The sequence below is a fragment of the Parus major genome, chromosome 5, assembly GCF_001522545.3.
Source record: "Parus major isolate Abel chromosome 5, Parus_major1.1, whole genome shotgun sequence".
Taxonomy (NCBI): Eukaryota; Metazoa; Chordata; class Aves; order Passeriformes; family Paridae; genus Parus; species Parus major.
The window spans coordinates 19,328,914-19,473,092 of NC_031774.1; the positions used below are offsets into that span (position 1 = coordinate 19,328,914).

General features: G+C 35.7%; 2 long non-coding RNA genes across 2 annotated transcripts; one reads left to right on the top strand and one right to left on the bottom strand.

The window, feature by feature from the left end:
* Positions 1-5,039: 5,039 nt before the first annotated feature.
* LOC107206360 lies at positions 5,040-96,188 on the top strand. Its single transcript, XR_001522381.1, has 7 exons — positions 5,040-8,212; positions 61,648-61,785; positions 66,201-66,289; positions 67,536-67,681; positions 78,318-78,397; positions 78,571-78,675; positions 95,194-96,188. It is a non-coding gene; the product is annotated as an uncharacterized LOC107206360 (long non-coding RNA).
* LOC107206361 lies at positions 14,613-40,637 on the bottom strand. The gene is made up of 3 exons (XR_004497974.1): positions 40,265-40,637; positions 17,772-17,851; positions 14,613-16,531 (listed from the first exon to the last, which is right to left on the bottom strand). It is a non-coding gene; the product is annotated as an uncharacterized LOC107206361 (long non-coding RNA).
* Positions 96,189-144,179: the final 47,991 nt, after the last annotated feature.

Here is a 144,179-nt window from a genome sequence, read left to right on the forward strand (position 1 = left end):
TACACTTTTAAAATTCAACTGCTGAGACAGTCTTTGATTTTAAAATAAATACTTTTTTTCATTCAGCTTTGGTATTAGAAAAGCTGAGAGATGACATCTGACAGGAGTTTCACAGGACATGCACTTTTAAAAGAGGTTTCACAGGACACGTGCCTGCCAAAGACTAGGAACAGCTGTCCTTTTCTGATGCTAGACAGAAATTTGGAGATCACAGAATGACAGAATAGTCAAGGTTGGAAAGGGGCCAAAGGTGGGGTCATCTGGTCACACCTCCCTGTGCAAGCAGTCTTTTCAGGATACACTGCCCAGGACTGCATCCAGATAGATCCTGAATATCTCCAGTGAGGGACACTCCATCGTCTCTGGGCAGTCTGTTCCAGTGCTCGTTCACATGCACAGTAAAGTGGATCTTTCTCCTGTTCAGGTGGAAGTTCTGTGTATCAATTTCTGCCCATTGCCTCCTGTCCTATTGCTCAGCAGTACCAAAAAGAGTCTGGCTCCATCCCCTTGACAGCCTCCCTCCAAATATGAACAAGTCAGTCTCGTTGGTGCCATCGCGCTTGCTGTATGACTTTGCTGTATGACTGCTTCAGGATGGTCTTCTGGATTTAGTTGAAGATCAAGTATGCTTTCCTGGGAGAAGTGGTAAAGAGGGAATAATTTCTCACAGAGGGCCTCCTATTTCTGTGCAGGGTAGTTCTGCAGTCTTGCAGAAGTCTTGGTGATATATGAGTACGAACCTTGAAGGTCTTTCTGAAGAAGCACATAGTGAGAGCTGTAATGAAGGGGTTAGCCTACATGTGTAGAGCTATACAAGTAGGAGATTGAGAGATGATGTTGCATATCTGCTCTGGAAATACCTTTCTTTCTCCCTGGTGCAATGACCTGAAAAGATTTGCAGGAATGTAATTTCTCCATCTGACATCTTTGAGTGCTTCCTTCTGTGTAATCAGGGGAGAAGGATGCTTGCCCTTGAGCAGCTGAATGGTGATGAAAAACAGGCATCTAGTCTGGACATGGTGTGTCACCTAATTTTGGCCTACTACTTTTAGTTAGACAAATTGTACCATAATGAAAAAGGAAATAAAATCTGGGAGTCTTATGAGTTTTCCCTGTCACTGCTCTGCATACTAAACAAAGCACAGGCTAAAGCAGATGGTGGGTATTTTAATGCCTTCACAAGTCTGTGTATCTAGGGAAAAGAACTCCTCATCACTGATAGTTTCTGAGTAAGTTTAATAATTTCTATTAAAGTTCTCACAACACATCTAGAATCCAGGTTTTGTTAGTTTTTCTTTCTCTTAGTGCTTGTGGGTTTGTTCAGTTTTTGTTTTTTTTTTAATTTTAAATCTAACACATGTTTAGGGAAAAAAAAGTTCCTTGTCAAGAAAATGTACAGCTTTTATATTTTTTCCTGAAAGCATCTATTTTAGTTAAACTGTCAAAATATGCCAATCTCTTGACAGCCAGAAATTATGTGGGTGTCCAATATAAGGGAAACTATTTTGTTTTCAATTGTGGCAGCATCTGGAGGAGTGTCCAATCTTATACACCGCTCATGCCTATCTAAGTTAAAGAGCTGCCAGCTGGATCAAACTATGCACATGGGCTTAATTTTCTTTACTGCTGGAAACTGAAGAATTCCACTGGAGCAAGTCATGTCTGAACAGTGCTTAGTGCTACTCACTGGGGTATGGTGACAGCGTCATAGTGTTATAATACAATGCACTTCACTGAAAGCTCTGATTAATAACATTTGGCTGATTCTTTTTAAAGTATTTGACCAGGCAATTGTTGCCTAGTCAGATCAATTTTTTAGAAAATCAAGAGAAGAATTATACCGCATGTATAATTCATCCTGAACCCTTTCATTATAAATACTAAATATCTGCAATTTATGTTGTCTATATGTTGCAGACTTTTGTCTAATGACTCTCTGGCCATGGTAAAAGTAAGCTACAGTTATTGGAAAATCAGCTGAGCTCTTAAAAATGTACCTACTAGACAAAGTCTACTACAGAAAACTTTCAGACTAAATGATGAATGTATTTTACACTAGTTAACTATTGAAGAGTGTCCAATGGAAGGCAATAAGGATGGGAAGAGCCTTGAGGGGAAGCTGTGTGAGGAGCAGCTGAGGTCACTCAGTCTGTTCAGCCTGGAGGAGACCGAGGGGAGACCTCTCTGAAGTTACAACTTCCTCATGAGGGGCAGACACTGATCTCTTCTCTGTGGTGAGCAATGACAGGACCAAAGCGAATGGCCTGAAGCTGTGTCAGGGGAGGCTTAGGTTAGATATTCGAAAAAGGTTTTTCACCCAGAGAGTGTTTGGGCACTGGAACAGGCTCCCCAGGGTCACTGCACCAAGCCTGACAGAGTTCAGGAAGGGTTTGGACAATGCTCTTGGGCATATGGTGAGTCTCATGGGGATGTCCTGTGCAGGGCCAGGAGCTGAACTTGATGATCATTGTGAGTGCCTTCCAGAGCAATGAATTCTCTGATTCTGTAAAATATTTTCAAATGTATCCAGTGACCTAGTGCATAGATGATGATTTTGTAAACCATGGATATACTAGGCAACCATGAAAAGAATCCCAAAACAAGACTTGTGGTAGTGCCCCTTAAATGCTGTGTGCACTCAACTTTAAACCTATACATATTAAAACAATTCTGATTTAAAGATGAAAAATCCTCAACTTGTATCCTTCTGGCTTTCCCTAAAATAAAACACTAAAAATATATTACAGTACATATACTTCTTTATGTGATAATACATGCAATATGTTTTTTTCGTGATATCAAAAGTTAAGGATGGTACTGTAAATAGTCAATGCATACAGATTTCTCCTCTACATTGGAATAATGAATGCATGAGAAGTTTCTCTTATTATGCTTGAATGATCAGAATATCATACTGTAAAGAACATAATTTATGCACACTTTTATTTGTTTATTAAAAACACAAGCCATTATACATGCTTTAACAACCAGTACCTATTTCTTTATATTTCTTTGCTTGCCAATTATGCTTGAAGGGATGAGATTCACATTTTATCTGAAGCCTCATTAAATATGTTCTGGATGAAGCACCAGTAATAAATATGAAAAGGAAGGATGTGCTGCTCCCCTTCCCTCATCATCTTATTGCCTAGCATATATCACCATAATATTAAAACATTTAGCATGCAATACAGAAAATAAAGCTATGTACAAAGAGTGTTGCAGTAAGAAGTAGGAAACCCAACCCCAGTGAAACAGCAGACAACATCTAGAGTAGTTTATCTTGGAGAAAACTCTAAAAATAAAGGGACAGCAAATATTCTGGTAGTACTGGGTGGTGACTCCACAGGTGAACCTTTGTGGAAAGTTTCTTGCAATGATCTACCAAAAATGGGGATTGCTTTTCAGACTTGATTTTGTACCAAAGTTTGGAGGCCATACACAGTGTTTGGAGAATGTATTTCCCTGTCTTTTGGACAAAATCCACTGCTCTGCTTCACTCTTTTTATGTCCCAGAGGATGCTTGACAGGTCGTGCCCCTAATGCTGTGCACTTGTCTGATAGACCTGGCTCTTCCTTGCAGATACTCACAAAGCCCACTGGTATGCTGGACTATAATAAACTCCTTTTCTTATTCCAACTTACTGCCCATAGCTTTAACCCAAGAGTGAGATTTCCAGTGATTAATATAAGACTCAGCATAACTTTGAGCTGTGAGCCATTTTTTATCAGTCTTGTATCTACCAACAGATTAACTGGCTGATGTCAAATCAAGATGGGGTCCAACTGATTTTTTAGTCTGTTCAAACTGAAAGGTTAAGAAGACTCAGTATGGGCTTGCATTTCAAAAGTTTGATTTTAAAAGTATTCACGAGAAATTATGTTTCTTTAAGACAGTCTGGTAATTTTGAAAAAATGTCAAATTAAAATAAAAGATTTATATTTTTACTTAGTACACTATAAAAATTGTGCTATAATAAATTTTTCCTATCTATTCCAGAACCCTAATTTCATTTGGAGTGACCGATCAATGACCAGAGTTCAGTTTTTTTATCTGCATGCGGTCCATGACAGAATATTCAGGAGACAGACAACAGAGACATCAAAGAAACTGTGTTGTTGGTGCATTTATGATAAAACATAAATTTCTGCTGGAAAATATACTGGTGCAATCCATTCATATCACTTTGGAAGACCAGCTATCAAAGAGAAATATCATTTTTTCAACACAAAACAAAACTCCTGTGTTTCATTTAGGAACAATTTTGTCAGGTTTTTCTTTTTTTTTTTATAGTCATATGAAATTTCCCTGGCTATCTTTCACCTGCTTATAAATTCTCAATCCTCCAGGTGACACAAAAATAATAAGAAAAGATTTTTCTCCAGAAGACAAAAATAATAGATTATCAAAAATGAAGCTGCAGAATGAAAGAAACAACATAAGGCCTACATTGCCAACATGCCATGTAAGGACCAAATAGCATTTAAAAGATCAAAGGCTTGAGTTGCCTCCTGCTTTGTGTTTGCATATTTTTCATTTTTTTGAAGGTGCTCACCTACAGAAGTCAAAGTCATTGCAGATAATGTAGATAAAATAAGGATTCGATAAATTTCAACCTTGTCCAAGTAGAGTAGCTGGTTTGAGAGATAGAAAGTATGGGAATAACCAAATGAGTAGCAGTAGATACATATTCTCTACTGTATTTATCCAAAAGGCTGAGGTCCAACATTTATTCCTAAATGAAATTAAACAATTTCAATTTAACAATTACCTTCAAACATTTGTCATTTAAATGCTTGAATATTTCGTAAAACAAATTATCCATATCTGTTGGAAGAAATTCTGAAAACCAGGTTATACCTCTTCATGTTCATTAACTCTGAATCTAATACTGTAATATAAATCATCTCCAACCTAATTTTCAGGAATAGAATTAAATATTAAAAAAAAAAAAAAAAATCAATTCTTATGCAGCCAAAAACTGCATCCAGAGCTACCGCAACTGCTATTGTTAGCGAAACCCATCTATCTTCCACAATCTCAAATCACTTTTAATTAATCCAGATCCTGCAAGATAAATCCCATTACAGCTGACACTTTCTATTTTATCCCATGCCTTGTATGATATATTTCTACTAATAATGTTTCTGACATTTCCTCTTTGAATTCATAGTTTTTTCCTTAAGTGAAAAACAGCCTCCTGTTTGTGGTCTAGATCTTCCCATTATCATGAACTTATCACATTATTAAAATCTTCAGTTGATTGTTTGTAATTGTTTGTAAAATACTGGGGTTCAAAGGAATGGCTGACAAGATTTTAGTACCAGATCTGATACAGTCTTCTAATGGGTCAACAGGGACACACAGGATTTTCCTGAACTAATTTTATCTATGCCTAATCATTGCAAAAAGTTGTTTCCATAGGCTTTACCTCACTCATACTAAATAAGTAATTAAAATGGAAAGAGCCATTTGAACATGTCTGCATTAACTAAAAAGAAAATTTCAGACACAATATTAGCTATATATGGTATAAGCAAGCATTCTGCTTACACAGCTGGAGTTAGAAGAGGTGAATTATACCTGCAGTGTCTAGATGAATACTAACAACATTAAATCTTCGAGTGAGGAACTGTTCACCAACTACATAAAAAGCCAGAAACGTAAGTCTTAGCACCAGATATGTTGCAATGGCTGGACTTTGTCACTGGTAGCAATTAATTTTGTTCTTCCTAATTTCTGAAACAGTAAGGCGTCAGCCATATGAATTGACAAAAAAAAAATTAGAGGCAAGAATGTTAATTTAAAGGAATAAAATGAGCCTATATAAAAGACACTTGACACTTGACTCTGTATGAGAACAACCTAAAATTTGTCTTTACTCTTAAAACAAAAATACCATCAATGACCTTGATTAAAAATGGTGATTTGGAGCTCTCAGAGCTTTGAAGAAAAATGGAGTTTCATATGAGAATGGATGTCATATTACAAACACATAACACATATTTTCTTCTGCTGTTATTTACATTGTACTGATCATCCATAGGCCAGCCATCTGTGATGTAAGCAATACTATTCAGATCACTGAATAAGATTCCAATTATTTTTCTGTGCAGAATGTTTCTAGAGTTTCTTATAATCACACTGAATATTCTCACTGGGGTGTGGGTTTATTACCCTGACATACACTTTGCTTTCTGAAATCTTAGAAGAGTAAAACAAAATGGCAAATCTCCACACAAACATGAAATAACAGAACACACAAAAGTAAGTAACTATGACTGATAAAATTCTGCACATCATTCCCACTAATATTTTCCATACTGTGCTATGAAATGAAGTATTTTTCATTTAATTTACCAATCAATAGAAAAAATTCAGACCTCTGTAAAGCAGAGTGAAATTGGATTTTGATGAAGAATGATGCAGAGAACAATGCTAGTTGTTAGCTTTGAGGGAAAATAAATTAATTACTTTTATTCAGAAAGATAGTAATAAAAGTCTTCAAGAACATCAGCTGCCTAAACTTCCAGTCATAGATTTGAAGTGAGTTTAAAAGCTTTACTAAGGCAGAGATTGAAGAAGGTCCAGAGAGCGAATTGTCAGCATTATGTACAGTTCTTTCATCTTCACATTAAAAATTTATTGCATTTACAAGCCATGTGGTTTGAAAGTATCTTTTCATGGCTGATTAAACTTTATTTATTCTAAGAGGGATAAGTGTCCAGTGACTCGATGAAAATTAATTAACTTACTAATTTTATTAAGGTGGAATTTGGAGACAAGTTAATTGTGAAAAGAAAAAAATATGCTGACAGCGATGTTGAGACTGTAACTGGAACTCCTACCGTGGCTCTGGCAGGAGGACAGTGTGGGTGGTGCCTCCTTCTCCTGAGCATTCCCACTGTTCCGTGGCCACAGAGGGGATGCAGATGCAGCAGGAGCCAGGACACTCAGCACTGATTGCTCCACACCTTGTCCTTCTCACTTGTGCCTGCAGAGGAAGCCTCAAGGAAGCAGCACCCTTCCACAGCTCCCACAAGTCTCCCTGAAGCAGCTGGATTTATCCATCACAGCATAAGGCATATGTACTTCCCCATCTCCTGATGGCTGGCTCTGCACATGGCAAGTCACTTTTTCTAGCATTCTTACCACACCAGGCTCTTGCTTTGAACTAATAGATTAAATAAGAGCTTTGTGTGTTCAAGCATTTTGCTGAAAAATATCTTAAATATTGTTTCCCTGGGACATGTTCTGATTAGTGACTGCTTGTGATTCTCAGCTGATTTATTATTTATACTACACCTTCAGCATGCAATAGTAGCACACAAATATTTTGTTCTTATTTGAACACCTGTTTAACCTCTTACATTACTGTAAACTTGAATGTTGCAATGAAATAAAGGAAAACAAAAAGACACGAAGTAGATGACATCTTGGGATAACAATTCTGCAGCACTGAATGTAGAACAGAGCTCTTGATACACTGTCCTAAGGACCATGTCAACACCAATAAAAATAAATGGGACATTGAACTGTTGCATGGACTAACGTCACTGAATCACCTCTCCCAGGTTATCCCTTGGAAAAAAGCTTTGTTTTCCCTGGAGATGGAATATGGAACAGGAGTCCTGTCAATCCATCCCATTATTATTTGAACTGAAAAAGATTTTCTTAATTTCTACATTCTTCTAAAAAATTTATATATCTTACTGGCTTCTTTTTCTAAAAAAAGAAGTGAAACACTGAGAACCTACACATTTTTGGCAAAGCATAGAGTGTTGCCAAGAGAAAACAAGTAAAAATTAACCACTGTACCCTTCAACCTGTTAACAGTCAGGGCTGAAGTACTGCATTGCTTCAGTGATTTCTGCACAACAGAGCTTTTCTTTCCAGGAGGAACAGCTTTGGCAGACAAACTCACTACCTTTTCCCTGCTCTGTGTGACCTTTGGCAGCTGGGAGAGTGAGAGGCCTGATACAAGGATGGATTAATACATGTAGAATCTAAAGAGAGATGTAGATTGATGAGTGAGATATAAACTAAGAGCCTATCTGTTTTCTGCTTGGAAGCAGAGAGAAAAAAGTCAGTGTGGAAACCAGTATGTTTCTTCTATATACTTCAGTCTTGGGTGTCTCTTTTACCTGTGCTCCAATCAAACACAGAAACTTGAAGTCCAGACTGCTGAAGTGCCATCCATCCTGGACAAAGGTAAAATATTAAATTCATACTTACCCTCAATCTGATCATCTGCAGAGTTTGGAAGAGAAATAATATCTTCTGAAGATTCCAGGAATTCTTCCTGTGTTTCCAGAAGAACATATATGTTCTTAAACATATAATGTATGTTGAAATACTTACCAACCAGGAGAGTGTGCTGCATCTGGGAGAGACAGTGCACTGAGCCCCAGAGATCCCTGTGAGGTATAAAGTTGATGACATCACTTAAGACACACTTGTCCAGTAAATTGAGGTTTACTGCCCTGGGATATCCTTGGTTATCTTGAGAGTCTCAGCTGAGGACAGCACTTCTCACTTGGATCTGCAAGAGGAAGGTTTATTCGGTCAGCAAGGGTGAAGATGTAGGTGGAGCCTTGGATGCACAGGGTCCTGAAGGTGTTTTTTGTTTCTTCTGCTGTACGAAAGGGTGTGGTTGTCAGGCTGCTTCTCTGTTCTTGATAAACTGCATGGGAGTTGAGTGCAATATAGGAGAAGCCAGGGAAAAAAAGGAAAGGAATATTTTGCAGGAAATCATAAAATCTGAATTTAGAAGGCTTCTTGATTTTGTTTTCCATTCTGTGTGTATATATATACTATGTTCAGGCTGCATAAATTGTTTTACTTCTACAAGAAAAGCCGAAATATATTCACAAAATAAAATGTGTGTAATTAATTAGAAGAAAATACACCAGACTATCAACAAATCTCCTGCATAATTAGAATAGTAATGCTGCTATGCAGGAGTTCATAAAACTTTAATTTGTTTTTGCTAAGTCAATAAGCAATATGCTATATGTTTTCTACTAAAAAACTAAAAGACCCTCTGGAAATTTCAGCGCCAAATATATGTATGTATGCACATGTTATTGAGCAATTTATCAAATAATAAATCTCTGTGGAGGACATGCACATTTATACAGTCAGCCATGTCATGCTGTTGTGAAAAAGCTTCATGCTAGCATGTATAAACAGCCATACAGACTGCAAGACACACACAGTAATTACTGTTTCCAGCATGGGTGATGCCTTAGGTGATGTACTGTGCTCATTTTGTGCGCCACAATTCAAGAATGAAGTGGAGCATTTGGACAGCAAAAAGATTGATCAAACGTCTGAAACTTACGACTTTTGGAGAAGGAGAGAACACACTGGTGTTATTAAGCCTACAAAAAAGAAAATATAGGGGTGACATAGTAACAGTCTTCAAATATGCTGCCTTCTGCCAAAGATGAATAATCTACTCTCCTGTCCCTGCTGAGCAGGCCAGAAACAGTGGCCTTAAATTGTAGGAAGAAAGATCAGGGCTAGAGACTCATGGGGAAAAAAGGGAATCTGAAACACTGGGAAGTGCCATGTTTGTAATGGCTACAAAAGCTTTAGCTGGTGAAAATTTGTATGGAGTAGATTAGATGAATTGTTGAAGTCAGAGGCAGAGTGTGTGTCCTTATCTATGATACCTGGCTCTGACATCCAAGAAAGCACTGAATTTCACATAACACCATGGAGACAACTGTTAGATAGAAAAGCTTGGAGTGTGAGTGTGTAAGTTAGAGAGTTTTCTTAAGGAACTAAGTGAAAAAGTTAGAGTTTAAAGTTTAAGCTCTATTAAAAAAACAAAAGACAAGATGGAGGATTTAGGGTGTTATCTCTTCTTTCTTTTTCTTCCGTCTTCATCTTCTTCTTCTAGAGGTTTTTGGGTAGTAATAGGTGATTGGAAAAAAGTGCCACAGTGCAGAACACAGGTATCGAGTCATTGAGTCACTAAGAAAAATAATTTACTTGGCATTTGTTAATTGGATAAATGGACATATAAAAGACCTTGAAGAAGTTCTTTGTTAGCCATTTTGCACCTCTCTATATTAGTGCACGTAGCTCCTTGTACCTTGTATACATGTAATGTAGATAAGAGAAGAATAAACAACCAAGTCCGAACAAGAGAAAACTCCTCTCTCTCTCGTCAATCTCAGTCCAAGGGAGAACAGAACCCAGCCACCAGTGCCGCATCCCGACAATGAATATTTTTCAGAAATGACACAGATATGTATGGAGCTGTCTTGAAGGCAAGGTATAACTTAATATCGCTCCTCTACTGTTTTCTCATCTGTGATTCTGAGACATCTGTGCACTGCTCCACAGTTAGTTTTCAGTCTAGGATAAGAGGATACTGCAATGCCTTATCTCTGATTCGAAGCACAGGATAGTTCAGATCAAACATTCATGGCTTTAGTTTTGAGTGTAATTGAATTGGATTGTGGTGTTTTGAGGAAGTCATCAGGGAGAAACAGAATTCAGGAGTGAAGTGTAAATAGAATCAGCTTTTAGACAGTCTGGGGAGAAAAGTTTGTAAGTACTTTGTGAGTTTGAACCTCATTGACCAAAAATGTTGTGCTCAATCGGTTTTTCAATCTGGTCATGCTTAAAATCTTTGACCACATCTTTGGTTCTGAACTAAGTAGAAAGTGAGATTCAGAGTCAGTTTTTTCTCATGAAATTTATCTTGCATTGTAAACCTCTAGAAACTATAAAAGACAAGACTAAACTGCTGGCAATCCTTCAGGAAAAATATACTTTTCCCTGACCTCTACAACTTTCATATGACTATGCTGCTCCTTGATATGTTACACTTAGATTTCTTAGTCCTTAATAATCAAATGCAAATGGTTGATGTGCTGTTCAGGTGTTCATGGTTAGTTTTTTGTAACTAAATTAGGAAAAATTCTTAACTGCATTCTTTTATAGTTGGAGTTATATAAATTGACATGGTATTTTATTCTACCCTCCTTATAAGCTGTTGTGTTTGATTAGTTCTGTAGTCACAATCTGCTGTAAATATCTGCCTGACATATTCCTTCATAAAATAACTTTTCATATGCTTATATGATTAGGGATCCTCATTAAAAATATCTTTACAAAGATGAATAGAGTCTAAAGAAGCACATGCCTACAATAGTTATGCAAAGTGGTTTCTAAATAGGACCATTTCCTTACAAATCACAACAGATAAATACAAATCTCCAAAAGGTCACTTTTGTAATTTTTCAATGTCATACTGCTGAATCCTGTGGGAGGTTCTGAGTCTCAGCATTAAAGCTGGAAGTGTTTGAGGACTGTGGACAGAGCTCCCACGGAGAGGCACAGGAAATGCAGCCTGACAGATGGAGTTAGCACCTTTCCGGGAACGTCTCTGCACGGAGAGGCCAAGCTCCTGTCCCACAAAATGCTTCACTCAAATCACTCGCCCCAAAGTCCTTCTGAAGAAAACTGTGAGTAAATGGGTGCATGCAACACTGTCAGCACAGAGAAAAGTGGTTTGCCCTGGCGTAGTTGATGGGCAACATTTGTTGGAATGCTAAAACAAGGGCAGAAATTCGTATTTCCCCTTCCTGCTTCTGCATTTTAGACACTACTTAGATTATCTCTACTTATTTTTACCTTACTTTTACTTGAATATAAAGTAGGCAAACACTAAGAGGAGTGAACATGAATATTTCTTGTAAAAAATCCTCTTTAGTGAACTAAACAGTAAAATTTTGGTTGATTTAAATATCCAGATCATAACTTTGAAGGAAGCGTGAAATCACCTAAGCTAAACTGCAACAGCAATTTTTCTGTTCCAGTGATGTCTTTGGCTAAGTAAAACTTGTGATATATGCAAGGATCTATTAGTGACAGATATATTTTATTATAGGGATTAATCATATAATAAAGATCAATCATTTGTTCTCTTTTATTTTTTAAACCAGAGAGACTTGAATTCTTGTTAAGATTCTGAGGGAAGGGGAGTAATTTATGTCAGTGATTTAATACCAGATTTTGTGAGAAAGGCTAAATGAAGCACTTTTGAAAACTAGACACAAAGGGCAGATTGCTCCAATTTTGCTCCCGTTCCATCACTGAATTTGGGATGCACTATTTTCAGCAGAGCAACTGAAAAGACTGGCAATTCTCATTCTATCACTTTACAGTAACAGCGTGTCCTTTCCTATATCTTCAACCTTGAGGTATGTTTATCAGCATCCTTAATATTTTTGGTTTGACAACACAACTCCAGGAAGCGTAAGATTATGGTACACATCTGTGAGCTATTTAAATGCATTTAAATTGATTTATTTCTTCACTTAGTGACATCATACAAAGAGTTCCAACAACTGTAATAGAAATCTGATAACACCTTCTAGATGATTGAGACATCTTTGATTCATTGCCTGGCAGAGGACAGTAAAATAGATGTCAAAATGATGATATCCTCTGGACATTCTCCTCTACCTGTATGCATTAATAATACATTTTAAACATGGCAAAGCAGATTTGATTTCCATCTTGCAGTAATAACTGAAATTAGAAGAGGATTACTGTGCACTGTGACTATGAAGGAGAGAGACAAAAATGCTTTTCATTGATAAGGCAGAATCAGACAAAAGAAATGCAACAAAGAAAACAAAACTAACTGCACAATCTCAAAGATACTCCTTTTTAATTTTGTGTGTTAAATTTTGTATAACAGGAAATGAATTAAGCTGAGCTAAAATTTCCATTCATTTGTTGTACTGAAGTCGTGGTGTTATTACTTTGCTCTTATAGTCTGCAAGATTGGATTAAAGTAATAAGAATTAAAGTCACAGGAAAAGTGTGCAAGTAGCAATTTATGTGCTAATTGTCTGTCCAGGATTTAAATAAGGCTGTTTTCATAAATACATACCTTCCCAAAGTGATGTTCCTCAGCAGGATTTTTAACTCTTGTAAATTTATTTACCCAACTTTGAAAAATCATAAGAAATGATATAAAAATATCCAGAATTCTGAAAATTTATGCTCTGTGTATTAGCATAGGAGCTATCATCATAATTTGGTGCTTTTTTCAATCTGAATAGAATACTGAGAATTTTAAATAAGCCTTAGGGGTAGGAAAATGTGTACACACAAATGAAAAATGAGTTTTTTGTTAAAGAATTTTACACTTGTATATGATAAAAGAATATATGAATATAGTATTGTATTTAGTATTATGTCCCTATGCCACACATTATTGAGTCTACAAAGCCAGATGTTGATTTTACAAGAAATATGAATGTCAACTATATCTTAGGATTCTTGGAGTGACTGGAGTTTCCTTTTACCCTTAAATACTGTCATTGTTCTAGATTGATCCCACAGGTTTAAGATCACAGATATTGCGACTGTTCTCATGACACAGTGATTGCTGGCCATCGATTTTACATATGGCAAAGTGTGTCAGGAAGTTTTTGAGGTTTTACTAAAGACAATGTGACCCCCAAAACTTTTACATCCTGTCTTTTTAGCTGTACCTGTTCAGGAGCTGCCAGCTGAATGTAGTGACCAGACAGCAGCACAGAGGTTTCCAGCTACAGCTGAATTTTGTGTTGTGAGCTGCTGAAAATAGTTTTGAGGGCACCTAGGAGATGTTGTACCTAGGCAGTGAATTCAGTGTCTTACTAGCATGGCTGCTTTCTATTTAGCTGACCACAGCTGTTTTTCACTCCTTGGAAGTAATATAAGTAGCAATTCAGTTCCCTGCATTCAAATATTTAAGTAAAAATAGTAGCAAAATTAATCTCCACAAAAAGAATATGAAAAGAGATGTGGGAAGGACTGCAAGGTTGTCTCACTGTAAATGAAACAGAGATATTTGAATCTCAGAGAAATATTTCTATCCTTGCAAACATTTTTCCAGTGTACAGCCTTAGTAAAAATAAGTAGAATGTGAATTTGCTGTTAAATACTTTATCTGAATCATTGTAACAAAATTATTGTGTTCCAAGAAAACATAAATGAAGTAATGAAGAGGGAAATAACCAAACAAAAGAAATTAAAAGTTTTTGTCTTAAAATTTACATGAACTAATGGTGGAAAGATGTTCTAGTCTCTCATGAGTCCATGGAAACCTGTGGGGAAATGGAAATGAATGTGAGGCATTAATTTAATCAGCATCTCAACAGATGCAATGTCTGTCCAAGAAAAGCTATTTATAGTACCATATGGACCTACAGGAGGCTGTGTGGGCTGATAGTACATTGGAAATAACACTAATGGCCTTCTCATGTCTGGGCCCTCCCTAGTCGCTTAAAATCTACATGTGACCTTAAATCCACAGAGAAAAAAAATGCAATTGAATTAAAACATATAAAGTAACTAAAACGTGAATGTTATGAGGCAAATGGATATTTTGCTTTTCTTTTTACATTATTCAGAAGATATAAAGAAAACCAGGACCTAAGAAAAAGGGTATGAAAAGGGATAAAGAAAATGAAAGCCTGTTTGAAGGAAGCCAGAACCAGGCATAACTTAGGATCCTTCTCAAGAAAAAGTCCTACAAAAATGTATGGATTTGATTACCTATTTCCCATAAACTCTTAAGTAGTCATTTATTTTACAGCAGAACACTAACCAAAAGCAAAATGGGTTTTCATTGCTACCAGCTCAGCAACACATCACATAATACTGACTTTACAATCACTTTCCAGTCAGCTTGTATTGAAAGTAATGTATTTGGATCAAAAGGTTCAGCTCTAAACACCTTTTCCAAAATTATGAGCAAACAAATTCTGTAGTGTAAAAAATGAAAGTAACAATCCTATTAATATTAGAAGAATTTAATTTAAAAATATTTAACATTTCAGTTATTTCTCTGTGCTCCCTCAGAGAAAAATGTTTAAATGAGAAAATCCTCTGTGGCTTTCAAAATTAACTGACTCTCCTGTTGGCAGTCAAAGCGCAGAAGCCAGCTATTCTTTTCCATTAAAATAATCCCTCTATGTCCTGGAATGAGAATGGCTGTGTTCATGGGGGCGAGCATCAAAAACCAATGGTGGCTTCATTCCCTCTGCTAATTGATTTTAGTTAATCTTCTGAGAACTGTTCTACTTTCTAAGTTTCATAACAATTAGATTCTGCATTACCTACTAGTGTACACTAGTGACAACAAAAGAAAATGAAGTTTTTATGATCCTTGCATGAAAATCAATTTGGGATGCCTTCCTAGAGGGGTATGGTGCTGACAAACAGAAATTAACTGGTGTTAATACAGTCCTAGCAGTGTCTTGCAACACAAAGAAATATAGTATAGAGTTTAACGTTTTACTAATCAAAGAAACCCAGCAAAACCAAACAGGAAACATAATAGCTGACTACTAGTTTAAGGAAAGAAAGAGTGGGAAAACTACCTTGTCTTTATGACACCAAGGAAACACAGCAGCATAGATAAAAGTAAACAAAAATCCTAGCCAGTGTCTGTGGAAACATCATACACTATTCATAGGATGCAATTGCGCTACTGACAATCATTTCAAATCACTCCAAAAGCAACTGTGATAAACCTCTAGTGTTTGAAAATTTTACATGACATTCACCAGAGGATAAATGAAAAATGATTAATTTATAACTTTTTTACAGCACACAGAGTAGTTTCAACTTTCTGAAGTCCATCTATGTACAGCTTTAACTTTATACTGAGAATGAGGATAGCAGAAACAGGGCTGGCAACATGAAGGCTTTGCAGGAATAGACTTTGCTGACCTGAGTTCTGATCATATTTATGCCTTCCTGGGGAATGCAGCAAGCAATTTCCCTTTCATAAGCCATGAAGTGTAACACACAGAGAATTTTTCAGAGGCAGAATTTTGTTAATAGTAATGTGGAGGTGAGAAAACATCAAGGATGATCTGAGATAGTACTAAAAGTTGCCTTTTATTTTTCAGTTAGATTGTATATAAAGATTTGATTTTCTTGTTAAAGGTTCAGCTGAAGTTTGCCAGAATGCTTTTAAACTATAAAAAAATGTGCTCATACATTGAAGAGCAACCTTTAGTTTATATGACAGATAAAGTAACATTCTTTCTCTTCCATAAATTCTTTTTATGTCATATATTTCCATATTATTGTTAATATCTTGCCATCTGAAATACCTTCACTTCAGGATAGCTTTTATTTTCATTCATCTTAATCAAAGGAGACAGTATTTTCTTTAAGTACAGCATTATAAAAAGAGTTGGTTACACTGCCAAATCATAGATAAAATAATGGATAGAAAAAACATTAAATACTATGTTGAGAAGAGTGCTGCCATGTTACTGTCAGTAGAGTCATTAGTCTCAGATACATTTAACTGTTTTCTTCCTAAATCTATTGATTCTCAGTCTCTTTGTAGTTAAAGAAATTGATTTAGCTGCGTACTTGACCTGTGTGTTTTCCTTTACTTTGAATTTTTCATGATGGGTAGGAGGTGTGAGATGATCCTCCTCCCAGCTTTTTCCTCAATATGTGCTTGGACTGCTGAAGTGTCCATTGTTCCATCTGTGCCAATGAAGGAAGAAAGGAAAAACAGGAAAACCATTAAGAAAGTGTATACACTAAGGTCCTGGTTGTTCAAACTGGTTTTATACGTTTCTACACAGAAGTAATGGTGCTGTAAATCTGAGCATTTGAAATCTATGTAGCAAAATACATCCTGAGTTTTCTGGATAAGAAAAAGTGATAGATTCTGTGCCTGACTGACTTAATCCAGCTCTGATACAACAATACTGTCCCTTGTTATGGGGAAAGCAAACAAGGCCTGGATGGGAACAGACTTTTAACCTCAAACAGGAGCTTTTGGTTCAACTACTCGCTCTAGAAGTCTCTCTGGCATTTTCTTTTCTGGGTTTTAGTTTTTATAAGAGAAGCACTGCTCAAAAAAAGATAGGATCACTTACTTCGCTGAATAAGGTTTTACTGGTAAATTGAGGCATTTTCTGTTGCTCTGGTCTTTAACCAGAGAGCAATCACAGCCAATTGAAGCCCCTGTGTTTTTCCTGCCAACTCAAACAAGCTTCACAATTTGGAAAGCTGGGGAAGCAGCCTTGTCCTTTGCCAGCACTGAAGATGTGGAATTATCCTGAGCAGAGACTGGAGTGAGAAGAAACATCAGGCATGCTGCAAACCCATGGACCACAATCACAGAGAAAAAAATACTATAAAAAGTTCAGCTTAGTGAGAAAATCATAAAGACCCTGGATGCTCTACATTGCATAGATAAGCACCATTTCTGCTTTGCTTCATTTCACCACTGAATCCAGCAGCGTTATGCAGCTTCCAACAGGCTTTTGAGTAACAGTAGCATTGTGGCTCTGAGCACTTCTGGCTCTGAAATAGAATGCAAATGTTAAAAGCCTGCTGGCAATGGACATAACACACCCCCTCCCATGTCAGCAGTGAGAGCCTCAGACATTTTGTGCTCTAGACACTTCCAGATGGCAAATCTTCAGATGCTCCTCACTTCTAAGATAAACTGAATCAGTGTGCTTCTGTGGGAATTGGGATTTGGAGGACTGTGAAACTGCAGAGTGCATTTAGCTTATCACCCAGGGGTCAAGTTATTACATAAACAGGTTTTAACCCACCAACTGACGAGCAGAAAGACCAACAGCACTTGTGAAATACCCACTTTGAGCAGGTCTGAGCTGAGCTACCCGTTATTATTGACGAGACAGCAAGGTCATTCAAGTCTGTCCTGCTTGTGCAAATATGTCCTTTCATACAATGGCAAGGAGCTGACCTCTTTAGATCATTGGTGTCTCAGGCATCTGGGTGGAGGGTGCTGTGCCTGCTGTTACCTCTGCTCCTTGAGGGACAGTCCTGCAAGCAAATATATCTGTCAGTCTTCCTTATGGGAGAGCAATAGCTGGTCAAATAGGGAAAGCCTTATTTCTCATTCATTGTACCATCACTTAAGGTCTTATACTCAATTTCATATTTGTCTTCTACTAGCTAGAGCTATATTGAAGCATTTAACCCTCCCCTAGAAAAATAGAGCTCTGCACCAATTCCTTTTTTGTTGCAGTTGTTCTGTAAAATGTCAATCACCCTTCTTTTTGTAGGTGGGAAAAGAAAGAAAGGAAACAAGGAAGTTAAGTAAATTTTGTCATTAGGACACGTTTAAAGTGTTAAAATATGTTTATTCTGAATATTTTCTGAATATTTTCCAAACATTACTGTAGAAGATTCGTGTTGTTTAAAAGAACCCAAACATCCTGTGAAAGCTTTTTGAAGGGAAGGGGAGAATAACGAAACAAACCCATTTTTAGAGGTGCCTTTTCTATCGGTATGGAACCCCAGTCACATGCTACTACTTAAATATTGAAGAAAAATGCTTTCTTGATTTGCAGTCTAAGCAGATGACTTAATCAAGTAAAATGACACTTTTAATGTTATCTTTCATTAATGGGAAGCCAGTTTTATGTCTCACATTCAAGCAGCTGACTCAGTGCAGAATTGTGCTCTTCAGGTGTCAGAGTTATGCTCTGGTACAGCCCTCAGCTCTGCTTTGTGTCTGTGCCTGGTGATTTCCTGGAGCTCAGAAGGCAATTCAGAAGGAAAGAGTGGCATGGTTTTAATGAACGGGATTAAAGATTCTGGGTCAGGCAATCAAAGCAAAAAGGGGTCCCTCCTGATTTTGATGAAGTTTCAAGGAGCTAAATGCTGCAATAAAGAATGACTTTTGCAATTGCCTTTCTCTCTTATCATTAGATTAATGCTGAAAAAAGTGACACTTTAAAAGGCTTAATGCTGAGCTTAGAACTGTAGCACTGCTGCTAAGTGAATGCTTTTCCTGTTGAAAGAGCGGTGCAACAAGGAAACTCATGTTATTTCCTTTCTAAATTGCAGGCTGATATCCATTTATAGTTCTAATTCTAGGTCTTTATTGGGAATAGAGAATTGTAGTGCCCTCTCTTTTCATTTTCCATGGCTTCAGTGACAGTAACAGCTCTGAGTCAAGATTCAAGTTTTCTTACAACTTGTATGAAGAAGTCCCTTCACACAGCATTGGCATTTCACTTGTGATAAGTTTCAATCTTGTTTATACATATTTTAAAGCATGATATGCTGCATGTTTTCTCTTTATAAACTCTATGTCCCTGTATATTTGTCTAAAAAAGATTAATCCCATTTTAATTCTCTCTCCCAAGAAACAAGATATTTAATATCACATTTTAAATCCCCTTATGCTTCAGAAGCATATATTCCTCACCACATTTCTAGAGATACTTTTATTCAAGAAACTTTTTATTGACAGGTTGACAAGAATAATTTTTGTTCAAAGCAGCTCTGTCTTTCTGATCACAATTCTCTTTAGTATTGTGTGTTGGGTCTGGCCGACCTGGAGTTAATTTTTCCTGTATCAGTCCTTGATATTAATTTTTCCTGTATCAGTCAGCACATTGCTGTGCTGTTTACTGGTAGCAAGAAGGGTGTGGAGAGCACACTCTTCTTTTACCTACTGCTGAGCGCTCCCTGCACAGCATCAGGGCTCCCTCACTAACACTCCTCTCACACTCACCTCTAGTCTTGGGGTTGGGCAAAATCTTGGCAGGGGATATAGGGACACATCCAAGACAGGTGATCCAAACTGATCGAAGGAATATTCCATACCATGTAATGACTGATCAGACATACAGGCTAAGAGAAAAGAAGGTGTGAGGGCTGCTTTTGCTTTTTTAACCTGCCTTTATCTTGACCCATAAATTTTCCTTTCCATCTTATTTTCTCCCCTTCCTCTTATTCTGAGGAGGGGAGTGATAGAGCACCTTGGTATACATCTCATATTCAGACACCGTCAACTCATCACGTGCTGGCAGCAAAATTTTATTGTTTGTGTTTTAAATATGAAATATGGGCTACAAATCTTAAGGAAAATACTCTTAGTCCACTGCTACAATGACTGTGAATGAAACACAGGAGTGCAAAATTTTAAACTATGCTAATAGTATAACTATATACTATAGTTATATAGTACAACTATAGTTATAGTTATACTATAACTATAATAGCTAAATCTAAAACAAAAAAAGACAAATACTTTCCAGGCAGTATAATGCACTGTCAGGATACAGCAATTTTTTTTGGGATGTTAAAAATGAATTCAAACCTACTTTGATTTCTATTCCTTATGTTAAATATATTTCTGTTTCTTAAATATACCCCAAAAGTATAGAAAGTAATTTTATACTTCTGTCCCTAGTTCAGTAAGTTTTGTTTTCAAGGAACTAAGTTTTATTTTAAGCTGAGGAAACACCATGTCTTCACAAGATGGAATGTGCTGCTTTGGGCTAAGGTAGGGTTAGCTGGCTGTCTGTTGAGGTTAAAACACAACAGAAAGCAGAATAACTCGCTTAATAATATTCTGGTTTGAAATAAAAATAAAAGCAGCTGTCTCCCAGTGTTGTGTTCAGAAAAAAAGGAAGAGTCTTATACCTTTAAAGCAAAGCCACAATGACATCACCTTTGCTCCACAGCATCCTATGTATGCTTCATCTATGTGGTAAGTAATAGAGCAAACCCTATCACTGAACTTGGTTAAAACCAGCACTTTCACAAACTCATATTAAAACCTACTTTTTGCTAATGCCATTGATAGCAAAAATCACTCATTCGCAGCAGGAGGGGACTGATAGAAGCAGCTTTGGTGGCACTTGACATCCAGCCAGGGTGAACCCACCACAAGTTACCAAACACATTGGCTATAGAAGAGAGAAAAATCACTGATAATATTTCAACTTTGATCAGAAGACAAAACACTTTCTCTTGCATTTTGCTCTTCCTCGGATGTAGAGGATAAAGAGACTTCCTACCCTCCTTCGACTTTGATTAATATTCTTTTCTCTGGCTTCTTCATCTTAGTCCCTATTGCTTTCTTATAGACATATGGGAGTTTAATTCAAGATGCCAATCTTTCATGGCAATTTATGTACAAATACTTCACAATAAACATGGCACTAGTGATCAAGATATGCAGATCTTACATCTACATCTGAGCAACCTGTAGAAATCTATTAGATTCCTAATGGCATTGGCGTGGGTAAGGAAGTTTAATGACTTGCAGGGAACATTGAAATCCACTTAGGGAAAAAACCAGATCTCATACAGATTTAATGGCAAGACATTCTTCCATATTCAAATTCGCTCAATTGAATCAGCTGCAGATCAGCACTAGGAGTTTTTGTATTTATTTTCTAAAGTGATGCTTAGAGATACTATGGCAATCACTGAAGTCAGAGCAAAGTTCTTTTGTAATTATATACAAGTAAAAGTTTGGATTGAATTTTTTCCTTGGTTAACATTTTGGACCTTATTCAAGGAGTAAGAATAATATTGATAAGATGTAGCAAGCATGTAAAATGTGCAATTCTAATTTGTTAATTTTGGTTTGATTTGTTTTAGAAGCCACAAAATCCAGCAAAAAGGTGCTAGGAATAGGATATTAAATGCCAAATTGTGATGCAAGCTTTCTATCCAGTCTTTCTCAAATGAGTCATTCTCAGCTTGTCTCACTCGTGGGTTCCCTCCCCACACCAGATAAGTAGGAGTGGCATGCTCCCATCAGTACCATCGCAATCCATTAAGCTGTGACTCCAGCAGCTGAATATAGCTCTGCTTACAAGAAACTGGCTTCCTCTGGTCTGAAAACTGAGGAAATGAAACAGGACAAGTCCTAAAACCCTGTCTCCCCCTGCTGCTCAGAGAGCTGAGGACTGACTTGTCTGAGTTAGAGCTCCCCATTAGTGATGGTGTAAGTGGATTTCATGCTCTGCGCTCACCTTAACCTGACGAGACTCCGTCTGTATCTGCAAAGCCTCTCCGCCAATTTCCCTCACAGCTCAAAGCTTAATGGGCCATTCAGGAGCTAGACTGCTCTTCACTGGTCCTACAAATAATAACTTCTATAAGCCTGGGACTTTTATCCACAGGTATTCCCCTCTCTGCAGCCAGATAATTCACCTCTAATTACTGCTGCATGAGCACCACCATTCTCTCAGGCTCAATTCCATATCCTTTCTCCTCTGTGCTACTTGGTACATCAGAAAATCAATAGATGGCTAAGGCAAGCTCTCCCACTGCTCTGTCTTCCCCAGATGTAGTCTTCCTTAGCAATTCTAATGCTTGCTTCTATTCGCTTTTCCCAGCCTGTGAGAGCTGCCATTTTTATTCCCTGTGCCTGATCTGATTCCAGACGGTTTCAAAATTGATCTCGGGTCTGCTTTGTGAATACCCTTGAATGAACCTCTTCTCTGGCCATGTGAGACTTCAGAATCTTGTCACAGATTTTCAGGTCCTAATTGCATAAGAAATGATGATGTTATTCCACAATTAACCTTTGGTTACATGGCACCACTTCTTACAAATAATAATGACATTTGTATTGATGTAATTCTATGTATAGTTTGATTAGTTTCTGATAGTGTAATACAATTGTACAAATACACAGTAAAAAATTATGAGTAAAATTATGATTGAGAAATTATTAATCTTGGATATAAAGAACATTTTGGACAATGAGATATTTCTTATTTATCCTTATTTAAAGTAGATAAAGTAAAAAAAAATAAAATTATATGAATTCTTTCTTGTAAAAGGGAACACTTTGTAAAGTCAAATGTTTCTTTTATGCATTCTCATTTCGGTAGCCATAGCTAAGGTTTGACAGTTCTAAATCTGAAGCCCTAAAAATAAGCTAGTTAAATTGATAATTTTGAAAACTGTAAATTTCTAGAAAGTTTCCTCTGAGTAAACCAAGGTCATAATCTCATAGAGGGGGTTTTAAATTAACAAATATTAACATATATTAACATACATTAATGTGGTAATATTTACATCTCAAGTCTCGGTCAATAATATTTGTGGGGGTTGTGTAATTTTTCCTACTATGTATATGTATGTCTTCAGCTAGAAACTATTAAAAGACCAGGTGATGCTGAAACAATTCTGATGCATTTACGTACGGATAAAGAAAGCTTTAGTATTCTGCCTGTCTTGGATAAGACTTTCTCTATAAGATCAGTACAAGGAGTAATTACCTGCCTGAGAGAATTGCTGAAATCGGTTTTCCAGCAAACTGGCTGTATCCTATTATTTCCTCCAGCGCTCTGCAGACACATGTTTTGTGTCAATGCATCCTGCTCAAACAAGCGCGATCACGCTGAAGCAAAGGATCTTGCCTAAAAGTTTAAGATTTCCGTGCTGCGAGGAAATGAGTGACCACAGGACATTGAACTGCCTCCATCAGCTCCACAGGAGGAGCACCCTAGCTCCCTGCTGACTGACTCCTTTCTTAGACAATCTGGACTGCCACCTCTTGGTCCCAGCTGTGTACAAACAGCCTAAAAACTGCTTCTGTCTCACCATGTGTCAACTGCAGGTGAGAGCAACTTAATCTCCAGTTAGTTGTCACAAGGGAGAAAATTAATATCTATTTTTGTCTGGGCAGATCATCATTAGAACGGCATGAGTTGGAAGGCACCTTCAATTTCATCCAGTTCCAATCCACTGCCATAGGAAGGGACAGCATCCTCTAGACCAGGTGGCATCCAACCCGGTCTTAAACACTTCCAGAGATGGGGCATCCACAGCTTCTCTGCACAACCTATTCCAGTGCCTCATCACCCTCACAGTGAACAGCTTTTTCCTAATATCTAATCTAAACCTTTCCTCTTTTAGTTTAAAGTGATTCCCCTTTGTCCTGTCATTACATGCCCTTGTAAAAAGTCCCTCTCCATCTTTCTTGTGAGCGCTCTTTGATTACTGGAAGGCTGTGTAAGATATGCCTGAAGCTTCTCTTCTCCAGGCTGAACAACTCTCTCAGCCTGTCCTCATGGGAGAGGTGCTCCATCCCTCTGGTCACTTTTGTGGCTTCCTCCTCATTCACTTCAACAGGTTCACTACTGTGCCATGCTGGCAGCTCCAGAGCTGGAGAAACTGTGTAAGTTACAACTGTTTGTTATAACTGTTTGTGGATCTGGGAGTTTGAGGTATAAATGTGAAATCTTTAAAGCAAAATAGAAGGAAAAACACCCATCAGAAAATCTTACATAGCAGAGAACAGTAGAGCATGTATGAAGGGGAAACCCTTATTCGACAGTGAGGCACTAAATGAGACTAAATCAAATGAGACTGTAAGGGCACAATTTCAGCACATATACTGTGAAATACTGAGGATGAAACAAAAATAATATTTGGAACTGATCTATTCTTCATTAGCTTTGAAAACATCACTTATTTTTATTAAAGTAGGATGATACTTTTTTTTCTTTTTGGTGAGGTTAGCGAGGTATTAATATGAATAGACAGTAGTTTCCTGGCCAAAGGATTACAAATTCATTGTAAGTGGGTGCCTCTTTTCTGTAAGTCCTGCCATTGACTCTTCCTGTGAACTGAATTTTAACAAAACTACTGAGAAAATGTATTTTGAAAATAAAGCCCTTTAAAGAGTCTCCATTTGTGTAAACAAAAATTAAAGCAGCTGAAAACATCAAAGAACTATTTTGAAGAATGTCCCAAGGCTTAAGGGGCATTTGCTTGTTCTTCAACAGTACAAGACTTACATCTGGGAAAGCAAAGAGTCTTTCCTCCAGTTAAAATAGTCAAAGCAAACCAGGAAGGCAAGTGTCAGCTTTTTATTTATTTGTTCTTACTAACACATGTTCTTGTTTGCCTTCTATGATACTTAATATTCCTTAACTTAAAAGAGAATTACGGCCCAGATGACTTATACACAAGATTCTTTTTCAGCCTCATGATATTTGATCTTTAGTTAAGTGAAATATTGTAAAGGGTTTGCTGGCCCCTTCCCAGTAAAATAGCTCAATTTTAGTAGAAATAATAAGAAAATACAAGAAATCAAATATATTAAATCACTAATCTTGAGAGACTATAATGGCCCCCCAAGGACTATGCAGATAAATTGGCAGAAAAACTTAATATTCTGGTAAAAGAAAGGTTAAAATGATGAAAAAAAACCATTGCAAAAGTTATATTGAAATTTGTTATATGCTCTATGCAGACAGTTATGTATTTGTTACAAACATATTTGTTATTTATAGCCAACTGGCTATAGAGAGTTTATTTTTTATTCTACTTGAGTGAAAAACATTTTTCATTCTCTTAGTTAAAATGAACAGACAGCAAGTGAATAGACATTTTCCCTGGATATATGTGAGGTTTAGATCCTTAAGAAAGTATATGAAAATTATTTAGAATTATTTTCAGGAAACACATGAAAACCACAGGGAAATATTTTTGTGTACCAGAAGGACTAAAGTGCTTCAGTCTCTATTATTTGGTTCCATCAGGAAACTCTGGTGCTAAGGGAATAGGTCAAGAAATAGATGGGCTTCATGAAGCTTTGTATCAAAAACTTTCAGACTTCCTGAAGGTTACATTGCCAGCTCTTGGACTGTGCTGCAACCTTAAATATTGCCATGCATTTTGCCAAATATTTTAGATACACCAAAGAATTTTAGTGTCTTTTACAACAGCTGTACAGAAAAATCAAAGGTACCTTAATAGATTTTGCCATTTATAGGTGAATGCTTAAGTATTTTATTTTCAACAGTATCACCTTCTAACAACAGAGCAGATCCAATGAAGATTTTTTAATTAGCTCCTCTTTTATAAAATTAGTAATTTTATTATGCATTCCAGCATAATCATACATAAGTCACTAAAATGAATAAACTTTGGGATATCAGCTCTTAGCATCAAGAATGCTGGTGTGTCAAAAAAGTCTTTAAAAAGAGAGAAAGTTAGTATTTATATATAAGTTTATATATATTTATATATATGTTTATATATTAAATGTCTTCCAGGAATTACTTGGCAAAAATACAGGTGTTACTTTTTCTGATTTCTCCTAAGCTTTCCAATAACCTCAAATCATGCTGATTGTTTCAGCAGGGAGCAACATGGGGACCATTCTTCACTTCGCCCTTCCAAAATCTAAGGAAAACCAATTTCTGGATATGTTATGTAGCAAAAAATTATCTTGCAAATTGCTCAGAAGTGACTACATACCACCACTAGTGAATAACCTTTATAAGGCTAAAATATGAAAACTAATTCCTATCTGTTGCTATTTTGATTTTTAGCACTGCAACTTTCAGTGGTCTTTGAATATATTGTATTCCTTTAGAGTTACAGACCTGAAAAGACTGAACTTTCATTTTCTTTTTAATATTCTTTCTTCAAAGGAGAGATGAAAATAAATGCTATCCAGAACAAATTTTCCCCACAGAAAGAGGCTATAGTCTTCATTAAACTCATCACATAAATCATATATCATAATATATCATAAATCATATAAATGATAAATACAAGATGCAATAGACTGCTCTGGCTGCTTTCACAAAAACCCTAATGCAGCATCTAACCCTGTTTTATAGCATGGTCTGCCTTCACCTTCACTACGGCACTGTTCAAAGAGCTGCTCATAGTTCCTGCCACAGTTCTGTTTCAGACAGTGGATCTTTAATTTTGGAGAGTGACATGAGCTGCAAAGCTGCCAGCTTTCCCTGCCAGGACCACGGGGCTGCACAGGCTCAGGCAAGCTGCAGAGCTGGGGGCACCCTCACGGCACCCCAGACTGTCACATCCAGACCACAAGAACCCCGAATAAATGGCTTTACAGAAAGCTGCTCTCAGCCAGAGCCACAGAGGCAAAACAGGGATGGGGACAGGTATCACTTCTGGGCTACACTCACCTCTGGACTGTTGCAAAAGAAAAGTGAAGGTCACTCTTTCCATTAGATTCTTTCAGGCATGAATGCATTGGTATGTGCATATTTTGAGACAATGTCTGAGGGAAGTGCACAGGCTGGCAGGAGAGAAAATGAATATAAAAGAGCAGAAAATACACAGTGGCTGCAATTTTGTATTTCCCCATTTTCAGAATAATCGCTAAAAATAATTCTGAGCATCTTATTTAAAGAAATATGTGCACAGAATTTGTTTAGGATAGAAATTATATTGAATGGTACTTCAAACGTAGTATAATCATATGCAGAACTGTGGTTTTAAGACATGATTTTATTCAAAGATGGACATTTGAAAGTAAATGGAAAATTTTCACACCTTGCTGACACTGTTCTGCAGTTTCAGTGACAAAGAGCTTCTGTGAAATGTTTCACATAGATCTTTGTTCCAGCAAGGGAATCCCTCCTGTTGAAAAATGTGCATTTTAAATTTTAGCATACGATATAATAGTATATAGAGCATAGAACATAACATCGCATCGCAATACTGTTGCAATTTTACTCATTGGATATTGTCATTAAATTAGTGATGTAATTATGTTAGACATAAAAATTCTGGGAAGTTATGTTCTGTGACAGAGATAGAGATTTCCTGTTCTTCAGTTAAAAAGGAAAATTCAGATATGCCAGAAGCAAGTTTCACAGAAAAATTGACTTGTCCAGTTCTTGGTATAAAATAATTAAATAAACATGAAAGAAGAATGAATCCTTTTATAAAACACTCATGAAAGACTTCATATCTTGAAGTTGCTCAATTTATGTAGGGGTGACTTTCGTTTTAACATCTGCCAGTCTTCATTGTCATATTGCAGAAACACATCTTTATGTATAAGCAGAGAAAAAGACTGACAAGGTCTTTGCCAATATGGAAATCTCTTCTTTGATCTTTTTGCCCACAAAGGGTGATGAAAAAACAACACTAATTCGCCTTTTGTACTTTATGGTTGATGAAACATCAACCAGTTGTCAGAGGATTTTTAAGTATTCATGAATACTAGTGCTCTACAACATGGATAATACAAGTGCACTTGATTATTTATAACCCAAGACATCAAACTGGAGGCTCTGAGCCAGACAAGCGTTTAGTTTACATTCTGGCTCTTTATTCTGTTTTGCTTTTCGCTTATTTGTTTCTCCAGAAGAGATTGCCTTCTGTTCCTGAAACAAATTCATTGCTGAGAAGCATTTGTAAATCAAAGACCAGTCTTGTTTCCTTGCTGTCTTTCTCTCTGTGTGTTGTTTTAAGCTGGCTGTGCCCTCCTCATATGCATTTGAAGTTCCACTTCAGCACTACCAAGTGAAGGGATGCCATTTTCTACATTAAATAGTCGATCTGTGCTTGTGAAACTTGACAACTGGAAAAACAAGTGTCTTAATTAAAAAGTCATTTTTTAAATTCTTGTGAATTAATAATGGTCCAAAATATTTAATAAAAACCCAAACCTTAATGTTTTTTTTATGGAATTAAATGTAATTAAAATATCATTAATAGATTTTGAAATTATATTATGGAAGACACTTGTTAGATCACAAAATGCAGGATATGTTGTTCAACAGCTGTGCCCATGATTTATCTGCCCATATTGTGGTGATATTTTCCTAATATTTCTCCCTGTGGCTCTTGGGAATGCTTCTCACCTTTAGGACTTCTATAGTCCATTTATAGTTGTCTATTTCCATGGCATCTTAAAAATGAAGTTCACAGCTCCAGTCATTAGTCACCTTTCAAATAGCTTGGTTTTGCTTGCTGGCTGCAGCTCCATTATTAATCACCAAAATTAATTTCTAATGCAGTCACTTGAACAATGCCAGAATCTTTATTTTGATTTTTTTGGGTTTATATCTTGAGCTTTTTGAAACTATTTTCCCCTTGTGGTTGAGAATCTTGATATGATCTCACCTTATTTCCACTGATGCAACAGTACCTTTCATCTCTTTTACCTTTTACTCTTTTTGACAATCTTGTCTCAATGTGGAATTTCTACATAAATCCTGATTTTATTCAATTTTGCCTTGCAACTCTTCTGTAAACCCCACTGAAGCTTCTTCTGTAATTACAGCATTAGAAAGTTCTCTCCCTCTGTTCTCTGTGTACTCTCTCCAGTACTTAAAATGGTATCAATTTTCACTGCAACATTTTTTGTATCATCAAAAGCTTTTAGATGAGTAAATGAAAGCATCCAATTTGTATCTATAGATCTATTTCAGGAAACACATACGGCTAACATATCTTTGAGAAATATTGTTGCTATATCAAATTTGTTCAACATTAGCTAATGGGTGTAAAATTATTTAAACAGGGCAGAGAGAAGTGAGAAATAACAACCAAGAATGAAACCCATACACAAGACATAAGCCTGCAGCAGAACCACGTATTTTTAACTTTAAAAACCAAGAGTTTTTCTTGTGATCTATACTGTTCATTAAAATCTATTCATATATTTTTGCCAAGTTCTAACATTTCATTTGTATTTACTAATGTGCCACGTTCCATTGTATTTTGCTTCATGTGTAGACTGCTTTCTTTCTGATCTCTTTATAAATTTCATCTTGCAGTGCCTGAAGACAATCTGTTCTACAATCATTCTAGAAAACAACTGCTTAATTAGTTGGCTGTATCATCTCATCCTCTATCCTTCCCTGGCTTTGCTCTGTTGAGGTTTAACCCCAACCAGCAACTAAGTACAACACAGCTGCTCATTCCCTCACCATCAGGACTGGGGAGAGAATTGGAAGTGTTAAAGTAAAAAAAATTCATGGGTTGATATAAAGACAGTTTAATAGGGAAAACAAAGGCTGTGCGTGCAAGCAAAGCAAAACAAGGAAATCATTCACTGCTTCTCCTGAGCAGGTGTTCAGCCATCTCTAGGAAAGCAGGACTCTGTCATGCATAACATTTGCTTGGGAAGACAAATGCCGTCTTTCCAAAAGTTTCCCCAGTTTGTTCTTCCCCCTGCTTTATGTGCTCAGCTTGATGCCATATGGTCTGGAATATCCGTTTGGTCAGCTGAGATTGGCTGTCCCAGATATGTTCCTTATCAGCTTCTTGTGCACCCCCAGCCTTCTCTCTGGAGGGGTGGCACAGGATGCAGAAAAGCCCCTGATGCTGGGCAAACACCACTTAGCAATAACAGAAACATTTCTATATTTCCAACACTTTTTCCAGTACAAATCCAGACACAGTCCTTTACTAGTCACTGTGAATAAACTTAACTCCACCTCAGCCAGAACCTTATGAAGCTCACACAAAGCAAATTTTGATTGTGCTTTGATAGAGCCCATTCTCTACAAGGCATTGTGAGTAATGTTGGGGTCTTCTATTTGGTATTTGGCCCTTTTAAACCCAGTAAAGTTTACTACACAGGCTGAAGCTGAAAAAACTAAAGGCAGTGGAGGTGAAAAGCCAAAGGGAAGGAGCTGCTACGCTGGAAGATGATAATAACGAGAAAGGTAGTGTAGTTACCACCGCAGGGTAACTGCTACCCTTAATCAGCAGAAAACAAGAAATAACACATCTGCAATAATATGCGGGACCTGAAGAACTAAGCAAGGGAAGGAGCAAAGATTCAGCTCAGAGAAAGCAATCCTGCATATAGACTCCTTGCAGTATCTTAGGAACATGGAGTACATGACAGTTTGGTGAGTACTACTTTTGATTATATATGTAGCTGAGCCTTTTAGATTTAAACTTCAGAGATAACTTAGAGATGAGAATTAAAAAGCCTGTGTAAATCTCCGTGTGTGTGTGTGTGCGCTATGTGTTCATGTGTTACTCTTTGCAGGCCAGTTCTCTCAGATCAGTGTGTGATGAAAACTTCCTGGATTAGATCCTGATATGAACAACAGCCCAATAACTTCCACAGCCATGGGAAAAAGTAACTGTGTTGAAAGGATTAGTGTGGCAGCAGCTGGTGGTGTAGCCTAGGGCTGCAGTAAAGCTTATGGAGCAGAGCTGCATTGCTTGCATATTGATGGTTTAGCTTGCGTATCCACCCCTGTATCCTGGGGCTGCAGAAATCAAAATTTCTCAAATTGGAGTGTAGGACAAAGAGATTTATTGACCATATCTTCAGCATCTGAATAAACATACTTGTCTCAAAATCTTAGATTCCTCCCTGGCATGCACAATGCCTAGTGTGACAGAGGAATGTATTTCCACGTATTTTCCTTCTTCTGAGTCTTTTTCTCTTGTCAGTACTCACAAGAACGCTCTTAAGCCATTCAATCTGCACAGCTCTAGTCCTCCTGACTCCATACACATGGTATTGTAAATGGATGTTCTCCTGTTCTGCCTTCCTCACTGCCTCTCTCGCTCCCTTCCTTTTCTTTCCCCCCACCCTTGTCCAGGGTTGGAGACACCTGCAGTTGTCTCACCACATCGAAGAGTGACTTGTCTCCATCAAAGATCTCAGCCAAATTCTCTTGGCCTCAGATCTGTGTGGAGAAACAGTTTCTAGCTGTGTGTACTTTAAATTTAACAGAGGAGGAGAAGCCTACTGCAAATGGCTTTGGAGAGGGACTTTACTGACCTGGGCCACCGAAAAAAGTGGGAAGAGAGGAAGTCTGTCTCAGAAGGTTTCTACCTTTCTTTATAACAAGGTGTGCTGAGCTTTCCAAGTGGGTTAGTCAAGCCTAATAAAAGGTGAAAAATCCTAGGAAGTGTACATGGCATCAGAGGAAATGCAGTTTAGTGTATTTACTCCAACAAAATTCATCCATTTAACAAAGCCTTATATTTCTGTACAAGCAAAAAGGCATTCAGAGCGGAAATGTGTTTAGGTTTATTACACTGAAAATATTCAGTGCTAGCAGATTACATTTACAGATACAAGTTTTTATATCCTGCTTTAAGGGACAATTTAAAACATTATTTTCAATATTTTGTTTCTTGCCAGAGACAATAATAAACTTTAAAGAGCATGAAAGTATTCATCCTAGCTGTAGTGTCTGATTGAACTTTGAAAAAACATATCTGTTCAGCAGGGATGGAAACAGTAATTTTATTAAACCTGTAATTTGGTGGTGTTTACAATTCAACCTATACTGTTTATAAATATGATATTAAATGGTCAAGCAACTACATGCAGAAATTACATAATATTGCTGCCCTGCAATTTTAGTGTCCTGCCAATGCTCTCTTCAATACAAACAGGCAGAAGTGCATTCTAGTGAAACTCTACATTCAAAATAAAGCTGCATTAATACAGTTTATTGTGTTTCGCTTGCACATTATAATGTGACATCTTTAAAATGTTCAGAGAATTTTGAAAGATATTAAATGCAGTTATGTACCCTGAAAAGATACTAAGCCCATTTCTATCTCAGCATAAGTCAATTCGACTCCAAATAATAAAAGATTGCAGAAAAGTAGGGCTAAAATTATTTTAAACAGGCAGAATTATTGTCTCCCCTGAGAGAATATTTCTACAGGAAGTCAAGCTGTAATGCAGCACAGTGGGAAACAAGAAGACATTTTTTGCAAATGTGCTAAACAATGAAATGCAAACAAAACCCCCCCAAAATACAACCAATATAAGGAAGAAAAATAAAAAGAGAAAGAGGCAACTGAAGGCTCTGAGAAATTCCTAGAGACAGAAATGTTTCCCGATTCCCTTGTCATTGCCTTGCAGGTCTCTGGCTTTGATTGCTGGCCAGTTTGCATTTCATATGGCTGATGCAGTCCAGTTTAGCTTCTTCAGTAACAGAAGCTGGGGGTATAAAACCTTGTTCAGTTTCCCAAACAAGCAAACCCTGCTTTCAGTACTGGAAAAGGAGAGTATAAAAAGTTTTTTTTATAATTATTCATAGTGTAATTTATAAGATGAGTTACTGATGAGACAGTACACTAACATACGAGTGAAAAGCAACCACAAAGAATCTTGAGAGAAGACATGAAAATGTTTTGGAAGGAAAAAGAAGAACAAGCTGTCTCAGCTATACAACTGATGTGCCTGTGCCATGGCCTGACTTTACTTTGAACAAGAACTGAGCAAAAGAAAATTGTCTTCACTGAAAAGCACATGTTTCTAGCCTAAAAGTTCTATTTTTCATAGTAACTAGAAGGCCCAGGTAAACTTAAGTCACCTCTTCTTCAGTCTTCACCCCTATATTACGTAGGCAAAAGTTGCAAATCGTCTTACACTGACAAGACTGTCCAGTTATCTCCCAGATGAAAAGGTAATTCCATTTCCTTATCAATAGGCACAGGAATTTGTTTTTGCCAGTAGGTATAAAATGCAAAGGAGAAAAGACATTAATTTTAAGGCAGAGTTTTAAGGTATTTAATTTTTGTTCAGAATGAATATAGGTACAATTTTCTAAGTGCCTGCTTTACAGTTGCTGGATAGATCATGACAGAGAATACAGGCCTTAGAATCAAAGCTGTATGGAACCAGAAAACAGGGTGAGGGGACACAAGAAGGGGGAATGCTGTCTCAAAGCCGCTGAGTCTCTTGGAAGCCTTTAATGAGAATGTCTGCAGTTGCTGAAGCCATGGCAGATGGGACACCCTGCAGAGCCATATGCTACCTGTAGCAGAATACCTTTCACAGCTGGATCTTTCTGGCTTGTACAGATAATTATGCTGTGGGGCAGGGCCGTGTGCTCCGATGGCCCTGCTGGAAAAATGGTGGCTGCAGGGGAGAAAAGGAAATGGCTCTTTGGCTGTGAAAAGTTAAGAAATACATTTTCGTATGAGCAGCAAAAAAAAGTGAGTTTGGTTGTGTGTTTTCCTTTAACTTGGGATGCAGTGTGCAAAGCAGTGGGTCTAGAGTGGGCATTGCTCTCTGAAACCGACTGACACGCAATCTCTAAAAGGAATCCTGAAATTATTCCAGTGGCACTGAAAGGATTAGGGAAATGAAGCATGAAGTGACAACAAAGATTTATACTATTCTACTCAGTTAAAGTGCAGCTAAGTAATAGAATATCTTAAATTTTCAGAAGTGTCACAAACAGAGGAACCATTTCTAGAATATGTGCGTTTAAACAATGTGAAACTGCACAGGAAGAGGGGACCACTGTGACATCACAGTGGGATCACTCAAAATCACTAGAAACTTTAACTTTTATATCTTTACACACTGAATTTAAAGAGAACATACATAGAAGTTGTGTCTGCTGAGTGATTAAGCCTAGGGTTTTTTGTTTGTTTTTTTAGTTCTTGACAGTTAAGAAGTTGTGAAATTATGATGGCAGCAAGGAAACCTTTATTTTGCAAAAACATTCTTTAGGGAATGACAGACATTCAAATCTTGACAAAAACTAAGAACTAAATGACAGGTTTATCACCAGAATTGTAAAAAATAGATATAACATTTAACACGTATCTTCCAATATGAAATTGCAGAATTCTGTATTTATTACTAACAACAATTCCTTGATCAAATGGTCCTCTGTTTACAAGTCAAAAGATAATTTTTCTCATTGTGAATCCACAAACTCATGACGGGTCCAGCAATCAATTCTGTGCTGCATTCCATAACATAAAAAAGGTTTATACCTGCACATATTTCCTTTGCGAAGAAAAAGCATTCAAACGTGTTCAATCTTAAATGGGTACCTATTTGAAATTTTGTGACACACCAAAACTTCTAACAATTACTGATTGGTTGGAAACTTCTCCACTGTGTGCTTATCTCACATTACTTTTTTCCTTTGGTTGATGAAAAAATGTTTATGGTCAGAAAATCAGGTCAGCTGTTGTGACTTTAAAAATAAATTAATACAGGCTTTTTTCTCTGCTCAAAATGAAAGAATGCAACCCAAAGTAAAACTATTCTGTATAAGAAAAAAAATTCATGCAAAAATAGTGGAAAATAATACCTAGTAATTGTTGTATGGAAGTAAAATAATGTTCCTGTAAGTCTATGATATTTACTGAGTGAGAATGAAAAAGTCTTATATGAAACTAAGTCTGAGCTTAAAAGGAATTTTATACTGGTGGGGTTTTATTTTGTGGTTTTTTATTTTGCTTCACTTGATTGTTTGGGTTATTTGTGGCTAATGAAATCTTAATAAACTCTTGAGCAGTCTTTTAGACAAAATTATATGGCAGTTTATGAAAATGAGAGATGTGGAAGCAATAAAAATACATTTAATAAATAATCCTGGTTCCCAGTAGTAAACTTGTTTCAGATGGATGGGAGGAAATTTTTATTTGTTAAATATATGCCATGTAGTTAAAAAAAATCTTGCTCTATAGCTTCTTTCACATGTTAGAAAAAGGTTATTAGCATCTGCAGCACATATTTGGCTACAAATATGAAGAATTACAGAAAATCTGACCTTTTTACTTCTCCATGATTATAAATTTCCTTTAGGAACCACTTATCTCCAAAAGGAACAATCTGACTACCTGATGCAAAATGTTATTCATCTCTAGAGAAAGCATTAAATTACTATTCCTACACTGACCTTTGGGTCAAAGGTTTACTAATCCTTCTAGCATAAGTGAGATCAATGAAAAAGTAAAATATTTTAGGGGGGCAGCACTTCCCATGAAAATTCCTGCTATTTACAGCAACCAAGACACGTCATTACAAGCAAAATATTTGAGCTGTTAGCCAACAAATGTATGTATTGCCCATGTACTCTTTTTTCAATTTCTCCTTGCGTTCCTCATTCGGAAAATCACTCTTCTTCAAAGGTACCACGAAGCAAGCTCTTGGATTAGTTTTAATACAAGATCAATAATAGAGTATTAATGTTTCAAGATATTTCATTGGCTATTAGCTGTTAAAATGTATTAGAAATCTTACAAGAAGGCAGTGAATTGTATATAAAGCATCTTATGCCACGTTGTTTCAGCGTTTCAGTCAGTTCTGTAGTTTATATGATGTTGTAGCAGTATTTTCAACACAATGAGCAATAAGAACCCATGAATTTTGACTGTATTTTTCTAGTCAATGAGTAGCTTGGGGGTGGGCTTGGTGTTGAAAGCATTCCCAGCTCCTCATGACACAGATCTCCAAATGAGTGCACTCACTGACTGCTGTGTACAATATAAACCATGTTGTAGTAACTGCTATCTACCTAAACTGTTGGAATAGGAGAAAGCAAAAATAGAGAAGTGAATCAAAGAAAAAAAAAAAAAACAAACAAAAAAAAAACTGACAAGAAAATAAATAAGTTCTGAATAATGAGCCTGATTTTTTCATCAGTCTTATGGTGATGAATGAAATTAATTTGGAGTTGGTCTCAGTAAAAGATTTCCAGAACTGAGGATTAAAGGTTTGAAAGTTTCTTCTTGGATCAAAGGATGTACTGGAGGATTACAGGCTGGTTTTGCCACTGAGTAAACAAATTTATTTTCAGTTTTGAAATTAATATTAAAAATTTAATTTCATGCAAGCACCTCTGCAAAAGGATTATAGGCAGAATGAGGTAGCAAAATCCTGCCAGAATCCAAAATGTCTTCATTTTTCATCTGGGAAGAAGATTAACTCTTGCTAAGAACAAGCATTCAGTCCTGTATACTTGAGCTGAGGCTGAAAGCCAATTACAGCCTGTTGTGGTGATGGTTTTAGTAAATGAGAGGCTTTACATTTACATACATGTATAACATTAAAAGCATAAATCTTTACTTCAGCATCTCAATAAAGCAGCAGAGGACTTTCAGAGGAACTTAGTTCCCAGATATGAATGGACCTTCATTTCAGAGAAAAAGAATCATATCTAAATACAGATGAGCTATGCATGTAACCTAAAGCAACACTTCCAGTCCTACTGTTAGATTTTACATCCCCCCTCCCCTGCCCCATCCTTGTTAAGGACTTAGTGCTCTAAGTAACAATATATATATCAGGTAGCCTGAAGCTGAATTAAATTAATTAGATGGGTTCAAACAGCTGAAGATGTCTCCAGGGAAGTGGTTTAGCTTAGGTTCATCAGTTGCTTTTATCATATATATGTTCAAGAAGTACATGTGCAAAGTAAAAATGACAAATAACATTTTATAGACCCCACATCTTTTGTAACTTTTGATTCTTGAAGACACCTAAAGTTTGAAAAAATTATGTATATAAAATATACTAATATATAACTAATATAATTAACATATAACCTATTTTAAAGGTTAAAGTACCTTAAATCACCTTCTAAGAGTCTGGAACAAGATTTTGTTTCTCAGTCTGAAGAAACAAGAAAAAAAACAGAACCTAAACTGGAGGCAATTTATACACAGAAAAAAATAAAAAAAAAGGAATACTTTACATTGTTAATGCCACAGAAATAGTATTGTTTTCATTTTCCCATCTGCTTTGCCATTGATCCAGTTCCTGTATTTCTCACAAGGAAGTACTGACTCCTCTTTATTTGGAATCTGATAAATCACTGGACAGGAATGTCTTTCAGATTATTCTGATTTTCTGCTCAAAGAATACCATACCAAAATAAGTAATTTCCCCCAGATGTTACAGAATCCAATGCTTGAAGACAGGTTTATTTATTATTATTATTATATTTATTATTATATATATTATTATTATTATTATTATTATTATATTTATTTATTATTTATTATTACTTTAGAAAATGTACTTCTGATGCAATATGTGTTGAATCTAAAGGAAAACAATTTGGTTAAAAACCTTTATGGTTCAGAGACAAAAAAACGTAAACCTTCTGGTTTCAATAGGATGATCTAAATGGAATATTTGAAAATGTTCAGATGGGGGACAGAGAAAGTAAGCAAGCAAATATGTACTCTGAAATACACAGCTTTTGAATTCTAAGTTACCCCAAAAGAATCTAAACTTCTTCAGTCTTTTGAGCATATATGACTTACAAGTATCAGCATAAACAGATGTAAGTCTTAGCCCTAAATGTTCAGAATTTGTTGGAACAAATGTAATGTTAAAATTACTGAGTATATTTAACATGAGAAAGCAATATTACGTCTCGTGTGTGTTGCATTAAAGGCAATATAAGATACATTAGAAATAAACCTCAACATTTTCTGCTGCTTCAGCAAACACCTATTTCTCTCTAAGGCTTTGTCAAATGACAATAAAGTAAAAAGCTTATTCATTTCACTATGGGCATGTAAACGCTATGCACTTAAAAAAAATGTAAGACTCTGCTTCTGGTTTTGTATGAGCCATTTATTGTTGTCAGTTAGAAGCAGCAAATCTTCTCACCTGGTAAAACTGCCTCCCAGATGAAATATATGATGTTTACTTAGTGATAAACAATGCCTAGAGGAGAGAGGGTGTAATTTCTAACATATGTGAACTTTGAAAAATAAAAAGTACTATCAGCATGTACATATTAGCAGGGGTGTTTAATAAAATAAGTACTCTCAGTTTATGAAAACTCAAATGTTTCTAGGAAAGTATAACAAACAAGTTTCTTAGTAAATTACATTTTAATGATATTTTGTGTTGAGCCCCAGCAAACCTGAATCTCCATGCAAAGCTCCAGAAGATTCTCATTCACTCCAATTTCAAGATAATAAACTGAAGTGCTTCTACTAGACTGGAATGATAGAGTGGATAGATGGACAGAAACCTGGGAGGAGGTCACATTGTGTGAATGTGCTGTGTGAGTCAGGTTGGTGACAGGGGACTTGTTATGGAATGAAAAGCTTAGACCAAAGACCAAGGCTGAAATTTAAAAATGTTTTTTAAATTAATTTTGAAATATATTTAAACCAAGGGAGCTGAGGTATCTGCACTTGAACCTGGAAGAGTCAATGGTTTCAAGGCATGGATGCCATATACAATTCACAAATGTATTTGTGAAAAATTGTGTAAAAACCCAATCACACTTCGGGTTGTGCAAGTGTGATGTCCCCACTGCAGCATCTTCTAGGAGAGGTTGGAAGGACAGCAAAACCCACCAAAGTAGGAATGCCATCTAATCTGGTACCTTTCTTTATCCAAGAATCATAAATTCATCTCCCATATGAGAAGAATCCAGGTGTTCCCCGTTTTTTGATCCATGCATACCTGCTAATATTTTGGAGAATGCCTACAGCTATGTCAGGTCACAGACACTGCTTGTGATATCCTGTAGTGCATCACATCACTGTGCTGTACAGCACTGCACATCACTTCTTACTCTATGGTCCAGTGAAAATAAAAGCCTGGAAACAGTGCTGTGAAAAAGCATTTCAAGACCACAACAATTCTCACATGGCACCCAGGTAAGCAGGTTTCAGTACATTTCAGTTAGCAATATTCATTTACCTCAAAATTAAATCTTTCTCTTGCAAAAAGATCAGATTAATTTAACATGAGAATAATTATTAAGTATGTCCTTTTCTTAGCCTTTTTTATATGAAATGATTTCTTCAAAAAGAAGAGTTGTTTTTTGCTTTTCTTCCTGTCATAGCTGTGATGGTTGCAGATGGACAAGCATTAATAGTGGTTAAGATCCCAGATCATTGTAATATTAGCGGTATTAGGGTATTAGGGGTATTCAATTATTCACAGACTAAATAAAAAAGGTAATTAACAAAAGTATGTTATGTATGACATGAAAAGGCCTTTTATTATTGGCCTTTTTGGGTCTGGGTTACAAGCCAAGAAAACTTCCAGTAAAATGTAGAGGGGTTCTTCAGCCTGCAGGTCTCACCTCTGCTGTACTCTGCTTCTCTTTTTACTGAGTTTTGATTTCAAATAAAATAGTATTAGCATCCAATTGATTATATTTAAACAGTTTATTCACAGATATTTTATCAACATGTGTCATAGTATAACTTCTACCTTTATTTTACAGTGTAGCACATCTGTGTGTTTATTGTGTGCTAAGAAAATACTCAAGGTTTTAAGGGGATTTGCATCTTTTACTGTTGTAGAAGAGGTAGGAAAGAGAGAGAAAATATGCTCTATAACTTGCTCTGTTTAAGCAAAATGGATCACTGTACCTTCAAGGACATCTCCAGTGCAGTGTAATCCCCAGCTCAGTGTAAAAGAAGTTCTGAAATCTATCATGTTCTCCTTTTCATTATTCACCCACTGACTAGATATAAAATAAACTGATAAACTCTTATACAATAGAGCAGATCCTTCTACAATTATTCTGTATCTTTGAAATTTCTGTTCCCAAAGAACCTGTGTTTTCTTGATCTCTTGATTCCCGTGTTTGCAGTGGTTCATGTCATATGTAATCATATAAATCCTTAAGAAAGCTTCACAAGAAAATTATTCATTAAAATGTTGCCTTTCCTGGTGTATATCTAAAGAAAAAAATGCTTTTCTTATAAAATTTTAAAATTTTCTTTTCTGATTATGTCATTGGGTGTCACAGACTACCTGTCCTGGGGTGACTTTATGATACTGGTATCCCCAAACGCCTGGTTTATGTTATCTATTAAGTTGTGCACCTTTAAGACTGGTTTTAAGAGCTAGGGAAGTTGAAACTGCTGGAGGCTGATGGGAGTTTCTTCTGACCAATAACTGGTTATTTCTGAGAATTGACAATGGTTTTGACCATTGAAAAGTGAGATCAGCCTGTGAACACCTACCTTAAGATGTAAGTCTGGGAATTTCTTGTTCTCTTTGGTTTCTGGCTTCTGAGGAGGTAACAGGCTCCAGCTCGGCCTCCCCCCGCCCCAGGCCGGACAAGGCCGCAGAGGGTGGGGCGGGGGAAGGCGAGCGGGCCCAGGCCGGGTCAGGCCGGTTCCCCCGGCTCGGCTGCAGCTTCTGCCGCTGCTGAGTTTATCAGAGACTGCTGAGTAAAGAAAGGTTATCGCAGGCAGCTCCAGCCGCCACTCCGGCAGAGACAGCAGAACCAGCTACAAGGCCTGGGCAAGATTTTAGCCCTTTCATCACCCAGATGAAACTTGCAGATTAATCCTTTTTTTCTAGAAAGAGAAAGAGAGAGTGATCAACATGTAAAAAAGACCCTATAAACTATCAAAGACAGTGAAGAAAGGAATTAAGCCTCAGAGAAAGAAGGAGATGCTTTAATATGCTGAAATATTTTTTTGTTAAAGCTATGGAGATGGACAGTAATGTTCTGAAAAAAAACCTCCTTTCTTTCATGACAGAGTATATTGGGAGGAATGGAGTGTTTCAAAGTGTGGATTTTAGCAAATGGTGAAGTAGTTGTGATCCTGTGAGATGCTGGAACAGGGTGAGAGAAGTAATGGTTGAAGATTTGAGGCCTTTAAGAAGCAAAGAGAAAACTTCTGTTTCCAGGGAGGGTCACAAAATCAGATGAAGAGAACTTTTGCCTTTGAATAACTCATCCTTAAAAATGACATCCCTGGACTCATGACCCATAACACACCTCAGAGTGATGTGAAATGGGAGGATAGAACTGATGGTAGAATTTCTGGGCAGCTGGCATCAGAAAAATTTAAAGCTATGAAGAAAAATAGTTTTCTTGTGAAAAACTATAGATTAGCAGAAGAAGTCTTCTGTTTCTCTACAAAGAATGATGAAAAGATTATAGCAAGAATTGGGATTGTATTATACACCAAAGTTTTTTTTGTCTCTATGTTGTCATGTGAACAAGAGAATGGTTGGGTAGTGGGGGAGAAATGGGTTGTTCTGGAAGTTTTATTCTGGTTTCTTATTCTTGTACTTTTTGTTAAAAAACTTTCTTTGTTCCTTTTAAGTTTTAAGCCTGTTTTGCTCTTCTTCTAATCCATATCTCACAGCAAGTAATAAGTAAGTTTTCTAGTGTTTTTTTATTTGCTGCTTTAAAACCACAACACTACCCCGCTTCCTTCTTGGCACAAGGGATGCAACTCAGTCCAGCCCAGCCCATTTTTAAGTCTAAAGTCATTTGGCTTTCCTGAAAACAGAAAATTTTCAACATATCTCAGGATTGTCCAATCATCAACATTCTGCAGAAAACTTCTAAATATTGATTAAAGTGAAATTTGGCCTTTGTCTTTCTAGTGTTGATGCATACGAAACGAGGTCCAAGTTTAGGAGATGGAATCTATGTTGTTCCCACTCATTTGATTCTCATGGAAGAAAACAATTCCATGATTTCCTGATTGAAAAAATATATGAGATAAATAATTTGGAGACACTGTAAATGGTGTCTTTACTGTAAACTTTTATTTCCTTATATATTAATGCAATTAAATAATCATAAACCCAAGGTTTTTATAAATGCACCATCCCAACCTTTTCAAGGAAGTCTTTAAGGACATAGAAATCAGTACCATGTAGCCAAATCCAGATGCCATGGTACTGATCACCTGATCTAGAGGGCAGAAAAGCTGGCAGATAGGGAAAGAGCAAGAATTTGTCTGTAATTTGATGGGAGGATCAAAGAGCAGACTATGTATGCCAAGGCTAAAGAGATGTGAGTGCAATTTGAATCAGACTGGAGTCAAGAATGGAGAATTTATACAACAGTAAGAGAATCTGAGGCAAGAGAGGGTCAGGGTGGACCAAGGTTGGATGAGCTGACCTGCAGCTGAGGAGTTAAAATCTTGCTCTGGGTTTGAGGTCTGGAAGCAAAATGGTATCAAAGACCAGACTTCAGCCTGAAGCAGTTTTAACAGTCAAGTTTTCCCAGGTGCTGCCTAAAAGATCTGTGTTTGGCAGGGATGTATAAATATGCTCCTCTGTTTGATGGATGACTCAGGGCTGAATGAACTGTTTATCATTTCTTATTAAGTATTTGAAATATTCGTGTCTTATATTCTGACATAAAATAGGGGGTAAATTCCTAATCTCTGCACCAAACAGCTTCCTTTCTTCATAGTTTTTCATTAAGGAACTGTGGCATTAAAAAGGATACAAATAAATGTCTTTTGCCATTTTTTCCCCCATTATACATGATAGGCAGAAAACAAAAAAATCAAACTCAAACACAGCTCACTTTTAAAAGCTTACTTGCTCTTAGTATCACATTGATTTTAATGCTTTATAAGTTTAATATGCGAAATAGCTTTTTCATAATCCAGTATCTTCATTTTTTGTCTTTACTTAAATATCTTCTTCAAGGGCCCTATACATAAATAATGGTAGTCTACCATATAGCGGTCAAATTTATTTTCTGTATTTTCACATGTCTGGAATGAATTATAGAACATTATTCTAGATGGGGAAAAAATTAGTTTGATATAATCCTCTCTCCTCATTAACAGTGTGCGTAGTGTAGTGTATGAAATGTATTTGTAGTTGGTGGTGAATTCCTAATCTCTGGAGCTGAGCACAAGAGTCAGTCTGGATACAGAAAATGCACAGATTCTGATGGTTTGGTCTTTGACTTGTATGCATGTGATGATGAAACAACACCAGCCCCTCTTCTGCCCTAATCAGGCATAAAACTGACTAAAAGAGAAAATCCCTGTCAGTTAATGAAAGAGTATTTTCAACTGAATAACAAATCTGAGGAGAGGTCTGATGGTGTCTAACCACAAATACAGGAGTTACAAGCTCCAATTAGCCAGGTGTGATCTCCATGCTACCAAAATCAGGTATCTTTAACAATTTATGAGCAACTGAAAATTTGACAGTCCAGTGATGGTGTACATTTTTTAATAATTACATATGGAGTCAGGGCTGACCACAGCTAAAAATTTCTGATATTCTCTGTACTGCAGCATGCTGCTGCTGTTTGCTCCCTAGATGTACCTGCCATAGCTTATGTCTTGTTTGAACCAGAAAGCTTAATGCAGCTCTGTATTTATTTACTTACTAGTGAGCAAGAATATGAGTCAATATCTCACTAATGCAACTCATTACTCTTCTGTTGTGCACAGTTTGAAAGGTACCTTGCTGCCAGAGCTGGGTCTGCAACAACAGACTTGTGGTGTGAGTGTTCACAAGGCACATAGGCCATCTCACACCATAAAGTGGAGATGTTTTATTCCTAAACTACCATTTGTAAAGATAAAACACTCAAGTTGTTGTGAGGAACTCAGATACTAACCTGAACTGGACTGGCCTTTGTCAAGGGGCAAGAAGTAAAGCACATGAAAGAACGTGAATGCTTTTGAAAGTTAATGGATGAATAACCTAAGCTGCACAGGGTCCTAAATAAGTCTGTACAATTAACACATGGTGACAAGCACAAAAGCATTGTATTGTCTGCTATAAATTTTAAAAGGACACATCCTAGAAATGAATTAAAGTAGGAGAGAAGGATTGAATAAACTATCTTTGTACTTCAACAATATTTTCCCAAAACATTTTTTCTTTCTTCAGCTCAAGAGTATTTTCAGTGATTTACTCCAATGAAAATCTTTTTTTCTACCATTGAAACACCCTTGCTAATTGTTATCACTAGAGGACAAACTCTGCTTAATTGCACCTGCAATTAAGGAGAGTCTTAGGTCTGTTCTTTGCAAAAATGTGTAGAGAAAGGTGAAGAAATGTTTACTGAACACATCAAAATTTTAATTATTTAAATTCTATCTGTGCTCTATCATTTTGATGTCCATATCAACAAAGAATTTAGGCATGGAAAAAATGACAGAAAATAATTCTTAGTTTCATTCCTAACCCCGTTTGACTGCTAATATTCTGTGTGCTTGTGCATATGTATATACGTCTGTGTGCACGTATAAAGGTGTGCTCTTCAATGACCTTGGAGACTGTAGAGTTGTTTCTCTCACATACTCTAACTCTTCATTCTAGCTGCAGTTGCTGAGGGTTTTGTTCCTTTTCTTAAATCACAGAGGTGATTTACCACAGCCACTGATGTCCTTGGCCAGCAGCAGGTCCCTCTTGGAGCTGACTGGTGTTTGCTTTACTGTACATGGGGAAAACTTCTGGCAGCTCCTCACCCCTGTAGCCTTCCCCAGTGCCCAATTCAGCTACCAACTTTTTTGAGTGTACTAAAATGCATTCATCCCCGTGTTTCACTCCGAGGCATTAAATAAGTATAAGAAAAAAAGCCATATGCAAGTGCTGGTTTGCAAATAAATTTCCAATTGGAAACAGCTAAGACAGTTTCCTAAAGGCTTACAGATGACAGAAAGGAATGAACAAGCATCTGGTCTATCCAGGCAACAGATATTCCAAAACATACAATCAATCAAGGGTACAGCCACATTGGGTAGGGGGGGCACCCTACCTTTGTGGACAGTGAAAGGGAAATTTTTGTTACATTGGCAGATTTATGTCACTGAAAAGCAAATTGCAACTTTGTTTCTGCCATGAAACAACAGCCAACAGGACTGGTAAAAAAAAGAAAAAATAGAGAAAACTAATAGAATAAAAGTGTATATTCTTCTCTGTAGTTTTATTAATGTTTGGAAAATCAGCCAGTGTGGTACCTTCAGTGCAGGTTGAAAAGTTTATTAAAAAAAGGAAAAGGAGCCTGCAGTCACAAATTACTAATTAGACCCCACTTCTTTCTGTGGTGGCAGATATTCTACAACCATGGTCATTTAAGATTTGACATCCATGCAATATTTAAAATTCCAGCAGTAGGGTCAGGACAGACCACATGTAGTTGTAAAAGGAAGCCACAGGAATTGATGTAGAAGTCCAGCCTAACCTGACCATTGCAAAGCTATGACAATGTGCTATGTGAACTCCTCAATGGCAGCAAATCATTACCAAAATAAGCAAATAAATAACCATCTTCCATCATTCTGAGTGCAGGTAAGAAAGTGTGGACCAGGAGAAGCAAAAGAAAAGAAGAGAAGAATAGTTACCTGCAGCTGGTGCTACAATATAGCTAACCTATGTATATTTAAAATGTTCAGAGCTGCAATCAGTGTGGGTTGGAGCAGAGAGAAAGATTGCTGTGTTGTAGATGACAGCATCTGCTGGCTGCCTCAAGCAGGGTCATTTGTTTGGGTGAACAAATCTATGGCCACAGGGAGTTTTTCCCAGCAAATTTACTGATGCTGCCACTTGAGTTACAGGAGCAAAACTGAGGAACAGCTTACCACGTGACACAGAAGGCTGCTGAAGGAATGTGCCATAATAGTTACATTGATATGAATTACATGGACTACTGGGGTAGGTTCCAAAGTAACAAGAAATCTGGAAACAATAATTGAATTGAAATGAATTTTGTAAGGAATACACAACTACTTTATGTATATTGTAGTAACTTTATGAATATATTTCAAAAGTGATTCAAGGCTCTGCCTAATTACTTGTATGTCCTCCTAGGCCATCCAAAAATACAGTATTTAATCATTTTTTAACTGCACATGTTAGTGGGCTCAGCTCTTCAGCAACCCAGATATGGAAATTAATGTGTGCCAACAAATTACATCGATTCATTTGCTGTGGTTTAATTTCATTAACCCATGATAAGAGAGATTGAGCTTAACATATCTCCTTTTATGTACAAACAACCCTCCGGGTGACATATCGTGTGAAACCAAATTACTGCACATAATAAAATGACACCACAAATAAAAATGTATTTCCTAATACAGTTAGAGACGAGCAGTTAGTAAACATAGATTTGGCACTGAGTCAGTAATCAGCACCACTTCCTTGCTTATGGAATAATCTAAAGCATATGATCCCTGGTAACAGCAGAAGGGGATGTGCAGTCCATGATCGTTCTCATCCCATTTGCTCCTTGTTTCTGGCCCACTGATTGCAGCAGACAAAGTGGGGGCTGCTGCAGTGCAACTCCTTGGGACACTCCTGTGACAGATCTGGGCTCTACACCAGCTCTCTATTGGATAAACTTCCAGCATTCCTCTGAAACTGCAGCCAACTGATTTGTGAACCCATCTGTTTGGGACATGCAAAAGCAGGTTTGGCATCCGTAAAATAAATGCCTTTCCATTTATTAGGGGCACTTGTCATTTCTATTGTAATGCAAGATAGGTTAGTGATTTCTTGTCAACAGACTCTAGAAACTGAATTAAACAGACCTATTTCCTGTTCCAAAGAACTTACAATACATGTATTTTATAGCTGTTTTTTTACAGGACCGTTGAAAGAACTGACATTGCTGTGAAATGGACATTTGAGCTGTGGAAGAGCAGGAGTAGAAAGATGTGCCAAAGCGTGGCTGCCTGCATCTCAAGTAGCAGAGGCAGTCAGAAAGCCTGGCTGCAGGATATACAGCAGCCCTGGCACAAGGCTGAGTGAGGAATTAGAGTGGTTGGAATTCATTTTCTCATGGCTTTGAAACAATGCTCCTCACAGCCATGTACTTCAGCCTCTTCTAATTGTGCCTTACCAATTTAGTTATTTTTATGAGTGAGCTAGAACTGATAACTGCAGTTAAATGAAAGGTGTTTAGAAATCTAATGCAGGGAGTCCAGGCTTTACACTCCCTGAAACTCACTTTGTGACTCCTTGAATAAAAACCACTGAGACAGTGGTCCAAGCATAAGCAAACTTAAGCAAAAATGTGCAGAGTAAAAGCAAGCAAGACAGATTATGTTTCTCTTCTAGGCTTTCAATTCTCCCTCCTCACACTATCCTTAAGTTTGTCTTCTGCATTTGCTCCCAGAAACATGTATACCATTTTAAACTGATTAAAAATATAGGCAAAATGCAAATAATAATATTCTTTGGCTTGCATGGCAATAAACCTGATACAGGAAACTGTTGAACTGCAACTTACTGTTATTAGTACTACACATTTTCAGACTTCAAGGAGTTAATGACGAGGACAGACAACTGCAATCATCTCCTAAGGGTTAACTGATGTAATAGCCACTGGTTGCTGCTCCAGTCACTGCTGCAGAATGTCATGATTTCATAAACTTATATATAACAAATAAATACATTGCCTTCTATAGGAAAGCAGGACCATTTATCAACCCTGAGGATATTGTCAGGACAAAATAAGGAAAGTCAAGTGCAGTAATGCTCTTGATATACTGCCTGATGACACCACAAGATGTAAAACACAGCTTGGAAAAAACAGATACAAACAAGAGGTTGTTTTTCCTCAAGGCTATCCCCCTCAGGGATGTGTGAAACAACCTTTGAGAACACAGGAAAAGAGAGAGGAAAATTGCATACAGACATAACTGAGATAAAGCTCCTTTATCCTTTTCTCTGAAATGATTTTGGGTACCAAAGATTGGTTCTTCAGGAAACATCAAGCACATATTGTGTGAGTAAAGCAATTATTTCTTGTAGAGTTGGGACCAATGCTGAAAGATTCTGCGTGTAGACTTGGTTCAAAGAGAACTTGAAAGTTTGGGAACTTATCTACAACTTTGGGGCAAAATAAAGTGTGCATGTACTTATTGTGTGCACCTCTAACTTGCCTTTGCAGTGGGACAAAGGAGCAGACTAAATAATTTGTTGAGATCATGGCTGAACCTTAGGTTCAGAATATGAACAGGGTCAGTTGTGTACAATGATGTTTCATATCCTTAGAGAATAGGGACCCCAAAGGTAGCAGGTGTGGATATGATTGGTGGATGGTTTTTAGCAGTGTCTGTTGTGATAGAGCAAGGGGTAATGGCTTTAAACTAAAAGAATGTCAATTTATATTCAATATAAGGAAGAAGACCTACAAAAAAGGTGATAACACATTAAAAGCATTTGCTCAGACATATGGTAGATATCTCATCCCTGGAAACATTCAAGGTCAGACAATGTGGTGAGTTGGACTAAGGGACCATTCAAAGTCCAACCCCAACTGTTCAGTCATTAATCAAAGTCATAACTTTCTCAACATGCTTGAAATGTCCAAGTCCCTGTATTAGTCTGTCCTACAGAAGTAGTGTCACAATATACTTCTTGACTGTTGCATCCTATAAAAGCTTTTTACTCTTTCCCTTGTTATTCATTTTTAATGAGTATTATATACTCTTCTGAGAACTTTCTTTGTCTTTCTAATATATTCTTCTTTACTTTGCTACTGAGGTTGAATTTCACCCCTGATTTCCTGCAAGCCATCTATAGTTTGAATGTAGGAATCATTTAATTTTAGAACAACCTCCAGATTCCAAAATTTTATAAATAAAAATATTCCAAAATTTTATAAGAAATATATTGTTACCAAATAATTGATATCTTTTCAGTAACATTCTTTAGACTACATCTAATGATGTATTATTGCTAAAGTGTTTATTTTGAGTTTTCTGTATTTCAGTACTTTCCGTAACCCAAAAAATTCCTGTTTCATTCTGCACCTATAAACATGATGTTTTCCTGTTTTCAAGAATTCATAATTTTATATGGATAATAAGAAAAGGATCATGGTCTAAAGAAAAACTGATCTTGACAATTCAAAAAGTGTTTTAGAATAATTACTCAGAATCATGCAAATATTTTTAGCTGTTTTATGTTAGGGGGAACTAGGGGAAAAATACTTTCCCTACATCTTTAGTTTTACAGAAATTGTAATCATTGATACTTCCAGCTAATGATATTTAGGTGCTGACAATCAGTTGAAATTCCAGCATCCTGAAATTTTTCTATCTTGTCAATGGTCTCTTGGTAGTTTAGTTAGATAGTGAGGACTAATTTCTCTGTTTTAGGCTAACTGAAGTAATAGACTTGTGAACTATTCACTATTACTTATTTAGTTGTCTTTCTTTAGTTTGCTATTTTTCTAAAACTATTATATAACAAACTAAGCGAAAAAGAGGGATGGGTCAATAAAACTGTATATTCAATGATTGTTCCAAGCAGCTGAACAATCCTCTCAGAGTTGCCAATGGTAATTATTTAGTGTATATAAGTATTTATTCCTCTTTAATAATGTAACAAACATTACATTCTAATAGGTAAATGCAGAGCAAGTGTTATTGGTTGTTGTGGTTTTTTATTAAACACTTCAACACATCTGCATACATAACATATTAACTCTAAGGTTACATTTGTGAAAAGGAAAAATGCTTTGTATAAACTTATGCTGAAAAATGTCTGGAAGATTGGTCAAGTTTAGCTATTTAAAAAAAATAACTAAAACACAGGTGTCCAATTTTTTAATTCAACATGCAGAAGAAATGGTATTTAAAAGGAACCACTAGTTCTCTGCACAGACAAAATCAACTGCCTAGGAATACTAAACCACCAACTTTTTTTTCCCCCCATTTTTTAACAAGGATTCCTCAAGAACTGGGGAGGGAAGATATGGAGGGATGGACTTTTGGAATAAGAGCAATATATTCTTTATAAATAACGATTTGCTTTCTTTTTGTCCATATACTTAGGTATATTCAATAATATAAGTAAATTTAAAAAAAACCAACAAAAAAACTCACAACCAAACATCAAATATGTGTATTAGTAAAAAGAAAAAAAAAAGTGTTTAGTCACTTTTAAGTTTTTAAATTATACTGAAAATGTCTACATCATTGTATTACTTACATCATTACCCAGTAGTGGCTGGGCTTTTCCAGCTCCAAAAGGCTTTTATTTTAGCAAATCACCTCTCCAGGCATTTCCATTAATATCAGTCTTATACAAGCAGTTGACTGGAAATATATATTTAACAATAGCAAAGGGATAATTTCTGATAGTGGAGATACAGTTTATAAAACAAGACACTTTCTTTCCCTAAAGCATGCTCAATTTGCTACCCATAAGTGATTACAAAGAATGGACAAGTAACTCAGAGATTGCAATCCTACTTCAGCCATGATTGGCACAGAGCATTATTTCGAAAGCTCAGGTGGTATTTCAGTGGTACACAAGCCTTGGAAAAAACTTTTGAAATAGGATGAATTTCAGCCTGCAAGAATTATAGCAGAAATAATATGACATTGAAAAATTAGTCAATTTTACAAAGAATTGCAAATCTGGAATAGAGATGAATGAGACCTTGATAGCAGGTATGGTAGACAAATCTGACAAATACCACTAGGAAGTCTCAAAGGAGATTTTATTAATACACATAAGTATAAATCATTTGAATAGCTGTACCAAGTAATGCAACAATGTTTCTTATCCTTTGAAGTTGTGTATATGTAACAGGAACACAGAGAAGTCTAAAAATAAGCAAAGCCTAAAAAACAGCTTTATCTTCAAAGATATGAACAAAATTTATACCTATTTTCAAGATTTATTCTAGTGGCAATTTTTATTTTTATTTTTTTTTGTGAAGGACTAGTGATGTAGCTGTCATGAAAAAAAACAAAACCAAACACCAACTTGAAAGGAACATAAGAAAAATGTTTAAAGATATATTTATTTTTTAAATCCGTGACATTCGTATTTGGAAATATCTGTCATATTACCAGAGTCTTTCTGTTTCAGCAGTCCTTATAATTGACCCATGTACTCCTCTATTCAACTCAAAAAAATTGTTTTGGCATGGCTCTTGTCTGGATGAAGTTTATCTTTCAGAAAGCAATCTATGTGTGAAGAGTTACAGAATCCATGTTTTCATTTGGCCATGTGGTCAATTATTTGCACCATTAAAAAGAATTGTATTTTATTTTGGTTTTAACTTGGGATTCAAACAAGGTTCCAGCCCTTAACAATTGTTGCCTGCTAAATGTAAACTGACTTTGCAATGCTTCTTCCATTTATGGAAGGATGCTTCATTCAATAAGACTTAGTTGAAAAGGTGATAAAATCACACTGCTTATTTTTCTCCTCACTACCTTGGAATCCTTTAGCTGGTTAACAGTGGAGTTTTACAAGTCCTAGTCAGAAATCTGAATGACAAAGGCAGATAATAATAAAAATTTAAAATTAACATCAAAATGTTCAATTTTAAATAGAAGTCAGGCTGAAAGCTATGAAGGTCACTCCAGGTTTTACCTGAGATATTGTTTCTGTTTGAACATGGTTAAATATTTGGACCTATTCTCTTGAAGCAATGATGCTGCAAATCAGTTATTTTCTTTCCTAGAAGTGTATCTTAAGAAAATTTTGTATTTTTTTCTCTTATATCTAATAACTATCATTTACTTCCTTAAAATAGTTTTCTTTCTAAAATGAATCTTTCTAAAATTCTGGAGCTGCATGATGTGCAACCTCATGACAAATATATATTAATATATACTTTTAAATTATCAAAAAGACTGTGCAGCTTTGACAGGCAAGCTTTCCTGTTTTCTTTTTTTTTTTTTTTTTAACTGTTGAGTAATTTCCCTGGACCACAAGTCAATAAAACCATCAAGTGGCAAAAAGAAGTTTTTTAAAATGAATGGTTAAAGTAGGAGCTTCAATATGTGCCAAATCCTCTTCCAGAGGAAAAAAAATAGTAATGGTAAAAAATTTGCTCCTGGGTGAGTATCTTCAAAAGACAGAAAGTTCTGTTTCCTGGATTTTAAATGGGTCACTTTCTTTCCAGCATCAATTAAAGTGTTAAAGAGATGACAGGCAGCATTTTGGGGAAAGTTCCTGGGAGTTACTCTCTCAGTCCATATGAGCAGCCCCTTGGTCTCCTGGAGTCCTGAAAAATTGGGACACCAAACTTGTAAGCAGCCTCCATTTCCATAAAAGTTAGTGCAATGACGGCAAGCAGTAAAAATTTGATCCCTAATCATACAGTGTAATTAGGTCTGGGAGGGAAACATGTTTTATGTGCATGTTTCTGATGTGCCCTGTAAATTTGTTCTACTTATGCAAATGTTTTAAAATAAGTTAAACAAGGAAAATGCAATGAAAGCAGTTATCTGTACACTTTGCTACAGTTCCTCAAAATGTAAACAAGAACTGGTTTGGGAACTTTGAAACATTTCTTATTATCTCCTGGGTTATGAAAAATCTTTTGTATGAAATGGGAATAGACTATATGGAGAGTTTTGGGGATTTTTTTTAGCTTGTTCTTTGCAATTAATTTTTATCTTTTTGATTTGTAGTTATTTTAAAATGTGTTACATATCTTCATTTTCAAAGCCTTCCAGCAAGGTTGCATTTCATCAGATAATGCAGAACAGATCATGGACCTTTTGTATCATGCAAACACATTTATCTCAAGTGTGCTGTCATGGTGGTACACATTAACTCACTCTACATGGTGATTAGGGATCATGGAAAGTTCTTCTAGATAATGAGAAGCCAAGCCAATCACTCAGCAGTCAATTAAAAACGGTAATCTTCAGTAGCCAGCAGTTTTTAAATGCATCTTAAAGCTAACATAGCCTGAATATTTACAAGCTATGTAGAAGATTAAATCGGTGATTAAGATTTTTATCTTGCAATGTAATATCTTAAGTTACACTCAAATACATGCCTAATTTGAAGCTTGTGGTAATAAAACCAGCTCACATGAATGAGTTATATAAAAGTACTTACTTTTCTTCTTCTTTTTTTTTTTTTGTGAATAAGAGATTCCCTTCAGATTTATCAGAAGTACTGAAATAGTCTTAAACTTTATTATTTCTCTTTCCCATTTCAAACATTTCATCCAAAATTTGCTGCCCAAAATACAAAAAAACTTCAAGAGAAAAGGTTTAGGCTAACTAGCTTTGAGATTTAGAAAATTATTTTAAGGGACTCAGATATTTTAGTAGAAATCATCCATTTTCTTACTTTATCTCTCTTAAGTTTTTGTGAAAAAATCTTTTTTTTTTTTGGGTACATGTTAGAGATTAGAAAGTATTGAAAAATGTTTATAACTGTGATTTATGATGAGTTGTTTTTTGATTACTTTTATTCTTTCTTTTATGATCCAGGGAAATTTAATCATATATTTTAAAATGAATATTGGTTGTTCATGTATTGCTCACTTTACACCACTGGTGAGCTGTAGACTCATTTCAGAAAGTCATTGGGAGCAGCAGCCTACTCAAGCTTTCACATGGAAATGATGATGATTGCTAATACAGGAATCACACTTTCCAAGGAAAAGGGTCATCTTATTTAAGTTTACATGGCAAGCATAGTCAATATGACTGTCATATTGACATCCAGTCAATGGCTTCATGACATCAGCAGCAAAGCTGAGCTATCACCACACAGGCATGTACAGCTTGGCCAGTCCCTGCTGGATGTTTACTCTGTTGTAAGGCTCAGATATGAGCACGCTGTATTTTAGTAGCTTAAAGGCTTCTTCCAAGATGTTTTCCACATAGACCTTTTTACAGAAGTGAGTATGTTCTGTAATGACTTACAGAATTTTTATTTCAAAAATGAAACTTTGCCTGAGCATTGTTGGGGCAAAGGAACAAGCTCTTTCAAGGGACCTCCTGCCATTGGCATGCGTCTGTTCTTCCCAAAAGAACCGGCCCAAAATGTCCCCAAAAGTTTCTTTTTAGTTCAGTAACAGCCCCCAGCAGTCTTGTCTTACGCACATGGAATAGAAGACTTTTTGCAGTGGTGGTTTAAAATGACTCTTCCTTCCTTGATAGTTGAAAAGAAGACAAGAGAAAGTCGGTGTTTTTACCCTCTTCTCATATGTATATACTTGAGTCTCTGTAGTTGTTAGAAGCCATATGTGTATCTCTGTTAAAAGATGTGTGTGATGGTCAAAAGCTAAGACTAGATTGTGACTATTAATTAGTTTAATTCTAAAATTTAATGATTTTCATTTTTTTGACCAAGTGTAATATCTCTTGACTCACACTGATGTTTTTTCCAGCATGAAATTGTGTATTCATCAGTGTTTCTTATATTCTTATTCCTGCATATATCAAATGAAAATTTGGATTATTTCAGTGTTTCCAGTTGACACCTGTGGCTATATAAGAATCAATTACAAACCAATCTTAAACACAGCATGGATTCTCACACAGAAATACAGAGGACAAGAAAGATAAGCACCAGAATTAATATATATATATTTTCTTTATCAAGAAAGCCTCTGGAAGGAAGTATAGCCTGTGAACACTATTTAATTTCAAAGCAAGTCTAATGCTTTTGTTTGTATAAGAGTAGGTCTCTGTGAGGGAAAGCTCTTTATACAGAAATAGTTCTTATTCTGGACAACTTCCTGTGCCAAGAAAGTTATGAGCAAATGAAGCTCCTTTGCTCAGCTTTCACATTCTCTTTGAATTAGCTTCTGATTTTAGGCTTTATAAATGTCAGCTAAGCATAAACTTTTTATTACTCTGCAAAGGTGTTCTTGATGGACAGCAAATCAGAGGAGGAAACTTCATAAATCATGTCAAATTACAGCTGAATGGGACAGCAAGACCTGAACCTGGCCCTAGAATGGCACTGTTCCATCCTTTTGAATGAACATTGTGCCAAAGACACCTTTTTGCCATCTTGTCTTGGGGCTTACAGCATATTAGATTGCTGAGAGCTTGTCTGGATGAGATAGACTTTTTAGTCCAATTTTAATGCTAAACATCTGAGTAGATAGATGAAGGACAGGAGGCTCCACATTAATCTTTATTCCTTCCATGCATAACATAAAGTTGTAAAATAAACACATTCTTAGTCATAGTTTATCCAGAATATTTTTACTTTTTCAGTACTTTAATGTAACAGAAATTGTGTAAAAACTATTTTATCAATAATTTCCGCTTTTATTATCTTAATCCTTATTTTGTTTTAAAATTCAGCTAGGTTCTAAAAGACTTTTGACATCATTGGGTCCAGCCTATGACCAAACACCACCTTGTTGACTGTGCCATGACACTGAGTGCCACATCCAGTTTTTCCTTTAAACACCCTCAGGGATGGTGACTCCACCAGCTCCCTGAGAAGCTGATTCCAATGTCCAATCAGTCTTTCTGTGAAGAATTATCCTGGTATTAATTAGGCTTTTTAAACGGAATATCTGGAAGAAGCCTCACCTAAAACCTGAAATAACATGAGGGTGGTATATTTAACACCACCATCTCTAAATTCCTAAAATACCATCCAGAAAGTAGAGATACAATCCTGGCTGCTCTGAGGAAAAAAAAACAACCCAAAATCAAACTAAAAACCTGCTCTCTACATTTTGAATTCATGATTACATTATTACATTAATATTCAGATCCGTATCCATTTGAAGGTCACAGTGCTGAGCTATAAAACCTTAAATAAGTTGTCTTGATGCCAAAGACCTCTGCATTTCATTTGGGCATTTCTTTTTAATGGGGATTCATCAGCATCTTTTCATGTGAGTGAGCAGCAGTTTCAGTGTGCTGACCCTGTTGCAAGCTTGTTATCATGAAGGGTTATACTGCACCAAAATATGAGAATTTTGAGGGCGAACCAAAAGACTAATTTCTCCTAAACTCATTTGGCTGAGATATTAAGACAGCTCGTACTACTGTGGTATTTAAAGTTGGATTATTAACCCCACCCTCTTATTACCTGTGCTGAAATTGCATTGTTTAATGAGTGAGAGGATGCCTTAGGAAACAAAAATATCTCCTTGAAAGCTAAAAATATTTCCTTTTGATAAGACAAAATGGACAAATTTTCCATATCGTAGCTTAAGGAAAATGAGTAATAACATACTGTGTACATTTTAGAGGAAAACAAAACACCTTTTTCTCTTCTGTCATGACATTGATTGGTGCCATATGCACAGAATTTTCATGTCATAGCAGCTGCAACAAATACTGCCATTGCATTTCTTTTGTCCAGTTAATTGGATAGCATAAGTACGAAGCTGTTTAGAAACTTCTTCATGTGTCTTAAGAACAATCAAAGTATGTATGAGTTTTCTTGGAAGCCTAAACATTTATTTTTCTTTAAAGCAAGAAGGTTCTTGAGAACAAAAACTGGGCTTGATTTTCAATTAAATGAATATGAACTTGGCTTTGAACTCCATGGGCTTTTCCTAGAATGCAATTTCTTACTCAGATAACAGCGAAAGTGGTATTCAGTCTTCAGTGAAATCTTCCTAAATAGCTTCAAGCACAGCCTTCTGAGAAAGAGGGAGAGGCACATCCTTTAATACACTCAGAAGAGTCCTGTGGTTACACTTTTAACAAGTATACACTTGATTCCTGTGTGTGTTATAAGAAATACTGAATTGATGGGACTAAATTGGATGGTTATAGCTTGTAGAAACATCAGAGACGTAAAAGCAGGAAACGATAAGAGAGAAGCTGAAGAAAAAAATGAAAAATCCTTACTATGCAGGAGAAGATATATAAAAAAAGGAAGTTGCATGTTGACTTTTCAAATCATGGGAATAGATAAAAATGAATCAGTGGGAAAAAAATAGAGCAGAAGGTTTTGCAGAGGACTTGAAAGCCCTGCACTATGAAATAAATTACTTCCCAGCTAAAGAAGAAATGTTCAAAGACAGTCAAGAGTGCAGAACTCTCAGATGACACCGATCACTGCCAAAGCAGTAACAGAATGCAAACATTATGTGCTTTGCTTATTTTTCAACTGCATGTATTTTGTCACTTTTCCCATCTCTGAGTGCCCTGGGGCCAAGTCATTTCTTCTTTGGTAAATTTTATGGAAAGGTCAAACAATGAATTTGGCTCGAACAACAGTCGTGGCAGGCAAGGAGTGGAGGGAATGTGTGTGGATTCCCTTCCTGGAACCTGAGATAGGTGCTCACCTCCAAACTTAATTACTTACTTCTTTCTTACCTTGACACCTCTATACCAGATGACTTTTTACAGCGGCTCTTCAGTGATTTAAAAGAACAGTGATGGGGTAAGAGGGAAAACTCTGTAATGTGACAATAACTGTTCCAAAGATAGGAGCTAGGAAACAAGCATAGGTAATCCACTGTTTGAATGGAGGGAGGTCACCAGTGGAATTTGGTGTGCCCTTGGCTCCGTTTGTGCTGATTAACGTGCTTGTGGAGGCTGTGGAAGAGTGGGTGAGCAGGAAGGTGACAAAGCATGCACCTGATGCAAATGTATTCCAGATAGAAAGGGTAAGGGCAAACAGTGAAGGACTACAAATCTGCTATAGGAGACTCCTTCAGTAATGAAAATAGTTTGTGAAGTCTAGTGTAAAGAATTGTAAAGTGATGTGCATGGGAAAACATATTTCAAATTTCGCATTAAAAACTGATGGTTTTGGGCTGACCATTTTCACTGAGGACTGCAGTTCCTGTATTTTAAATCTTCCTGAAAAACCCACTTAATCCTTATGCTTCTCTGTGGACAATGGCAGAGCCAGGCTTTTATTTCCATTATTCTGTTTTGCTTAAAAATAGTGCTGCCAGAGGTACTCCAAGAGTTATCTCTAGATAACTAGCCTTTCAAAATGCTTCCTTTTTCAGTCTAGAAATCTGCAATGTTTTCCTTGTGCCACATTAATCTAAGGCCATTTGTTCTCCTGATAATTAGCAAAGGACACTCATGGCAGCCTCTTATTGCTGTGGAATACATTTTTATATTTGCAGCCTCATGCTGAGCACTTGCAGCACTTTGTTATCAAGCTTTCAAGATGATATGAATGTCAGGTTTTATAGTGGAAGTTGACAAGTGCACTTTAGAAAAGCCGTAAATGTGAAATCTGTGGCCCACTGTGTAAAAAAATGGTCAGTGACTGAGGATAAAGGTTAACAAGGTGGAAGCAATAAATCTGATTTAAGTGAAGGGCTCTTCATATCTATCTCAATAACACATCTTAATTAAACAGTGTTTTCCACATCACATAAGATGTTTTCGCTTCCTTTTCAGTAATTGCATAGAAACTTGAAAGAATAATCAAGAAAAGAGGGTGGTATAAGAGAGAGCTGAATTACTGTGTTTCTAAGTTTTCTGTCTTTTCAAGGCATTTTAAGACATTTTTTCTTTAAAGATTAATCTTAAGATTAAGCTTGAGTGTGCATTACACTGATTTAAAGAGGAGACTTTGGTGAATTACATCTCTGGACAATTCTACCAAGGGTTCAATGCCTTAAAAAGATACCTGCTACCTCTCAGAGATGGAATAATTTCAGACTAAGGCTTCATTACAGCCTTTTTTTACCGGATTTTTCATCTGCAGTACATCAGAAGAAAAAGGTAGCAAGAACCTCATTTAAGTCAACAGGCTGGCCTTAGTGTGAACTATTCCAGCAGCAATGCTTACTGACCGTCAATAGAAAACCAAGAAATTATGCGAGGTTTTGAATAATTTGAGGTAAATGAGGAAAAAAACCCAACCAGGAATTAATTTAATGCAATGTACAGAATGAACTGATTCACCTTACTATAAATTATGAAAAATATGCTTTTGTATTTCCAAACATGCAGCTATATGAATATTTTAGCATAAAATTTAGGCACCTGTGATGGCCTATTTTCATATCACACATTCACTGTTCCAATATCTGTAGTCTGAATAGTCCCATGCTTTTTTAATATCACTTAGAATGAAACATTATTAAATAATAATGAAACCTAATGATGGACATAAAGCATAAAGACCTTTAACAGAAAGTAAGCATTGAAGAGGAGACAAAAAAAAAAAAAAAGAAGGAAAAAGAAGTAACAAAAAACTGGAGAAAAGAATGAAAGCTAAAATACCTTTCTATCAACATAACTGAACAAATAAAGCTGCATAATTGCCTTGAAGGTCACCTGTCAACTTTCACAAGACAGCTGCTGAGAAATGAACAGACATCTTATCAATGCATCCACTGAGAATTTTGCTGAATGTAGCACAGTCCAGTCAAAAAGGCTCAGAACTCACTGCCACAGAGGGTAGAAATCAAGTGACTACTTGTTCTAAAGCACAGGTAATTACCCTTAAAACAAAGAAGCAAAAAACCTCACCAAGATGAACAAACCAGCAGCAACATAACCCACTTTATTTACATTGAATTATTGCCAGTGTTGGACCTATGACCCAGATGAGCTGTTCCAATACCTAAGGAAACATTTTCACTGTGTATATACACAGAGTCTGAACATTATAAGAGATACTAAAATACTGTTAGATCTTTTTAATGAGTAAGTACTATAATCAGATATTTAGATCCTTTCTCTTCAAGAATTCCCTCAGCCTTTGGTACCAATAGTTGGGGCATCTTTGCTATGTCATGTTTCTTTCTACTGATTAAGATGGTAAGACCTACTTTGAGAGAAATATGTTAAGACATAGGCAGCAAAAATCAACAAGACTAAGAAGTTCAGGTGACAAAGCTAAGGATAAAATATAAAAAAAAATGAAACAAACTGAGGATAGATGCCTCCAGATTCAACCAAAATACTTTCTCCTTTGAAATCAAACCAGTACTTCTGATATTTTGGCAGTTTGCCTTGACACTAAAAATATTGTGGGAGCAGGCAGCTCAATCTGCAGTTAAGAGTTAAAAAATGGCTGCCTCTAAAGATTTGCTAAACTATGATCTCCCAACAACAGGTTTCTTGTCCATGGTATGCTTTTCTTCTGAATTTTCAGGTTTCTACATTTATGCAACCACTCTACTTCAAAAACTCCAGTGTTTTTCACTTGAAGCTCCAATACTCGATTATCTGTATGAATCTGAAAATCTGAGACATTAAAAACTAAAGGAAATGCAAGTGAAAAAACATGGTAGAAAATTTCACTAAGGTGCAGTTTTGGCTTTTTGATAAATGAATTTCTTTGTTTTCAGAGCTGAAGTCAGAATGTTATTACTCTGACTAGATTGCAATCTTTTTCTCTCCCTCTCATCAATCTCTTCCCCAGCCATTTTTAATATTGCTTTTTGGTTGCTGTTGAGGCTAATATCAAAAGTATTTCTGAGGAATAGTACCAACAAGTACTACACAGAGGCTCAATGAAAATATAAAAGATAATCTGTCAACTGCTTGGCCTACAAGTGCTCAAAAACTCAAGAAGGCCACAATTTTTTTGTGGAATAGACACAGAAGGCAAAGCTTTTAAACTCATTATCAAAGCATAAAAACACAAGAAAAGCAGAACCAAAGACAATTCCAATTCACAGGATTAGACTGTTTTTAGCTATTTTTAAACAGGTATTGTCTTTGTAAGCTAAAAAATTGTTATCAACCCCTTCTGTGAGGGATAGGACAGTAGCTAGGAAACTTTCTGACCATGGTGGTGTCAATAACTAATGTAACTGTGAACAACCTGCAGAGATCTCTGTTTGGTGAAGGGTTTGGTGGTGAAAGGCTTTTTTATCTTTTCTGCTGCTGAAGGCCTGAGTGACTGCACATTGCCCATCTGAATGCTCATGTAAAGTATGTGTAAAGGAGGGGATGCATTTTGCCTGGCAAGATTCTCATGGAGACAAGAGCAGTTCCCCACCTGTCTGCACTCAAATTCAATGAGTTACAGCCAGTCTTGACTCCAAACTGCACTACAGTCATGGTTTCTCTCCATGAACAGCATGTGGTAACAGAGGTGAAATTCCTTTTCCTGCAGTCTGGGCATGTTTGAGCTGGGATGCCCAAATCCAGCCACCACTCAGTAAGATCACAAAGATCCCTGTGTTCAAAGTTTTCAGAGTTATCCTGCACAATATGGCAAACCAGTGTGATTGCAACCCAGCAAGCAGAAAGACAGCTTGGTTGCCTCCAGAGTGTTTTTTACACCTTCTCATAGCTCTGTATTTTTATAGATACTATACATTCATTGTTTAGAACTGAAAACAAATATTTAAATTAAAATCCCACATACTTTTGAAAGGTTTTATATCATTTTAAGAGATTCGAATCTTTATTGTCAAACACTTTTCTGGATTATGACCTGTGAGCAGAAGACTTATTTCCCAGATAATGCAGATGATCACTGAGGCAGTGACATGCAGTGTTTGAGCAAGCAAACATCAGGTCCTGCCTGACCACACACAGCTAAGCAGATATTTTGCTTTAAATATAGGGCATATAATCCCACCTGGAGAAATGTTATCTGTACGCTGTTGCAGCAGGACAGTCCTAAATTCAGTTCAGACAGAGGAGCAGAATCACAGTCTTTCCTCCATAAATACACCTCACAAATACCTTATTCAATTACACACTATTTATCTTGCACTTTTCTTCCAAGTTGCTAGGATCACAATAAGTTCAGAACCTCCCTTCTCTGGCAGTCTCCTTCAGCTCTGTGCTGCATGCACACAAATTCAATAAGCTGTTCTCAGTTCACTGTGAAAATAAAAGGAGAGTAAGGATGAGTTTGAACAACCACAAGAACTTCCCTCTGCTCCCCCTCCCACCCTGACATTAACCATGCACCACCGACGGGCATGTGGTTTCCCAAACAAAATTTCATCTCATCTGTTTCCTTTGCTTGCTTCTAGGAACATTATATAAGATGGTATCAAGAGCCATACTGAGGACACATGCACTGGCTGTTTATCCCTGTCCACAAGGTCTGAGCCTCTGCCACCACAGGGAATGTGATTGCCTTAGCAGGATTTCTTCTGGGTAGTTTCAAGGTAACTGTCACTAATCTCCTTGTGACCTTCTAGGAGTTTGCAGACTGTTTCTGTGATAATTTCTGCTTATCTGTTTCTGAGAAATGTGTATTTTTCACTCCGTGAGTCTTTCTTTTTCCCCTCAATAAGACTGGCATCATCCAAACTCTTTGCCAGACTTGGCCCAACTTCCATACCTAGTGATTCACTAGAAAAATTCATGATTTAACAAAACATAGAAACAGTTTATTGTCTAATTCAGTAAATGCAACTCATTATTAATCAATAATGAATATATATAAATATGTCATATATATCATCATCAAAAGCTGCTGAAAAAGCTTATATATATTATCTCCTTTTAATTATTTTTTTTGTCAGTAAAACAAGTTAGTTTGTACACTACTGATACTCTTTATGAATGATTAGAATTTTTTGCAATTCATATTTCTAGAACTAAGAATTAATGCCATAATCTGTATTTTTTAGCAAGCATTAATTTTCTATGTTATAGAATGGAACAAATAAATATGCATTTAACTACTGCAAGGGAAATGTTACAGTGAAAGGTGATTTTGTGAACTACAGGTCAGAGAAAGGCCAGAGAAAGGTAAGAGAAAAGTAAGCACTTTTAATATTGGCTGATGGTTAACTCCAACATATGATAGGCCATATGTGAAAAAAAAAACCCAAAAAAGAGAGGATAGTGAAATTACACTTCCTTCAAAATAAGTTTTTATGTGAAAACAAACCATGTAATTTATAGTTGCAATTCCAAAGCCAAAAGGTGAAAAGAAATCTCACTAGTTGTTAATAAATGGCTCTTAACAGCCTTAAAAGAACCCAGCCAACCAACCCAAAACCTAGAAAGCATGATAGACTAGTCTAGATGTACAGAAAGCATTCAGACACTATAATATACAGGAAAATAAAAAAAGTTAATTTAAAGTTCTGAATAAGAAACCTGCTGACCTGTTAGCCTATATGAAATAAACTGTAATGCCACTGAATCACTTTGAACACTTTCTGTGTTTTGTCTAGAAGCTTCATGTGAAGTAATTCTACTTCAAATAACACGTGTCCTGGTTACAAACTACAATTTATTCATTAGAATGTTTAAAGTGTTTATCAAAATACTTCAGAAAAAAACCCCCTTGAAATAGTATTAATTAAAAGACTTAAAAAGAAGGGGTGAGAAGGGATTAAAAATTACTACTTTAGGATAAGAGAGGGAAATAATTTGTTCATATAACTTGACTTCTACTGTGAACAAATAAATAACCAGCTGAGAAAATGTTACTGAATTTGGAACAAACACATTTAATTTTTTTGGCAGATAAGAAGAAAGGTTTAGAGACCTAATCTGTATTTCTCATTTTCAAAATGTCTAAATTACCTACTGTCTCAATCAGAAATTCCAGTTCTGAGTTCTGCACAAATAAAGCACCTCTAGTCATGCTGGGGCCCATACTTCTTCTTCTTGTCTGGGATTCAAATCTTTGGTGTCCCTTCTGTTCTGCATAAACCTACCTGTGAAGCAGAGCAATTGTGTGACATGAGCTGGCTTGCTTAAGCCAAAGATGGGCAAGATGTACAAGATATACTATTATATTAATATAAAACATTCTTTTTCTGTTATGAAAATTGGACATTTCAAACTGATAGAGAATCATATAAGATAACAGACTGGGAAATAAGGCAATCTGGGATAAAAAAATCCATATATATTCAGTGCAGAAATCAAAGAATGTGTTTTTTATATATACAGACTTATCAGTGAAAATTTCAAAAACTAATAAAACTTCTCAGATTCTCATCATCTTGTGAGGAAATTGAAGATGGACCTATCGATAAAAAGGTGAAACAGGTGGAAATCTGTCTTCTAATACAGTCACATTTCTACTGTAACTGCTTTCTGAGTAGGAAACCAGAAATCAGTGACAGTACTGAAACAGGAGGTTGTAAAGACAAGAAACAAGCTTGCAATTACTGGTGATTTAGTGGATATCTTAGTTTCTGGGAGCAAAAGTTGGATTTGCTTAGTCCTATCTGACAATAACTTTTTTTGAGTAACAATGCAGAAAAATATTTAATTGAAGCTTGCATTCATTACTACCATTTTATTTTTATTGTATGTGGAAGATGCCATCAATATTGAAAGAAGATTTACTAGTGTTGGAGTCTGAGACTCAGAGTGTGTGCGCTTGTTTCTGATACCTGAGATCCAGAAAAACACTGAATTTCATACAATATGAAATTTATGAGCATGTTTTCATGGTGTTACATGAAAACAACCGTTAAAGTTAGATAGAAAAGCTAAAAGTGTGAGTGTGTAGATTAGAGAGTTTTCTTAAGTCACTGGGTGAAAAAGTTGAAGTTTAGAGTTTAAAACAGTTTAGAAAGCAGAAGGCAAGATGGAGGGTTTAGAATGTTGTTTCTTTTCCTTCTTCTTCATGTTCTTCTTCTAGAGGTTTTTGGGTAACAGTAGGTGATTGGATAGAAAAAGGCGCAGTGCAGCACACAGGCGATGGGTCATTGTGTGATTAAGAAAAACAATATACGTGTCTATTGTTAATTGGATAAGAATGAGTATAAAGATAAAAGAACTGCGTGGTTTGGGGCCATTTTGAGCTTTCATAGCCAAAGTGATCCACAAGGCCATTCTGTACCATCAAAAAGAAATGAACCAGATTTCAGTGAACTGAACTTGTGCAGATAGTCTGGGGAGACCTGCCAAGTTTTGTGATAACATCCTAATAAACACGAGAAACAAGATCCTAACAGGCTGTGGAGTTTTTGTCCTGACCCAGAGGACTGTGATAAGAGGGATTCCCTGTGAGGGAATATCCCCAAGGAGCTCAGCTCAGAGGAGACAGAAATCCATGAGTAAAAATAAAAGTGCAGAAGAAGTGCAGCAGAATAGAGAGAAAAAAGAAACGAAAAAGAATTTTTAAAAAAAGTTACAGCTGGAAATAATGAACTCCTAGTGGACATGGATCTGGGCCAAGACAAGACCATGTGGTGGGCAGGGCGAGGTAATCCACAGAACTGCCAGATAGGGAAGGATAGATCTTACCTGGCACCTATATCTCTTGGAAGTTGGTAAAATTATAGCATTCAGCATTGGGTTAGACTATGAAAAATTAAATATGAGGGCTAATAAGTTGCTTTGTGTGTGTACAGTACAGCAGAGCAGTTTCATTTTCAAAAAAAAAGAGCATCTAAATATATGGAATTTTAAGTACAGATAGGAAGATTGTTATACTGTACATGGTTATTTAATTCAATTATATTATGTGCAGTGTTTCTTATAGCAAACTGCCATGTTGTTTTGTTTTCCTTCATTCTTATAGCTGCTGGTATAACTCACAAGTTGTTTGGTGGATCATTACATATAATGTACTTTGAAGTGGTCACATAAATATTTAACTTAAATTTTATATCCCAAGATAGTCTGTCTAAATTTCCATTTCATATTCCATAGAACACCTAACACATTTTTTTGTCTGCTTTTGCTGTAGACAGCTTCCTGTAGGTTTATTTTCCATAAAGTAGGCAAGAAATTAGAAGTTGGTAGGACATAGTGGAGGCTGAATTTACGGTATATTATATTAATGTATCTTATATATACATACATATATATATGTGTATATATATATATATATATATAAGCGCATCTATTATATTTAGGGTATATATATTAGCATAGTTATGCTTTAGTCTTTACCAACCCAGCTTATTAAATTCCTCAGAGTCTCATAAATAATGCCAAGTTATTCAACAAGACATCATCCAATGATGAAAGAACATAGCCTGATGTATTTATACTCTTCTTAGGCTGGGGTTTCTAATTCAAACATTCATCACTTGCTCCCCAAAGGGAACCTTGCCATATCAAATACCGTAAGAGATCATTAGCTGTGATAATTAGGTAAGCTCTCAAATATTTTTTCTGTTAAGTCCCAATTAAATGGCCTGTTTTGATTTTATATCCTTTCTGTCTGAAAAGAAAATATTCCATCGTCCTGGCTGTGCAATTGGCCATATGTCTCTTTTGCCACAGAACTGGAGTCTCCTTCCAGTAGCAGATTGGGCAAACATGGAAAAAAACCCACCCATTATACTCAAAAGCTTTTGGTATCTGGTTGAGGAGATCATAACCATCCAGATCCAAGAGCCAAATTGTATCTTCCCTCCCCACAAACCACATTAGGTTTGCACATTCTCCCCACGAGATGTGAGTGGCAGCAACTGGACAGCTGGTGCAGATTTCCTTTCTTTTTACTCTGTCCTTTCGAGGGGCTGGACTGGTGTTCTGGTCAGGTTCCAAAAATGTAAGCTGGTATGTGGGCTGCTGTGCTGCTGCTGCTTGCTCAGAGATGTAGGCTACCAGCTTCCATCTGGGTCATGACAATTTCATTCTGATCTCTGTACAGACCTTTCTCCAAACAATTGTGTTCTCCTGAGAAAAACTGTTATTTGTGAGAGCCAGATTTCAAATAGCCAGCTGGCTGCCACTCCACAGGTTTGTAGCTCTTTTCTACATTGTATTTTCCTTAATAAATCCTGATTCTAGGCTGTAATGAAAATCAGTGAATTTCATGGGTAAAATGAAGGTGAATCTGTAGGTTTCAATTATTTTTTAATTATTATGTATGTATATTTGTACACATATATATATAATTAAAGCTACAAATGGAAATCTTGAGAATTTAGGAATTTTATTGGCATGAACCTCTATGACCTAATAAACAATTTCATTTTCTTGGGTTTGCGTGCAAGATTTTGTTATTCACTGTCAAATCCATTTCTATCTTTCTCTGGATTCCTTGCTTTAAGATGAAATTAATAAGATAATATTAAATCCTGGTTGGGGACAGTAAAGTTGTATTTTGACAATGGGTCTGCTCATAAAAACTCTCTTAAAATTCCAGATAGATTTGTCCATTAAACATGTCTCTCCTCTACCATTGATCGCGTACAATGCAGAGAAGGTCCATAATGCCTATCTTAATTACATGGAACATAGCAAAAGTAGTAATTATCATCTACAGATTTTCACAGAAACAAATATTAGCATAATTTGCAATTTATTTATTGCAAGATAAATAAATATCTACAGTAAATCTGGCCCCAAACGTTGGAATTTAAGGAGAGAACATGTATATAATTAGGGACCTTTTCCTGACACTGGTTTGAACAAATTTTTTCTATTTTAATGGCTCTTGTCCTAAAGTTGTAAATACAAATATTTAATCTATATTTCATTATGGGAGGCTTTTACAACCTCTGGAAAATATTTTCATTTAGGATGTCACACAAAGTTTAAAAATCCAATATAGAATTTTACTAAATCCCCTCTTCATTACCTCAAGAATATACCTAGTTGCTTTCGAAATTCAGAAAAGAGATATCATTAGATTTTAATTCAAACAAAGAAATTGCATTCACCAGTATCACAGAATCTTCTTGTAATAAATTGGCCCTGAAACCTTCTGGATTAATGTATTTTTGAGACTTTAAGTCCTTCAAATTTTTATTTTTCTTCTGTGGGACTTTTGGGCATTTCTTGTAGATTTTCTTGCATTTACTTTCTGCATATAGCCCTCTGTGACCCCATGGACAGTACAGAAATGAGATTTAGGCCAGTGTGATACTCCATCTAGCTTGCTGTCCTTTCCCAGGGAAAGTGAAAAAATTGTAAAGAAAATTGATGTAAGAGCAGTAAGTGTTACCCAGACAACTCAGCTGGCTGCTGTTCCTACCTCCAGGAAGCAGAAGAAAAGAGAAGCAGCAAGTGAAGGCTCAAAAGGTCTCATCTGTCTGATAATACCCTCTTGACTTGTCTCCCCTGGCAAGGTGGAAACTGAAGTTGGATTTGGGTCACTTCTTCAGCACCCAGTACTTCCACTCAACTGTGAGCTCAAGGGTTTTTTCAGCAAGTTTTTTTTCACATAGTTATAGTTTCTTCTGCTGTCTGTCTCAACATAAAGAATTTCTAATTGCTAATGAAATGTAGTTTTCCTCATTCCAATGAGAAATTGGAATTGGGGTCTTTCACACAGTCTTTCCTTTTCTACTCTAGGCTGATCATAATGTTTAAAATGTATTTGAATTATTGTTACTAATTTTATTTCTTGCTGTATATTACTGAAAATATTAATTACAAATATTCATATACGTGCACCAGAGAGAATATTTAGTATCTGCACTATAAAAATGTCCATATTGAAAAGACAGTTTATGACAACTCACCATGTTTTCTCTTGGTTTCACAGCTTTGAAAACTAGCAGCAAGACTTGAAAATGCTCTGGTTTTCCTTCAACTTTTAAGGGTCAAGAGTTTCAATTATAGGAAATTAACTGTACTGATCTAGTATTTATCTGCCTGAAGGTCTTAGTCATTCCATATATAAAATGAAAATTAAGGGAGACTTTTCATGAACTGTATTGATTTTGTCACAGTGAGATCTCTGGTGGATGTATTTGATACACCGAGCTTCTAAAAAGCCATAATGTAATTAATACTTCTTCTAAGTGCTTTAAGGGAATATCTCTGTCTTTAGTTCTAAGTTCCCCTGAACCCTCAAGACTCATCTAGCTCCTGCCTCTTAAAAAGAGAAAAGCAGATTGAATAAATATACAGCTGTACAAATTTATTTCTTAAGGATGAAATCTATTGATATGACAGCCCATATGTTTAAATTTTGGTAACAACCAGACAGGGTTAGCAATAAAATTTGTAACAAAAATTTCAAAATGACTGTGCATCTTTTGAGAGAGAAATAAAAAAAAAAATAATGCTATTGCATACAAGGTTGGAATATATTGTGAAAATCGTCTGGTTCTTATTTAAAAATTTGCATTAAATTTCCTTATGTAGAAAAGATTAAATAAGTTGATTTCCTGCCCTCCCAAACTAGAAGTCTTTGATTCAAAAGAAAAGTGTTCAGATAACCTCCATTTTCAAGGAATAGGAAGTGTCAGTGATGTAACTACAGAAAAGCACTGCTGAAAAATAGACTCCATTTCTGTCATGCACATTCACTACTTGATAATGGAATAACAGAAAGAGAAAAAAGGAAATCAAAGCTCAAAGGAAAAGAAAAAATATAAAAAGCCTCATTTTCCATTTAAATTGTCTCCTTCAGATTTGACAGTGTAGAACAGTTATGAGTTCTTTTGGGTGTCTGTGACTCAAGTTTTGGAAAAGAAAAACTTTGGCTTTTCTTGTTCTCAGAACTCTTTTTCATAGGCTTTTATATTTACTGACCGAACGACCTCCATGTCTAAAACAAGAAAAAAAAATAGAAGTTCATAGCATAATGATTTTGCTCAAATAAATCAGAGTAAAATAACATTTTTATGCAAACTGACTTAAGAGATTTAATTCATTCTGTATGTTCAAAAATTACAAAATTGTTCCTTCTGCTGCTGCACTGGAGTAGTGTTTTGGCTTTGCAAGGTATATTCTTCTTATTATTATATGTAACTCTGTATGTAACATATGAAACTGGAAAAACCAGCTATAACCATGCACTTTGATTTCTCTTCTTGATGATGATAACTGCTTGTCTGATCTCACACTAATAGGGTTAGCACCCATCTCTCTATATATAGATTGCTGAGACTGACATAACATTGTCCTGAAAGGAGAAAACTGCATTTATATAAACCCTGAACTAAAAATTAATGAATGAATTGGTTGTAATCACAGGTTTTTCAACACTAAAGTGCCTTTGGCATGAGCAGACAGGAAACACCCAGAAAAGCCTCTATAACAGTTGCTAACTTTTTTATTTTTTCCTCCTGTATAAAAAAATATTGGTGTCTCTAGTTTCCAGCTGCAAAAGAAAGGCTGGTTGTTTTAAAATTGTATTTCAGCTACAAAGTGATATATGCATTTTAGGAGCTTGGTTTTTTAACAAATGTGGTGCTATTTGTTAATGTGTTAGAAAATTGCATGCAGAAAAAACCTGTATGATTGCAGTGCAAAACCATTTAACCAGGAGACTCAGTGCTGCCTCAAAAGCCTTGCAAATGTCTTTTATTAAAAATAATTAAATGTATATGATTGAGATTTCAGGGACTGGGCAGACATCATCCTCTATCTTCCATCCTGCCTTTAAAACAGTAATCTCCTTGTCTCAAAACGTTTGAGGACTGGTTTATTTTAATCCTGTACCATTGCCACTGAAGATGCTGTTTTTAATTTAAACAAATACTCATGTGTGTTGCAAGTCAGTCTCTGAAATTACTGTTTGTTCATAGTCAAACTGTTCTGCCATTCAAGAAAGATCAATTTGGAAAAGAACACCTGCAGGAAAACACTGCAAGAATAAGGAGGTGACTGGAGACACTGATTTAGGACACTAAAAATGATTTGCCTATTTAATCCAGAAAGAGAAGAGAGGTGTTTATTGTTCTCTACCATTTGTTCAAGTGAATAAGCACCAGGGAAAGCAAAGAGCTATTAAAGCTTAAGGATGATTTTGGCAAAAGAATAAATGAGTATAAATAGTCTATGAATAAATTTAAGGTAGTTATTAGAGGAAGGTTTCTAGCCATTAAGAAACTGATGTTCTGAAAAAAGCCTTTGAACTAGAACAACTGTGGAAAAAGAGTAATTAGTTATAAGAAAAAAATACTGCTATTTATTTGCAGTTCCACTGTTGCCTGCAGTTTCCAAGGTCTGTAAAGATGACACAAAATTTCTTGTCTGGCCTTGTACCCACTTCCTCTTGATGTGATACTCAAAGTATGCAGTACATATGTTCTGTGAGTCACACTGATGTGCAAATCTCAGACCTTCCCTTAAACCACTAGGAAAGATTTGTAGATGCTGGGAAACAGGAGGACATTGTGCATTATTATGTAGAGGGACACATTCTTTCTAAATCTTTAAAAAGAAATACATATACTATTACAGAACTGTACATCTATATCTTACCCATCGATCCTATAGCTGCACAACCAAAAATGTGTTTAAATCACAATCATCTCAATATTCATACCTTAAATCAAGAGAAAATTACTTAAAAAAAAATATTGTACTGCTGTTATAATGTAGAGTTTACCTTAAAGCAATTGATTGTTAAGTTTGTCACCAAAAAACCTGAGGATATCTGTAGGAAGTCCTTTTTTCTCATACAGAAATATATAGGGCAAGATTGGCAGTAACCTAAAAACTTCCAGCTCTGCAAAGAAAGAGGTGGAAAATATATATTAAATCTTTCATAGAGCAGCTTCACAGACACACTGCTGCAGAGAAAGAACTAAGCAATGTCTGAATTCAGGTTTGCAGTGAAAACTTCACTGCCAAAGCCAAGGAAGCCTAACCCTTACCTCTCCCTCAGAAATGTCTTATAGGTCAAATATTGCAGTAGTGGAACACTAAAAAGTCTTATATAAAAGGCATTAAAGGTAAACTTGAAACTATTGTCTGAGGGGATATTTAATATTCATGATGATAAAACTATCAGAAAGTGCCAGGTGACTAAAATAAAGCTCTCCTAGATCTGAACATTGGAGAATAGTACAAGAGTAATCAACATTACTGACCTCATAGCATCTATTGTGATCACTCATATTAACAGCATTAGAAATGTAAGGCATAGCACAACAAAATTTATTAATTAAACTTCATGAAAGTAGTGACTTGTGAGTAGATATTAACCAAATAAAAAAAACCAGGATTTTTGAAATTAGTTACAGATGTAAAACAAGCATTGAGCTGGAAACCGAAATTGTAAAGAGGCAATGGAAAACTGAAACCTCTTTGACCCTTTGGTACTAAAGTAGTAAAACTTTAACAAAGTGACCTGGGAATCACCTGGGAAAGTGAATAAACCAGGATCAGATTTTTTTGATGTCATGTGTTACAAAGGAGAGGAACAAAACTGTAAAAGTTGGCACAGAGGTAAAATAAGACACTTAAGAGAGTGATGATTTGTTTTCTTCTTAAAATAATAATCAAGACAACAAACTAAGCAAGTAGCATCATTCTTGGAAAAAAACAGAAGTTAAAGAAAATCATATGGGATGTCAAGTCCTTTGTAACAATGCATATAAAGATGTAGCAATCTGTTCTTGTTTCTCCTTATTTAGATAGAGTTTTTCAAGTGGTTCTGGAAAGGGATCACTTTACTGTGTTAAGAGCATTAAAATACAATTTCAGACATTCTGCATTTAGGTTCCTTCTTTGTCAGTAAGCCAATATAAGCCCATGTCAGAGCATTAGGCAGAAGCTAGCACATGAGGAGCTGAGACTGCCCAAACAACACTTGAGAGAATAACTTACTGTCCCCAGTGCCAGTCACATACTTTAGGTCATTTGGCATAGATATTCCCCCCAGAATCGTCCTCTTTTCAACAGCAGGAACAATTCCATTACATTCAGACACTTAAGTAAAATAAAATGCATGCATTGCCAGTGTTACATGACACAGATAAAGTGAAACCTCCCCACAGAACATGCACAGTGGAGATCTCAACTCACAGTGTGTGATCCACGTCTAACTCTGTGCCTTTCTTTTGCTTCCTCTCATAACAACCCTGAACTCCCTTTCCAGCTCACCAGGGGACTGATCCCTTTGCTTTCAGGTGAGCCCTGCTTCTGAGTTTGTGACACTTTTAAGTGAAGCTTAGCTCACTGCCTCTGGAGCTAGGCTGCAAGTGGAGCTGCTCAGTGCCTAGGAATGCCGGTGTCACGTCATGAAGCCAGTGAGAAAAGCAGCACAGAGCTCGGCAAAGATAACCTGATGCCTTAACTAGAATTGTGCATTTTTATCTTCCAAATGAACAATGTAATAACTAAATTGGAACAACTTTGTCAAGACTTTAAATTCAAGGGGGGAGAGCACTGGCTAATATAAAAGTTGTGCACATACCATTCCTTCAGGTCTGCAATAAAAACAACTGAAATGGTGTTCAGTGTTTACGTCACTCTGCAAGGGCCTTTGGCTATTTCTCTACACCTTCTTGAGTGCTTCAAGTAAACTTCTGGAATATGTGTACCATTAAAAGATTGTGATCCTTAAGTATCAGCCCAGGAAAGAGGAAGGGATGCTTCACTATGCTTCCTTGTCTGACTGATTTGCTGCTGAGTTAATTCCTCTAACTGCTCAGTACTGCTTTACAAGACTTTTTCTTTGATGATCTTCTTTTTTAAAGCATTTTATGAAAAAGTCAAAAGGCATAATATTAATGAAGCTCTGAATATTAAGGCAACTGATAAATGGCTGTATTTGTCTCTGAGAATGCAAATTCTGTGTTAGAATGAAAGTTATCATTGAATGACCCTACTATAAAACAGAGGTGAAAAAAAAAATCCTACAGAAATTAAATCCTTCAGACAAATGACAATAAATGCTTTATTTTATATAATAGAGGTGTCTGGAAGTCTAAGTGAAGTCTAAAAATAAATGATGCAGAAATGAGACAATCAAAAGTCAAAATAAAATAAGCAAATAAAACTGGAAGTTGCATAAACAGTAACAACTACTTTGCTGTGTTAAGAAGTTCCCTGAAGATTGACTAGACCAAATATTTGTTCTGGTTAGGTACTAAGAAAAATGATCACAAAGTTATCTTCAGATGAATAATATTTAGTTCCCTTTAGAATTCTTTTCTTCAGAGAGAATGCTGTAAAGGGGATTTGAAGTAAAACACACAAGTGGTCCCACAGGTCTTTCTGACTACTGCAACATGTCTGTTATGCAAGAAAAGAAGACAAAAAAATTTAGAAAAGAACTATAAGGAAAGAGACAGAGAATGGAAAATGCACTTTAGATTTTTCTATAAATGTACTCTGCCACCAGGTATTTACCAAGTCTATGCTCTCTGAGCCACTGTTGCTTCTAGCTAAGTCTTAAATTCACCTGCAGGGATTTCAATTTGCTCATGTTGAAAGGCCTGATGAAACTTAGGTCTTGCACTGAAGGCTTAAATATTTGCTAAATTTCACGTGGCTTCATGCTTTTTACAAGAACTTTATTCAAATGTTATAACAAACATTTCATAGTTCAGTCTCATTAATACAGTAAACTGGTACCCTGTTGTCAGGAAAATTAATCCACAAACACCAGAGGTTTATGTCCAAAAAGGAGACAGAGGAGTCCTTTTTCTTTATTTGAATAAAGGGAGAGGCCATGGGACATTCCCCTGGGGTCTCTCAAATTTTTGGAGGACACAGCCTCCTTTTTATCCTAATTCCCTGGCTGCATGTTCCTCTCTCTTTCCCCATTGGCTGAGGTACTTGAGAGATACAGACTTCCCAGAACACCTGATACCTGTTTCCCCTCTAAAGTATATACCTCCCTCTCAATTTTTAATTCTTATGGAATTGATGTTTTTTTTCCCCATTGTTTCTTTCATCTTTCAATATCCAATTTAGTTTATCAGCATGCCTACAGTTTGTTTGTAAAGGCAAATATATTTTTTTTTCCATTCATCAATCAGTGGAATCCTTCTCATTGTTTCTTTTATCTCTCAAGTGCTAGTTTTATCTATCAGCAGACCCACAGATTGTTTGTAAAGACAAATCTGTCATTCTTCTCACTGTGATCAGGGTAAGAGAGTAGTAGAAATGTAGAAATGGTACACAACTTCAAAATTTCAAAAGAGCCAATTAACTACTGGAAATTTCATCACCACTCCAGATATTATGTATCAGAAATTGTGAATGCAGAACTTGCAGTAACCCACAAGCAAGAGCTAGGTTAGATGAAACCTAGAATCTCTTCATACTACTTATGTTCAAATAATTTTTCTTAATTGTGGGCTCAGGTGCCTTTTGAGAGCTGCTAAAAACTCGATGGAATTTTGCTGGGAGACACTAACAGAAAGACACTCTGAGGAAAGGTTAGCATGAAATCCTCTGCAGAATGAGGAGAACAGAGGAGGTATTATCTCCTAGGGCTGAAAACCAGGTAATAACCTCTCTGTTACACCACACATGATACACTTTTCTTTTTCCTAAAGCTCTTCAATCATACTCTCCTGCCCAGTAACACTTACCTATTAAGACCTGTATTTTCCTTCTGTTCACTTACATTGCCACTGGGAGACTAAGACCTTTGTTTAGCTTTCATGTACAGGGAGCAGGAAAAACCCTATATTATTCCTGGTGTAGACCTCTCTCTCTCTGTAGTAGCTGGTATATCCTTCACCCTGCTTTCTTCCTGCTGCCTGTGAACCAAAGGACCACAGGCTCAGCTCTGATACCGCACAGATCCAAGACCTCAAACTACTGAGGAGGATCTCTGAGCAAATTCTTAGGAAGGAGAGGAAATCAAGAAATCATGCTGTCAAGTTGAAATCATTATCAAATCAGGGAGCTAAGAAAGGGATTTCTCCATAGGAATGTAGAATATCTATGGGGAAAAACCCTGTGAATCTGGCTGGGGTTGGGTTTTTGGGTTATCAAGTTATCAGCCTGTGGTGCTGAGCTGGTTGAAAATTGCATCGCAGCAGCAGGGAAGAGCTGACTACAGAGGTCCTTGCCCATTTGGCTGGGGTTCTCTGGACAGCAGACTCTTCAGGTGTTGTGTCAGAGGAGGTGAGTACAAGAAGGGTTAGCCTGACAGATTGCTAAATCCTCCACATCTATTGTACATCAATCAATAGGTATTTGCTTGTGAGTTCTGTATATTCTGCTTTCAGAGATTTACACACAGATAAAGAAGTCTGAACAAACTGATCCAGAAGAGAGAATCCGTCACTGGAAAGCTTTCTTATGACCAGTCACTTCTACTGCACTTGTGAAAAAAATCCCAGCCATAATTCAGTTCTATTTCTGCCCCTGTAGCACTGAAGTATATTTGGAATTGAGCAGAAGATGACAGCTGTTTAATACCACCTATGACTTTTATCAGTGAGTATGTTTGGAGACAAAGTGAGGATTATTACACCCAGTTGAAGCTTCAAGGAGAACTGGTATTAAGCATAAAGTATCATCAGAATTTGCTCAAGAGGATAGGTAATTAACTACACTTCTATACTTTTGAAGAGTGCCAACTTGTTTCCTCTATTTTCACTACTTCATGAGACAGTTTCACTTTTCAAATTGAAGATTGATTATAAGACGGTCAGAAGTATTGTGACAAAGGAGAATAGTATCATAGTCATTCAGCAAACAGAGGAAATCCTCTGTCTGTTATCAAAACACTTCGGATTTTTTTTTTTTTGGTGTTGTTTTGGAGTTATTTTGAGAAAAGCAGGAGTTTGAAACAGTGCATTAACGTTTTCATCTATGAAAGCATAATAAGCTGCTCAAAAGAAAAGTAGCTTAAATGTTTGGAAAGGCTAATTATTAGAAATGTATCCCAGCTCATGATGAACTCCACTGTGATTAATGAAATGTAAATATTTACCCACACCATCACTCAAATAGTAACATTCTACCTATTGAAATTCTCATGCAGCAGGTGATGAGTACTGGTTTCTACATAACACAGAATATCTAAGATCTCACTGAGGAAAAGCAATATAGTATTTGCAAATGTTTTTTGGAGAAGAGGCTAATATATTCTATATGTTTAAAAAACTGCATTGCTTATTTCTAAATAAATAATAATAAAAAAAACCTATATAGAGTTCCCCTAGGGTTAATAGCTGATCTTTTCTTAAAAAAATTATGATTGTCAATTTTTCCTTGTGGGAAATTTAGTATGGTATCATCTTTTTTCATTTAAACATATTTGGAGTTGTTCAATTTCAAATATATCCCCTTTGAAAACTTTGCTATTCCACTGTATATGCTAAATAACTAACAATGCTGCTTGAAAAGCACTTTACATGTTCAAAGTGCTGTGTAAATATTCACTACTGAAATTATTTATAGACATTTGAGCTGGAAGGAGCACTCTAGATTTTTCTTTTTCAGGAACTATTCTTCAATTAGGTGTCATTTTAGCCTACTTAGATAACTTGTCCCTGTCTAAGAATGGTCTCCACAATTTTTACAATCAAACCAAATTAATATAATACATCTGTTTTATATATAAATATAATAAATAAAATAATAGATGCTAAATAAAATGAAAACATAAATAAATAAAATAATAAATAAAATAAAATAAAATAAAATAAAATAATAAATAAAAATAAAATAAATTCATAGAATAAATAAAAATAAATAATAAATAATATAAAAAATCTGTTTAAAGGCAGCCTTGCTTCATGGATATCACATTTTCCTTCATCAAGAAGAAGGAGGCATTTGCCAAGGATATTAAGGAATACATTTGCAACTGGAAGGCAGGAAGTGCTTGTTTAGATATTTTATTATTCTTTGCCCTCAGTGAAAAGTGACATTTGACCTAAGAACAATGAAAAGTTAAGTTTTATAAGCAGATTAAATGCTGCAGTTTGTACTGTATACCTGTCAAGGGTTTTTTATATGTTTTTCTAAGTGTAATGATACATCTTTCACGTGATATATGAATTCCTTTATTAACCTAAAAGCATTTTTGATGGTAGATAGTAACAGAAAAAAAAACAGAGACATTTTGTGTATGCAGGCTGGGATACAACAGAGTTGGTGGCAGCTCACAGGTCCCTCAGTATTCACTGAGGAATTTGCTTTGTGGTGCTTTGCCAGAACTTAATTTGGGAGAAAAGATTGACCTGGGGTTTGCATAGTCACACCTTTCCGTACTCCAGGAGTTATCAGAAGAACCAGGGAGGGCTGTCACGTGGGCACCTTTGTACTCAGAAGTCAGACACGAAAACATTACTCTGAGATAAATGAAAATGATGCTGCTTTTGGCTTGTCTAGGTCAAGATTAGTAACAAAACTGTCAGAAAAATGTTGATTCCAGAACTAGAGTTTGAACCATCCTTTTGAAATTTGAAAGGCTTTTCTGGCACTTATTGACAGGCACAGTTTTGACATGATAGCTGTTTCAGGTCACTGTAAGCAGTCTCTGGTAACTGTAGAACAGAAGTTCCTGTTTCTTTTGTGGAAATACAGAAATGCCAATTCAGTGTCTCATTCAGGCTAATCACAGGAAGCTTTCGTCTAGAGCTTTCATCCATCAATTATTATTGAGATTGCAATAGTGATGATCTCAAGCTCAAATCTTTTAAAGGAAAATTGATGTTTTTTCTTAGAAGGTAGCTACAACCATAAAACCCAAACATAACATCAGTAGAACAACTGGCATCCTTCTCAGCCAATATATGATGTCTGAAAATTGCTACACCCAGATACCCTTGTACCAGCATGCAGTCATCAAAAAGCTTCTTAAATCAATCAAAAATAAATTAATGAAAGCTTTCCTCTAACTCTCCCTTGACAAAGAACATATAGAGCATAATAAGAAGTTTACAGTCCTGTAATTACACTGACTCATTTTAGCAGGCTCATTCACTTATATAAAAATTACAATTTACTGCTGCAATGAAGAAACCATTAATTAAATCTTTTCTGGATTTCTTTTTGTAATTTTCTTTCCACCCCATAAATGCCACCCAACCACATCTAAGTTCACAACACTTTGGTTGACAAATTAGGAAAATTCTTTCAGCAACATTCTCTTTTTCCCCAACAGGTCTAATATTTTGTTGATTTCCACTTCTCCATGCACTGAATTCCTTGTTCACAATTTCTAGACCATCTACTACAGTTCAGGTATAATTTAAATGCACACTGGAATCATGCCTGTATATTGTATATGAATTAAGCATGTGCACTGGGGCCTTTGATTGCTTTTTAGTTTTTTCACATAGTCCCCAGACTGGCACAAGCTCAACCTGGCTGCTATCTTTAGGCTGACTTCACAGAGATTTCTGTTTCTGCTCCAGTGTTCACAGCTACAAGAGGGATGACATCTCCCACTTAAGGAAGAAGAACCTACTGCAATCACATTGCCTTTCTTTCTACTTTCTCACATAAGTGCCAAAATGATGGTGGGTTATTTTTGTTTGTTTGTTTATTTTCATTTGGTTTGCTTTGCTTTGCCTTTTTTATGAACTCTAGACCATTAAAAATTGCAGGACTTTAATGTTAAAATATATTCTAGCCTGCATAGGCTAGAACTGCAGTTTCCAGCACTAGTACCAATTTTTGTGACAAATGCTCTAAGGTGAAGAGCATTATTTTTAGAAACCAGGTCAGTGGATAATAATGGTAGAGGAAAAGCCAGTCTCATCCTTGTTAACCTCTGTTCTGGTCTTGGTTGCAGTAGCATTATTGTTGTCATAGTAGCTAATATGAAGCCATGTTTTGGATTTATGGTGAAAACAGGGCTGATAATGTAGAGCAGATTTTGTTATTGTGAGCAGGGCTGACACAGAGCCAAGGCCTTTTCTGCTTTCTGCTGCCACCCTGGTGGTGTGCCTGGGGGTGCATGGCCAGATGCACATGACCCAGCTGACCTGGGGAATATTCCATACCACAGGACATAGGTAAATACAGCTGGAAGAAGAGGCAATATTCAGAGTGATGGCATTTGCCTTCCCAATTCACCATGACCCATGATGGAGCCCTGCTGTCCTGGAGGTGGACAAACCCCTGCCTGCCAATGCAACAACAAGCTTTAGAGGGCTGGTCCATAGACTATATCTGTGTGTATATCTATTAAATGCCAGGAAAGGGCATGCAAGACACAGATGGGATGGAATAAGGAGTAGAAACGGCCCTGGTTTTGGCTGGGACAGAGTACATTTACTTCCTAGTAACAGGTGCAGTGACATTGTTTGGATTTAGTATGAGAATGGTATTATTAACACAATGAAGTTTTGGCTGTTGCTATTTAAGTCAAGGGCTTTTAAATGTCTCATGCTCTGACAGTGAAGAGCTGCACAAAACACTGGGAGAGAGCACAGGAAGGACAGCTGACCTGAACTGACCAAAGGAGTATACACCACAATATAGAATGTCATTCTCAGTATATAAACAGGGGGAGTTACACAAAAAAGGGGCTGATCAATTCTTGGGAACAACCTGGGTATCAGTCAGCGGGCAGTGAGCAACTGTACTGTGCATCTCTTGCTTCTCTTGTGTTCTGTTTTACTTTTCCTCTCCTTCTCATTACTATTATTGTTTTAGTAGTAGCATAATTGTATTATTAATAAATATTATTGCATTTTGTATTATTTCTGAAATTGTTCTTATCTCAACCCAAGAGGTTTACCTTTTTTTTCTTATTTGCCTCCACACAATGGGGTGTGTGTGTGTTGTGGGGGAGACAAACAAGTATTTCTGTGGTATTTAGTTACCAGCTGGGGTCAAACCTTAACAACATCTTACCTCAGATGTTCTCCTGCAGCAGCTTGTAAAACCTTTAAAACACTAACAGAAGTTCAACGCTTCAATAAGGAAATAAAATGAAAAAAATGCAATATCATAAGGAAAAAAGAGTGTGCTCTTTTGCTTCAAGGGATTTAATATTTTAGTGTTTTCTTTTGAGATAGGTAATTCTCTGACCTCTTATACCAGCACCATTTTTTACACACCTATAGATTTTAATTCTACAAGGAAACTAAGATTTGGCAGCATTTAAGAGGAGCCTTACAGACCTGAGTAAATGGTGGTCATTTGGGGAGGTGCCCTCTACTCAGTTTCAAGCAAAGTTCAGTTTGGGACAAGCAGAACACAACATTCTCTGCCAAATAAAGTGTGTGTTTTCTTAAACAATCACCAGAGAGGTCATAAAATACAAAAGCTTTCCATAAGCATTATGCACCACCTTCTTAACACACCTGATAACATCTATTTGCATTCAAAAGAGGGGTTAAAGGTGGGAATCGCTCCATCAGCTTCCATCTGCATCAGCAGTCAAATAAAGGGACAGAGACTTCTGCTTAAAGACATCAAACAGATACTTTTGCAGTAGGTCCAAATTATCTTTTTTGCTTCTGTTGACCTTGTATGCAAAGCTGTGATATCCAGACAGTCAGATTAGAATCCCAGCCCAGTTTTAAAATGTTCTCCAAAATCCTTGGGTAGAAGGTGATATGGAAGGAATTACTATGCATGAAAATAGTTAAGGCTAGACTAGTCACTGCCTACTTTAAAATGTAGTCAATATTTTTACAGAAATGGATGCAATTAAAACAACAATACCTGTTAATTCTGAAGATACAAGATGGGCTCTTATAGGAAAAAAAATAAAAGAAATTATGGTTGACAGTCTCACTCACTTCCTTTCCCCATTTGTGCTACTACACAGATTTCTTCAAAGCAAGCAGAATATATCTGGTGTCCCTGTTGAATGAAAGGGTTATTTGTGTACAAGTGGAGAAAGCAGATGGTTTATTTCATTTGTGAAAACCCCTTTTCACTTTCAGCTGGAAATGTTGAAAAGTGGGAAAAAATGTCAGTTATGCTTTTGGTACAAAAAAATCTCATCGCTCTTGGCAGTGACCTGAGCTTGGAAGAGGAGGTGTTAGCCTTGCATCGTTTCACAGCAATGGCTGATCAGGAGTGGCATTAACCTAGCTTTAATAGAAGCTCGTTTTAGCTCTCTCTGCCAGAAAAGACTCAAAGTGATGTGACACATATGAATGGTACAACAATGCAGAGATTACATTAAAGGAAAAAAAAAAAAAAAAAAAAGAAATGAAAAAAAGAAAGGAAGAAAAAGAAAAATGTTCGACCTTTGTGAGGGCTCAGGTCAGAATATATATAGATGCAATATTAACTGCAATACTGGAAGTTGTTTGCCAGCATCTCTATTGAAACTGATGGATCTTGAGACCTCACCATTGTAGTTTAGAGACACCACCTTAGATACATAAGTAATTAAAAATCATAGCTTACTCCAATGCAATACAATAATAAGCAACATCATGCTTTGGCTAGGAATTATTTTAACAGAACATCACCAGAATTTCTGTCTAGGCAAAAGAAAGAGGAGGTACTTGATATGGCATTAGATTTTTTAAAATAATATGAAGGGAATTTTTTTATTACTGCAGTAGAATACACTAGAGATAGGGAGGCTCTTGTTTGATATTTAACGAGACAAAGTTTATATTTCATTGCATTGAAGATTGGTGGTAGCACAGATGATGTACTGACTCTGTTAATGCTCTTAACTCATAAATAACAGCTGTTTCGGCTTTTGCTAATTCCTCTTTTAATCCCCTTTCCTCCTTACACAACTTTGAAAAACACTGCATGTAGTTTTACCATTTATATTAGTATTGTCTTTACATGAGATTTCTTTCCTGTGCAAGAACTCGCTCTCCTTTATTTGTACAAATAATTCCAGGCTCATTACTGCCATTGCCCTCTCCTCTGCTTTCATTGCCTTCCCTGTAACCAGCCATTTGTTGAATTTCATTAGCATTAATACATACAGGACAAAGCTTAAGAGTTTCTGTTACCCTGATTAGGACTAACATGTTACACTTTGTAGGAGGTCAGAGGGGGTGAGTTTCTTGAGCAGAATTTACTATTAATAAAATTAATTTGATAATTCACCAGAAAAAAGCTGCTGCTGAAAGCCTATTCTCTGTGTGTTGCATAGGCAACAATCACCAGGAAAAGGAAGTGTGGAGGTGTAGTATTTTTGGTTTATTTTGAGCAAAACACTGATTTTGGAAGAGCCAAATATGTACTGTTCCTACTGGTTTTCAGTAGCAGATGTCAATGCCAGCAGTAACAAAATTAAGCCAGATCTGGTAAGCTCTTAGTGTTAAGACTGACCTGTAAATGGGCTTTTGCAAGTAGCACTGAGCAAATACCAGAAGACAGTAAATTCCATGGAGGTGCTTCTAAAATTTTTCTGCAGTTATTCTTAATATTGATATCTTGATATAACATCTTTCAGAGACAGTGCATGTATTCATTATCCTTATGCCATGGAAAGAATGGAGAACTTCAAATGATAATTTTATTTGTGCAGTGTTACTGAATTTTCAGGCCACAAAAAGCACGGTTAGCAGATTTATAGCCATTTAGTGATCTCTGCAAACAGCAATTCTGCATTTTGCATACTGAAACAGTACGACTGTGTTTATCACAGGCTCTGCCATTATAAAGAGCTAATTGCCAAAGTCAGGTTTTGAGGCAGATTGTATAAGCCCAGCAACAATGAAAAATCACATAAAATATTTTATTTTGGGCTCATGTCTAACTCTGAACTAAAATTACTGTGACATCCAGTGATTTCTAAGCGATATCAAATAGAAAGAAGTCTGGCATGAAACTCATGGACATCCATGGTGTGTGTAACCCTATATAAAGCCAGCTCCAGAAAAACTGAAGGACAGCTCTTGTTTGTACAATATTGGACAATGGTCCATTAGGGGGTATAACAGTGGCTTTGTTGGAAACCAATTTCCATATATTTACTTTCCTGTCACTGAGTTCAAAGGGTTTGTTCTGGCATGGAAATCTGGCAGAGCAGAAACAAACTAAAAACATTATTTGCCAATTCAACTACTTCTGCTTTGAATAAAATTACCATAAAAGACGTGATAGTGACTATAGATGTGAATTTCTGTTGTAGTCTGCAACCTCAGGATCTCGTCCAGGGAAGCCGCAGGGTTCTGGGGACCAGCATGGAACACCAGTGAGATGGACTCCCGGTGCATGAAACCATTTATTCAGCATGGGAACAAAGTCAGGTCCAGAACAGAGAGCCACGAAAGGCAGAGCTGGGGTTTTTGAGGGACGGAACTCTTAAGGGTCTCCACCCTTGAGGGTGGAGTTCAGGGTCAGGAACCATTAGAAACACAACAAGGGGGAACCCCCCAGGGACTGAAACCCAATCAGAACTCCTGGGCCGCCCTTCACAAGGGGTTTGGGGTGGGGTAACTTCATCCAGGGTTCACACTGCCCATCCCCTAACACAGGGGGTCAAAATCCACACTCATGGCTTACAGCCATGCATCTCCTTTAACAAAGCTTATCTGAAACTAACTCTTTGACTCCCTGAGGCACCTCACAAAAAATTTCTTCTCATAAGGTACCATGGGCATGTGATACAGTCAATAGTATCTTGTGAGAAGAAATTGAGACAATATAAGGATAACTCAGCTGTGTTCATAAGGTTGTATTGCACTTCAGAGTTTTCTTTTCCTTTTCACAGTACTGGCCTTGCTAGAAATGCTCTCTAACACAACCCATTGCTATTCTAGTAACAAAACAGAGCTAAAAAGCTTTCCCAGCTTTCTGGTGGAGTTTGATGAATCTGGATAGTAATTTCCATCAGCATGTCCCACTTTCTGACTAAAACCAAAACGTAATCCTTGGTTTGAGTCTCTCTTCCCATGCTGAAGCTCTCTGTAAGCTAGTGGAGTATCTGTGTGTATTGGGAGCAAGCATTGAGAAATGTTTGTCAAATCCAGCCGCTTTTCCTTATCCTGTACAACCTCATGGGGAATTAGGGTTGCTTCTCCTTTTATTCACTTGGCAATATGGCTGCTTGAACATCAACACTTCGAAAGGAGATACCCTGGAGAGTATCATAGGCAAAATTCTTAGTCAATTTTAGATGTTACTCCTGTCACCATGGGATATTCTTCCTTTGGATGAAGGCAAAAAATCAAACTGCAGTTACCTACATTGTGGTTCAAAGCATTAACCAAAACAGGCATACCAGAGAGTCTTTTTGTTTTCGGTCTTGATGTTCTTGAGAATCATCTCTTTAGTGGTATTTGTAAACATGTTGTAAAGTTTAATGATCCAGGCTCAGTTGAAAACTTGCCACTGTGCTGTTTCTCTCAGATAATAAGATTTATGCTAAAAGATTTATGATTTTATCTCATCTGAAATAAAAAGCATGTTCTGCTTGACACTGCATATTCTCTCTATCTATCTCCCTCCCTCTCTCTCTCTCTCTCTCTCTCCCCTCTATGATATTCTTCGTAAATCATGACTACTCCTATCTGGGAAAACTTTGGGATTTGTAACTAGAAACAAGTTTGTTTTTCTGGTTCACTAGTTCTAACACCACAATCAAATTCATACCACAGATTCCAAACTGATGTGTATTTTGGCAATCCAGGAAGGAGAAATTTGCTATTAATAGATTGTGCATCTGTGCTTCAGCAGTGTAAATTAGTCTCCAGGGAACTTCAGAAAAAGTCAATAGTCATTACTACCACAATCACCTATGGGTCTGCAAGGCAGGAGTTAATTAATCTCAAAAGCAGAATTTAAAAGCATCCTGCTCCACCCTGCTGATGACTTGGTCTAGATGTTTTTTTTTTTTTGTTTTCCACTGGTAGCTGACTACTGCTAAAACTGGTATAATTCCAGTTTAACTCACCTCATATTTGGAGGCTGTGATGTATTCCAAAACCCAGAGACATACATTATTCATTATTTTCAGGAAATAATTGAATCATGTTTATAGAGTCAATATATGTACAAAAAAGTTCAAAGACTATAAAATAAATAGGTTTAACCTGTAGCAAAAACCAGCAAAAATCGAGTCCACTTGCAGAGAAACGCACCAAAATAATAGAGGGAAAAGAAATATTTTAAGAAATTATAAGGAATCTGAACTGTTATTCAGCTGAACATCATTCATTGTTTCCCATGAGTTGTGGAGTTCTCTTTAATTTATCATAGCCAGGGTGTATGACACGATTTAAAAATTTAGAGGAAATGGAAAGATGTCATTTTATTACTTTAAATAGAACACAATTTGGAAGTTTTTGCATTTATAAATATTTCATGGGGTTTGATGGTATGTTAGAATGAAAACAGAATAAAGCCTTAGGGTCACAGGCAACCCCAGGAGTGTCTCATGTCTTTGCATTGTTCACCCCAGGGAGATACTCCTTTCAGAAAGCCAGACAGAAGGTTGCTGTAAGTCTGGCTTTCTGAAGGGTACTACTGACAAAAGAAACAGTAGAATTTCAATCTTCTGATTGTTTTCAATTGCAGTTGCAAACTGTGTTTTCTACCCAGCCTCAGCTCATGTCACTCTTTTTTTCTTTTGAGACCAAATCCACTCTTTCTCCTTTCATGAGCACGGGGCAGAGAGGACAGTGCATAGGCATTCTGTATCCTCACTCTCACACTATGGCCTGACCCCACCTTCAGAAAACAAGGTCCATAAATTATGATATTGCAAAATACCAATGCCACCTTTACCCTTGAACGACTATAACCTGTATTTAATTGAAGAGTGCTGAGTGAGAAGCCCTTCTAGGGTAGATCCTAAACAAACCTTCTGTATGAACTGTACAAAATCCTTTAGAAGCTCCCTGTTCTAAAAGACTTTCCAAAAAATTATTCATTTCAGACAGATGATGTTGAGCTCTTAGTATCTGCTGCTTTCCCTATTTTCATTAGGTAGTTCCTAAAATATTTTAAACTTCCACAGCAGAAGATACAAGTTTTTCCCTTTTTTTCCTCCCCAACCTTTAAGAAAAGTAGTGAATTCTCATTCTCTTTAATTTCCTATCACATGGAAAAAACCTAGTTTGTAATTACTGTGCTGAAATGACAAACCCATTGCAGAGAACTCTTCTGGCCTTTTGATATTTATTATTTTTTATCAGCAAGGAATAATTCTCAGTGTGGCAAGATTCATGTATGTAGGGAAAGAGAAATACAATTTTTCACCTCGCTCAGACAAAGAACCACCCCAGCAGTACTTTATTACTTGTCAGCTGTATCACCCCTAATTGGATTCAAGGGTCAAAGAGATCACTTCATAAGAAAATTGAAGTGTGGGGAAAAGAGAGAGAGGTTACATGATTTCCTCTCTTGCAAGACTTGTATTCTATAATGTCATCAAGGAGAAATTTCTTTCCATTTACACACTAATGATTATTATAGGTTTAACAGTCCTTAAGTTTTTTTTCCCCAAAGACTCAAATTATTGTCATCAAGGAAGCTGAATCAGTTATAATGGTACAAACCAGCTTGATGCTAATGTGTGTGTGTGTGCACATAACATTGGTGTAAGCACACCAGCACCCATACCTGCACACATGCAGGTATCGCTGATCCCTTAGGAAATCATGGTATTTAATTACAGCATTACTGTCTGTGCATAAAGACAAAGTCTGATCTTATTTTTCTGAGAATTTTTGTCACACAAAGGATATTTTAGTTTCCAATATATCCACTCCAAACCCAGCACTAAAGAATATAATTTTGATTTTCTAAATCAGAATTTGCTTGATTAGACTACCTTGGTTCCCAGAAGGTACCACCTGTGGTGTTCAGCAGTCTTCTCTAGGCTGCTGGGAATCAATTTTTTCATAAACATTACTTATTCGTGGTATCCTAGCAATTTCCCCCGTTTTTAATATCTAAGAAATTGAATCAGCTAGAGATTTTAATGGGACTATACATGATTGCAGCATCTGCCCTACTGTTATCACTCTTAAGACCAGAAGCTAAGCTTGTATTTTACTCTGTCTTGGTCAGTGCTAGCAATATTCTTGCATGCACTGGCATGCTTTCAGAAGGACTGAATAAAGCCTGACAGTTTCAGAGCCTGTCAGCTTCACTGCTGGAGTACAGGCTCTACATCACAGCTACTGGTGGTTTCTACAAGAGATGGCCCAAACCTTCCACTGTATTCACACACCAGTAGCTTCCTGCTTTCCCTTATTTTGCATTGTTTAGATTTTCAACAAGAGCTAACACCAAATAATATACCAGTGGTGACCAGAAGTGATGCTTCATATCCTTATTTATACAGCAATTTGCAGTGTAATCATATATTGTAATAGTTTATGAGTAAAGATTAAGTTAAATACTGAGAAGTTTTAAATTATTTTAAATAATTAAAAATGTTTATGTAACTGAAGGTGATCACTTGATGTGCAATATTTTATTTGCAAATTTATCCTGTCAAGCAAAGTAGTTTTAACAGGAAAAAATTCATCTCTCACTCTCCATTTCTCAAGTCTTAATTCAATAAAGGCATTACAGACTAGATTCTCTAGCATTATGTAGTTAAAAAAATATTATAGGCAAGGTAAAATTGACTAATAAAATTTAGCAATGGTTAGCCACCATTAAAACTCTTAAATAAATTCCATTATTCCATCATGTTTCATTTGCCTTACATTGTGGATACCTGAACATTCCCAGAGGGTACAAACAAACAAACAAATAAAAAGCTTCACCCCAAAGTTTTGCATCCTAGAAAGTACCACTAAAAGAGTCAGGGAGTGGGGCTGTTCTCTCTGAACTAATTTATCAGAAGGGTTACTTGCATCACTATTTCCTCTCCCTAGGTACAACTTCTCATCTTTCCCTTATTTTTATTTTTTGTATCTTATGCCAAATAGCCAAAGGACAAACATATTAATCATTCAAGAAATTAATTAATTTCCTCTCTGAAACAAATACACTCTATAAATTCCTGTTTTTGGTTTTGTAAACAAAATATTTAACATCTGAGTGTTAAAGTCACTGAGCAGTTCACTAAACAGTCTCAATTTCTAAGAATCCTATTTTATCATTGAATCTAGCAAACATTATAAAATCCCTCACACAGATAGTTTATAAATGCTCATATCAGCTAATCTTAAACATAAAAAAAAATATTTTATTACATTTTTTTTACCTAAGAAGCCATGAGGAGTAAATACAGGGCCTAGTCTGAATTCTCACATGTCACATGCCATTATTTCTTCCAGCTTCTTTTAACTACTAGTGACTGAATGCTAACTGAGAGTAAAGAAAGAAGGAAATTTGACTAAAAATATTTTTTTTACTGTTCCTCTGCTGATAATAGTCAACTTTTCTGATTAAAACTCAAAAGAAAAAGTCAGTTTATATTATGCCTCTCTGGGTGTTTTTCAGATTTGTTTGATTTTGTCATGAAAAAAAAACCTGATGTTTTTCTTGCATCTCTTAATGATCCATTCAATTTTAATGTGGAACTGTCCAAAGCTGGCAAAAGTTCAAGAAGCCTTTCTGTGGGATGGTCTTGAAAATGATGAGCAGTGGTGGGTCAAGAGCAGACATTCAAAATGCTGGAAATAGTGGTGTAACCCATCCAGACTGTAACTATTGGGATTAGAATTCAGCAACCTTTTCTGTGCATTCAGACACTTGAATCAGTGAATTCAAAGAGACTCTTTGTGAAAAACAAAATAATTAATTTATACTTGTACATCAGCTTTCCAGTCTTTATTTCATCAGTGGCTGTATAAAATGCTGGAATGTACCCGTCCTAATAAACCTAATAACCTTTTTAATATTCACTCTGTGTGCATATCCAGAGTCAGAGCACCTGACTACAGAGAGCTGACTGCATGATTCTGGTTACTCACTCTTACACAAGGGAGTCCATGAGGACTATGGACCCACCTGAATCTTAAGCATGCAAACATTGGGAAGTTTTCTGTCTGAAATGATCTGTCATGGATGTGGTGTGGCTTAACTACTGAAAGTTACCAAGCTGCATATGAACCCATGGTTAAGGCAAGGCATGTAGACAGGAAAATACAGATTTAGCTCTTAAGACTTTATGTTAACTACCACTAGATGTTACAAAAGATTATGATTCAGAGAAAATATGCTCTAGTGCTCATTACCAAGTAGAAAGAGCATACAAAGATAGGTGGGCTTCACTGTTTGTATTTCATATTATATAACATGCTGATACCATAATCTCCTCCTAGCTTTTCTTCTTTTAGAGCTCAAATCCAGGCCACCCAACACTTCAGCATGAAATTGCCTGATTGTGACACCATAATAACCACTGGCAGCAGAAAAATAGTGGCTCTTAAAGGATTTATAGATTTTGCAGAGTGCTATCTGGGCTGCCACCCCTGTCCACACTGCTGATTCATGAGTTCATCTCTGGTAAGACAGCAACAGAATTACTTTGACACAGAGAAGTGATAACATCTTAGGGGAGAAGAGGGTCAGACTGTCACTTGGTGAATATCATAAAACATAAAACTCAAATGTTATAACACTGTAAAAACCCATTAGATACCTCAGAAAAAAAGGGCCTTGCTGCTCGGATTCTGTCAGGCAGCAATTTTTACTTTGATTACCCAAAGTCACTTCATCTGTCTCTCAGCATTACATCATCTATAACTTCTCTCTCATTCTCAAAAGGTTATTGAATGAAGTGTCAATCTTTCTGCAGTCTAACCTTAAAAAAATCAGAACTTTGTCCCTTTATTTTACATCCCAAATTCCATTAAAATTTGTCTAGGACAAAACCACTTACAAAAGCCCTCAGACAAGCATCTTAGTCCACTTTCAGAATAATGATACTGACCTTTACAGACATACACCAGTGATGTGTTCTTGTGTTAAGAAAAGCATGTTCCTGTCGTGTTACTATCTCAAAGGAAAGGCAGAAAATTAAAAAATAAAATAAAATCAAGTAGAATAATAGTAATATTATTAATAATAATAGTAATAAAAAAAATATGTGCTTTCTTCCATAGCAGGGTTAAAGCTGGAAAAAGATCTTTCAAGTGCATGAAAATACGATCATCTTTCCAAAAGTAGGCATAGAATTCATCTTGGCAGCTTCATTTCTCAGTACTGATCTAATGACCACTAATAATCTGGTGTTTAATAACAACACCAAGTATTTTTATGCTTTTTTTCTTCCATATTTAAATTCCCATTCAGGCAGTAACTGGTTATGAAAAACAGTAGTTACAATGTTCTTATTCCCATATCAGAGGCAGAGAAACAGATATGCAAAGTGGTGTGTCCGAGGCCAGAGAACAACTAAGTAGCAATACTGGTATTAGTGATTTGAATACATAAACCACTTCAAAAGATTGAAGAGTGAGAAGGCTTAAATGTGTGTCATTTAAGAAACAAAGCCATTTTTATCTCCTTAAAGATGTTTGTGCATAAATTGCCTTGAGGATTAAAAAGTGCTTAAGTATAAAAGCCCATTTAAAACCTTAAGCTCCTAAATTTTTTATGAACACAGTCATGATGGGTCACCCTGAGAATACAGAAAGGGACTTTGATTTGATAACAGAGTTAAATTCTAGAGAGAGAGAGAGAGGTTTATTTAAAAATGGACAAAGCCTGTTCCTAAAAAACCCACAATACAAATAGGGCCAGTGGTTTTGCAGTCCTTTGTCTGGATGTCCTGACAATAGGCTTGGGAAGGGGCCTAGAAAAAGTTCTCTCCTGACTGATGGTCCCTTGGAGATGTCAGTGAGAGTGGTGAAGGGGTCATCAGAATTGGAAGCAAAGTAAAAAGGAAAATGGTTCCGTTCAGAGATGGAAATATGACACCAGTGAAGATCAGCTGCACAAGGATGGTGATGTTTGGGAGAAGGCTATTCCTAACTGGAATTGCTCCAGAAGGAGAGTTTTGGATCTTCGCCAGACTGAGGTTCAGGGCATGATGCCTGAATTAATTTTATGTTCCTTTATATGTCAATGTATTTAGATTCACTCAGCCAAGCTGACATTGCTATTACCACCAGCTGATCAATACCTGGGAGCTCAGGGATTCCTTAGCAGCTGAGAGAGTTTCAACTCTTCAAGATCAATTTCCACAAACCTCATATATAAAAGGAATTTATTGAAACCGAGATAAAAAATAGAAACTCTGTTTAAACTCACAGAATGAGCTTGCATACTATGTTTCATTTGAAAGAGCTGAGCAAAAGCATAAAGAGAAATGTTAGTATTTTGTCCATTACAGGAAAGCCTACACCCACAAAATCTGTATACATCTGGAAAGTTCATATTTTGAACTTGCCTAATTCGACTTTCCTCTTATTAATACTGCACTCAGACACACCTCTTTGTCTGTGCCTGCTTATTAACTCCCCTAGTCAGAGAAGTCTCATCCTTTTTTTAATAGCAGTGCTTGCAGATAAAACTCTCAGTAAAGTTCCTAGCTATAATGACTAAATAAAGTCTATTTCATCTGTATTTTTGAATTAATAAAGGGAAGAGACTACCAACTGAAAGCTTATCTTATTTTTTTTCTAAAAAAAGATCAACTTTTTTCATTAAAATATTAAAACATCCTGAAACAAATCCAGATTCTGAAAGATATGGACTACATAATGAATATATTTGTTGCTAAGAGCCTGAAGAACGTCTTTTCTCAGTAAATAAAAAAAAAATAAATTGTTTGTATCTACCCAAAGCACTGATAAACAAGAGAAATATCCACACTTGAACTTCTAGTAAGCTATTAAAACTGATTTTGGAGGAAGATAACTACCCTTTAGGCTTTCTGAAGGGGCACATTTTGGATAGCTAAACTGATGAAATTTTAGAAGGATATAAATTAATTCTTTTTGTCATTACCTCTGCACAGTCTCTTTCAAGGAGAAAAGAAAAGGAGCCTTTCAAGCTGTGGAAAGATTGCTTTGATTTTAAACTGTCATACATCGCTTCCAAAAGGTGGTGTCAAACTCAGCTACGTGTGAAGAATTAGGGAGGCTATGTCAGCTTCAAGCTGTCACTGTCTGATGGAAATGCTTTTTCATAAGTGAATCCATAAACTCTCACGATTTCTGCTTGTGTGTTTGTGGTGTCAGGAAAACAATTAGTACTTAGGAAACCTTCGGAAAGAAAACTGGTTTTGATTTTTTTCAGGTGACCTAGAAGTACTTTGTCATCCCATGTCACTCCTCCTAGTGCTATTAATCATACAAAATTATTTTGTAGGCTTGCCTGCAGGTAGAACAGACCTCACATATTTATTGCAATGAGCTTGTGGCATACAGATCCTCATCATCTCAGAAAGGTGCTTAGCTGCTTGATTAACCATTAAGAAGTCAACATGGTCCAGTGGAGAGTGACAGAAAAACTATTTCCTGGCTTTGTTGCTGATTCACTTTCAGGAAATTTTGGCATTAGTGTACAGAAATAAATTTTTACGAGGTAAATAAGGTATGAACTTAATATGTGCAATCTACTCTGTGTGACTTGCTTGCATGTGAAAGATATCATGGGAAGTGGAGTCAGGAGGGCCTGTTTCAGCCCATGGTTTTGCATAACGTTCTACTTTAAATTTTTTCTCTAAAAGAAATTTTTTAGTAACTTTTTCTTACTTATGAGCTCTTTCTAGCTCCATTTTTAGTGTATATATGTGTATATGCAGTAAAATTGTCAGAGCTCTTCACTAGATTTTGAGATTCCAGTAAAGAATTAGAGATACACAGAGATATGTTTTAACATCTTCCAGGTTTTAAATTATTGAATCTTAATATTCTTGGCTTTTTGTAAAATGAAGAAGTGTGAAACCATGACTTTAGACTCAATATTTGCTGGGTTTTGTCTCTATTACACAGTCATTTATCATTTTGATTAGTCTGTATTTTTTGAGCTTCGACATGTTTGCCTGTTTATTCTCCCCTGTAGCTATTCCAGAATCACTCCAACAAAAGAAAATGGTAGTAAACAGAAAGTGTAGGTAGACAGACTGCCCAGGAATGACAAAATTGCTGGAATTAGAGAATGACTTCCTAGTGAGTTTTCCCACGCACTGTATTCCCTCAAATTTTTGACATGAGAACTGAGAGTATGAGCAGCGTATGTACAGCAGAGAATTATTTAAAATATTTAAAATAAAGTATTATATTTAAATAATAGTATTTAAAATAAAGCCTCTGTTAAAATGAGATACAGGAAGAACAGGTGAATTTTCTGGAAAATGTCTGCCTCAATTAAGGCAGGCAGAACAGTGAGATGTTCTGGACAGAAAAACACTTATGAACCACAGCAAATTTTTCAGTATACGTTCAGAATCAGTCAAGAATGTTTGTATTTTTTGTTGGTTTTTTTTTTCTGAAGCAAAGGAGGTGAGTCACCCTCATATTTTTACAATAGAATACTTTCTAGTGCTACAAGCAAAGCATTTATAGCTGGTACTATATACTTGGTAGTTTTAGCTAAAGCTGAAGCTAAAATAAAACCCCAATTAAATATATTTTGTGGTATTCATACTACTTCAAATTAGCTACTATTATTAACTACTATCAGGTAATTAAAAAGAAAAGAATTGCTACTAGTTATTGCTGTTTGAATAACTTTTAGCTGGATTCTGAGAGACAAGGATGTATTTTTTTTGAGATGTATTAATGGAGTTGACAAACGTGATCAAGAAGAACTCTTTATGTGACAACAATATGAACAAAAAGCCTGTTCATTTCCTGGAGAAACTAAATATTCAGTAACCAATCTTAGGAATGATTCCCATGCTCTACCAGTGGGAAGGAGCACAGCCACAACAGCTGATCTGAATTGGCCAGAGAGGAGTTTCATGCTGTACAAAGTCAGTACAGAAACTAGTTCTGCAGAAAAAACTGTATTGTGTATATTTTTTTTTTTCTTGGCTTTTATTCCTCTGCTACTACTACTATCATTATTATTATTATTATTATTATTATTATTATTATTATTATTATTATTATTATTATTATTATTATTATTACTACTACTACTACTATTGTTATTATTACTATTATTATTGTTATTATTGTTATTATTGTTATTATTGTTATTATTGTTATTATTACTATTACTATTACTATTATTACTAAGACCTTTAAGATCACCAAAATCATATTGTTGTTTTTTTTTTATATTTCACTTTATTACAGTTATTAAGCTGTTCATATCTCAACCCATGTGGTTTCCTTTTCTTTCCAGTTCTTGTCCCCATCCCCCTGGCAGAAGGGAAAAGAAACTGAGCAGGCCTCTGGTATTTTGTTGCCAGCTGGGGTTAAACCCCAACAAACCCAAACACCTCCCAGCAGTGAGACACACACACACACACACACACACACAGAATAAATTCAAGCAAATCGTCAAGAAATATCATAACTGCTCTACTTGCAGTGACCTTTCATTTTATAAACTTCCAAAACATTAGTTCAATTTGTGTAGGAAGTTTTAATTATTCACAAGGGGTGTTCTGTTAGGCACTACCTACTACCACAAGACTGACAAAAAAGTTTGATCATAAATTTCAGTCTAGAGTCATCAGTCCTTTAATGAAGTCAGTAAATGCCACTAACATTTTTAATGATGAAATTTTAAATGATTGCTTCACATCAAAAATTTAATCTGTTAACAAGTGGATATTTTTATTATGCTGGATAAATTGTGTAAAATCACAGTTTTCAGTCAGTCTGTTCTGTAGCAGGAAGAGTTAATTTTCATATAACTGAAAATGTTTGGATTTTACAAAAAAAATTATGTGGACACTTGTGTACATTTAGCATGACATTGCAGTTTTCATTCCCTGCAATTTAACTATTTACTATTAATATTTTAACTTAGATTTTTTCTCAATTTTCATTTTTGAATTCCCAGTGTCTGAAGGGTTTGTCAACATACTTCCTTTGATACTCCCTTCTGCTAATCCTTTGTCATTCCTTTTCACTCTAGGACACCTACATAGCCCTTCTGGGTAAACACAGAATGGTTTTTTTATCCAGAATTACCTTATTTTTTAAAAAAAAAAAAATTTCCTTTTGCATAATTTTATTCATCTAAAATTATTGACTGGACTATTAATGTCTCTTTATATTCCTCAGGCTGGAGACAATTCATGTATTACCAAGCATTCCTGGCAAGAGCTCCTGCAGCTGCAGCCCAGCACAAATTCACAGTGACATTTCTGCAGTCCCAGAACAGAATAAAGTTTCCATTGTTTTCCTGTGATGTAAAAATGCTTCACACTGTCTTCATATGAAGATATTAAGAATCTGAACTACACCATAGGTCTCACTACTGACCTGCTGGAGTAATCTGATCATATCATAACCCCATGCAAAATTATTTTACTAATGTGTCAAAAATGATTTGACCCATGGAATGTTTCTAAGCTTAATTCATGTGCTATGAATTTCTGAAATTATAAGTGCTATACAAGAGTTCAGAATTGTTTACAAAAGACTCAGAGCAAAACTCTAATTTAAAAAAACATTTTCTGAAATCTGATGCTGCAGAATTTAGAATAAATTATGGTAATCTGTGAGTTTTAAAACTCAATTTCCCTAAAGAATTTCCATCATAAATGATATTTAAACGTATGAGGTGGCCATGAAGATTCATGTAACCAGTCAAGGAGATAATTTTAATCACTCTAACACACAAGGATCAAAAAATACTATATTTTTGTCAATAGCCCACAGAAATCCTTCCTAGTTAGACTTCTGTCTCACTTCCTCTCTCATGGGATTCAAATGTATGAACAAAATTCCCTTCAACTCAATGAAATTGTAGAGATGAAAATTACCTACAGGTTTTTCAAAACCAAATATAAGAATTTATTATTATTATTATTATTATTATTATCATCATCATCATCATCATTAACATTAACATCATTAACATCATTATCATCATTATCATTATCATTATTATCATTATTATCATCATTATCATTATTATCATTATTATCATTATTAGTGTTGTTTCTATTGTTGCTGTTGTTGTTATCATTATTTTTATTATTATTGAAATGTAATAGCTATTGTGAGGAATCTGATAGCATCACAGAGGAAATTTTGTATAAGAAATGAAAGCATAAAAACCTGTTCAATGTTTGTCATGCTTTTTATTTCCCTATTTTGGCTTTCTATGCTTTTTGGTTTTGTTTGGGTTTGTTTAGTTTGGTGTTCTCTTTTATTCCAAATGACAAGTAACATATTGCCTGACCATAACTCCAAATATTTTTGTCTATTTTCCCACCCTGATGTGTCACCTGATATGGAAAACCTAAAACATGGGACCTTCTGGTGTGACCAGAATGGCTCCCTCCCTCCCTTTCCATGGTGGGGTATATTACATATCAATGACATATTTAGAATGTTGTTTCCTTTGGATTTAGGTTTAGGTTTTCCTCTCAGTGGACCTCAAATTCCATTTTTCTACACACAGAGCTAGTATTGATAAATGTAGATACCTCTGGCTCACACTTGAGGAAAATCCTCTACTACACCACATCACAGTATTGAATATTTCAGATTATTTCCTCAGGGGGCTACAGTGGTATGTTAAAATTTATATATTTTTTCATCCCAAAAGGATAAGTGGTCTTGTTAGCATAAAATATATATTGACTTGAACTGTTAGGGAGACACACAAAAGATCAATTTGATCAATAAAAGGGTCAGAACACTACAGGCGATGCATTTCCTTCTATTTGCCCTCTGTGGAATGGTGATATCTATGGACATCTCAGAGGCTCACAACTTTAATTTTTATTTCTGATGCTGAAAAACTTTATCTATTTTCATAAGGGGCATATTTCAGTAAGCTAATTGCAACAATCAGTTCAAAAATATCCTACATCAGCTACCTCTCTAGCTGATTTTTTGAGAGTAGAATTCACATGTGCAAACTAATTTGGCTGCCATTCAGGTAATTAGCAGATAAAGATCAGTGAATAAAAGTGAGAAGATGTCCTCAGACAAAAGAGTCTAGAGTAACTAATTGACATTATAGACAAAGTAATCATTCTTCTGGGTAAAGAGCATTTTAGAATTCATTCCTATCTACCTGGTCTTTCGGTGGTTAATTTTTAGCAGTTGGAGTCTGAATTTAATAAACCTATACAGAAGGAACACTGTATGTCTTTCACTCACATTTTTTAGCAGTTAAGAAAAGACCTCAGTCATCACCTTGTCATTATCTTATAGTAAACAGGCAATTATAACTGACTTTAAATTTATCCATGGTTTTAATTTTTTTGTCTGGCTCAATCTGTCAGAGGCAAATGAATCTACAGAACAGAAAAAAAAAGCCCCAGAAAATTAAAAATTCAGATTCAGAATTTGGCCGAGGTTAATTTTCTTACATCAACAGCTTTTGAAAAATATGCCTGAAAATGTCATAAATACAGACTTTTACTGCATCATTTAAAGCTCTGGTCTTTATCTTCGAACAGTAATTTACAGTTACAGATGCAAGGCAACAGGGAAATTTGATCAGCTGGTGCTGAGAAGACATCATGAGGTGTTGGAGAAGAGGCCACAACCTTAGGTCTTTTGTTTGTATTTAATCATTAACCTAGTATTGACTTTCCATTAGAAAAATGAGAAAAAGAATCGCTGCCCCAAATGAGTGACAAACACCTTTAAGACCAACGCTTTATAAAGAATGCTTGCATTGGACAGCTTGATCTAAGTCTTACCTGTAATTAGTCCTAAGGGAGTGATTCACAATGGAGTTCCTTCTCCCCTGGTTTTGGACAAGACCCATTTTTAAATGGTCTCAGAGGGTCCCCTTTCAAACTTAAAGTCAGAAACAGACCTGTGTGCCCCAAAATACTAACTCTGAGACCTTGTCACAGTTTCCAGGTTCAGCAAAGAATCTGTGCATATTGCATGATTTTTACATTTTGAGCAGATGAATTAGGGCTTTTAACAATGACTTGGATATGCATTGTAAATATAACCTCTTATGGACAGAGGTCTTTGGTGGTCAGGATTCCAGAGAGGAAGTGATGACAATAAAAGAACAATTTAGAGTAGTGATAGAGCAGTTCACTGAACAGATCTCTGAAAGTCAACACCATTCAAGCAAAAGATTTGTTGTACACAGTTCACCACATCCACCAGGAAATAAATGCTGCTTCAATCTGACAATCATCCCTTATACTCACTAGACAAATCAGTCAGCTGGAAAGTGTGACATGAACAGGGGATAAAGGGAGTACTACATTACATGGAAAAGGATGAAGTTGTATTATTTTAGTACTGAACACTTTGAATACAAATGTAAGAAACAAGAACTTGTTAACATTTAGTGTATGTAACAGACATTTCCCTCTGCTACTATTCAGTCTACTTACTAGAAATGCTGAAATTATAGTGGAGAGAATACACATGTGAGAAGAATCAGGTGTTCAGCTATCTGCATTCCAGAATGCCATCTGGCAGAGAGGTTTCTTCCTAATATGAACTTTCTTGTATTGATAGAACTGAGATTTTCTACATGCATTCTTCATGCACAGAATAAAATTCTGATTTGTCATAGAATCCCAGAAATGATTGTGTTGGAAGGGACCCTAAGGTTATAGTGTTCCATGGGCAGAGATGCCCACTCACTGCCTCAGGTTGCTCAGGGCCCCATTCAACATTTCTAAACAGCTCATATCAGTGTTTCACCACTGTCTGAAATAAAGAACTTCTTTCCTGCCATCTAATCTAAACCTCTCCTCTTTTTAAAACTATTCTCCCTGGTCCTGTCAGTATCTGGCCATATAAAAACTTGCTCTCCTTCTTTTTAATAAACCCCCTTCATGCTGAACTTCATGAGGTTCATGTGGGCCGAAACCTCAAGTTTGTCTAGGTCCTTCTGGAGGGCACTCCTTCCTTTTGCTGTGTCAGATTTGAAAAGACTTGATTTTTTTAACTGTCAGAGAACGACATTTTTAGTACTTGTTCACTTTTGTGCACATTCTATATTCTTGTTTACTTGTAGGCTCCATACAGAAATGAAGTATAAAGTTGAAATATGGGTTCTTTAAAAATCATCAGCACTATATTTATGCTGAGATACTAGAGAAATGAGAGTTATAGGGTACCTACAGTGGATAAGGTGTTCGTCGAGATTTTGTCAGAATCTATCCCAGATGACTGAAACAAAAGGAAATTTGTAATTGGCATCAATAATCTGTGTTTTTTCAGCATTCAGTCCTTAGTAAATTGTGATGAATAGCTCAATTGGCTGCTTAAAATTATATTAGTAGAAGTAATGTGACAAGAGACCGCTAACAATGCTAATTAATTGTGCTTAAGATGAAGCGTATTGTTGCATAGATTAAAAGTGAAAAGACCACCCCCTGAGGCAAGCATCACCCTGAACCAATGACTGGCTTCATTTAAGTGATGGAAGCAGCCACAAAAGAGTCAAACTTGTGTGCAGTAAGTTAAGTTGAAGACCTTAAGACTTGTTATCACATATTCAATGGCTTTGTTGTTTGAACCTGTGGTAGAAGTTTGCAGGGACAGAGGATACCAATGTGGAAGGCAGCAATTTCCCTAAGCAGGAGTGTGGCATGAGCAGAAGTGGGTGTGTTTTTCCAGTAAAAGGAAATTACATCAAAATTGGTTCCTTAAAGTACTCCTTCTAGCCTACTGACACAATCTATTTTTCTAGGTCTTTCTTTCTTTTTTTGGGTTTCAGATATGATTCTCAATCCAATCACTGGGTCAGGAAATGAAGCACTGGATTATTCTGATGATGCAGATAGTGAAAAAAAAAAAAGGATGAAAAATTAAGTCATTAAAATGTGGACTTGATTGCCATATTTAAATGCTGTCCTCTAAGTAGAATCTTTATATCCTTTCAGGGGTAAATTGATATTCCTTTGAGAAATTAATGTAATTATATCAATTCTCAGATAAACAGGGAATATTGCTCAATCCATCTACGACAGCAGCTGCCTTTTACTTTAATTTCAGCTGTGACATGGCAGCCTTATAAAATTAGAGGCACTCAAGAACAGTCCAAGAGACAGAACAAGTCACTTAATACCAATACGATGAAAGTATTTTAGTAGATTTTTTAGGTCTGACTCATGTTTGTGAAATTGGTAGAACTTCTTACACTGATTTTAACAGTTTTTGGAAAGCACTAGTTGGAATGCAGGTCTTAATTAAACAAAGCATCATTACAATACAGTACAAGAGATATGAAATAATAAGATTACTATACAGAAATGCAAAATTGACAACAATTTTTTTAAGGAAAAATAAAATGGTGTATGACTCGCCCTGTCCCAACACGTCACTTCCTAAGCACAGAAAACAAGAATTTCTAAAGAAAAAAAACTACAAAACATCAGTATTATTTTTATCTTCCGAGTGCTGGGTAATATAAAAACAACAAAAGTTTTCAGAAGCTATGTTATTTTTGAAAAAGGAACAGAAAAAGTCCACAGAGATGCCTTTCTTACCTTCCACATATAACCCAATCAAGTTGAATTTTGTGCAATTAATGTTCTCCTCCTGTTCAATGTAAAGATAAGGAAGAAGAGGTGGAATAGGAACCTGAGAAAGAAAGTAGTGGGAAGGTGCTAAAACAGAAAAAAAAAAAAAAATAAGGAGAGAGAAGAAAGGCATATTTCATATAGAAATAGATCAACCAGAAGTAGTGAAGACTTAAAGTAAGGTAAAGATACTCTGGGTGAAATTATGATTTCAAAGAAGAAATGTAAAATTCTTGGATTTTCAGTTGAAAATGGGGTCAATATTTTGTAGTTGGGAGCTTATGAAATTAACTAATTAAATGTATTTGAAGTTTATTATGACATCCAGAGAACTACAATCTGTAGCATGAGCCAAGTACCCTCAGTTACCTTAAGACAAATGCAAGTATTAGAGGGAAAAAAGTATAAAATAAAAGATAAATTTGTAGCTTCATAGTGAAATTAATAGAAGGTACTGAAGTAATCTCAGGCTGTGGATTACATAGCTACAGAAAGAGTAATGGCTTTTTGCATTTAAATTTTATTTAATTTGATTTCTGTGCTCTAAACATAATCCATAGCTGAGCTTATAGCAGAGGTCCAATATTTATCTAAGGATTTTGGCATTTATGTAAAAGAAATTTTCACTTGTGTAGACTTATTTTATGGACTGAGCAGAGGGATTCAGACTGGTGAGAAAGTAATTTCTGCTGGGATATGACACATAATGCATCATGTATGTATTCATTGCTATAGGACTGAAAGGATATCCTGAATAAATTTCTAGGTCATCCTGTTACTTTTACAGGCTTTGAAATAGGCTTAATGTAACTAAACCATGCCTGAAAGATATTTTTTAAACCTGTCTTTTAAAACCTCTGCAAGGTGTGAGTTGCAGTATTTTGATGTGTTACAACAATAGCGTAACAGCATGTGTCAGAAATTCTTTCTCTCAATTCCCATCTAAATTGCACTTTTTATAAATTAAATCAACTTCCACTTGTGAAATCCCAGTTTGAAAACAATTGATTTCTGTCCTCTTTGTAACAAGCTTTTAACATGCATTTGAGAATGCATATTAGAAGGATTTCAAGCATAGACCAGCTCCACTGAAGGATAAAGTGGATAGGATACTTAGAAATGAATAATCAGGAAATGAAAAAAGCCCTCAGAGTTGTGGATGATTTGGATCAGGGGCTCTGACACTGGGAAATGGAGATTAGAGGAAGACTTGGTCTCCTCCAGAGCAGCACAGCCTGATGTCTTTCACATTCTCATGGGCTGGAGAAAAGCTCAGTTGCTTTCTGGAAGTCAAGCCTGCTCTAAAACAAATCCATTTTGTGGACTGTCAGTAAGAAACTTAATTTATTGTCCTAAATATTCTGTTTTAATTTATAGTTGTGATATTTTCAGTTGGTCCTTCAAGAAAACTGAATGACTTGTATTGAGAAATAATAGCAACCATACTTGACACTTTCAGTCATCAAAGTGGGAATCACATAAAAGTTGTATCTTCACATATTCCTCAGTTCTAAATGGTTTCCAAAGGATCAATTGAAACCTTATTCTTCTAAAATCAATAAAACTTGTGTTGTAATTAGTATTAACATTCCTAGAACTAGCAATAAGCAAGGTCTGTCCACAATGAATAGACAGTTGCATACAAATTAAACCACCTTGAAAGGCATGAAATGAGTTATCTGCAGAAGGGGTTCCAGGAAAATATTATATTACAGTTAAGAAGATAAATAGCTATTTAGGAAATTCTGAAATGGCCATATTTTTTAAAGTTGCTCTACAGAGAGATACAGAAGTTCTACTTAAAATCACAGCATTGTATATAATCACACCAGTTGATATACATGCCTGAATCAGAAAACAAAATATAATTCTGGGCATTTGAATGTTGGGCTAAAGTTGTATCTGTAAAAAGAGAGAATTTTAATTGCATATTTATCTGATTTGTTTAAACCCATCACTTACCCAGAAATCTTGCAGTAAATATAATCTTTCTTCTATCTCTACAAAGCCAATTAGGACACAATCTCACTGCACTTTAAATTCATTATCTCAAGTCAATTTATTTTGTAATTGATTTATCAATTACTTTTGTCACTGATGGTTCCAGAAACATTCTCCATTGCAATGTGGCTCAATTTAGTTACATCAGATTCTGTTAGTACATGTTTTAAGGCACACATTGTCTCTGGTGGTTAATAGCAATAAATGTATATGCAGGTTAAAATTGCAAAGTATAAATTAATGCTTTCAAAACTTAAAATTGCAAAACAGAGGAGTATAATGAAGTACATGTTCTGCTACTAATATAGTTGTGTTTCAGCTCTCACTTTGATGTCTTTCAGTCTTCACTCAATAGCAGTGTTTATTGTTAGGTACAAAACATCTAAAGAAAGTGCATAGCCAGAAAAAAAAAATAGGAGAAAAAGAAAAAAAAAACCAAAAATTGCCGTATCATGAAGCTAAAGTAGAATAAACACTAAAAGGAAAACCCCTTTGTGGCATTTAAAATTTATTAACATTACATATTCCTCTGATAAAAGAAAAATTGTCCTTAGTAAATTTCAGGCAGCCTGACTACTTATGAGATCATTATTTTGTATTTCAATTTTTTGGGAGGCTTTTTGTTCTATTGGTTTGGTTTTGTTTCTGTTTATTTTTTTTTTCTTCTTCTCTGAAACATGAGCTCTGCAACAGGCCAAACTGAATTAGCTCACTAAATTTCAGAAGGAAACAGTAAGGTGTCATTTGATGTTCAGACCAGCATTGCTCTATCTCTCCTTTCTGCAGAGACCATTTTATTAGATTTTCAAAGCAAGCTACAATGGAAGACCAACTTTTTTAGCCAGTCTGTTTGTCTTGCTCTGGCCTTAGAGATTATCAAGCTCCAGGTGACTCTGCTCTGTGGTTTTACACCTGGATTTTAGGAAGTTGCAGAAGCATTTCAGAGGCTCAGCTCAGAAGAGGATGTTTAGAACTTTATTAAGGGGTGTTCTTCCTTTGTCTGAATTATGAATTGTATTCACAGGTTTTAAATTAATATTTTCTTAAATATTTTATGCATGGGCTCCAAGAAAAAGTCACATTTGCAGCAATTCTTCTTGAGGGAACATTGCATTAATTTCTTTTTGTTTGAATGGATGATGTTTATTCTGGAATACGCTATTTAGACTTCTGGTATTTTACACTTCACAGCTAAAGCCCAGGTGTGAATATTAATGACAATACTAATTCATCTTTTATTATTAAGATGTCCTGCCACAGGCCTGGTTGTTGAGATATAAGAGGCAAATTTGACACCAACTCAGCTCCAATCTTAGATGGTTTCTCATCACTTCATCCCCAGCTCAACACTCCCGTATGGTTCTTTTAGAAACTAATCCATTTTCTTGTGAAGAACCGAGTTCTCTACGTGGCTTTTAATCATAAAAAAAATTAAGTCCGTAGGAGGGGAAAAAAATGGGGGAAGTGGAGGCAAGAAATCCATCTTGCTGTCCACAGCCTTCTGTTGTTAATATGTTTCCATAAACTGATTAATCATAAATTATTAATGTCAGCCTCGCTGAGATAGACTATATCTCCTTTATTGAAATCTGTCTCCCAGGCATTCTGCCAGTGGTTTTGACTGATAAGGCAATAGTGCCTCTATTTGCATAATCATGTTGGTACCTGGCTGCATAGCTAACTTACTCTGGTGTTGACACAAAGTCCTATGATATATTTTCCCCGGCATAATCTTGATGGACCACAAACAGTACTTCTGGAGGAGAAAATTACACATAAGTCAGAGTGTTAAGGTATAATTTTGTTGTTGTTGTTGTTTTTAATGCATAATTTTCATGCTATGCCTCCTAGAAGAGATGGAGCTCATTTTAGTGTGCATGAAAGAGTTGCAGTGTTGTGCTTAGAAAGTAGCCACAGAGAATAGTAAACATAGAAAATCAGACTTGTCTGGTTTTATCACATTAGGACATTACTGCTTTTAACTTATTTTTTAAAGTGTTGTCACAGATGCAAGCAGTATAGTAACTATATTTGAATTCCTACCAGCACTGAATCCTTACTACTTGACTTCTGTCTGAAGAGAGTTGCTTCATTTGCCGAAGTTTTCACACAAATGATGATGTTCTGGCAGTAGCCACTGAAGATAGATCCTTTCTATTGCTCATGCAGACAGGCTGTCTTGAAACAGAAAGAGATTCTTGAAAATGAAACAGTACTGACAGTCAGAACTAAGTAATATTTTTGTCCAGAAAGTGAGATTTTAATAAAAATCTTCAGAAATCTATTAGGTAACAGAAATGGTAACAAAAAGACTTGAAAATGTTAAGAATTACTTAGAATCAGTGCATGTTTTGGCATCGGAGTTTTGAGTTTTTTTATCCCTAGTAGTGCTTTATCTCCAGAAGGATCATCACTAGCAGTGATGTATGAAATAACCTGGATCTATAGCCCCTGTCACCAAGCCTGTTGGAGAATTTTGAAGACCATATTTAATTAAGTTGTCTATATATTGTAGAAGAGAGAAGTGGTACAAGATTTGAAATTCTTCAGCTACTGGTTAAAAACATTTTCAAAAAGAAGTTCTCAGACATTCTAACACTCAATGGAAGCAAGAAAAAAACAGTTGAGCCTGCACCATTTCTGTGTCTTTCCAGGCTATTGTTTTTTACTGAGAAGACATTACATTTGGGGATCATTTATAAATAAATAACTTATGGCTTCAAAAAGGCAGAGTTACTAATGGGTACTAGTCTTTCTGTGGAAGATTAAAAGCAGCTTAACACACACAGAGAAAGAATTGTACATATGTTATTTGCTCTTATAAATTAAATTAATTTAGGAACATGCAACACATCTGAAGAAACATGCTGGGCTGCTATAAATTACATCAACATTTTGTTGCTATGACTGTTAAAGATTACATACAGAGACATAATTTTTTCCCTAGTAACTATTTAAATGCATATTAGTTCTTTCTTTTATGTTAGCAATAATGAGGCGGGAGAGCAGCTACTGGAAGGCTGAAGAGGAAAACAATTGATTTTTCTTCAGGCTTTGCGCTTTAAATCTGTATGTATAAATCAATTTATGCATTCCATTTTTTATATATTGTGCATATATATATATGTATATATATATCTACATATATATACACACACATATATCTGTATATATATATGAAAAACTGTTTTTCATAATATTTTATTTACATATATACTCTTATTTTAATCTCTGGTGCTCAGAAAGTACCAGCTGCTCATGGAGGTGCTCGTATCTCTTGGGCCTATAAAGCCACTTATATGTGATTTCCTTCCAGTCTGTAGCTACTAAGCTAAATTATTTTCTTTTTGAGAGCTTATTTTTAATATACAGTAAGGGTGACTGAAATTTGGAATGTGGCATCATTTGGGTTTAAGATTTTAACAGATCAGATGCAAATAGGTAGAGAACTAAATGTTTTTCTTATGATTCATATCAAAGATATCTTTGTGTGTCAATCTGCCACTAAATCAAGTAGGCAAAATTGTACTTTGTGGGAACTTGTTTGGTTTTTTACAGAGATTTCTACCAAAATCTCAGAGTCATGACACACATCTCTGTCTACTGGAAAGTGCTCTGGCATTGGCTTAATTTCTGCAAGGGTTTTAGAAAGCAATTATCAATTTGTGATACTTAGTGCTCATTGTGGTAGAGAGAAAGGGTAAAATACAAAATAATTTGAAGCAATTTAACAGTTAAAGAACACCTTCAATGAAATTGATAGTCTTAAATATTAGATTTGAATAATTTACATTTCTGCCTTTTTATTGTCTGGAGAGTTTATGGTAATTTCCGTTTCTGCAACAATGTACAGGGAAATGTAGACTTGTCCTCTGTGTTTTCAAAGTGATTTCAGTTAATAAAGCTGAATAACTTTGCACCTAATTCAGCCTAATTCAGCTGAATTTAAATCCCAGCCAAGAAACCAGGACCTGACCAATACCTAAGCCAAAGGAATCTGTGTGAAAGATGTATGGTTTGAACATGGCCAATGTAAGTTGTCAGAACGAATTAGCAGGAAACATTCCAGGTTTACATGGAGGTCATAGCAGTACCTCCTTAACCAACTACAAAACATGCTCAGGAAGTGGAACCTTTGGATTGAGGGCCCTTTTCATCCTGAGGAAACATACTCCATATCTTCAGCACATCAAATGTGTCTTCACCACGCCCCTGGAACTAACACTGTGGTCAGAGGGCTGCTTCTCCTTTGGTTTTAAGCAGATCCTTGCACAGATCTCATGGATTGATACACAAGGCCAGAAACAATGTGAATTTTAGTACACATTCATCTGGTTTTAAAGGCCAATGATTACTTATTATGCTTATTAGTTTCATGTAGCTGTTCTACGATCATATATCCGTTATAGAATAGAAAATAAAGTTTCAAACCCACTTTTCTGTGACTGTGCTTTACTGCAAGCAACACAAAAAGCTGTTACTTTATATTATGCTGAACAGCATCTTCTCAGAAATTAATGACATTAGCTCACATGAAGTAAATGTCTATTTTATTTTGTTAAAAAATTGTTTTATTACCAACAGTTTCAATCTGCAAATGATGAAACTTTAGGTAATCACTTAAGTGTCAAAATCTATTAAACAGACTTTCCTGATACTCATTCCTGAATACACTGAAAAAATGCCATATATGCTATGTAAACATGTTTTGAGTCAGAGTTAAAATTGAAGGTTAGGGCCCTTAAGGAATGCTTCCTAGAAAAATATTCCTCCAAAATATTTATTCTTACCACAGTTTACAAAATGACAACAGAAATGGTATACCAGTTGAAATTTTCTCTAGGACATTTGGGTGTGTGATGGGAAATGAGATGTCATTTATTTGCCAGTTCAAATGCAGAGGTGAGATAGCAGGGTGATAGGGTCATCAGAGAAAGGACCACAAAATTACTAGTTGAGAGATTACATGTTACAGAGTTTTTGTTTATTCTACTTGCCAGTCTTGTTACAGCTGCATTTCAAAATTAGATTCACACGTTGCTATTTTCTGTACTTAGCAATGTCTCATCACCAGACTTAGCCAGCAAGTAGGTGTGAATAAGAAACATTTAAAGAAATTGAATAGGTCATTGTGCTTGACATTACTGCTGTTTAAATGAAATTCTCAGAAAATTGCACTAAGACAGTAATAGGTTGTATTTTCTACCCTCTATTGCAGTCAGCCAGTGATGGTTTAAGCAAAAACCCAGAAATGAGAAAGCCTTTGAATTACTCCCAGCTCTTCTGTGGACCACAACTCCAAGCAAATCATGATCATTTTGAGTGTGTACTTCAGCTTCAATAGCTGTTAAAAATAAGATTTCAAGTTGGTTTAAACATAATCTGAATAATCTGAATAATGATCAGACTATCACAGAAACTAAAAATGAGAAAGGCTTGGTTTTTTTATATTAGTCCATACCCAAAAACTGTAGAAGAGAACTTGGGAAGTGGTCTTTAAAGGTGAAGCAAACAGATCTTAGAATCAAATCTGTTGATATTAAAATGCTTATTTTTAGTAAACCAACTATTGAAGGATGAGAAAAATGTTAATTTTAAACAGAATCTTGATAAAAGAGTCTCAAATTCTGTTTGAAAACGGAAAGGTTATGGGCTAAGCATGAATTCCTCAGGAACAGAAGATCAAAACTAACTGAATAATATATTCAGATATGGTCATACTATCTGCAAAAGTAGATGCTGCAGAAGTTACAAGATACTTTGGAAAATAAAAGTGTTGAGAAGGGTAATTTAGTAATATTTACACTTAAGGATCGTTCCTTTGCTATAAGAAACCGTCATTTGTCAGTAATACCTTTTAAATAGCAGAGGATATTAAAATAGAGAAAAATATGCCCTGCATATCTATTCTTTAGATCTTTATCATGGGTTGCTGATAATGCAAATGTTAATGGTTAAAATGGATATAGATATAAAGGAGAAAATATTAGTCTAAAAGGAATTTTCAAAAATTTACATTTAAAAGAAGTAAAAAATTTTACCTATTGTTTTTTATCATTGACTTCCTTGAAGCTTCTTGCAAATCAGATACTATCTGTGATACATATGTATGTGGAATCATAGAACAGTGGGGGTTGGAAAGGACCTTAAAGGCCAGTAAGTTCCAGAGGCAGGGATGTCACCCACTAGAACTGGTCCCAGGGCCCCATCCAACCTGGCCTTGAACACTATCAGGGATGGGGCACTGACTTCTCTGGTCAACTTCTCCAATGCCTCATTACCTCCTCAGTAAAGAATTTCTTCCTAGAATCTAATCCAAATTTCTCCTCTTTTAGTTTAAAACCCCTCCCATTATCTGCATCCTCTCTTTTGTAAGTGCCCTTTAAGGACTGAAAAGCTGAAGTGAGGCTCCCCAGAGTCTTCTCCTCTCCATGCTGAAAAACTCTAACTCCCTTGGCATGTCTTAATAGGAAAAATGCTCTATTCCCCTGGTCATTTTTGTGGCCCAAAATTTTATAGGATCAGAAAAAAATATGGTTAAAAGTATTTCCTCTTTCCTATTGGATTTGGGCTTTGATAAAAGGAATAGTGGAATTACTGACGACATAAGTAGTTTAGTAGTAGTTAAAGGGTAGTAACTGTTAAATAAGAAATTAAAGGTGATAAAATTATGAGGACTGCTGGGAATCTATAAAGTTGTTCAATAGGATAAAAAAAAAAAGCATCATACTTGTATGCCATCAGAACTTCATTGAGGATTTCAAACTAATAAAAAGCACTTTCATCAAACATGAAATGTTCACTTCAATCACTATAAATTCTGTATTTGAGCAATAACTTTGTCATAGTTTGAATCTATGGTATCCCTTTAAAAGGATCCCAGTGCATATAATTAGTCCATTTTTCAGCCTAGTTTTTAAAACATTTTTTCATAAAACAAAAAAAAAGAAAAAAAATCCAAATAAGCTGTATAAAAATGTAACATAAAAAAGCAGATGCCTATTTGTACCATAATTAGTTTGAATCTCACTTTTAATGGGTACACTAAGCCACATCACATAATCTACAGAATTGATTACAAAATGACCCTCAATGTACTTGCTCCATTTTAGAAGGCTGTTTCCAAAGTCACAGTGAAAAGAGATGACTTGCATTTACATATGATAAAATAAGGCATGGGCAGTGTGCATGCTGGGTCTAGAATCAAATAATGCATAAGAATGAGATGGAATAATACAAACATTAAAATGATCTTTGTGTTCTCCTTTGTGTGCTTTGACTACGGTCAACCAGATATTTAGGCATTGAAATCCCATTATGAGATGAGAATTCAGAGTTCCAGCCATAACTTTCTTTAAATGAATCAGTAAAATATGACTAGGCTTGGTGGCTGTGAGAAACTTTTTGGAGTTACATATGAATTTTATGAGACACACTGCCACTCCAGGAAGGGCAATATTCGAGTCAGATGGTAATAAAGTAAGTGTGTAGTAGCAAATAATCTATCACAGCATCCCACTCAACAATTATATACCTGACTACTTAGAGAAAGAAAGATAGGGATTTACACTGATGAATGTATTCCTGCAAACCACAGATTACCTGTTGTCTCTATGACTCTTATGTATTAAAATTCATGGAATAAAATCCCCAATGACTCACTAATCACTTTGGCTATACATTTTGTGCCTGTTGATGTTTTCTGTCTCTTATACCTAAGGAAGATTTTCCAATATCTTTGGATTTTGCTTTTCCTTTAGTGCGTTCTAACACACTTGGCAAACTAAAGTGACAGCTGCATTAAACTGAGAAGGAGCAGTATATTTCAAATAAATATTTTATTTAAAATAATGTCTGAATTAAAAATGAAAACCCACTGTTAATATAGTCCTATTTGTAGCAGGATTATTTTCAAGACAGAAGAGCTGATATTTAATTTTTGTTTTCCTTTCATACTGATTGCACAGGTCTTCATGGTACTGGAGCATTTTCCTAATGTGGCAGTGATGAGGCAAAACCCTCAGTCTCAGAGGTTTCTCCCAGTCTTTAGTTAAAAAAGGAGATGATAGAACTGCTAAACAGTTATTTGGTCTTGAAGCTAAAAAAATGTGACCAAAATTAAGAAACAGAAGTAGAAAGGGAAGTTGTGTCTGTACTCATATTTCTCATAACTTTCCTATTCTGTTAAATGGGGTTTGTTAAAGATGGTACAGCAGAGCTCTTTTTTTTCTTTTAAATATCAATATTTGTATAAAGATGTCTGAGGAAACAGCCCTGCTTTCATAATTAAGTTTTGCATGGGAAAATCTCCCCTGGAAGCTAATATGCTACAGAATGGACAGTAATCTCTTTACATCAGATTTTTCTCTCCAAGTGAAGACTCTTTTGCTTAAGATATTTAAAGGGACTGATTTGAAATGTCTTGTAACTTACCTAACAGAAATATCAGAACTGCTCTTACTCCCAGATAAGAAAGATAGTTTTATGGACATATGCACAGTGCCCAGAAAGCTCTTAATTTCAAGAAATATCTTTTCCCCAGTGATTATTTTAAGAAAGTTCTTTTCCAGCTTACTGCCTGCAGGAAAACATTGACAACCAATCATAGTAAGCTGCAGGTTTGACTAACCAAACAAAGGTGGCAACCGGAAGGTTTGACTAAAAATAAATCACACAAATAACACAATTTTTATGTACTCCCTTATCCCTGATTAGGCTGCAAAGCCAAATTGTTATCCATGCACACCTAATAATTAAGTAAAGACTTCTGCTGTGATTTTGTATGTCTCTTCCAGTTTGGCAACAGGAAGCTGTATATACAATTATGCATATATATGTGTGTGTATGAAAGGCCTATAAATTATGGTGAGCCTTTTTATGCACACTGATATTCGTGTGGAACATTGCAGGTATGTTGTTAGAGGACAGCACACTGGGAGAAATGTATGTCTGCAGTGAAAAATATTTCTGTCACTTTTAGTGAGGACAATTACTAAAGTTTTACTTCCTTCTCAAATTTTCACTTTAAGTTACCGGATAAGTTAGATTACACACTGATATTCTACATTTTACTTTTATGCTGAGAAAGAATAGAGCCAACTGTTTACCTAATGATATTCGATACTGAAACCCTGAAGTTTCTTTCAATATTACTGCATTCAATTGATATTACTGTAATCAGTTCTGCTGCTTGCATTATTGCAAAGATTTTTGCCTTATGTCTTTGTGAAGGAATTCAGCAGTCTTCCAGTACCTGAAGGGCCTACAAGGAAGCTGGAGAGAGACTTTTTACCAGGTATGTAGTGATAGGAAAAGGCAGAATGGCTTTAAACTGAAAGAGGTCAGGTTTTTATCAGGTATTAGAAAGCCCCATGCCTGGAAGTGCTCAAGGCCAGGCTGTGGTATTGAGCTTCAAGGAATCTGCTCTAGTGGTGGCATCCTGCCCATGGCAGGGGGTTGAAATTAGGTAATATTTAAGATATCCTCCAAACCAACCTAATTTATGAGTCTATGTTTTGAGGACATAAAATATGTTATTCTCCCATCCTTTCTAGATGAGTGCTTTTTGAAATGTAAAGGATTGATATGTTTTCTGAGATAGTGTAATTAGCAGGAGTGACATACTGAACAGGTATTATCAAGAACTTTCAATATATGAATAAAATTACCTCAAAAAATAATATAGGGAAAATGGTAAAAAAATATAAAACCCCAGCAGATCATGATAGAGAAGATGACAAGAAGAGCAGAGATAGCTGGATACTCTGATAAAAATTGTGTACCCAGCATAGAGCAAGGTAGATTGGATAACTCATATAATATTTTTTTCACAAATATCATGTAGTGATGGGGAGAATAACAGGACCAGCAGAGCTCAGTGCTGTGCACTCTGTACACTGGTCACAGTGAAGCCAGATGGGGGTGGAGAGGTTGTGCTGTCCTGTGTGCTGGCAGCTGAAGACAACACCTTTTGTTTGTTCTACTGCATCAGCCATGCTGTGTGTGCAGCTGGTGGTATGCTCTTTTAGCAACCCAGAATTAATATTTTTTTGGGATGGTTTCAGTTGTATTCATTTGCAATATGGGACACAGAACTTTTAAAGTTCTCTGTTACTTTATGGTGTTAATAAAGCTATTTTTGAATCAGCCTTCTCACTGTGCTTTCTCTCTCCATCTTTTAACACCTAGCATCCTCTATATTTTTTTAAGATAATGTATTTCTGGTGTAGCATTTACCAATTTCTAAAAAATTCCTTTACCTCAAAAGAGTTTTAGTTTGATCTACTCACTAATATTAGACACAGCAACTTCCTTGGAGTTAACCTGTTTGATAAAAAATGCTGCTTGTTAAAGGTGAAATCTGGGGGATTTGTCTCTTGTTCTCAGAGCTGTTGTAGAACATCTAGACTTCTAAAAAACATCTTTATGGTCTCTCACTTGGTGCAATAAAATGATGTTTGAAGAATATTTTGGGAAAAACTGTTTCTATCTTGGACTCTTTTCCATTATTCCTACTGAGATTTATATACTACTGAGGAAGGACTCTTTCAGCTACAGAGACACTATTTGTCCTTAACTTACCTCAGAAGTAAAATTGTGATTTTACAATATCTATTTCCTCCTGACATTTTCAAGAGAGAGTTCTTATTTCTAGTGGTTTGTATGCTTGACAAGAAATGAAAAGTGTCTTTATGAGCGGCATATAACAATTATATTTAAATAGTTCCTGCACTTTGAGGATGAAAAGTTTTCATGCATACATTCTATCTGAACTTCACCTGAAATAGAAAAAAAAAAGAAAAAAAAAAAAAAAAAAAAAGAAGTTAAACTCTTGGAAAGTACTGATATCCATTAATAAACTGTGTGAAAACCTGATGTATTTCCTGTTCTGTTAAATCTCTAGAATAGATTTGCTTGATTTATACTTACAACAAATGGAAAATAAGAATTATCAAACTGAAAATGGGTTTTCAGGACATAAAAATAGTTTTCAAAATGATTTGTTGTTATTTAATCCAGAGCAAGCAAGTATTACTGAAGAAAATATAAGGATATGTCAGAGAAGAATCTGGGAACTACACTTCTTTTAATCTTAAAATTAAAGTTATACAAGGAGCAGCCTGTGACTTTATTTTCTTTAAAACTACTTACTTCCTAGGTACTTTTAAATATGGATAGGGAACAAGTGAAGGAAAAATTCATATTATGGAATGACTAAGTGGCAATCTGTTTTTTAAATATGTTTTCATTCTGCATTTTTAAAGTCGCTTGCTTTCTAAAGACTGAGAATATGGTGTTGGAAAGAGAAGAGCAAGAAGGGCATTCCTAAGTTTACTCTTCTAAAGATCCTCTTTGCTTAGATTCTATTTTTATGTCAACTCAGTCTTTGTTAAGGTACTGTTTCTAAACCTTTCTTAGTCCCTGCTCTATTTAATGGTTCGAGGTATGAAAGATAGAATGAAGAGAGATCTATTCCTGTGACTTTAAAGATGTTTTAGAAACAGATCTTTCACACAAATCTTTCCTGATTTGACACAGTAAAGCTATTTATTATGTAAAATAACTGTTCCTCTGCAATATTCCTTGTCTGTAAGAAAGCATCAAATCATATGTTGCTCCAATATGTAAGTCAAAAATGCTGAATTTCTGCTTTTTCCAGTTCTAGTGGAATGAACAAAGGAGAGGGGTGTTAAGGAACCACATCCAAACCTTTTTAAATTTGATGTATAGAGTGCAAATTCTCTAAGCAGAAGAACATATATATTTATAGATTACAAATAAATCAGGTTCAAACCACATATTTAAACAACTTTGAATTGGATTTTCTGTATAGCAGCTGAGAAACTGATCTGAGGCAGAATGCAGCAGCAGCTTGTGAGCTAGTTGTTTCATTTTTCTTTTTTTTTAGTGTTTTTCTTGGGTTTACATTATTTAGTTTTTTTAATCTTTTACTGCTCATTTCATCTGATCAATACTAAATCTACATCTGAGATGCATACTGATTAGAAAAGTAATCAGAGTGGAGAGACATTGTAATGAATGGTCTGCTCCAGGGATTCTCAGCATTTCAAATGAAGTATTTGCTTTACCTTTTAAACTATGCAGTGCTCCTACCTTGGCTTTCACTGAAAACAGAACAGCCTAGCTGAACTTTGGCTTCCTTTTATTACCACTATTCTTCATTTTCTCCTTATTTTCTTTTTTTCTGTCTTGCACACATGAAAATATTCCTTTTTTTGCAGATCAGCAATCAATGTCTCATGGACCACAGCCTGAGAAACACAGCTCTAGATGTTGTAACCAGGGACAGAGTCTAGCTTGTACTTACAAGAGAACCACAAAAGCAGTTCTGTAATCAACATGAGTACAGGAAGTTCAGAAAGACTCCTAAAAATATATATATTCTAAAATGCTAAATTTTTTTTGAGGATGAGGGTGTATTCCTCACCTAAGTTTCAGATTTTTCTGTAAAGAAGTTGTTTTACATTCTAAGTATTTTATTGTCACACACCTAATAAATGGTTAAACCAAAAAATTCAGCCTGGAAATAATCTGTAAATGCCAAAATGAAAACACAGTAAGAGGGGAGCAATTCCTTCTTAGCTGTTTAGTAACACCTCAGTATAAAGAAGTGTATCAAGAAGCCCAGCAATTTTGGACAATCCACAGCAAATGGAAGAGAGAATAGGAAAGTAATCTCTTGGCCACAACACACAGGCTTTGAAGGGAGTCACTAGGTGTATCACTACATTGGCAAATTCTGAGGTCTATCTCATTTACTATGGACTTTCAGGACTATCATGTATGATTTACAAACTAGGTGCAGAAACAAAGACATACACAGAACACTACAGAGGAATCTGCAAAAAAACCCAGTCTCATTTGGTGAGGGAAAATTTTTACACTCAATGTAAGATTTTTGGTTTTTATGTTCAATAAATATTTAATATGAAATATTATGAAAACAGTCCTTGATCAGAAAAGAAAATTTTCATCCCTAGAAAACCTTTATACATTTGCAGGTGTTCTTATTCTTGAAGCAGAAAAGGCTTGTTCACTGACATTCTTTGCGAGAACATAGTGGATGAAAGCTGAACAGAAGCTGCATTTTACACAGAGACACTTAAATATTTCACAAAAAAAACCCCTCTAAAAATGTAGATTTGTTTACTTCTATTAGCTCATCTAATCCTAAATTATCCTCATGCTACACTTTTATTGAAATGAGAAAACTAACTTCTCTTTTTGTACCATTTCTGGACTGATTTGTTAACAATTATCATGCAGTTCTGTACCTCAGGGTTTTGGAGGCACTGCAATAGGGTGAACACTGAAACTACATTTTAAAACCTGGTGTAAAGGTAATTTTTAAAAAGAAATGCATTAAATAGCATCAATACTCCACTGACCAGTATTTTGCATCTCTATTTTCTAGACATCAAATATTTCTCATCTACATAACCCAAGAGTTCATAGGGATCTTAGGGTGGAAGGACAATTAGTAGCAGCAGGGAGTTAATTAAGAGTAAAAGACACACTGGAGATTTAGATTTATATGAATGACAAACACAGTAAGCACAGTTATAAAGAAACCTTAGTCAAAAAACTGAATTTTCTCTCCCATAGTCAAGTTCCTTGTTACCCCTCATTGGCTCATGGAGGAGAAACCTCTGTTATGGATTGCAGGATGGGTTCTGTACAGCTTGTTGGAAACAAAAAATCCACAGGGCACTATATATACAGCCCACAGTCTGTTGGTATCATGCCACATTACTTTTAACACATATTAATTAATACAATTAATTAATACAATTAATATGTTCCACCTTTCAAATCATGGGGTAAGAAAAAAGCTTTTCACATTTTATTTATTCATTATCAAAGTATGGTTGTAAATCTTTCTTTTAGAAATTTGATTCTTAAAAGGATGCTTTTTCTTTCTATATGGTAGATTTAGAGAAACAGGAGCATAAATTTGACTAGGTATTTTTAAAACTCTTACAAAGATAATAAAAATAATCATTGAAATCTTCATATCCATGGATAGAAGGGGAGAAGGGTCATTACCCATTCTGAAGCCAAAAATTCTGGACTAGAGAAAGCAGTTTTAAAAAATTTTTGAAACTGCTAAAACTGATGAGGAAAGAATGTGCTGAAATTAAAAAATAGATATCATTCTGCCTGAAGCATCATTAACTGTAAGTTCTCATTAACTAATTGCTTGTAAACACACTGAAGATCTTTAAGAAAAATGTCTAGCTGTAGAGATCTAAGTTTTCCCGGTGTGAGGGGTAGAAACCTAGAGGAAGTACTTACCCACCTAGAAAGGAAAGGTTACCACCACTACAAGAAAAAAATAAAACCCCAAAGGAAACAAATATCAAAACCAGAAGTTATGTTGATCTTTAAAGAGCCTTTACTTTGAGTATAATGAGATCATTAAATTGTTCCCAAAATGTTTGAAAAAATATCATGCAGAGATGCCTTTTTCAAGGGAAATGTTCTTAGGGAAATAAGATGACCTGATCTCCCTCTCAACAAGTTTAGCCTTGTCTGTGCTCACCACATTAAAGCATTTATGAACTTGCTAAAGATGCAGTGAATCATCCAGGATTCTCATTTAGCATTTATTTGAAAAAACCCCATATAAAAGATTACATGTCTATCTTGTCTTTTTAACTTAGATTTACATTAACTTAGACTTAACATTTAACTTAGATTGAGATCCTCTAACAGTAGATAAGCCCTTGAAAGCCCAGAAAAATCAACATTTTAGGTCGGAATTTAATTGACGGGAATTACGGCTTCCTTGATTCCTCCTTCAGGGACAGAATTTTACTGAATCTGTCATAATGGAAGCTTTATTGTACACATTTTCTTATAATCCAGATAAATGTACAGAATAATTTTAGATTATTTTTTTTTTCCAATAGATGGCATAGCACACAGAGTAATGTCTTCCAATATTTTACAGTGCAGATTTCAGGGATCAAAAATTCCCATCTAAAGAGTTGTACTTTTTTCATTGACTTATGAACCTAGACAACTCTACTTTTTGGGCAGCTAATACTGTTTAAGATTTCCAGGAGTTCTATTTCTGATATCTCTATATGTGAAGAAACTCAGATTTTAACAGAGCTTATCTGTTAATGACTATCTTTTATGTAATGCTTGTTCTGACCTTTGATTTCATGGTGATAAACATATTATTTCTGTACTGCTTGTATTGTTTTAATATCCAAGTTGTAAAGTGGGTGAAATGAAATAAACTAATATAAGACTGAAAAATAATAGTAATTAAAAAAAATAAAAAATTTTAAGACATACCTAATATTTATTTTATCAGTTTTTGTACATTTATAATTTCCCTTTTCTCAAGTGACACCAAAAGCTCAAGCAGCTAATAGCATGTCACAAGCTAACCTCCCACTGAAATGGGATATTAAACATAAATATTCAAATTGGACAAACACTGAAATACTGAATTTCATACAACAATGATGGGCTCGAAAGAGAAAGGTAAAATGTTTCTATTCCTACTTTTTAACAAGGCTGGGTCCCTTGACAAATGCATTGCAATCCCATGCTTCAGAGCATCACTCTGTGGAGCATCACAGGAAGAGCAGGAACTGAATTCAGGTCTGCCTTTCACAAGCGTTTGGGCATTTAGTGATAGTCAAAGAGCAAATCTTTTTTTAGCTTTGCTTAACAACAGAAAGAGGTAACTGAGCAAGCTTCAATCTGTCCAACAGAAGGCAGAAAACACATCTCACAAATGACCATTTCTGACTGTTCTTTAGCATCTTCAGTTTTTGTGTCTTCCCAGATCCCTCAGTGGTCATACATTTTCTGTCTTTGTTCAAAAACCCTCAGCTCTGTTGTGCATTCTCACAAGTTCTGTCTTTGATCACACACTTTCATTTTGATTAAGGTATAGAATAAATAACAATAAAACTATGCACTTTACCTCTTGAAAGTGTCTTTCATACATCAGCTAATCAAAATCAGTGATCATTTTACTTCCACAGTACTTTCTAACTGTCAGAATATTAGCCCTGGTGTCTTGGTTGAGTTCCAGGTGTTTATTTATATGCCACATATCTAAGTTTCCTTGAAAGTTGCCATAAAATGCACTTTTATCTCCAAATTTTCCTCTCCTTAAATTCTACTGTTCAAAAACTATCAATTTACATGGTAAATGTAGAGTTGCATTTCAGAAATGGAAGAAATCCTTTTCAGATATTATGGGCTGATATAAAATTTGGAGATTTTGTATCTATACTTTTTAAAAGTCAATCAGTTAATGATAAATTTAAAGAAAAAAATATCTTTTTTTAAACCTTTCATTAAAAAATGAGTTAAGGGAGTTATTTAGCAGACCAATGAATTTATTTTGATAAAAAGTAATCTTTTATAAGTTGTTCACATTCCAAAGATCCTTTGCAACAAATCTATGCAATAAGATTATTCAAAACATACTAAACTTTTAAACCTTTTTTTTTTTTTTTCCATATAAAACATTGCAGAGCTATGTATTGGAATTACAGGTTTAATTCAGATTCAGAATAGAAGATGAAATCTGAAATATGAGTGCACGGTAGTATTTCAGTTTGGAGATGAAATGTGCTTTTGAAGTGAATCTCCAATCAACTCAATTTTATAGGATCATAGAAAGGGTTGGGTTACAAGGGACCTCAAAAATCATCTGTTTCTAATGCCCTGTCCTGGCCAGTCATTAGATCAGATTGTTCTGCCTGGGTTTCTTATACCAGGTTAAAGGAGTTTTTGGTGTAGGGTTAATTTCTTCCTACTGGTTGGTAGAGTGCCATGTTTTAGATTTAGTATGACAATAATGTTGATAACACACCGATGTTTTAAGTGTTGCTAAGTTGTGCTTACCCTAAATCAAAGATGTTTCAGTTTCCCATGCTCTTCCAGTGAGGAGGTGCATAAGAAATTAGTCAGGAACATGGCCAGGAGAGCTGTCCCAAACTAGCCAGGGGGATAATCCACAGTTCAGAATGTCACACTCAGTATATAAATTGTAGGTAGCTGTTTTTCCTGGGTTTAATGTCTGTCTGTCTCTCCTTTCCATAATTCTTCTTATCATCATCATTATTATGATAATCATTATTAACATTATTATCTGTATTAGTATCTTTGTTATCTTTATTTCAACTATTAAACTGTTCTTATCTCAATCCACACATTTTACCTTTCTCTGGCAAGACTGAGCATGGGGGGAGGAGAGTAGGGGAGCAACTGTGTGGTATTTAGCTGTTGCCTGAGATTAAGTCACAGCAAATCTGCAAATTTGGGCACTGAAAGACTGAATTGTGTATTTTCACAGGCTGAAATGACCCACTATAGATAGAGACATACTGTTTTATGAAATGTAGTACCTGTAATTAAAGATTAATCCTTGACTTGAAAACAAGGAGATTTACAGTCAAAGGAAAGCAATTTGGCATTCAGGAGTACTTTCTGTTCAAAATAGATACATTGTAAAAGAGAAATTTGAAAGAAAAATCAATTGCTTTGTAGACATCTATCATGAAAATAACTTTAAAGAACGAACTGAAAAAGATGCATTCTCTTGCCTGAAGGCAAGATTAATTATGCTTGCTAATAATTTCTGCTTCGTAATTGTCTGAACTCTTCTTAAAAGTCTTCAGTGATTGAGACTCCATAAATGGTGGCTCCTCAGTCTCACCAGAAAAGTTCTTTTCAGTTTCTTAGTAGTTTCATTTGTGGGAATTATTTTTCTCTTTAAACCAGGTCTCTTTTATTATAATTTAAGTCACTTCCCTCACTCCTTTTCTTCCATCAGCTATGTTTTATATCTTTGGAAAATATTTCCTTTTTCAGTCTTTCCATGTAGGCCATATTGTCTAGTTCCATAATTAGTTTGCATTATTTCTAATGCAACTTTTGTAATCTTTACAATCAGTGCAGAAACTTCTAAATTGCAGAATCAAGACAAAGTTTTTCAATTTAGGGACTCACTAGAAAGTTGTATAGAAAAGTTGCCTTCTCTCTGTGAGCATTTCCATACTTGTTACTGAAATTTTAAAGCTTATAAATTAGTTAATCAGCACTGGTTTGCTTCTGCTGAAACAATTAGAAATTTTTGCTTCATTTGAGGAGTAAGCTACATATTTTGTATTGTATTTCACATATCAGTTTTGGATTTCATGTGGTGACACAGGCTTACATTCCTGCTTATCTGCTCCTGGACTCTTGCCCTGGGAAGCCCAAGTCTCTTACTACTTTGCTCATGAATGCACAGTGCTCATCCCTGTCCAGATGCTGTTAGCACTCCAGCATATAACCAACTCTTACTTTGTGTGTGCAAATCAAAGTAAGTCTGTATTGTTAGGGGTAAAACTTGCTGTTTATTCCCTTACCTATTCCACATACAATGACTACTTATTTTGTATGGAGTTTTACACCACACTGCTTTCTTATTTCACATAGAGGGATTAACATCAAAATTTTAACCCAAGCTACAATAGTAACTTTGCTACATCTTTCCTTTTTTTATATTAAACATAAGAAATGTAGATTCTTACAGTAAAACAATGCTATTTAATCTTAGGATTCCACAAACAAGCTAGATTTGGGACGAGATCATTCAAAGTGATAAAGGGAAACTAAAAGTACAGAGGACACTGTCTGACAATACACAGACAGAAAAGAAACAAAAGCTTTAGCAGCAGAAAGTCTGTATTTTGAAAGAAAGTAATATTGTGTTTATGGCATGACAACAGAGTGGAAGGTTTAAGAACAGATGAAAACTGCCAAAAATGCTTTAGATGATTTCCATGGAAACAGGAGAGACTAAGACAAAAAGCTGCTCTACAAAGACCAAAGTCCAGGAACTGAGCTGCATCCTGGAGGCATAATGAAGAGGATGGATAAAGGATTTGAACCACATGGATCTTCAGACCCCCTGCACAGGCCTTAATTAAATTACCTTTATTTTCTTGAGATCATCCCAATATACAGGGCTTGTCTGGAAGAGTCTGAAACACTATCAATCTGAAGAAAAGACCAAAGGAACATGTAGGAAAGCTTACCAATTCTGTCAAGCATTAGGCATTGCTTTGTTATAACATTGCACCATTAGAACATTGCTTTAACTCCTCTTTCATGTATAATTACATTTAAAACCTCGAGGTTCCTGAAGGCTCAGAGTTATAAAATTTTTAGACACGTTGCCAATGCTGTGAGAATACACTGTGTAAAATAACTGTCCATCATTCTTCTTTCAAGTAATAAATCCTGAAATTACAGCAGTGTTCTATAACTATCAATGAGATTTTTTCCATGTTATTACTGAAAACTTCTGACATCCCCCTGGCAGAGAGACAGGCTACTCCCAATCCAAGCTGGATTGTGTGCAAGTGTGCAACAGGAATCACTGAAATGTGTGAGAGCTTTGCCTGTTGCAATGTGCCTGGCTGTGCTTTCTCTACAATGTGCCACTGTCACTCCTCTTATGTAGCTTTGGTGATGTTTTCTACTCCTAATGATAGTTAACAATCCAGGTTAAGAATCTAAGCAATTTATGATGGGCAGAAAATAACTATTGAATTGGTTCCAGTAATCTCATCATATCTTCCACCATACATCTGTTACAAGGCAAAAACAACAAACACAGAGAGAGAAGCAGATTTTCACCTAGCAAGAATGCTGCTTAGTGACAGTTTTGAATACTTCAGTTTTAAATTGCTTGCAATTTTTGCTATTTCTGAGATAAAAGATAAAATTTTAAATCTTAATTTCAATTAATTTAAGATTGAATTTTAAAATTAATTATCATTTAACAAATAAATCTTATTTTTAGAAAGCACACAATATTCACATGAGTTTTGAAATGAGAGAATAATGTTGCCTATCCCACTAGCTGTTAATTTTTACATATGTCTGCTGATTGTTGGAAATATTTGGTGTAACTTTATTAACAACCCTCAAGTGTAGTAAATAGACTAGTTTTGTATTTTTGGAAATGTCCCTGACTTTGGTGTTAAAAGCACCGTAGGTGAAAATTAGCCAATCTTATTGATATTCATATTTGAAATTGATACTCATATTAATCTTATTTTGCTGACTCAGTGTTTTACACCAGCCATGTGGAATTTTCTGATCTAGAAATTTAGGAATTAACCTCTCCAGATAAGTCCATTATGACAGAATATTCAAGCCATACTGCAATTGTGCCAGTTCAGTAGTGTGATTATAAATATTCCTTATGAACACCAGAAATATTATTGTTCTATGTGTCTGATGCTTGGGATTTCATTTTTTCAAATAATTTAGTCAGTCTCAGCCGAGGCCAAGAATAATTTCTTAAGGTTTGAATAAAACAGAATTTCTCAGAAGCAATGGCCTTTAAACAAATTTTCAACCTGAAACTTTTGGCTGTTCTGCATTCTGTCATATACAGAGGAGAGGCAGCTAATACCCTTTTTCTGTAATAACATGTCAAAAAATGCACAGCACTGTTGAGAGGTAACAGGATGTAGATATTCAGGATTCAGCTGAGCTGATCTAGTTTAAGTAATAATTTCACTGTGAAGGGGGGTGGATCAGATTAGATTGCCTTCTAACCAATTTTTCTGTGATTTTATTATCAGCTGAACTGCTGATGTGCCAGTTGCTTGTTTCTAATGTAGTGCCAGCCACGGAAATCTAGTCTGGTTTCCTTCCTATCACACAGTCAGCATCCTGTTTCACTGAAGAAATTGGATAGTATGTTTGTATTTTTCCATTTCTAAGACTTTGTATTTTTAAGCCATGGATGTTCTGCTCTATAATCTCTCAGCAGCGTGACCTCAGATTCTGAATCTCTTATACAAATAAAATTTCCCCCAATTTTCATGCCCTAAATTCCCTTCCTAAATAACTTTTAACCACTTATTACAGTAACCCCTTGATTTTTGCCAAACCACTTTGCTATCACTAACGTTTTTTTAAGCAGTCAATAAATTCTTAGCACAGTCAAGAATTAGAAGTTATGACCAAAAGCCTCAACTTGTCACAGAAAAGCAAGGCTTGCATTGCATGTACTCTTACATTTTTCATAAATTGCATGTATTTTAATTTATTTTTACCAGAAAGTCTGTTTCTACCAGAGTAAGAAACAGAATACAACAGAAGTAGGAACAACAGAAAACTAAGTGGATCATACTTCCCCACAAATCCTTTCTTGTGAAAGGGTCCCATTTACTACTTCATTATCCACTAGAAAATCTTGACTTCCAATAATTCCTTATTTTCCTAATATCTTTCAGACAGATATCTCTGCATTTATTATACCTAACATGGAAGATAAAAAGATGTTTTATTCTAGAAACATTCAACTTTTGACTATATAGCAAGGAGCACAAAGACTGTTTGGGGGTTGTATCGTTTGTTTTTTATCAATATTTATTATGTTAGAGTATAGAAGCTGCAAGTTCATTGTTCTTTCTTACTATAAATTAAAGTAGGCCCTGTTGGTAAGGGAAATTATCAGTCATAAATTAAGATATTTTCACTTGTCACTGGATCAGTTCATCCCAAAGAAGATAGGAAGGTCTCTAAGTGTAAAGAGTCTGGATGTCTTAGAAAGAAAATTCCTCTTTATTTCCCTGTTGAGCTCTGTCCAGCATCCTTAGCCTCTACAAAACTTTTGAGAGAGTACATGGAAATGGAGCATCAGAATGCAAGAGCTCACTCATGTAGGACTTCTGGATAGGAATCAGGTTAATGTTTAAGTAGCTAAGCTTCCAAACACTTCTGTATATGTGAGGATTGCTAGTATTTACTAAAAGTTTTGAAATAAAAAATCTAACAAAAAAGAGACTTGCAACTCACATTTTTAAGCTGAAAGAACTGCTGTTTGCTTTAAGAGCTAATCACTGCAGCAGCTGATGATTTTCTAAACTAAATAGATATTTCTCTTCCCAAAAGAATAAATTTTGAAAAACATTTAATTAAGCCATGCAGGTATTTATTGCACATGCACATTTTAAAATTGCTTGGGGAAATTGCTACAAGGAATTATTTTGTGCTAAAATAAATGGTCATCTTTAGTCTTCAAGAAACACTGTTGCTCTTTACTACCTAATATGGGAACCACAAGCCTTCCAAAACAAATAGGAAAACCTGTTCGATATGTGTTTTAACTTTTATAACTTTCCAGTCAAAAAAAAACCTGTTTCAAAACAATATATCATTTTGTATCACATGGCACAAGACTTGCCTGTGATAAGTGATAATAACACCAGAGAATAAATCTTCTGACTCCCAGCTATGTTCTGTTATCACAGAGAACTGTCATGGAGTCACTCTTGGTGGACCCCTACGAGAGCAGTGGCTCCTTGTTCCAGCAGCTGCACTTCTGCAGCAATAGATTTAGGTCTGTGTAGGAGTAGGTCAAGATATATTTATTGTATCGTGACCTTTTGTGTGAGCTTACCCTGATCCCTAAGCCACTCAGGTGCCTTATCTTCAAACAGAAGGTATACAGAGACAGAGATGAAAAAACAGAATTGAAAGAGCCATCTGAAGTAGCTTCTGTCAAATGTTAGCCAAAAAAAAAATAAAAAATCTATAACTGCAGCTACAGATCAGTATTTGTGAAAAGAAGCCAGTTTTCTGTTTTAAAACCTACAGTGTATATGAACTATACATAGTCAAGAACTTTTCTGTTTCTTTCTTTATTTTTTTTTTTTAATACAGGCTTTTACAAGTGTCTGACCTTACTAATACATAGGTATTGAAGGTTTCTGTGCTAGAAATCCAAGAATGCATTCAGAGAACAGCACTAGGCACAGAATAACATGACACATTAACATTTTCTTCCTTTTTTCAACAGTAAACATTTGTCAGCAGTAAAAGGTAAGAAAATATAGTCAGTTTGTTTAGGGAAAAAAAAGCTAAGCTGTGTGGTACTCTTCTCTCTTCCATGTTGTCTACTGCAAATATACATATATTTTTGTAACTCTTGTGAACTTGCTTTCTGCAAATTCTGAAGTATCTGCAGTTTTGTATGTAAATGAGGCAGATGACCTTTTGAGAGGAGAAATGTCTGCATAAAAAATCCTGTTTGTTCTCACCTTTATCTTAAGTATAAAAGTCATCAAGATAATACGCAAGTCTGCTCTTCATGTAAGGGAAAAATATTCTTTATGAAAAGAATGGAATTTAGGAAAATAAAAAGGAGCATCGTGACAAGATTTAAAGTTTAAAGGAAGAAAAATATGAAACAGTTTTGGAAGTAATAGATATTGTTTGAGTATATAAAAAAGGGGAGTGTTAACAATTATATTGTTTGATAAATAAAATAACAAAATGCAGTGAAGATTTTGTTTATGATATTTACTTTCTCCTTGTGTTTGTTTTGAGCCTTAAATATAAAGACCTTTTAACATTAGCACCTTTTTACTCCTTTCCATTCTGGATTTTATCAACTCCCAGCAGCATATTTCACTTCAGCTGTCTCATTTGCAAGCTGAAGAGTTTAAGTTTTTTCTTTCATAGAAGCTGACCTCATCTTTACTGATGTTTTGTCAATCTTTTCTGTTCCTCTATGAGATTTGGTGACCAATACTGCACCTTTTATCCAAACTGTGGACACACAAAGGATTTATAGTGTTCTAATGATACTGGCTGCATTTATCATTTTTCCTAATATTTTTGACATGTGATTTGCTTACTGACCACTACTGATCACCAAACTATCATTTTCGTAGCATGATATGTTACAGCTCTTAGATTTCATTCTGTGTCGAAAACAATCAACTTTTTGTTTTTATTATTGCACCTCTGTTAACCCTTTAGTATGAAACCTGTGAATTTCACCTACAATTTTAGATCTTAGCCACTCGGTCTTGTTTGGACCTCCTGAAGTTCTTTCAGGGACGTATATTTTGAATACAGGTTATGCTAGTATCTCCCTGCAGCACAGATACAGCTTTTCAAGCAGAAAATTCTGTCTATTCTACCCAATTTTCAGTGTTAACTGATTGTAACTCTTATCTAATTATCACTGACATTTTTCTATCTGCAACACTGCACAGTCTTGACATGAAAAATACAATATAAGCAACTTGAATAAGGTTGGGGTATCCACTGGTGACAGAAAGTGTTAGAACCATGTGAGAGAAGTCCTGTTTTAACTGGGGACTTTTTTTACAAAGTAGGAAAAGAGGGAGAAGTAGAGAAAGTTTGTTAGATAAGAGGTCAGATTTACTCTCCTGTATTTTTTTTTCACAGAGACTATTTCAGATAATCATACTGGTGGAAAAAAAAGCAGAATTTACAAACTAAAGAGAGTCTCCTAATTTTCTATTTAAACACAACCTACTTAGGAATAGTGTACACCAAAGAATTTTAAATACATTGAGGAAGAAAACCATAATTTCACAACAGAAATTGGAACATAACAATGAGAAGAAATGCACTCTTCAAATATAAATTCCAAGGGAATGTGAAGGCAACTACCATATTGTTGTTTATGCTTGCTATTTTGTCTATCTTTTAAAATGCTTCCTTCACAATATACCTTTTCTGTTATGTCCTGAAAGGAATGTTTGTTAATACCTTCCTGAGTGTGTAATTGAGAATCATGAATCTGCACTAGAAAAAGAAAAGATCTGATACATGTTTACTGATTTAGGGTAAATTATTACACCTGTGTTGGTTAAATTTAGTTTAGTTTAGATTTAAAATTTAGTTTAAAATGATGTTTTATTTGTGAATTCTGTTCATAATCATCATAAATCAACACTGCTATCACAGTTAATCCTAGTTCTCAAAAGCACCATTCTAGGGCAATCCCAAATACCATCAATGTCTGTGTATTCAGATGACAAAGACAACTACGGCAAAAAACTCCCACCTTGGGTGTGTTTTCTGCTTTAATTTGTGTTGGGTTCAGTATTCTCCCACTTGTTAATAAATGTCGAAGTTGTTAATGTAGGAACAACCTCTCAGGGCAAGGATAATGAATTTGCTGAAGTCAGAGGTCTTTTTCTCTATGAGCGAGAGTGTTTAATGCTATTATACCACAGAAGAAAATTTAAATGAAAAAAACATGTTTCCTATATTACAGAATTTTCTGAAACATCCTATCTGAATGAAATGAAGCTATTCCCATAAAAGATATTATGAGACATTAGCTGACTTCTGAGGCAGCTCAAAGAAGCTCTTTCTGAAGAAACTTCACCTTGAGATAAGGTTCTATGTTCTTAATACTTTCAAGATAGATACCTGAAAGCAAAATATATTTAATCCATGGTATTTGAAAATTAGGCTTCAGATAGTAATTGTTACTAGGGAAAAAAAAATACCAAAACAAAGAAAATGCATGCAGCAAACTGTAAATATATTTTATATCTTTGAACTAAGAGTTTATGGACTTAGGGAAGTTATCTTTTTTATACAAAATAAATGTTGAATGAACTGCAACAGGCAGTGTTAATCAGGGATGAGGTAAGGTGCTGTTGTGATCCCTTCTGGCTCTGTGCACAGTGAAATCCACAACAGTTTATAAAACTTGGAAAAAAGTAGGAGAATTTCAGGGTAGCATAACCGTGATGGGCACCCTGTCAGCAATATAGAGAAAACTACTTCCATATTTGGTGTCCTCATATACACTCAAAGGAAGTAAAATTGCTTTCATGGTGGAGTTTAGAGGATGGGTCTTTGCTTCTGACAGCCCAGAACAAAGCCTGAAACAAGTACTTGCACAAGAAGCATCTTTACAGCCTGAAAAGGCCAAGATACCTCTGTTCAGTGATCAGCAGAGAAACCCATTTGATGCCCTATATATTTTAATGCAACTACAAACTGCAGTGGAATTGAAGATGAGGAACAAAATGCATGAATATAAAAAGTGCCTACATGTTTTGGACATCTGGAAAATGAAGCATATATCCTTCAGAACGAGATAGAACTATCTGATGCAATTATAATTTCAACATTATTGTACTGTGGCAAACTTGACAACTGAAAGTCAATGATAACAAGAAGCCTAATGAAGCATCTGCAAAATAGTCTTGGAATTACTGACGTTATCACAGAATAGTGACAAAATGTGAAAGAACACTGGAAAAATATATGCTGCTTCCAAACTTAGGAGATGATAACTTAAAATGAGCTTGCATAGCCTTATGTTGATATGTGAATCAATCCTCCAAGGAGCAAGGAAGAGGGCAGCTGGAAAACAGAAGGAAAAGACTGAGACCACCTTACATTGTGTTCCAGCACGATGATGTGGAATGGCAGGTAGAACTTGTTTCTACTCACACTGAAAGGACAGTAGAATACATAAGACAAACCAGCATTTTTTAACCTATGGGATGATTCATGACCAAGATATTGCACATGTTGTTACAGTAATCTCAATGTCATTTCATAGGCATGCATTGGGGGGGATTTAAAGCAATAGACAAAGCAAAAGGGATAAAAACAGCCAGATTGCTTCAGAGGAGGGCATTTTCAAAATTCTGTCTTCAAAATCCTAGTTGTTACAATGTGGAATGAAGTTTAAAAATGATTAAAGAATTACATAATTGTATGTGCAACACGCAGGAGTTCAATGATCTCAATGATAAATTTACCTTGTCTATGAAAGACTTCATGTTACAGATCTGGCATCAGAAATGAATATTCAGTATCTTGTTGAAAAATGTAGTTTAAAAATCATATCCAACCTTTCTGTCATAGGCACTGTCCTGCATTTGTACTGAGCACATGTGCACCATTTTGTTGTACTGCAAGATAACGAGAAACACCTATGCTTAATTTATGCTTTAATTGCATATAATATGACTTAATCTGCCAGTTACTCTAGTTCCCATGTGAAGGAGCTTCTGAATATACACAGGATTTTCAGGTAAGTTTAAAATCAGGTGAAGTATCTTTGTTCTTTGTTTGAAATTAAATATGGTCCCAAATCTCCTTTTTTCATGCTTAGATTTTCAAATGTCCTCATTGAGAGAAAAGGGATATCTTATATCTTATCAATATAGAAGGAAGTTCTTAAATTGATAGCAATTTGAGATGCAGCTTGAAAACTGATCTCATTTCTGAGATAGATATATACCATTAACAGCTATGGAGGAGCTATTTTATTATTCAGACAAAACTGTATGGCTTTTTTAGGTGAACTTCCTGACTCTCTATGTAACTGTATTGCATATAGTAATGCACTTTCTGGAAATTTGTCCAACTTCAGGTTTTGTATCCGTAACTTGAAACAAAAAATTGTGAACAGAAAACCTAAAATGTGAAGACTTTATTCAAATTTGTAGCACAAATTCTAAGATGAATAAAATACTAAAATATATCCAACATGAGAATACAGTTAGTATCCTTAATAGTCACCAGTATTTTAGGCCATAAAAAATCCACCTAATCATGGATGGCATAAGCTAGTAACAACCTGAGCTTGAAAAACTGAATTGGACATGGAACAGAAAAAAGAGGAGAAGAAAATCTTTCTGATCTGACATATTTAAAATAAAGTAATGAGTAATGGAACTAAATTTTTCCATTTTAGAATAAGTTAGGGATATAACTTTCTTGTCTACAAACCAGGAAAAATGACATACAAAATTAGAAAAAGTCAAAAGAAATGAAAATTACTGGATCACTGGGGTTTAAAGTTCAATAAAACTATCCTGAGATAACTTAAGTGTCAAGGAAATTTTACAAAATTTCAGAAGTACTTAAAAGCATATCAAAATTATTTAGTGTAACACATTAAGATGGTTGATAACTGACAAAAATCTTGAAAGTAAGGTTAGAGCAGAAAGTGAGTAGCAGAAGTGGTAATGCTTTTCTGGGTGAGAAGTCTTCATCAGCTGGCTCTTACTGTTTTTGGTTTCAAGAAGTATCCACTCTTCCTCAGGTTCTCAAGACTTTAATTAAAGACTTAATATGTCTCTGTACAGGGAAACAGCAGAGTGCAAGGCAAAAGTGTATCCTAATGCGATAAATTACTTTTGGTTAAGCATTACATGTTTTAACACAGAGTACTCAGCTAGTAACACAGTGATTTATCTCTCCCTTAATCTTCTTCCACTGCAAAGAAAATTGCAAGTAATTGTAATCATCATATACTCAAATTGTATATTTATTATTAAGCAGTGTCTGTTTGCATATAATTTTCTGATCCACTTATCCAGACTCAGAATAAATAGGGGAGTTTCATGCACTCTCCCCCCTGTTATCTGTCCTCAGAAATCAAGGACATGAAGCAAAGGATTCATCTTTTTCAAGAAGAGAATTGGCTTCTCCCTGCGGCAGCTATTTTGTGAGTTGTAAAGCAGTGCAAATCTAGAGCTATCTGGCAAAAATAAGTTTGTGGGGTTTTTTTGTTTTTTTTTTGTTTTTGTTTTTTTTTTGCTTCATATGGTTGTTTTTAACTTGGTTGGGGCTTTTTGTTTGTTTTGGTCTTGGCGAAGGGGTTGTTTGGTTTTTTTTGTTGGTTTTTTTCATCAAGGACCTAGCATTTCTTAAAAAAGACACTACTTTCATGAATTAACAAACATTGCTATTTTTCCTTTCTTTTTCTCTCTTACTCTCCTTTCTTTTCCTTTACATGTATATGAGAACCTTTTAATGGGTCTTTAAATAAGTACATGATGTTATACACAAATTTGCATGATCAAAAGACAATCCTGAAATTACTTAGAAAAAAGTTAATGAAGCAATCTGGCCATAAAGCATCTGGTGAAGAAGCAGTAGATAAATGTATGGTATCATCAAGAAAAGCAAAACATAAAAAACACCCCTCACAGCTGATTTGTGGAAGTATAGTGACAGAATAATGCATTAGTTTTATATTTTGTATTGCAATGACTGAAACACAAAACATTATCTATCTGGAAGACTAAAATGTTACCACCACTGTTAACTCAATGACTTCTTAACTAGAAGTCATGGGAATATGCATTTTTGCTGCTGTTAGAAAAATCAAATAAAGAAGTAGGAATTTGAAAAACTCTTATCTTGTTTTCTCTGACTGTAGAAGAACCAAATGCAATTAGATACACAGGTATAGGGAAAGAGGAGAAAGAATTCAAAGCTCTCAAGTCAGTTCTATACCACTGGAGGCAACTGATTGATGGCTGGAAATTTTCTTTTACTTTCAAGTCTTTGATTATTCTTGGACATTTTTTTTATCTGCTTCTACTTTCATTTATAACATTGAACTTTGTGATGGAATCTTATATCCATCCTAAATCCTGCATGCTGTGTGTGAATAGAAGGACTGAAGTGGCATGGGGTTGAAATTACCTTGCTGAATAAAGCACTGCTCCATAGAAGACAGAAGTAGATCCCCTGATCATTCTGAGACTTACTGCAGAGAGGTTCTTCCACCTCTCTTTGCAAAACCCTGTCTAGCCTTAAGGAAAGTTTATGTCTAGAATCAGAGAGTATCCTGAGCTGGAAAGGGCCACAAGGACCACAAAGTCCAACTCTCGGCCCTGCACAGGACACCACACAAGTCACACCCTGTGTCTGCTAACACTGTGCAAACACTCCTGGAACTCTGTCAGGCTTGGTGCTGTGACCTGGGGAGCCTGTTCCAGTGACTGACCACCCTCTGGGTGAAGAACCTTTTTCTAACATCCAACTTAAATCTCTACCTGAAACAACTTCAGGCCATTCCCTCGGGTCCTGTCACAGCTCACCAGAGGGAGGAGATCACTGCCTGCCCCTCCTCTTCTCCTCACAAAGAAATTGCAGTGAAGTCTCCCTGAGTCTCCTCTTGTCCAGGCTGAACAGACCAGGTGACCTCAGCTCCTCCTTATACAGCTTCCCCTCAAGGCCCTTCAGCATCTTGGTAGCCCTCCTTTGGATGTAAAAACCTTTAGATGGTTCTTATATTGTGGTGCCCAAAACTGCAGCCATGACTCGAGGTAAGGCCACTCCAGCACAGAGTAGAGGGACCATCACTCTCTACCAGTCAAATCTTTTTCCACAACTTGAGCTGTTCAACAAATATCACCTTTTTTGTGGCAAAGGGTTTCAGACAGTCAAAGGTCAATGCTGATCAAAAGATCTTATGGACAGTGAGGTGGTAAGAATTATAGTGCAGCACTATAAATCCTGTAGAAACAAATATAAAGAAAAACATATAAATAACTATTTCTGTATTTTTCCCCTTTTCAAACATTTGATATGCAAAATTCCATTAAAAATAGTTGTTTCATGAAAAAAATATGCTGTTTACTCTGTACAAATAAATTCAAAGAAAAGCATAGAAAGAACTATTTTCATATTTTTCCCCTTTCGAACATTTGATATCCAAAATTCCATTAAAAATAGCTGTTTCATGAAAAAAAACCATGCTGTTCTCTGAATTGAGATATGATGCAGTTTATGCTGGAACTTTTTATCTGCAAGGGTTTATCTAACATAAAAGCAAATAAAGATTACAGTCACTGAGCAATTCTGAAGCAATTATGATGTAATAAACTATAAAGTACATACATGTGTAATTACAATACTTTTTTTAATGATCATGAATGTTCTGTATTAAGTTATGAAAGTTATTGAATATGCCAAAAATTGCATAATGCACCTGAAAAATCTATTTACTGCCATAAACTGCTCATACATCATTTACTTATTTAGTAGACACAATTATTCATCATGTGAATGAGCTTTAAAGATTAATCAGTAATTTTACATGAACAGTTAGTGCAATCTAAATTCTGCTGTGAGAAACGGGGAATAATATAATATTATAAACCCTGAGGTTTTCATTACACAATTATTGTAGTTTGACTGCACTTATAATTTTACTCCAGAAGGATAAAAGGTCAAGAGTTATAATATGTAAATCACCATTCAAAGAACTGACAAATTTAAAAGTACAGACCTTTAAGTTATATATGTTAAAAAGTAACCAACAATAGAATTTCATTTATAGACAACACTGAATATATTTACACTACAAGGCAACATGACAGATTGATGCCAAATTCCTCAGTAGGATGGACAAATTGTGAAATTTATCACACATTTAATATGACACTATTTCATTGTCTATTGGAATTATACAATCAAATTTCAAAATGTAATCTGTAATGACTTTTGTGAAATGGAAGAAATTTATCTTGAGCAATATTTCCCCTTTTTGCAACACCACAATACAGGGAGCCACTATGCTTTTTTCATTTTCCATTCCCTAACCAGCTTTTTTACCACCTTGTTTTTGTGCAAAATGTTTTTCTTCCTTAACCTTCCACTTGTTCTTATTAAATTCCATCCTGCTTTTTCCAGTCATTTTCCCGATCCCATTAGTGTACTTTTGATTTTAATCCTGTGAAAGAGTCTTAGAGATCTTAATAGTTTAATACCATTCACATCTGTACCAAATAGAGGTCATCCTTTCTCTCTATTCCATCATTCAGACCATCAGTGAAATTACTGAAGAGAACTCAGTCCACAGACATCTGCAAAATTTAACTGAGACATCCTTTTCTTTTGATAGCTTTTCTACAGTCCTGTATTATGACAAGCTTTTGAAGAACTACGATGATGAAGAGCTGTTAAATAATTGTATCACTATGTCGACACTGTGCCTAAGATTTATAGATGATATCTTTATTATCTCGATTGGAAATCTGGGCTCCCTTATTGATTTTTACCACAAATTCAATAATAACCATTCTCCATCAAGCTGTCACTACAACACTTGTGCACCAGCACCGTTTCCCTACAGCAACATCAGCAGTGTAACCTGCAAGTGTGATAAATGGAAAACTAAAGGCCAGCACATATACACGCTCCTCAGAAGCCTTTATATACAGCAGATCACTCATAGTGCTCACCTTAGCAATAAGGAAGATTTATATACCTCAGAATTACTCATGTAGAAAAGAATTTCAGAAAAAGATGTGAAACACCATGTGAAGAAATGTTTAAGTAGAAGATGACACCTCCACCCAACACCAAATGTACATCTTCTATTGTCACAGCCCATCCTCTCCCAGAAGCTGTACAAAATGTCATTAAATAACTACAAGTTGTATTACAAGAAACTTCTTGCTCTTCAAACAGCCCTGTAGCCTCACTAAATTGATTCTGACAGAAAATCCTGGTGTTCTCAAGCACACTAAATGAATATAGGTTTTCCTTGAATAAAGAACAGAAAATGTATCAACCTCTACAGTACTACAATAAATATTCTCAACCGCAGAACAATTAGCACCCTACAAATCTTACAGCTGCACACTTCATCCAGTGAAAAATACTCTGATGGCAAATGTGGAGGTGAAATTAAGCACCTTTTCCATATAAGAATTATAATTTACACAGAAAATAGCATAGGACCACACACTTCTAATGAAGGAACACATTCTGTGAAATTCACATTCCACCACATTTTAAGTCTTGAACCAAAAGAAGACCCTGTTAAGTACTGAGAAAGAAGATTCTGCAAACTGAAGTAATTGATTAATTTCTGTGGGTTTTTTTCATACCTACAAAAAATTGGAGTTTGGTAAATTAACATCTTCCTGTTCTCTTCTAACTTTTCCCTTGCATAATTTAATTAGTAAGTCCCTACTTTTCTCCCCACTCATTTTCTGGCCCCTACACACCAAACATTTTTTTTTTTTCCAGAGCCTTACTCTGAAACAGAGTCAAAACCGAGCAATTTTTTCAAGTCTGTGTTTAGAAATCTATTTCTTGTGTTTCAGGCCTAAGCAATATATGTTTGCTGAAAAGGTTGTCTAATTATTCTAATTGTATAAATTGGTCTTAAAAGAGATATCAACTTCATTTACAGACACAGAATCAGTTAGGCTGAAAAAGACCTCTGAGATCATCAAATCCAACCCATGGCTGAGCACCACCCTGTCAATTAGGCCATGGACTGAGTGCCACAGTTGTCACCTCCTGGGATGGCCACACCACCTCCTTAGCCAGTCCATTCCAATGTTTAATCACTCTTTCTATGAAGAAATTAATCTGAAATAGAGAGTAGATCCAGAAAAAAGCATGAGAAAAATCTCTCATGCTTTGAGACTTTCTTTATAGTCTGAAATATTTGATATAGATGAAGTGAAGAGGGGTTGAGAGCATTCAGGATATGTTAGAAAGTGTTCAGGATCTCATGGGATGTTTTCTACAATTTCTTGTATGTTTTTCTGTACTAGGCACATATACCAGTGCATCTCAACAGTTAAAGGAATGATTAGGTAATGTTTTGCAGTAACATTCCCTAGAGATCTATTGTATGAAGTGGAAGTCAAATTGCACTAAAAACTGTCAAGGGCATGAGGAGAGTGACTGAACCTATTCAGCTACACTGCAGAAGGAAATGCAGCTCCTGCACCAAGAATTTGAGTGGTACATGGAAGAAAAAGCAGTTTTACTGAAACAGTTACTTTGGAAGAAAACTCATTTGAGCTAAGGACTGAAAAAAAAAATTGCTTGACAGCGATGGAGTAAGTCTGGAGATAAAGACAAATTGAGCAGAGATGACAACGAGGATCAATGACTTTGTAAATGTCTAGTTTTTACTCTGCCAGAGAGAGAGTTGTCAGGCACCTCTCAGATTCTATCAGCTGGAGAGATGTAACTATTTCTGGAAATAAGCCGTATGTAGAATTCACCCCTTGATATTATTGCTTGCCTTAACTACAAGTTGTTTTTTTTTTCTTGAAACCAAGTCTTTCATTCTCTTTTCCTTGTTCTAAAAGGAAGATATTACTGGCCTGTGAAAGGAAGATTACCTCAGATTGAGTGATAATTACCCAATACTGCCCAGTTACACTTGAAAGTTCCCTTTCTGAAGCTTCAATTTAAGCTCTGGATTTTCTGGAACACAGGTACTGCATTTAATCCTATCCAATTCTCAAATATTTACTATCTGCAAGTATGCAGCAGGTGGATGTCAGCAATACTGTGAGTAGTCTTCTAAGTTTTGTCCATCAGATTCAATTTGTTTCACACAAATAGACCCTTGTTTTCTTTGTATCCAGATTTTATAAATCAGTCTTCTGGATTCCCTGTCCTTGGAATCTCTCTGACAGAGGACTGTGTATTATGGGAATTTGCTGGTGGAGCAACAGAAATGCTACTACATCTTTGGATAGAGGTTTTTAACCTTTGTTCCATAATATTCTTCTCCAGCACAACACCAGAATCTTAATGGAAAATCTTCACACCTAACTTATGTTTTCAGAAACTAAGCTTTTGAAATAAGCTGTTGCCCATTTAACAGTGTTTGTGTCCTAGCTGAACAGAATAAGGTCTTGTTTTAGCCGTAAGAAGAGTTGCTGCATCTGGACTTTCACCTCTGCTGCCTTTCCAAACAATTCCACCTTCTTTCTGTTATTATTTCAAGGTTTTCTTGACAAGTGAGTACAGAAATGAAGAGATAAAGCCTGACTGACTCAATTTGTCTCAGGTCCATAGCCTACAGTCACATTGAAAAGATTAATGCACTACAGCAAATCACCTCCTGGGCATCCAGATCCAACCTGGGGGCATCTTTTCAATTTTTATCTTTTTTTTCTTTTTTTTTTTTTTTTTAACAAACATGAGAAAATGAAAATATACTGGTAAGGATTTTCTCCCTTGGTCTTCTTAAACTGCATCCATGCCTTGATTTTTAAGGTAATAAGAGGTGCAAAAGAGCGAGTTTGCTAGAAATGGTGTCACCACAGATATTCATTATGAAACAGATATTCATTATGGAACCTGAAAGATGAACTGAGGGTTATTTAGTCAACATTTCAACAGTACATGTATCTCTATTCTGAATAACATTGTGTCCAGCTTCTAAGAGCAATCTGCAAAGATTTTTGTGTCATTGACACTAGGGAAGGATACAGTGCACCAAATTCATTATGTCAGACATATGTTAAACTTTTAGATTGTTTGCTGTTGAAGTAGTCATTATAATCATTATAAGACGTTGCTCTGAAGTCAAAACTGCATGTTGGAAAAATCATCTTGTTAATATATTTAACAGCATATTAAGAATGAGAAATATCAATGAATTTGTTTCAAAATGCAAGCACAGGTTCACTTCCTTAGGCTATAAAATTTATTCATGTGAGTTTCCACTAAGCTTTTCCCCACAAGCTTCTGGTTTCTTGTTATACACATATTTCAGCAGCCACTGTGAGTGGTGCCCCATGTAACCTAAAAAAGGCATTCCTGTAACTTGAGAAAACACAGAAACACTCAGATATTTTCCTATGAAGTGACTCAAGAAGTTATGGTAGATAACCTTTAACCAAGGATTTTAAGTTAGAAGGTGGAGGTGCCATTGAAAATGTTGCATCCTGGAATTTGTCTTGATTTTCTAAGGCATCTTTCCTGAAGGATGGCATGTGCTGCCCTCCTGCTCCATCCCCTTATGTTTATGTTGTCACTTGTAACCCCGAGAAGTTTCACAGCTAAGTTACCTGTATGCAGCAGATGGTGTGTTGCTGAATCAGAGGGAAAAGAATATTCTGTTTCTCTGAAACTCAGAAGACATTAAGTTGCTGTAATAGATGTATTCTACCACCTTGTGCCCACACATGCATTAAAATCCAATTTTATCAACTCTCTCACCAATGTGTAAAAGCAGTTGTTCTGACAAAGTCAAAGCATCCATTAGAAGACAAGGGCTTCTCCCCGAGGCTCAGGGATGGCTTCAAGGGAAATAAAGACAGCCCTTGAAAGAGTCAAAATTATATAAAATAACATAAGCCTCTTGGAGGCAAATTTAAACTCAAGTAACCCTTTGGGGACAGAATAGTTTCAAGGATAATATGAAACAGCTTTACAGCAGCAGAATAAACTGAAGAGCAAATTATAAAGCAGCAAGGACCCACTGACAGAAAAGTAAAGGATAATCCCTTCAAGCTACGTGAAAGAAGTAGATGGCTGCATACCAAAGGTCAGTAATGTGGCTCAAAGTGCTTTTTAGTGTCTTCACTCCAGCCTCACTATTGCTTTCAGAATAATCACCTCCTTGTCACCCTTTCCTGTAATATCTAACATGTTATGTTCCCTTCTGCAAGGCGGGGCCGAGGCAGAGGGAAAAGCGAGGGAACAGGGCAGCCTGCAGTGATGGCAACACATTTAGGAACATGCTTGTCAGAGCACATGGCTGTGCTGAGAAGTAACAAACCCCCAAGGGGAACATGCAAAGGCACTAGGCTAGATGCCAGTCCAGAAGAATCTGAAAAGCACATCAGGGAGGCATCAAACCACAGGGATGTAGCATAGTACGTGCAGTTCCTCTCCTCCGGTTCTCCAGTCTAGTCCCAGTGCTGCAGAGCAGCCCTTGTCACTAGGAGAGGAGCAGCAATGAAAGACATGTCATATTCTGGAATAAACACTGGGAGCTCATTCTGTCCAGATGTTTACCAAGAAGTAGACTGCAGAGGATTGTAATGTTTCCTGCCTCTACTGCCGCAGGTTTTGGTTGGTGACGCAAGGATTTGTAGAGGATGTATGCTGGCAGCACTGCTCTGTGCAGACTCTATACAGAAGTGGCTCATCCTTTCCTGTTTTCCTCAGAAGTCCAGACAGTACCCAGGCTGAGGAACTGTGACAGAACACGAGAAACTCAGCTACAACACCCTACATTTTTCATTATTAGTACACATAGTTTATCTATCTTTACACTCTTTTGTTTCTGTTTGCTGAAAGGAAGCTCAGGTTTCTGCCCTACCAACAACCTAAAGATACACAGCGTATCCCTTGCAGAGGGAATCTTCTATCAGGACCTTTAGAAATAGAAAAGTTAGAGCTGTTTCTTAATTATTTCTATGCACGTGGTCTGTCTTCATTACTAGACTAGTCAATCAGCATTGCTCTGCCTTTGGTAGGTGTGCTTAGGCACACACATGGAGATTGGTTAGGACATGTCAGCTGTGGAGGCATGAGAAGTTTTAGAAAGATTTCATTGTACAGATGTACCTCAGGCATCTCTAAGAATGCTGTAAAAGGGGCTAGATGATATGAGGTTTTATTTTATGGCAAAATAATTCTTCTGTGTATTTACTATGTATTAATTACAGAATTAAAATAAATTTAAACACTGCATTGTGCTAAGAGATAAACCTGGTTGATACTTAAGTGATAGTTTCTGAACTGTATTTCTTAATCCCTAAAGTAGTTGCATTTCACCAGCAACCCCTCCTAAACTGACAAAATAGAAATTTGTTCTTTTTAGGGTACAAATATCACTTGGGGGCTCAGTCTTAGATTCCTTGGACATCTTAACCACTGTTCAACTGTTTTTCTAGATGAGCAGTCAGATGGACTGAACAAGCTGACCTGAATTTCACCCAGGGTGCAGAGCAAAACAATCAACTAGTAGCAAAGAGGTGATTTCAGAACATCTGGTACTCTAAACTGCCAATAAGGGAATTTCAGCAGGAAGAAATAGAGGCATCAAGCTTACAACATTCCCCCATTTCCCATTCTCTTCTGAGATCTGTTTAGATTCTCAGGCTTTGCAATATGATTACTGGACTGCAAACCTTGTAACTGGCAGTAGGGAAATAAAAAATAGTTATTGTAAGCCACGCTTAAACAACTATGACTTGTGACAAATTACCCACGGTCTCTTTTTACTGTCAGTTTTACAGACACAATACACTAGAACTTTTAAAAGGTGTTCTTCTCAATATTTTTTTTTTTCCCTTAAATTGATGCACATAAAAGCTTGGTTTAAAAGCACTAACCATGATGGTTTAATAACAAGTTGGCCTAAAAAATCAAGGTTAGCATGTCCAAGGACTAATCTTTGTTAAAACAGGAAGCAAAAAAGAGAAGCTGGTAACAAAATTTGCTAAAGTTATAGATTTCATAGAGTTTAGGACAAAAAAACCCTGACCCAAGTATCTAGTTATGGTTTGTAGAGGATACAGTTCCATGTATTTACTTCATGTTGAATAAATTTTAAACACAATACAAAACCAGTCCTTGAATAACTCTTGCTTCAGGCAGACAGTGGAAAAGACAGACACTTAAGAATGAATAGGGAAAAGCCTAAGAACAGGTTAGAGGAGATACCTAGTAGGATTTTCATGTACTGTAAATTAAAGTTAGATTTAACTTTACCATGTTCAATTCTCTAGCTATCTATTAAATAAGGACAATACAAATATTCAAGTCCTGTCTGGAAATTTTCTGTCAATAGTATGTGTAGAAAATTTGGTTGGTTTTAAAGGGGAAAGAAAAAAGTAGAAAACTGCTGCTTTTGCAGATAAAAAAATGTAAAGAACATCTTTAGTGCTTGTCTAAGCCTTAACTAGGCATACATAATCTGAATCACAATGTTTCACTTTGGAAAGCTGACAAATTCATGCCTTCTAGTCTTTTGGTGAGTGAGTGCTATCAGTTGAAGCTCCTAACATTCCTCAGCAATAATTGAACAGTTTTCAGGAAAAAGCTTTATCCATCCTGAAAAGCAGTACATGGTGTGGTTACCTGTGGCAAAAAGGAACTAAAGCTGAACACTTTGGGCATCCCTACCATTTCTGACATATCTTGGTCATGTTAGAGATGCCATGATAAAAACCCAAGCAGAGAATTATCTTGCCCAGGACCCCTGAAGTCCAGAACCATCCGTTCTCTCTGTGTGACAATCTGAAGAAGAACCTCAGAGATAACCATACAAATTATAATGTACACACACTAAAATATAAGCTGAAATGACAGGAAAGCAAGTAATTTATCCACCAAAATAAACAGTGGAAAGAAGTCTTGGCTTCTTGCTGCATTTCTTTATTAGAGAAAGAGACTTAGTATAATTATAAGAAATGAGGAATTTATTTTGATTGCCAGTTGGAGCCAGTTTTTTAACTATGCACACAAATGTTTTCTAATGCTTTTTTCAAAAAGTTTTTCAAAAAGTTACATTTTCAGATGTAAACTTCTATGGAAAAATTGGAAGAGCTAAGCAGCTTTCCTATGTGTACCCTAGCACTGTAATTAATAGTAATGTGATAAAGAATTTTCTTAAGCAAACTCAATGTATTCTGGTGAGATGGAAAAAAATAGTTATCCAAAACATGTAAGTAGGTAGATGAAAATAAAGGCTTTGTTTCTGCTCATGTGAACTCACTGGGCCAGAATTCCTTATTTCTGAGTTGTGTATCTTTCAGCAGACTAAAGTAAAGCAAGAAAGACACTTGGGGACAATTTGACAACGTGATTCTGATCTGCAGCTTGCACTACTAGCCATGCTCTGAAGACTAATTTTCCAGCTCCATCTGCCCTTTTGCAATGCAGATTACTTTCTTCAGACAATCAAATTAAAGAGAAAATCCCCAAAATAAAAATAACTACATTTTCCTGCAACTACATTTTTTGTAAAATATTAACATTAACAAAGAAGTGAGCATGTATTTTTTGTGTGCATTTTGTTTTCTGTTATAGATAAATAATGGCAGAAACAGTATTGGAGAAGCTGTACAGGTTGTATAGAAAAGAACCCAAAACAAAAACAAAACTCTGATTGAGCCAAAAGGAGGTTTTTTTTGTTTTGCTGTTTTTTGTGTTTTTGTTTTTTTTTTAATTCTTGTGTTGCATGTAGGTGTTCTAAAAAGAATCAGTCAAATATTAATGAATAAGAAAAGCTTTATTTAAATCTCTCTACTGATCCAAGAGACAGTTGGCATTATATACCCTTATTAAGTTGAGAAAACAGAATTCAGACTCTCCACAAATCCTTACAGAAGTTTTAAGGTTTAGAAGGAAGAAAAACAAAAAAAGTTGTTTCTGAAATATTTAAATACCTATGGTCTGTTCTGCACAATATCAAAACTTATTCTCCCTCTGCCTCAAGCTATGTTTCAGTAGGGGAGCATAGTATGAAATGTGAAAGGAGCAATGGAGAGCTTGCTGTTGGTGAAAGAAACTGTATTAAATACACCATAGCATCATGGTGAACAGTTATATCTCTACAGGTTTATTATTACTCTGAAAGTCAGGAGTTATATAGCATATGGAGATATAGTTTTCTGTGAAAGAAAAAATAAAAAGACTGAGGACTGTGGGTGTAGAACATAGACACAGAAAAGCAATAAAAAGAAAAGCAAAAGAGTATTTTTCCCATCTATGTTAGCTTAAGGGTATTTAATAAACCATGTGGAGCAAACTGAATAATTGCAGTCTTCAAGTAGTCGTATAGTTAGAGAATTAATTTTAAGTGAGAATAAAATGTAAGGTTAGGAAAGAAATTCTGAAAAACTAGATAAATTATACATACATGTATAGGTATAGCTTTCTAAAATACATGTTTAATATTGTCAACAGGGTTTTGGAAGTAGTCTGTGAGCCATAATTCTCCTTTTGCAAAAACTCTTCAGTTTCACAGAATTGTGAGTATGGTCATATATAAAATTTGGGGAAAAATCAGAAATTCTAAACCTAACTCTTAGCTAACCTTCAGGTTTGAAAAAAATACTAAACAAATCATCAGGTACTTCACTTAAACACAGTCAGTGTCAAAAGTCATCTTTTCATCTGGAACAGCACCCTACAAATTCTCTGGTGTCTCATAATATGTTGAGCACTCATTGAAATTTCTCCAAGGTCAGGGAATAAGTAATACCTTTCCTGGATGGATTCACTAGTGTCTCTGGATGTGTTGAATTTTCAGTCTTTATCTTATAAAAGGCGCTTTTCATTTACCTAGCTGCCTACTTCCCTGCAGTGCATAGGGATTTAATTATATTTGAGACTTCTATCCCTCTGGTCAATGTCAAATTTGGTTGAAAAGAGGTTATTAATCAGAAAGAGCAGACACACACAGTGTGATTGCAGAAGCCTAATTTCCTTAGGAAATTAAGCTAAAAAGTAAGTGAAAAAGATTTCTCAAGGACAAGTCCCATCTGATTTTTGACATTTATAAGACATTTTTCTAAGTGAAGCAAAGAAACATGTCTAGGTGAAATAAGGTATTTGCAACTTTCTAGAAATCCAGATTGAAGTTGCAGTTGGTAACTCAGGAAAGCATTTCAATTTTGTCCCTAGTCAAGTTCTTATATATTATCAGTGGACTTCCACCAAAGAAAAGAAGGTTGCAAATGTAATAATCCCTTTAGTCACTTTGGGTCACCTGTCCCAGCTGTGTCTCCTCCCAAACTCCCAAGCATCCCCAGTGCTGGCCAGTGTGGCAGCATGGAAAGAAGAAAAGGCCTTGGCTCTGGGTGAGCTCTGCTCAGCGATAACAAAAACATCTCTGTGTTATCAACCCAGTGCTCAGCACAAATCCAAAACACAGCCCCATGCCAGCCTCTGTGAATGATATTAACTCTGCCCCAACCAAAACCAGCAAAGCTGAAAAGTTATTTTAAGTTTTGAGTGATGTTGTCCCAGAGAAAAGGTAAATTTAGTTCATGGATGTATCAACTTTAACATGCCTAAGGCACTTATTTTGCATACTCATGCCTAAGGAAGACACAGTGGGTATACAATCTCCAGTTTTTTCTATCACACTGATATAAATAAAACAGAGTTGGAAAAGCAATAAAACATGCACACAAGAATTTTCCCCATGCACAGAATGGTGGTTGTTATGACAGTAATCATCTATACTGTTCTCTC